The sequence below is a fragment of the Euprymna scolopes genome, chromosome 45 (genome assembly GCF_053919585.1).
Source record: "Euprymna scolopes isolate OS-2025 chromosome 45, ASM5391958v1, whole genome shotgun sequence".
Classification (NCBI taxonomy): domain Eukaryota; kingdom Metazoa; phylum Mollusca; class Cephalopoda; order Sepiida; family Sepiolidae; genus Euprymna; species Euprymna scolopes.
The window spans coordinates 62,429,987-62,574,165 of NC_136526.1; the positions used below are offsets into that span (position 1 = coordinate 62,429,987).

The 144,179-nt window shown below is 33.6% G+C and overlaps 1 protein-coding gene across 2 annotated transcripts; it reads left to right on the forward strand.

The window, feature by feature from the left end:
• Positions 1-35,850: 35,850 nt before the first annotated feature.
• On the forward strand, positions 35,851-121,296 carry LOC145269832 (hsp90 co-chaperone Cdc37-like). 2 transcript variants are annotated; one of them, XM_080125547.1, is made up of 11 exons: positions 35,851-35,953; positions 93,905-94,038; positions 94,738-94,789; positions 96,983-97,087; positions 98,731-98,781; positions 101,569-101,634; positions 104,812-104,970; positions 109,588-109,703; positions 114,904-115,039; positions 118,258-118,326; positions 120,973-121,296. In XM_080125547.1, exons 1-11 carry the CDS (start codon positions 35,933-35,935, stop codon positions 121,207-121,209), a joined length of 1,146 nt encoding a protein of 381 aa, XP_079981673.1. In that variant the 5' UTR covers positions 35,851-35,932; the 3' UTR covers positions 121,210-121,296. The 2 variants fall into 2 exon arrangements, with proteins under 2 accessions (XP_079981673.1, XP_079981672.1); XM_080125546.1 differs by lacking the exon at positions 35,851-35,953 and adding an exon at positions 81,955-82,171.
• Positions 121,297-144,179: the final 22,883 nt, after the last annotated feature.

Below are 144,179 nucleotides of genomic sequence, written 5' to 3' on the forward strand. Positions count from 1 at the left end.
TATAATGTATATATATATTATATATAATGTATATATATTATATATAATGTATATATTTATATAGTTTATGTATTGTATTTATATTATATATATTGCATATATATTATATATATTGCATATATATTATATATATTGCATATATATATTATATATATTGTATAGATATATATATTTTATATATTGTATATATATATTTTATATATTTTTTATATATATATTTTATATATTGTGTATATATTATATATATATATTTATTATATATATTTATATATGTATTATATATATTGTATATATATCATGTTGTGTAGATATTTTTATATGGTGTTTGGGTATTATATATATCATGTGTATATATATATTATCTGTATATATATATCCTGTGTATATATATCATCTGTATATATATCATGTGTATATATATATCATCTGTATATATATATATATAATCTGTATACATATATCATTTGTATATATATGTATTATCTGTATATATATCATCTGTATATATATATATTATCTGTATATATATATTATCCGTATATATATATATCATCTGTATATATGTCATCTGTATATATATATGTATCATCTGTATATATATATATATGTATTATCTTTATATATATATCATCGGTATATTTATATATCATCTGTATATATATCATGTGTATACATATATCATGTGTATATATATATCATCTGTATACATATATATTTATATCATCTGTATATATATATATCATCTGTATATATATATTTATATCATCTGTATATATATATATCATCTGTATATATATATATCATCTGTATATATATATATATCATCTGTATATATATGTATCATCTGTATATATATGTCATCTGTATATATATATATCATCTGTATATATATATATATATCATCTGTATATATATATATATATCATCTGTATATATATATATATCATCTGTATATATATATATAATCTGTATATATATATCATCTGTATATATATATATATATAATCTGTATATATATATCATCTGTATATATATATATCGTCTGTATATATATATCGTCTGTATATATATATCATCTGTATATATATATATATATCATCTGTATATATATATATCATCTGTATATATATATCATCTGTATATATATATATATTATATATATATATATATATTATATATATATATATATATATATATATTATATATATATATATATATAATATTATTAATGGATAAATCTGCATATTTTATTCCATGGTTGCATGTTTTTATTTGCTTTAGTTTGTGTTGATTCGTTAAATTTTTGCATTTTATTGTTTTGAACAAATTACCTTTCATACACACTAAACAATGCTTCACGCAATATACATTTACTTCTTAAAATATCATTTACTAAATGTAATAGTGTATTATTATTATTTTTGTTATTACATTATATTATTATTATCGTTATTACATTATATTATTATTGTTATTATATACTCCTGCCTGGAAACGTCAAGTTGCTAGTCTAGCATACAGCACTATAATAAACACATTTTGGATTAAAATATACAACTTCACAAATGTACTCTTAATTCTTTCCATGCTACACAGAGCTTTGTCTCTATTATACAGCTCTATAACAAAACACATTTTACTTCTTGCTCCTGGAAAACATGATGTTCACATATACCTACTCTATTTAGCATATCGAGCATGTTTGAATCAAATTATAGTATTTTTAGATTCTAAATCTATTACTTTTATTGCTCCTAATCGAAACATATTCCCTTGTATAGTATACAATGCCATAACAAAATACATGTAAGTTTTACTCATCAGCAATGCACATGTTTCTTCTTTTTATTTATCACCTGTATTATAAAAATCTAAAGAGAAATGATGTTGATAAATACAATATTCTGAAAAGAATTTTAGGAAACTTTAATTAAATCTGAAGAAAAAGGATGAATTCATAGTGACCATACCTGCATACACACACAACTTAGAAAAGCGGGATTGTACTGAGCAGCCGGCGAAAATCAATAAAAGATGACTGTGCTTTAGTGAAAGCATTAAATGTTTTGATAATTTCATTGATGGACGAAAATACACATTGGTCTTGAATCACCTTTTGAGTCAAATCCTCTCAGAATCAGAATATCTTGTTAAGATAGATATTATAGTGGTCGTAACTACCTTAAAGAATGGTACCAGTGTTGCATTGCCCAATCTTGGTGTCGAATTTCAGGCCCCCAAAGTGATAACATCAGAAACTTCAGACAGTACATTTGTGCTGTATTTGAGGATCAGATCAAGGGTATTAGCGTCAACTTCAGATCTGTTTTTTTTAGACTTTGGATCAAAACATCTTATATCTTGGGAGTCAAAAGTTATTGGATTGGCATTATTATTATTATTGATGAGGACTGTTGTAATATACCTTTTGAAATGACTTACTGAATCTTACTTTCCTGACAGATGAAATATTGCTTCTGGTGTATCAGTTTTCAAGAATTCTGTCAACAGAACCGATTCATCCAATTATTGGTGATTAGTCTTCTTGTTCTCTTTACCACAATTTTTGGGTTCTTAATCAATCCAGCAATAGTCTACCACCTCGTAAATAGTAAACTTCTTTCCAATTGCCAGTTCTATTACAAATATCCTAGCAGTAATCTCGGAACTTATGTCCCATACACTGAATAAGACGGGTAGGATAGGCCAGTAACCCTAGACATATCTGAAGCCTTTGACAAAGTTTGGCACTAGGTCTTCTCATGAAAGTTAAATCATATTACTGCAGGAATACAAAACATAATCAAATTTTTAATGTTTTGATTGCAACATTTTTATACAGACATGATCTCTTTGATTACTAGATGGATTTTATAAAAATCATATGTAGTAACCTCTTGTGGATCGCACTATCATCCTTTGATAATTAATCCACATCATAGGTCATTTTGCCTCATCTTACAGTCATCTTAAAGTTATTGATCAACAACTGATCCTTAATGTTTTGATTGTTTGCAACATTTTTATTAGCATTACAAGTTGATTTTTTTCTTTTTAGATAATTGTTATTTTATCAACTTTCCTGAAAAGAGCTATGTAAAAGATGCTTAAAACCGTTTGAATTATACAAATACCATCAGTAGTTCAAAAGTTATGAGAATTTTAAGTGCCAAAATGTAGGCTTTTCCGTGAACATTTTTCTTTAGAAAAACTGGGCTAAATTACTGACCTCAACATTTCAAGAAATTCGGTAATTTCACCACAATTTATTTATTTTTCAAGCTATTATCATGAAACTTGACATCTTATGTAAAATTGTGGGCTCTTTTTGATTATGCAATCAAATTTGATGTATCTCTTTACCATAAGCTATGAATTATAAATTCAGATGCACAAATTTCAATTTCTTTGAAACTGGTGCATGGTACCATACAGTGGCCATCTATTCATGAGGAAAACTAAGTAATATAATGGTATTTAAATATAGCTTTATTGAAAGCAGGCATTTTCCTGCCTCCTCATCAAAGGAGAGCTTAATCTCGGTGTAGCCATTGAATGCCTAAAGAGTATTCATGGCCGGTATTTACTACTCCCCTCACAAAAAAAAAGTTGAGTAGATACGAATTTATCTCAGAAACGTTGATAGATGATAGTTTTGATACGAAAGAGTGAAACACAAAATTTTGATAAGTACAGGATTCTGATCACACCTTGTTAAAATAATGGTTTTTCTATAAAAAATCATGTCATCTTTAAATCATTTCTGATATTTTGTCATCAAGAATTCTTTCCAATATTTTCTTTTTCTACTATACGTGTCCAATATTGCTTGCTAATGGTCCAGTAGAATTTATTACACACTTTTCTGTCATATTGTATAACAATCGTCTCTAAAGAGAACAAATCTGGATTTAAGGTGTCTCACTCCTTCTACTTGAGTGTTGAAGAGTTTGTAATTGTCATTTCTATAATTAATTCTCTTGTATGCATTGCTCAACTATTTCTTTTTTATTTTACTTCAGTAGAAGTTGTCCGAAATCAATACGAGAGCATTCAAATATTGAAGACTGAGTTAGTAAAGTAGTTGGAAATGTTATTTTCCTCTCCCCATCTAAATAAGTTATAGTACATCTTTCTTGTGGTCTCTTTTTCCTTTATGTGTTTGCTTGTGGCTTCTTATACTTGAATAATGTGCATAAGATTTTCCACACACGTCACAAGAATAAGGTTTCTCTCCAGTGTGTATTCTCATATGTGACTTAGCTGCAGAAGGATTGGACGATTTCTTACCACATACTTCACATGAATAAGGTTTCTCTCCTGTGTGTGTTCGCATGTGTTTATTTACGTCAGAAATATTTGCAGATCTCTTACCACACACTTCACAAGAATAAGGTTTCTCTCCAGTGTGTGTTCGCATGTGGTTTTTCAAATTAGAAGATGTTGGACATTCTTTACCACAAATTTGACAGGAATAAGGATTCTTTTTTTCCACACTGTGTATTCGCATATGACTTTTTAAATGAGAATTAGTTGAATATGTTGTCCCACAGACTTGACAAGAATAACGTTTCTCTCCAGTGTGTGTAACTGTGTGTTTTTTTAAAGCAGAGTTGGTAGCAAATGTACATCCGCATATTTGACAGCAATAAGGTTTTTCTCCAGTATGTGTTCTCATATGTTCTATTAATGCTGATTTGCATGAAATTGCTTTACCACACACTTCACACGAATAACGACCCTCTCCAGAGTGTGTCATCATGTGTACTTTAGCAGTAGATTTCCCTGCAAAAGCTCTACCACATATATCACAAGAATAAGGTTTCTCTCCAGTGTGAATTCGCATATGTCCCTTAGCATTTGATCTGTTTGAAAATTTTAAACCACACACTTCACAAGAAAAAGGTTTCTCTCCAGTGTGTGCTCTCATGTGCGATTTTAACTCGGCATTTGTTGCAAATGTTTTATCACACACTTTACATGAATAAGGTTTCTCGCCAGTGTGTATTCTTCGCATGTGTATTGCAGCATGAGATTTGTTTCCAAATGTTTTTCCACAAACTTCACAAGAAAATGGTTTCTCTCCAGTGTGTGTTCGTAGATGATCCTTTGCTGCAGAATAATTTGAAGACGCCATACCACACACTTTACAAGAATAAGGTTTTATTCCAGTGTGTGTTCGCATGTGAATTTTTAATATAGAATTCGTTGTAAACGATTTGCTACACACTTCACATGAATAAGGTTTCTCTCCAGTGTGTGTTCGCATGTGTATTTGTACATGTGCTTTTATGACAAATGAAGATCCACATACTTCACAGGAATAAGGTTTATTTCCTGTATGTCTTGCCATGTGTTTTTTTAAATCATGCTTCATTGAATATGCTGAACCACAAATGGTACAAGAAAAAGGTTTCTCCCCTGTATGAGTTCTCATATGTACTTTAACCTGAAAATTGTTGGCAAACCCTTTACCACATACTTCACAGCACACTTTGTCTTCTGTGTTATGCTTTTTCATGTGAGTTTTTAAACTAGATTGGATTGAATATGCTATTCCACACGTTTCACAAGAAAAAGGTTTTTCTCCAGTATGTATTCTCATATGAACTTTAACACTAGATTTATAGGCAAATGGTTTGCCGCATATTTCACAAGAAAAACGTTTCTCTCCAGTATGTGTTCGCATGTGGACCGTAACATCAAAATTGTTAGCAAATGATTTGCCACACACTTCACAAGAATAAGGTTTCTCTCCAGTGTGTGTTCGCATGTGGATTTTCAAATTATAAGATGTTGGACATTCCTTACCACAAATTTGACAAGAATAAGGATTCTTTTTTTCCTTACTGTGTATTCGCATATGACTTTTTAAATGAGAATTAGTTGAATATGTTGTCCCACAGACTTGACAAGAATAACGTTTCTCTCCAGTGTGTGTAACTGTGTGTTTTTTTAAAGCAGAGTTTGTAGCAAATGTACATCCGCATATTTGACAGCAATAAGGTTTTTCTCCAGTATGTGTTCTCATATGTTCTATTAATGATGATTTGCAAGAAATTGCTTTACCACACACTTCACACGAATAACGACCCTCTCCAGAGTGTGTCATCATGTGTACCTTAGCAGTAGATTTCCCTGCAAAAGCTTTGCCACATATATCACAAGAATAAGGTTTCTCTCCAGTGTGAATTCGCATATGTCCCTTAGCATTTGATCTGTTTGAAAATTTTAAACCACACACTTCACAAGAAAAAGGTTTCTCTCCAGTGTGTGTTCTCATGTGCGATTTTAACTTAGCATTTGTTGCAAATGTTTTATCACAAACTTCACAAGAATAACGGTGATTTGTTGATTTAGAATTGCTTGAAGATGCTTCTTCACACACTTTAAAGTCTTTATTTATTTCTCCACTTATTGTTGACATTTTATGATCGAATGTGTCTTGTATGTAAGATTTTAGATTGGAAATACTCAAAAAGATTTGGTAAATAATTCTGAACAACTAAGTTTCTCTATTGTTTTAAGTAAATACTTATAGAAAATTGTGAATCAATTAGAAATAGGAGTCTCTCTTGGTTGAAATAACAATATTGTGGAAATACTACCTTTATACATGGATTAGCTTTCTCAATATATCACTTTGAACTTCATTGTAGAAAATGCTACATTACATTTTCTATTTTTAAAAAATGCAATATTCGCTTGGTAGTGTGTTTGAGACTATTTGGTACAAACTTTTCAAAATCTGAGTTCCTTTTTGGTATAAATTATTTTACAAAGATATTTAGTCACTTAGTAAACTGAAACTTTTATTATATTGCTTTAAATTTCATGGAAATAGTTTTAAAGACTAAAGATTTTAAACTTTACAGGAATGAGGTTCTCTCCAGTGTAAGCAAACTTTTAACATGAGAATTGATTGAAAATACTTCACACAAGTGTGTTTTTTCCTCCAGTGTGTGTTAATTTAGAATTACTTCCTCAAATATTTTTCATATTTCTCTAGCAACTGTTGACAATGTCTGACTGAATCTGTTTTCTATTCAAGTTTTTTTGTATTAAGTTTCTCTTCCATTTTATGAAAATATTTATCCAAAATTGTGATTCACTTAATGTTTATTACCAAGTAAATATTTATGAAAGATTCTGATTCATTTAGTAAAACGAAATCTTTCTTGGCAACATGTTCATTGAAATACTTTGCAACTTTACATAAAATTTCTCATTATATCATTTTAAATTAGAAGTGTGTTTGTTTATATTTCTTTATGCTGACAATATAAATAATAAAGTTAAACGAAAATGTATTTTAAAAAGTTCTATTTAGGAGTATGTATTCATCCACATGTATATATTTTAATATTTTTCTTTATAGTTTTTATACATTTTAAAGCTTATTTTTATTTTATAATTATTTATATATTTTTCCTCGTCTTTATACGTTTTGTTTGATTATTTTTCTTCTTTTTATATTTTCTTTTATACTTTTTATAGTTTATTTTCTTTTTATAAGTTTTTATATTTTCCCTCGTGTTTATAACTTTTATTTTTATATTTTTGTTCTGTTATATTTTCCTTTTTATACTTTTTTATTTTTTCTTCGTTTATATTTTATTTTTTCTTTGTTTTATATTTTATTTTTGTCTTCGTTTTATATTTTATTTTTTCTTTGTTTTATATTTTATTTTTTCTTTGTTTTATATTTTATTTTTGTCTTCGTTTTATATTTTATTTTTTCTTTGTTTTATATTTTATTTTTTCTTTGTTTTATATTTTATTTTTGTCTTCGTTTTATATTTTATTTTTTCGTTTTATATTTTATTTTTTCTTCGTTTTATATTTTATTTTTCTTCGATTTATATTTTATTTTTTCTTTGTTTTATATTTTATTTTTTCTTTGTTTTATATTTTATTTTTTCTTTGTTTTATATTTTATTTTTGTCTTCGTTTTATATTTTATTTTTTCTTTGTTTTATATTTTATTTTGTCTTCGTTTTATATTTTATTTTTTCTTTGTTTTATATTTTATTTTTTCGTTTTATATTTTATTTTTTCTTCGTTTTATATTTTATTTTTCTTCGTTTTATATTTTATTTTTCTTAGTTTTATATTTTATTTTTTCTTTGTTTTATATTTTATTTTTTCTTTGTTTTATATTTTATTTTTGTCTTCGTTTTATATTTTATTTTTCTTTGTTTTATATTTTATTTTTTCTTCGTTTTATATTTTATTTTTCTTCGTTTTATATTTTATTTTTTCTTCGTTTTATATTTTATTTTTGTCTTCGTTTTATATTTTATTTTTTCTTTGTTTTATATTTTATTTTTTTCTTCGTTTTATATTTTATTTTTTCTTTGTTTTATATTTTATTTTTCTTTGTTTTATATTTTATTTTGTCTTCGTTTTATATTTTATTTTTTCTTTGTTTTATATTTTATTTTTGTCTTCGTTTTATATTTTATTTTTTCTTTGTTTTATATTTTATTTTTTCTTTGTTTTATATTTTATTTTTGTCTTCGTTTTATATTTTATTTTGTCTTTGTTTTATATTTTATTTTGTCTTCGTTTTATATTTTATTTTTTCTTTGTTTTATATTTTATTTTTTCGTTTTATATTTTATTTTTGTCTTCGTTTTATATTTTATTTTTTCTTCGTTTTATATTTTATTTTTCTTCGTTTTATATTTTATTTTTCTTCGTTTTATATTTTATTTTTCTTCGTTTTATATTTTATTTTTCTTCGTTTTATATTTTATTTTTCTTCGTTTTATATTTTATTTTTGTCTTCGTTTTATATTTTATTTTTGTCTTCGTTTTATATTTTATTTTTCTTCGTTTTATATTTTATTTTTCTTCGTTTTATATTTTATTTTTTCTTCGTTTTATATTTTATTTTTTCGTTTTATATTTTATTTTTCTTCCTTTTATATTTTATTTTTTCGTTTTATATTTTATTTTTTCGTTTTATATTTTATTTTTTCTTTGTTTTATATTTTATTTCTTCTTTGTTTTATATTTTATTTTTCTTCGTTTTATATTTTATTTTTCTTCGTTTTATATTTTATTTTTTCTTTGTTTTATATTTTATTTCTTCTTTGTTTTATATTTTATTTTTCTTCGTTTTATATTTTATTTTTTCGTTTTATATTTTATTTTTCTTCCTTTTATATTTTATTTTTTCGTTTTATATTTTATTTTTTCGTTTTATATTTTATTTTTTCTTTGTTTTATATTTTATTTTTGTCTTCGTTTTATATTTTATTTTTTCTTTGTTTTATATTTTATTTTTTCTTTGTTTTATATTTTATTTTTGTCTTCGTTTTATATTTTATTTTTTCTTTGTTTTATATTTTATTTTTGTCTTCGTTTTATATTTTATTTTTTCTTTGTTTTATATTTTATTTTTTCTTTGTTTTATATTTTATTTTTGTCTTCGGTTTATATTTTATTTTTTCTTTGTTTTATATTTTATTTTGTCTTCGTTTTATATTTTATTTTTTCTTTGTTTTATATTTTATTTTTTCGTTTTATATTTTATTTTTGTCTTCGTTTTATATTTTATTTTTCTTCGTTTTATATTTTATTTTTTCTTTGTTTTATATTTTATTTTTCTTCGTTTTATATTTTATTTTTTCTTCGTTTTATATTTTATTTCTTCTTTGTTTTATATTTTATTTTTCTTCGTTTTATATTTTATTTTTCTTCGTTTTATATTTTATTTTTCTTTGTTTTATATTTTATTTCTTCTTTGTTTTATATTTTATTTTTGTCTTCGTTTTATATTTTATTTTTTCGTTTTATATTTTATTTTTTCTTTGTTTTATATTTTATTTTTTCGTTTTATATTTTATTTTTTTCTTCGTTTTATATTTTATTTGTCTTCGTTTTATATTTTATTTTTTTCTTCGTTTTATATTTTATTTGTCTTCGTTTTATATTTTATTTTTTCTTCCTTTTATATTTTATTTTTTCTTCCTTTTATATTTTATTTTTTCTTCGTTTTATATTTTATTTTTTCTTTGTTTTATATTTTATTTTTTCTTTGTTTTATATTTTATTTTTTCTTTGTTTTATATTTTATTTTTTCTTTGTTTTATATTTTATTTTTTCTTCGTTTTATATTTTATTTTTTCTTCGTTTTATATTTTATTTTTCTTCGTTTTATATTTTATTTTTTCTTCGTTTTATATTTTATTTTTTCTTCGTTTTATATTTTATTTTTTCTTCGTTTTATATTTTATTTTTTCTTCGTTTTATATTTTATTTTTCTTCGTTTTATATTTTATTTTTTCTTTGTTTTATATTTTATTTTTCTTCCTTTTATATTTTATTTTTTCTTTGTTTTATATTTTATTTTTTCTTTGTTTTATATTTTATTTTTTCTTTGTTTTATATTTTATTTTTTCGTTTTATATTTTATTTTTTCTTCGTTTTATATTTTTTTCATCTTTTAAATTTTTACTCTTTCATGTTACTTTTTTCTTTAACTTTTTTTTGTTGTATATATTTATATTATATATAGATCAACATATTTTTAATGTTACATTATTAGTTTGTATTCGTTAGCATATATCAGTGTTTTGATATCCATCAATAGATTCTTTAATTGCAAACAAGTATGCATGTGTCGGTTTAAAGAATAATTTCACGGGGGCAAACGTGCTTCACATAGATAAGAAGTGTTTTGAAATCTCCATATGTCAATCTTTAATAAGATTTTAAATATCTATTTACTGAAAAATTTTAGCTTAAGTTTACACAAATTACATTTGTTTTCAAAGTCTCTAATTTTTTCTTTTAAATAGAATACATTTTAAAAGAAGTCATTTTTTTTCACACTTTGTGTTCACCAACATGTTTTCAGTTTCTGTGACATTTTCGAAAATTGATCTTAGTATAGTTTTTAATGGGAAACAAGTGATAAACTCAGTTCATAAAGAAGGGAAACAAGGTGTTCAATGTATGATGAAGGGTGTATTCACTTGGTTGTACGTTTCTGAACAGTTTCTAGGCGGTTAATGTTTTGAACAAGATGAGGTTTACAACTGATAATGCAAATTCAAAATATGGTTACAGCACAGTTTCCTATTAATTTTTTGTGTTCATATCTTCTCCACTGTCATTGTAATAATATAATACAAATTTAAATTAAAATAATAACTGATATGCATTAAAATCAAATCAAATCTTATACTATTTAGTCCTTAAAAAATGGTTCAATATTCAAAAGGTATAATCGGAATGCCTCAACTCATGCTAAAAATTGTGTCACTCTAATACCTGCAAGATGAGGTTTACAACTGATAATGCGAATTCAAAATATGGTTGCAACATAGTTTCCTATAAATTCTATGTGTTCATATCTTCTCCATGATTTCCATTTTCCAAATTCCTTTTTAAATTTTAAAACAACTTTTTTTTCACACTTTGTTCATCAACATAATTTTTCCAGTTTCTGTGTCACTTCTGAAAATTGATCCTAATATAGTCATTAATGGAAAAGAATTGATCAACTCAATTCAGAAGAATTAATTATATTTACTGTCAATTTGATGTGTTCATCACTTCTCCACTATAACTGTTATCTGTGAACAAAACAGAAATAAAATTATACAAATTTAAATTTAAAAAAATAACTGATATGCATTGAAATGAAGTCAAATATTTAAATATTCTTATACTATTTAGTGCTTAAAAATCGTTTAATATTCAAAAGGTATAATGGGAACGCCTCAACTCATGCTAAATATTGTGTCCCTCTAATACCTGCAATGTTGTCACTAAAACTTCAATATAAAGATTCCATTCTACATAATCTTCATTAAATGATTTTCTTGCTCAATTAATAGCTGTCATTCATGGATGCTGAAAAAAATGGTTTAATATGTTTGGAAATCTCCATTATCAATCTGTGATAAGATTTTACATTTACTGAAAAGTTTTAGCTTATACGACTCACATTTGCTCTCAAAGTCTCCAAATTTCCTGTTAAATTTTCCTTTTTAAATTTTAAAACAAGTTTTTTTACACAAGTTTTCCAGTTACTGTGTCACTTCTGAAAATTGATCCTAGTATATTTTTTAATGGGAAAAAAAATTGATCACCTCAATTTAGAAGAATTAATTATATTTACTGTTAATTTTGAGTCCATCACTTCTCCAGTGTATAGGTAGTCCATATCATATGGATTACATATTCCACATTCCCGAGTTTGACAGAAACCAAAACAAAAAAAAATGTCAGTAGTCATATTGAAGTCAAACACTAATGACTTATGTACCATAGTCTTGGGTAGATCATATCTCTATATATTATAAAAGTGACTTTCTCTGTCTGTAGAATGGTCACTACTAAACTACTTTTTCAATTTTTGGTATATAGACTTGAAACTTGATATATAGAGTATTCGGATTTGTGAAACAAAATCGATTTACATGTGCTAATTCTCTTCATCAACAATCTGTCAAGTACCTCCCTCTTCTATCGATCGACAGAGTACTAATTTACCAAAATATTTTGACAGGTTCGTTTGACAGGTTATGTTGCATTTTAAAAGAGAGTCGCCAACCTGATAGGTCCTGAACTGTCATCTAGGCTTCAGCCTCTGTCCCATTGCCGAGATGTTGCAGCCCTCTGCCTATTCTACAAATACTTCAATGGTGAATGCTCTGACGAACTGCAAACACTTGTACCTCCCCGACGTAACTATCCCCGACAAACCCGACAAGCTACTAAGTCTCATCCCTTTTCAGTAGAGATCCCTAGATGCAAGAAAGCCTTTTACGCCAATAGTTTCTTCCCCAGAACTGCGGGTCTTTGGAACTCCCTTCCGGGATTCTGCTTTCCCAACTGCAATGATATGCAGAAGTTCAAGTGTAATGTTAACAAACATCTTTCTACTCATCTCCCTTCATAATGACCCTGCTAATTAAGTCCCTGATAGTAGCCCCCTACTTCAAAGTGGCACTGTGCCTTGTTTGGGGTGAAAATTGAATAATAATAATAATAAATAATAATAATAATTTTAACGAACCTCTCAAGCACATAAGTGGGGAAGTAAAAGTAAATTATCTGCTGCTGTGATCGGGGATTAAAAGCTAAGATTTGAGTGACACATTTGAATTTGAGACAAGTGAAGCACGTGATGTAGAAAACTACATCAACAAATTTTGCGCATACATAGAGCCATGGTCAAACTTTCATGTCTCAAGATACCAGCTCCTGCAGTGCCAACAAGAATCTGGCAAACCAGCCCACGCATTTTTGAAGAGATTAAGGAAAATAATGAAACAGTGCACGTAGGATGCGTCTGTCGAAAAAAGCCTTCTGATCGACCTTTCCATTTATGGACTGAACATTAAGTCCACACAAAAATACTTAATCAAAGAAGGAAATAACTTTAACATCATAGAGGCACTACTCAATGCAGAGATAGAAGCGGCAATATTGAGGCAGGTGGATGCAATACAAAACACACATAGTGCACCACATATTCCCAAGGAAAAAACACAAGATGCCCATACAATAAAGGCTGGGAAAGAATATGTTACTTTTGTGGAAAATGTCGTTACAGGAGCAAATGACCAGGAAAACAAAAGAGTTGTGGGAAGTGTCAGGGGACAGGGCATTTTCCAGTCGCTTGCTGCACTAGAGACACGAAAGATTCCACTCATAAACAAGATAGGTCTCTTAGATCAACAAAAACCCCAAGAAATAGAAACGCCCACAATATAACAATGCACAGCGATGTGAGAAACGCCCACTCACCAACAGAGGAATACTTCCGTAACATATCAGAGCTCAAAAATAGCAAAATCCCCAGCAGATGCTAGAAAGGCATATGCAGAATTAGGAAATAAAAGATCCAAGTAAAAATAAATGCAAAGGTGAACACATGTGCCATGAGCAACCTCATCCCGTGGGAATGTTTCAAACTACTCAAGCATGTCACCTTCAAGACACTCCAATCCGACTATTCACTTTTGGTGGTATCCCAATCGACGAAGTGGGTGTATGTCACCTAGGAATCAGATATTGTGATAAATTTACAAGCGCCACCTTCCACATAGGAAAAAGCAATGGACCCATGCTACTTAGCCTCCAGACCTCTAGGAAACTGGAACTAGTGACCCTTGATTGTACAATAGGGACAAATATACCTGAGAAAGACAACACCAGTTCAACTGCAGCAATGTAATGAAAACCAGGAGACGTGAAAGAAAGAGAGCGCACACTCAAAGAATTTGCTAGTGTGTTCAAAGGCATCGAGTCCCTACCAAAAGAGTACAGCATTAGGATTGACCCGTCAGTACCTCCAGTAATACACCCACCCTGTCAGGTACCAATAGCCTGGAAAAAAATTCAAAGCAGTACTAGACTCCCTTGTTGCCCAGCATATAATAACTCCTGTAACAAAACCGACATCTTGGGTCAACTCTTTTGCATGCGTCACTGAAGCCAACAGATCTGTCAGGATATGCCTAGGTCATAAGGATTTAAATAAAGCGGTGTTGCAGTCACACTTTGTTGCACCAACATTTAAGGAAATTATCCCAAGACTTCATGGAGCAAAATGGTTTGTAATAGTTGATGTGAAATCTAGCTACTGGAACATAAAACTGGATGAAAAATCAAGAGAGCTAACTATATTCATCACTCCTGAAGAACGCTATATGTTTAAGGGCTTTTCAATGGGGGTCAAGAGTGCATGAGACAAATTTTAGCAAGTTGTGTTTGAGACATCAAGAATGTCCTCTCAATATCAGATGACACTGTTATTGTTGTTGAATTTGAGGAGGATGGTATCGATCATGACAAAGCAATCAAGGAGCTTCTAGAAAGAGCTTGATCTAAGAACTGCAAGTTCAATCCAGACAAATTAGTGGTCCACACACAAGAAATCTGTTCTTTTTTTTTTGGGTCATGTCATTTTGTCATTTTAAGGGATGAGTGAGAAACCAGACCCAAAGAAGAAACCATCAAAAGACGAAAAACCACTAGCAAGCTTTCTTGGACTATCAAATTACTTAAAGTTTCGCCACAACTGGCAATGCTGACCAAGCTGCTCCCAGACTTTCTGTTGACAAAAATGCATTTTATCTGGACAGAACAGGAACATGTGGCATTTAACAGTATAAAAGAGGAAATAGGAAAAGCAACTGTGCTTAAATATTTTGACCCAAAAGCGCCAATCAATATACAAGTAGATGCATCTTCAGGTGAATTAGGTGCAACTCTCATCCAAAATGGAATGCCAATCACTCTAGCAAGCTAAACCCTGTCAGGGTCAGAGACAACATACTCCAACATAGAACGCGAGATCCTAGCAGTGGTTTTTGGATTGGAAAAATTCTATCACTATATATGGGGTTAGTCAGTGACAATAAAAACAGATTAGAAACCGCTAGAATCAACAGCCTTAAAGAATCTTGCTAATGCACTACCGAGGTTAGCAAGAATGTTACTCAAAATCCAAGGCTATGACTTAATAGTCAAATATAATCCAGGAAAATTCATCCCAATAGCCGACTGCAGGGTGTCACTAAGCTCAGGGGAACCAATCAGGGATGTAGACATCAACACATATTTAACACACACCTCAATGCATCTTCAACTCACCTACAAGATATCAAAGCAGAAACATTTCCAATACTAAAAGAGCTCAACAACATCATTATGCCTGGATTGCCAGCAAATCGATCTAACTGCCACTCATGTACAAGCTTTCTGAAACTATAGGGATGAAATTGGGCTCCAGGATGGGATACTCCTTAAAGGTAATAAAATCATTATACCTCTCTCACTCCAACCGGACATCCTACAACTACATTCATCCCACCAAGGGATAGAAAAAACACATTTACTGTTCCAAGCAGCAGTTTTCTGGGTTGGTATCAACAAGGACATATAGGAATTAATTAGAGACTGTTCCACATACAACTTTACCATGGAAGATAAGGAATTCTTACTAGTGGAGAACTATTACAGCCACAGCCCCTTCATATGGTGTTTCCACTCGATCACATTAGCTGCGGTAATTCAACAAATGAAACTCCTGTTAGTAAGGACCCCCTGGTATAAAAAAAACAACTAGGGGACGAACAAACAAAGGCAGAGCTGGAAAAGAACAAAGAAGAAACAAAAAAGTTGTATGACCGAAAGAATAGCCATCAACACACATAGTTACATATCAGTTAACAGGTTTATGTTCAGCACAAAAGAACCAGATTCTGGAAACCTGTAAAGATTGTGAAGATTGCTGCCAAGCCAAACTTGCTAGCAGTGTAATTCATTGCAGAAACTGGCAGTCATTAAAGCTAACAAAAGGCAAGGCAGACAACACAGCCAGCAGCAACTGAAAACTTGTTGCAGAACACACACCGAGTTGCTTACCTTCACAACTATCACCTATCAACCATCCCAAGTATCCATCCGTCATTGACGCCTGCTAAAATGTGTAGATCAAGCAGTGCGAGCATACCTATACAAATGAACTATCCCACTCTTCCACGCAAACCTTTTCCAGCCCATTACAGCCCAATGTACTTCTCCTTCAATAGAGAAGGGGGTGTTGTAGTATCAGTAATAACAGCTCCATCCAGTTCTCCCCCCACTCCTCTCTCATATCCCTTCTTCCGGTTTAAGGCTCACCATTAAGCAGTTCTGGTTTGTAGAATCAGTCTAATTCCTAATCATCCGCACATATCAATATCACAATAGAACTCACATTCATCCCAGCATTAAGGCTGACTGGTGCTACCAGATCAGGCTGTCTGAAGATATTGGCTTCCTGAGACGAAATGCACCTCTTTTTGTTTGTCTACTTCCTTTTTGCAAAACTTAATTATGTTCTGTAAAACTAAAAACAAAAACAAGCCCCACCCCTTTTCCTTCTTTCCATTTCCCTTTCTATCTCCCTCAATTTCCTGACTGGTTTCCTAACTTAAAATGTACCAAACATTAATACTGTAACCATTTTCCCTCTCACATTGCAACTGATTCATATTCTGCAGGGCAGGGACCAAAATGTTAAAATCCACTATAAAACAACAAAACCAAACACTACAAACTACCAATTGAAAATACAAAGTTTGAAGAATAAAAACCTTCTACAAAATAACTGGATGCAACACGAATACTATTTCCAAAATAACTGGATTCAGCATCAAATAACATGAAAAGGGTTGATATGCCGTAAAACAAAACAATGAAACCAAACCATTACGGCTGACTTTCCAATATCCTGAGATCTAATTCAGACAACTACAACTTAAGTTCAATGAGTTAGAAAACATTTCACTTCCTTAAAATGCTGGAGAAGCAGTGGAGTATGTAAACCCGTTTTCTAATCAACAACCCTAGAGGACGCCACTGGTCTTGAATCATTTGAAGCATGAACCGTCTGTAATACTCAATATTGACTCCACTTTGGGGAAAATATGTCAGTGGCGATGGATTATTAAAACTATTGCACAATGAAGAGCGCCCCTTTTGGGGGAGCTGGGGGCTTCTACATTAATGAACCTTGTGCCTAACTTGTCTGTACTTATGAAGTGCAGATGTGTTAAGCAGATGCTTTGTGATTTTGAGAATGTTCAAATATATCAATCTGGTATGACTTGAACCAAGAATGATAGTTGTTTATAATATTCAACTAAGTCAAAACGATTTGAGACCGTAGAAAACGAAAGATCAAACCCACAGAACTCGTCATCAACAAAAACAAAACAATATTCACACATTATGTATGAATATCTCTCTTTCTCTTATTTTATCTCTTTCATTCTTTATCTCTATTTCCCTCTTTCACTCCCTATCTCTCTCTTTCAATGAAGAACGAGAATTGAATATGATCGTATCGTTTTAAACAGTTGAGTCTTACATTCTGGGGTCGACTGCCGTGACATAGCAGTTTAGCTGCATGCGTCTGGTTTCAACTGGTCTTTATAAAAATATGCTCCACCAGTGTTAAATGTAAAATAAATTATATATTTTTATAAAAATGAATTTTTTTACTATTTTTGTACAAACGTACAATTTCAGTATACTGTCACTGCCATTAATGGCAACAATGGAAATGCTACCTGTAATGATGCAATGAGGACTAGAAAAGCGACCCTGGTTATAGCTGACGACATATCCACCAGTTTGTGTTTCCATGTGCCTATTGTTTGAGATCATGTCTAACACCCAGGGAGCTGGTTTTCTCAACCAAGTAACACTCCCCGGAAACAATAGGGTCATATCACTAGCACCTATGTTAAAGATATCAAACAATGAAAAAGGACAACGAATTTGCCCTTGTATCTCACATAGAGTATAGAAATTAGAGTACGGGCGGTCAACATCACAAGGTAACGACAACAGATACAAATATCTCAACATTTCTGCACCTACATTCATTCCAGCAACAACAACTGGCATAGCAAGTGCCTATCTAATCCAAATCAAACACTAAGAGGATATTACTTCCTGCATGGTCACTGACCCAGATGACATGTTATTCCTATGAGAAAAAAATTAGATTCTTATAACTTAATACTGACTTCTCCAGTGTGTTTAGAGAGGATTTACCCAGGTATAATGATTCATCGGGTCATTTAGAGGCTACTGTTTACACAGGGTCTACACAACCACCCCAGAACTAAAGCTGACTCCCTCAAAATAACGACATCAAACTCAGAGAACTACAACTTAAGTTCAATCAGTTAGAAGACATGTAGTCATTTAGAGGTCACTGTTAACACATCCACAGTAGTACTTCAATTCATTATAAAGGAAGTTTTTGTCACAATTTGTACGGTGGTTATGCTACATTTTCATAATTTTTATATCTCTCTCTACATGTATATAACTTTTAAAAATGGTACAGCACTTTAAAAATAATATACAAACAAACCCTGGGGGCCCCTTTCACCAACAAATGCATCAGAAGTTATTTGTTAAATATCAGCAGATATCACACAAGAGCAAATACTTGGAGATATACGAAGAAAAGGGAGGAAGACGAATGGGAATTTGCGTGAAATATATATTTTTTTTTTACATAGGCATCACCACTTATCAAGGCCCAGGGGCTACTCGAGGATAAGGGTTAAAGAGTGTACAGTAGTCAATTGGACAATATAGTAATTGTCAGTAATGGAAATTCAGTAAATTTGTTAACTTAAGGGGAATTATCAAGAATTTGTTAACATTGGACTTGAAGACAACCATATTGTAGTCAGCTGGAAAGCAGGAAAACGGAAGACACTTCCACAGGTGTGCAGTTCTAAGAAAGAAGCTTTGTTCATGGAATTTACGTTTAGGTTTAGCCACAGATAAAGAGTGTGAGGGGAATTATTGATAGTGTTTTCAGTAAGACAAGTGTTTCTTGTGAAAGTTTGGTGAAGGGGGACCATAGATTGGAGCTCAGTCGAGCCCTTGCCATGAAAATAACGATAAAGCAAAGACAAACTCGCTAGATCTCTTCTGTGAGATAGAGGTTGCAGGGAAGAAAAAAGGACATCTCCTATGAGGCTACAAAGTCTATTTTGAATAATATGATATATATGTGTATGCACAATTGAGATGGAGGGGTATGAGAACGATTATGATATATCTCCTAGAATGTCTAATGATTTAACAAATTCGTTTTGTCAGCAAAGTGACGGCTTGTGTGAAAGACTTGAGACTGTCTTTAATTGATTTTGAGAGTCACTCAATGCAATATTCTGAAACAATCTGGGTTTTCAATGAGATGCTGGCCAATGGCAGATTCCATAGAAGAAGGGCGAAAATGATGTGGATTGTCTAGTCTAATTTCTGCCGGTATATGTTGGTTGATGCATGTCTGCAAGTTCAAGGAGGTTCGACCCACATAACCAGCAGTGCGCTGGCAATTAACTTCATTAATGACATTACTTAACATGAGGTTGGTAAACCGTCTTTAGTGACCAGTAGGAATTCAGATTTTACACTGAAAAACAACCATAATACAACAGATGGGAAACAATTTGTTATGGACTTAATAATAAATCTGCCCAAACAATGACAAGCAACTCCAATCCAAGGTAGTTTTAAATAAACAGGACACTTGGACAGACTTAGAGCTATAGGAGAATTATATTTTTCCACTTGATTATTAATAATATAATTCATTAAATTCTCTGGATAACGATAACGAATGGAAATATCTTTGACAGTATTCAATTTGTGTTCGAGTTTGTTGGAAGAACAAACTCTAAAGGCTCTATATCCTAATATCTTAATCCATATAAATGCTAGTAAAAGTTGGTTTGCAATAAACTATAGTAAGAAAAGAATTCTTATTGCGTTCAATCAAGACATCTAGGAAATGTAAACAACCTTCATTCTCTTTCTTCATAGGAAATGATAATGCTGTGTGGAGAGAATTGAGATTGTCAAAGAAAATTATTGCTTCACTCTCGGAAGCAAAGTCTGCAAAAGTGTCATCGACGTATCTAAAATATATTGAGAACTTCATTCAATATATTACTAAATAGTGTCGACTCAGAATCCCATAAAAATATCTGCTAATGCAGGACCCAGGGGGCTTCTTATCTAAACTCCGTCAATCTGGCTGTACATAACATTATCGAAGCTGAATTCCACTGACTTTTTTTTTTTTTTTTACATGGAGGTCACCACTTATCAAAGCCCGGAAGCCACTCCAGGATAAGGGTTAAAACAGTACAGATTAGTACAGATCAACATGAGTTCAACAAATATGTTGTTAACGAAAGGTGAGGGAGTTAGATTGCTATTATAAAATTAGTTGGAACGAATACTAATGGTCTCCCAAAGTGGGATATTGGTAAATAGGCTCGAAACATCAAATGAACACATGAAGTTGTTCATAGAACTAGGTTCTTACTTATGTAAATATTCAACGAACCTGAATGAATCTGTAATGCAACATTTAGTGTATAGAGCATGAACTGGTTCTATAATAGTCAATAGCCACTTGGCCAGGGAGTGTTGGGATGATCCTTACATAGAAAAAATAGGTATATGCGGAAGACCATCTTCATGTATTTTAGGAAGGCCATAAAGCCTAAGCTTTAATAAAGCAGAAAGCCTTATTTTGTCATAGATCTCGTTGGAAAAGTATCATTTCTTATCTCTATATAGAAAAGCGAAAATGTGGGTGTGTATGTATGTATGTTCGCTTTATGTGAATGTCTGCAAAAGGCTTTTTTCCGAGGCCTTCTCGGGGGGGTCGCCCCTTCTTAAAACTTTTTATATCACGTCTAAATGATAATATCTACAACTTAACAACGGGGGTCACGTATGTATTTAATTTGCCCGACTTTTACCAGCTCACCGCATCTTCGAAAAGCGAAAAGCTGGGGAAACAGTAACTAGCTTGCAGCGCAAAACTAGATCAAACATCACACCACTTCCTCACACCTGTATATTTTACTTTATAAATCTTATTTTAACACGCTGATCAAGTCCTCTCTCCTCGTGGCCGAGATGGTTAGGTGTCTGACTTTTTTCCCCTTTCGTTTCCACCTTCACATTAAGGTCTCGGGGTTCAATCCTACCTTCCTATTAAAACTTTTTTTTTTTTACACCTCCAAATGTACGACCAATGTTTTTTTTAACACACACACCTCCAAACACCCAGGCAACGCCGGGTACCCTCCGCTAGTATAAATATAAAAGACACTTCTGGATCTTAATTTTATTCTTATTAGTGTTGTCACATGTTTCAGCAAAACAATATAAAACCTTAGAGATTAAAAGATCAAACTAGGGGAACTCGTCAAGAGGCATTCGAAAACAAAAGAATGTTTAACTTGTATGAATATACCTTCTCTCTTTTATGTCCCTCTCTCGTTCTCTCTCTCTCTCTCTTTCTTTCTCTCATTCACTCCCTTTCTCTCTCTTTCAATGAAGAAAGAGAGAATTGAAATATGATTGTTGTAAAAACAGTTGAGGCTTTGTGCGCTATACGTGATGGGTCGACTAAATGTGCTCCTGATTGTTAAATCTTTAATAAATTATATATATTTTTATAAAAATGCATTTGTCGCTATTTTTCTACACGTATTCGATTTCAGCATACCATTAATGCCGACGATGGGAAGATGCCTGCAATGACCACACAAGATGCAACATATGCCAGACAGTTATAGCCAACGACATATCGACCCGTTTTCGTTGATGTTTCCAGCATGTTGATATCGTTGGATATCGTATATTCCCCGGGGAATTGGTTGCATTACCAAGACGTTCATCAACCAAGTAACCCTCCCGGGGAGTGATAGTACCACAGTCACATGTTTCAGCAGGGCCAATGCAAGCAAACTTATGTACATCATTCAAAATAACTAACATTTTCTGGACATAATCTACACGATTCAGAATAACGATACCAGCACATTTGTCCGGTTTACATAGATAAATATCTTTATTCGATTTCAATGCCATAATAGTTTAAAATGCGTGCTGGATCAAATAAAATCAAGAAATCAATAATCAAATTGGAATAATGAAAGGCCAAGTCTTTTAGACTAACCGTAACAGTTGTTACATAATCAGGTGAGATAGGACTATGATGCTTAAGTTGGAAAAATAAAACTTCAAATGCTGTAAGTGTTTCTTCTTTATGAATATATGTGGGGGAGGGGATATAGAAACTCAACTCTCTATATAGTATCCCTGCAGATATGATCCCAAATCGTAATCCCTTACATTCAAGTGACACTCTGCCTTGTTTGGGGTGAATAAGAGTAAAAACAAAAAACTAATTTCATTTTTATTTTTTTAAATCAATTTTCAAAAATTTAAAGCAATTAATGTGAAATTGTTAGCATTACAAGGTTGATATCAAAAGTTTCAATTAATGTGAACTTACCTGCCCTTGCTTTTCGTTCAAGATGGCAACGTGCAACAGACTCTTGCTTACTCATAAAATTTGATTTTCTTAGTTAAAAATAAAACTACTTGATCAAATTACATGATTTTGGGAATATGAAGTTTTCGCTCTATGGCAAGTGCATACATCATAAAGATTTTTCTGTATTTCTTTCTCATTATTTTTTAGGCTGAACTATGGAGTTGAAATCATATATATATATATATATATGATTAAATGACTTACTGACTAAATAGTTTTTCTTAACGAATGATAAAAAATATAAAAATTAAATAAGTTTTTTTATATAGTTTTAAAGGTTAAAAAACTTCCAAGACTTTATATATATATATATATATATATATATATATATATATATATATATATATATATATATATACTTCAGAATTGTTTTTATTTAACAATCAGCTGTTATGGAAACATGAGATTGTAGGCTTACAAAATATTACTGGCAGTAATATTCTATAAGTTATCCCATCTAAACAAAAATTGCTCGATATGCAAGATAGAGCAAATAAATTAAATTGTGATTCAGTGAAGTGAATTTCAAAAAACTCTCATTGAAATGAAATGATGTGGTTGAGTTTCATATCATCAGAGGAGACCTTATTACCAAACGGATGTAAAGAACGTATAACATGGATTTTACCAAGCAAGCTGGATCTAAAAAAACATTCATATCCTTTTTCTGCAAATCCTCCTGCTACAGGACTTCTGATAAATTTATTATTTTGACTTTGACTTTCCATGTCTCACTGACTTTAGCAAATAGGGTGCATACCTTTATAACTATTTGCTAATATTTTCTCTCCTCTGATGAGATGGTAGGCATCGAAACCCTATAGGTTAAGGAGATTAATTTTCTAAAGTATTCTTTGTCTTGCTTAGAATAATAAAAATTCTTTGATATGAAACTCAACCACTTCATTTCATTTCAATGAGAGTTTTTGGAAATTCATTGAATTACAATTTAATATATATATTTACTTACAAGAAATGAACTGATTAGATAAACAGGTACTTGTACAGTTTAATCAAGACATTAAAAAAATTAAAATATTGAAAAAAGGTTATGTATCCGTTTTGAACTGAAGATCTCCGAAAAAAAAAATTTCACTTAATTTGATCGAGGAGTTTTTTTTTTTTTTTTTTTTTTTTTTTTTACAGCGGAAAAACACGTTTTTATGAGAGCGCGTTGAAGGCAGACATCTTGGTTTTTTTTAATTTTTGTTTGAATTTTAGAAACGCCACGGGGAGATAACTCATTTTTAAGCACCGACACTCCCTCCCCATCTTTAATACTAGCTTTTCTTCCTAAAAAATCGAACCTTTTGCTTGGTATCATAACAAATTGTTTTTTCGCTGTTAAAAAAAAAAAAAAAAAAAAACTACTCGGTGAAATTTCTTTTCAGAGAACTTCATTCCATAACGGATACGTACAATATAACCATTTTTTTTCTTTCAATATTTGCATATTTTTAATGTCTTGGTTAAATTGTACAAGTATGGATAAACATAATACTCGCATGTACATGTATTTGTCTCATTTTCTTTTCGTTTTTCTTTTTACTTCATTTTTTTTAAAGGAATTTAACATTACATTTAATACTGGGCAACGCCGGGTACATCTTTTAACTCAAAACTGTGTTTTTGAAAAGTCTTGATTTATTACACTACTGGTCCCCCATAAATTTGAAGAAAAAGATGCGTATATGGCTTAGTAGCGGCAGCGGCACAGACAGGCCATAACAAAATATCGACGCTTTTGTTTGTCTTTATTCTAGAATTCGTTCAAATGTGTTTGTTTGTTTTTTTTGTTTTTTTTTTTTTGTTTTTTTGGCTTAATTTTGATTTTAACTCCGTGAAGAAAAAAAAAATGGCTAATATCCATTCAAACATATTTTTATGTAATAAGTCATTTCAGATTATAAAATAAAATTTAAATTAAAAAATAACGTGGGGGGGGGTTCCGATAAATTTGTGATCCATTCTTTTTTTAAAGGTACTCATCATGCACTTATTGAATAAAGTTATTGTTTAAAAGGCCATTCTTAACATGGGGAGTGTGTTTTGTAGTATTCTGTACTTTAACCTTACAATTGAATAATAAAAAAAATCGGGTACTCATGCAGAGAATGATTCGTGTTGAAATAATAACGTTATTATTTAAAAAGCCATTCTTAACATGGGGAGGGAGTTTTGTACCTATTCTATACTAAAACGTTACAATTGAATAAAAACAAATATAAAACTTTGGTGCTAGTGCAGAGAGTGCGCGGTATTTTTTAAATCGTATTTCTAAGTTTAATTAAAGTTTTATGATGTTTTTTTTTATTATTCAATTGTAAGGTTGAAGTATAGAATAGGTACAAAACACCCTCCCCATGTTAAGAATGGTTTTTTAAATAATAACGTTATTATTTACGTCCGGATCACTCTCTGCACTAGTACCAAAACTTTAATTGAACGTGGAAATACGATTTAAAAAATAGCGCGGATCAGTAAGTGCATTTAGCACCATAATAAATAATTTATATCGAAAAAGTCATAAAAGTACTTACTTTTTTTTTCAGTTCTTTCTTTCTTTCTTTCCAATGAAGTATTTGGTTCAAAGAAAGAAATTAATTTTCGATGAATACAATCAAAAATTAAATTCTTAATTAACTAGTTTCTTTCAAACAAGTCAAATATCAATTAAATTGAAAAACGGTTTCTCTGAAAAAAAAATAATAAATAAATAAATAAAATAAAAACTTTTTTTTACAAAATTACCTCCCTTGATTATCGCTCTTCTCCTCCTCTCCTTCCCTTCCCTTATTACACTTTTGGTCCCCCATACTTTAAGAAAACTACCGACCGTTGTTTTTATAACTCTATGAAATAAAAAAAATTTTAAAAATGCGAATCAACATTTTAATCGTTTTCATATTAGAGAATAAAATACAAAAATCGGTGCAAATCGCGAATTCAAACTAATTAAAAAACAAAATAATAGGAAAAAAAATCTTTATGATGTACGTACCTGTCATGGAACGAAAACATCATGTTTCAAAAATCATGTATATTACTCGAGTAGTTCTATGTTTAACTAATCAAATTGTATACGGAACCGAGATCGGTGTGTCTTCATCCGCCATATTTAATTAGGAGAGATAACTCAAGTCGAACTACCGAAAATTTTTAATCAGTATTGTAATAGCTACAATTTACGAAAAATATTGAGAAAAAAAATTATTTTCATATGTATTAGGTTGGTGCAAAAATAATGCCGTTTTTTGAGGGTTAACTTCAAAAGAGCATAACTCCTTTCATAATAAACTTTATTAATCGAAATCAGAACCATTAGAATTGACACATTTTTGCCAACGAAAAACAAGTTTATTTATCTCATTAGCATAGAAATCCGGAGTTCTGGAAGCAATGAATCATTGAAGGCCGATTTGCCATCATCTCGGCTTTTGATAAATTTTTTGCGCAGAAAGTTGTCGAGATGCTTGAAAAAGTGATAATCGGTGGGCAAGACGTCCAGTGAATATGGCGGATGATACAGAGTTTCGTGGCTCAATTTGTTCAGCTTCTGCAGTGTCAGTGTAGCGACATGCAGGCGAGAATTGTGGAAGAGAATTAGTCCTGTAATATTTAATCAATCTCGGACACAAAAGTTGGAGCTTCTGGTGCGTTTCCTCAATTTGTCAGCAATATTTCTCTGCCGTAATCGTTTTGCCTGGATTCAAGAAGCTGTGATGGATGAGACCAATCGCAGACCACCAAACAGCCACCATAACCTTTTTTTGGTGCCATTTCAGCTTTGGGAAATGTTGTGGAGCTTCTCAAGCATCTAACCACTGTGCCAAACGTTACCGGTTCTTGAAGGGGATCCACTTTTCATCACTACTCGAGAAATGGGCCGTTTTTGTTGTGCAGAAAGAGGATAGAAGACACCTCAAAACGACAGTTTTTTTGATTATCGTTCAATTCATGTGGCACCCATTTATCAAACTTTTTGACTTCCCTATTTGCTTTAAGTGGTAAACGACTGTTGAGTGGTCGACCTTGAGTTCAACAGCAACTTCTCACGTGGTGAGGATCGGCTTCAATTACGGCTTTCAAATGTTCATTATCAACCGTAGTTAGCCGGCTGCGACCATCTTCACCTTCGAGGCTCTCGTCACTATTGCAAAATTTCTTGAACCACTATTGTACCACACATTCGCTAGTGATTCTTGCGCCAAATGCATCATTGATATCCCAGGCTGTCTCAGCAGCTTTTCGGCCTAGTTTGAACTGGAACAAGAAAACCGTGCAGATTTGAATTTTATCCATTCTATCAAAAAAGCCTACAAAAAAATAAATGAAGAGGTTAAAAAACAATAATTAATAACACAATTTGATAAAGCAAAAAACGCGCTACAAAATGGTATATAACATGGCTATATATATATCAATAAATTAATTCAGAAATCATTTATAAAGGTAACATATGTGAAAAACGATATTGCTTTTGCACCACCCTAATATAAAAAAAAAAAAAACTACTTGATCAATTTACGTCTATAAGCGTCATGGTTTCCCCCCAGATAATAAGTCTCTAATATCCAGGTTTAGTCTATTTTCCTTTAGGTAAGTATGGGAACACGTCATATAACGCTTTTTACTAGTTTATTTACATAGATATAAAAACCACAGACTAAAAATACTTATTATTATTTAATAGTTATGGTCATAAAAACACAGACTAAAATATCATTTTCAATCAGTTTTCACAAATAATTCAGTCAAAAATTACCTTTTCTTAAAAAAGTCAGTCATTTTTGATTGTACAGAAATCTTTTTGTTAACATCATAAACACTTTCATAAAAAGTTTCATTGTCAGAGTTTCAAGCGCATTCAATGCAACCAGAGAATTTAGCACTGGTTTGTCACTTTCAGAAACTTGAGAACTTACGCCTTCAAAACGTAAATTTTTTTAAATTCTGGCGAACGAACTGACCCATTAAATTATCGTCCATTAGCCTCCTCCCGCTTATTGCCAAAATATTTGAGACCATAATTAATGAAGCTCTAGTCCATCACCTTACAGCTGCTAAACTTCTAACTAACCAACAATATGGATTTAGGCAAGCCCGTTCCACAGCAGATATCCTAACTGTAATCTTTTAACGTATATACCATTCACTAGACAAAGCAGGGGAGGGTAGAGTGGTAGCCCTAGATATATCTAAGGCTTTGGACAGAGTATGGCACGATGATCTTCTCAAGGCCGCTGGAAAAATGGTGGGATCTTTCTATCGATCCGGTAGATATCTCACTGCTGATGCTATTCTCTATCTATATAAGAGCCAGGTACGTCCAAGGATGGAATACTGTTGCCACATCTGGGCAGGAGCTGCTAGAAAGGACTTGGCCTGCCTTGATAGAGTTCAAAATAAACTTCGTAGTCTCGTAGGAGATGTCCTTTTCTCTTCCTTGCAACCTTTATCTCACAGAAGAGATGTTGCGAGTTTGTCTCTGATGTATCGTTATTTTCATGGAAAGTGTTCAACTGAGCTTCAATCTATGGTCCCCCCTCGCCAAACTTTCACAAGAAACACTCGTCTAGCTGTAAACACTATCAATAATTCCCCCCACTCTTTATCTGTGCCTAAACCTAAACGTAAATTCCATGAACAAAGCTTTTTTCTTAGAACTGCACGCCTGTGGAATTGTCTTCCATTTTCCTGCTTTCCGGCTAACTACAATATGGTTGTCTTCAAGTCTAACGTAAATAAGTTCTTGATTAGCCGTTCCATATAAGTTATCAAATTTAACAAATTTTCATTACTAATGATTACTATAATGTCCAATTTCTACTGTTCACTCTTTAACCCTTATCCTTGAGTGGCCTCTTGGCCTTGATAATGTGGTGATGCCTATGTAAAAAAAAAAAAAAAAGGAAAATCAGATCATATGGTATCACTGAAAGAATACATAATGTAATTAAATCCTTCTTAAGTAAGAGAAGAATACAGAAGGTCGTACATCTAAACAATATGATATAAATGTGGGAGTACTTCAGGGCATCTATCCTTGGACCTTTATTATTTCTAATATTCATAAATGACCTCCCTGATAAAATTGTCTCTGTGATGGGTATATTTGCTGATGGCACCACACTCTAGAACAGGCATGAGGGGAAAACAAATGAACACATATCTAAGGAAATGGCAGAAACACTAGAGAAAAACCTTCAATCTGTAGTGGAATGGGGACATAAATGGATGGTCACATTCAATGCTGCCAAGACTAAGCTTGTTTCCTTCAATAATTACAAGAAACCTTCTCTACCACCAATAGCAATGGCCAAAAACACATTACCTGAAAGGACTTCCTTTAAACTCCTCGGCCTAACATTCACAGGGAGCATGAGTTGGAACAGATACATTGAGAGCATTGTTAAGGTTGCTGCAAGGAAGGTGGGCTCTCTCTACTGTGTGAGAAAGCTACTTATGCCTGAAAGTGTCCTATACCTCTATAAGGCCACCATTCGCCCATGTATGGAGTACTGTTGTCACATTTGGGCTGGTGCATCTGCTGCTTGTCTCTCACTCCTGGAGAGGGTTCAAAAGAAAGTCGCCAACCTGATAGGTCCTGAACTGTCATCCAAGCTTCAACCACTGTCCCATCGATGAAATGTTGCATCCCTCTGCCTGTTTTACAAGTATTTTAATGGTGGATGCTCTGACGAACTACAAGCCCTTGTACGCCTGTCAACGTAAAAAACCCCAACAAACCCAACAAGCAGCAAAATCCCACCCTACACAGTAGAGACCCATAGATGTAAGAAAGCCTTCTACTCTAATAGTTTTTTCCCCAGAACTGCTAGACTTTGGAATTCCCTTCCAGGATTCTGCTTTCCCAACTGTACTGACATGCAGAAGTTCAAGTGTAATGTGAACAGACATCTTGCTGCTGAACTCTCTACATAGTATCCCTGTGACTTCTGTCCTTGATAGTAGCCCCCTTCATCAAAGTGTCCACTGTGCCTTGTTTGGGGTCCAAATGGAATAATGTATATATCTATTCCAGAGGTTGAAACCCAATTACAGAAGACGAAACCAGACATATTCTTCCTAAACAAAACTGGCATTAGTCCGACTGCTTTCCTTGACGAATTCATAATTAAAACATACTCTAACTTAATATCTAAATCTGACTCCCAAGATCGCCATGGACATGGAATATGTGCCTACATTAAAGATGGCTTTCCGTGTGATAGGGATATCTCCAGAGAAGACCCTAATTTACCTTATATGTGCTTCCGGGTTGCACTTACTTACACCACTGCATTTATATTTGCTCTCTATCGCCCCCACAACAGCGGAGTTACTATCCTTAAGAGTATATCTGAAAAAAATTAACCACATCCTGTCTGCTCACCCTTCAGCTAACATCCACATTTGTGGTGACTTCAATGTCCACAATGCGAAATGGTTGACCCACTCTAACAAGACAGATGATGAGGGGAGGTTCTGTCATGATTTTGCCATTGCCTATGACCTCACCCAGATTGTTCACGAACCCACCCGAGTGCCCGATACTTCCGGTCAGTATGCGAGCCTTCTCTGCCTTTTTCTCGCAACTTCCCCTGAGCTATGTTCAAGTTCCGTTCTCTCTCCTCTGGGATCTTCGAACCACACGGTTGTATCAGTTAAGATAAAAACGAACTGCAATAAGTCTGGAGATGTACCTCTCCATACTTTACTGTATATCGATACTCAACCACTGACTGGGGTAGCTTCCGTACACTTATATCTGATCTACCACTGCATTCCATGTTTAAAAAGGAGGTGTCCTCCATAGTATCAGACCTGACTGAATGGCTAATTGTAGGCATAGACCGATTCATACTATCCAAAAAATTCCAACAAAAACCTAACAGCCAGCCATGGTTCTCTCCAGAATGTGCTGCTGCCATCGCGCACAGAAATCACTTTTTCCATAGCTATCAACGTAATAGATGCACTGAGACTAAAGCTGCCTTTAGGACTGCCAGCAACCACTGCAAAAGAGTAATAAAAAATGCAAGAGAGCTATATGCTCAGTCTGTTAAATCCAAAGTAGCTGAGCAGCGGCTTGGTTCCCACCATTTTTGGCAAATAGCAAACAGGATCCTGAACAGAAATATGCGTTCTATCCCAACCATCATCAATGGGCCATAGGTCATCTCGTCAGCATCAGATAAGGCCAAACTATTTGCCAAGAACTTTGCAGCTAATTCTACCCTATGCGACAAAGGCCATCAACTCCCCATATTTCCTCCTAAAATGGACAACACGCTCTGCAACATACAAATATCTGTGCATGATGTCGCCAAGCTAATCAAGAACCTTGATTCCAGTAAAGCAACTGGCCCTGACGGCATTCCAATCATTGTGCTGAAAAAGCTTCAACTAGAACTTGCCCCCATACTTACAAAAGTCTTTAAGCCTTGCCTTAAAGAGAAGTGCTTTCCAACACCCTGGAAAACCTCATCAGTATGCCCTGTATTTAAGAATTCAGGTGATAAGTCCTCTCCCTCTCAGTACAGACCAATAAGTCTCCTGTGTGTCATGAGTAAGCTGCTGGAATCCATATTAAATAGAGAAGTAGTCAACCACTTCAGCAGAAATAACCTTCTTAGTGACATGCAATATGGTTTCCGTTCTGCCAGATCTACAGCAGATGTGCTAACTGTTATATCTCATAGGATTAGCGAATCTCTTGATAAAGGCTTCCTCTCTAGGGCAATTGCCCTTGACATATCAAAAGCCTTCGATAAGGTATGGCATAAAGGCCTACTTCACAAGATTTCCAGCTACGGTATTACTGGAAATGTTTTCTCGATCATAAAATCATTTTTCTCCAATAGACTCATAAGAGTAGTGGTTGATGGGCAGAAATCAGAGGCCCTTAATATTAATGCTGGAGTCCCTTAGAGGTCCATTCTAGGCCCAACTCTCTACCTGATATGCATCAATGATCACCCAAAACACATACTTAAATCATTAGTTGACATCTATGCTGATGACACGACCATCTATGGCAACACATCAAAGGCCGTAAATGACAAAGTTCTCTCAGACTCTCTCCTCTGATCTTGAGCGCATGGTACAGTGGGGGGGGGGGCTGGTTACTTTTAATGCATCTAAAACCAAGCTTCTATCTTTACATCATCAACGCTCTGATCCCCATCTGGCATCAATTGAAATGGGTGGCTCTCGTCTAGGGGAAGCTCCATGTTTTGATAAGCTTCTGGGCTTGACCTTTACCCATGACCAGAAATGGATTACATACATCAAGTCATTGCCAAGATCGCTGGAAAAATGGTAGGATCCTTCTACCGCTCCAGAAGATATCTTACCCCTGATACAATTCTCTATCTGTATAAAAGCCAAGTACGTCCAAGGATGGAGTACTGCTGCCACATCTGGGCAGGAGCTGCTAAAAGCAGCCTATCCTGACTTGACAGAATATAAAATAGGCTTCGTGGCTTAGTGGGGGATGCCTTTTTCTCTACCCTGCAACCTCTCTCCCACAGGAGAGATGTTGTGAGCCTGTCTTTGTTTTACGTTACTACCATGGCAGGTGCTCATTTGAACTCTAGTCTCTGGTCCCCCTTCACCAATCTTTCACGATAAACACCCGCCTAGCTGAAACCACTGTCAAAAATTTTCCCCACTCCTTATCTGTACCAAAATCAAAACGTAGATTCCATGAACAAAGCTTCTTACTTAGAAGTGCATGCCTGTGGAACTCTGTTCCAGTTGCCTGTTTCCCACCTGACTACAACCTGGATGTCTTCAAGTCCAATGTAAACAAATTCCTGATGAACCGCTTCCTTAAGTAAGACACTTTATCATATCTCCAACACTAATGTACTGTACAAACAATAACCTTTATCCCTGAGTGGCTTCCGGCCTTGATAAGTGGTGACTACCTTGTAAAAAAAAAAAATATATATATATATATATAACTACTTCATTTACTCACATAAAATTAATATACGAAAGTATAAATTTATGCGTAAACTTTAAGTATTTACTTCAAAAGTGCTCAACATGTAGGTAGAGCTAGGCGCATAAGCCTGAAGAGTCCTAGAGTGGATGAAACACAGAATATTCAGTGTAGCTTAATCGCCATATATATTTTATAACTGACTATATATATATAAAAGTGAACGTGTCTGTGTGTCTGTCTGTCTGTGTACATTTTCCTGTACAATAACTCTGTCAATTTTTAGTCTACAGACTCGAAATTTGATATACAGGGTACTGAGATTTGGGAAAATCTATGTGATCGGTTTTCAGCCAGAAATTTGGCTGTTAAGGGATCAAAGTTCAACGATTTGACCTCTGATAACTCTACCAAACTCCTCCGACAATTTTGGGTCTGCACACTTGAAATTTTAGATATAGGTTCCTTGGACATGGATCTAACTTAATAACTTGATTTGAGCCCAAAACAATAAATGTTAAGAGGTCATAATAGGGGTCAAAGTTTTAAAAAATCGAACCTTTTTTTTTGCTTACCATACACCTCCAAACACCCGGACAATGCCGGGCTGAAATGCTAGTATATATATAAGTGAACGTGTCTGTGTGTGTGTCTGTCTGTGTACATTTTCCAATGCAATAACTCTGTAAATTTTCAGTCTACAGACGCGAAATTTGATATACAGGGTACTGAGATTTGGGAAAATCTGTGTAATTCGTTTTTGGACAGAAATTTGGCGATTAAGGGGTCAAAGTTCAACGATTTGACCTCTGAGAACTCTACCAAACTCCTCCGACAATTTTCGGTCTAAACAACTTAAAATTTTAGATATATGTTCCTTGGACATGGATGTAACTTAATAACTTGATTTGAGCCCAAAACAATAAATGTTAAGGGGTCATAATAGGGGTCAAAGTTAAAAAAATTTGACCCTTGCGGTCTCTACCAAATTACTCAGACAATTTCTGGTTTAAACATTATAAATTTTACATAAAGGGTATTCAGAGATAGGGCAAGCTTTTTCATCGGTTTGGGTCGAAAATTTTTAGTTACCAATATATAAATGTATGCATGTATGTATGTTTGCATGTCTGCCCAACACTTTCGACATAGGCCACGGATTTTCTTAAGATCAGTATCGTTTTGAAGTTCGACCTTTCAGACGACAAATATAAAAAAAATTGGCTAAAAACATTAATATCTTCACCTTAAACTGGGCACTTTTCTATGGGGGGGGTCGCTTTTTTCGCCGATATATTTGAAAGTCATCCTCTCCTTTGGATTGTCTAGCCTTAATTTTAAAAATGTCACATCCAGTTTGGCGATGGTCGTAACAGCATAGACGTCAGGTTTTTTCCCCGCTCTTTTCCTCCTTTGCGGTACGGGTTCAGGCCTGCCTTCCTACTAACACTTTTTTTTTTTTTGCTCAATATACACATCCAAACACCCGGGTAATGCCGGGCTGAAATGCTAGTATATCTATGTGTCTGTCTGTGTACATTTCCCTACGCAATAACTCTGTCAATTTTTAGTCTACAGACTCGAAAATCTATGTGATCGGTTTTCAGCCAGAAATTTGGCTGTTAAGGGATCAAAGTTCAACGATTTGACCTTTGATAACTCTACCAAACTCCTCTGACAATTTTGGGTCTAAATACTTGAAATTTTAGATATAGGTTCCTTGGACATGGATCTAACTTAATAACTTGATTTGAGCCCAAAACAATAAATGTTAAGGGGTCATAATAGAGGTCAAAGTTTAAAAAATTGACCGTATTTTTTTGGCTTTTTTTTTTTTAGTTTTGCTCAGCATACATCTCCAAACACCCGGGCAACGCAGGGCACCCATGCTAGTATATATATATATATATATATATATATATATATATATATATATATATATATATATATATATATATATATATATAAATTATTAAAAGTCGGTTGTCTCGGTTGTCTGCCCTTGATTACTTCATGCACGCTGCCCCGGCCCCCGCATTGATACGGAATAAAATGTGATTTTTTTTTTTTTTGATAATAACGGAAAGACAACTGAAACGTAATATTAAAAACCAAACAACAATTTCTTAACATAACGTGTACTTTTTTTCTTTTTCAGAAAATTAAATTTTCAAGTAAAAACGATCTTTTTTAGAAAAGTCATTTGATACAAATGAAAGCAAAAATTTTAAGGTTACGAGGTACGTGTACAGTTTAATCAAGACATTAAAAAATGAAAATATTGAGAAGAAAAAGGGGGGTTATATTGTACGTATCCGTTTTGGACTGAAGATCTCTGAAAAAAAAAAACTTTCATTTAATTTGATCGAGTAGTTTTTTTTTGTTTTTTGTTTTTTTTTTTTTTACAGCGGAAAAACACGTTCATATGAGAGCGCGTTCAAGTTAGCTATTATAGAATTTGTTAAACATGCCACGGGGAGATAACTCCAATTAAAGCGCCCACACTCCCTCACCCATCTTTAATACTAGCTTTTCTTCCTAAAAATCGAACCTTTTGCTCGGTAACAAATTGTTTTTTCGCTGTAAAAAAAACAAAAAAACTACTTGATGAAATTAAGTGAATTTTTTTTTTCTGAGAACTTCGTTCCATAACGGATACGTACAATATAACCTTTTTTCGATATTTTCATTTTTTAATGTCTTGATTAAACTAAGTGCCGAATATGAAAATAGCTTCAACCTTACTTATCGGCAAAAAACGGCAAAATTGTGTTTTTCGAAAAAAAAAAAAAAGAAACAAAACAAAAAAACTACTTGATCAAGTTTTGTGACTTTTGGAATATAAAATCTTCAATCCGTGACAAGTCGGTACAATATAAAAGTTTTTCTTAATTTTTTTTTTTTTTTTTTTTAAATCCCCATATGTGCCGATGTTAATGTTTCGAAATCTCTGAGTTGTCTCCTCTTTAATTTTCTGCGAACTTGCTTTTACCGTCACCATTTTGAATTTGAACTTCACGTCGTGTTTTACGTCAAAACAATTTAATTTATAAACTTGTCTCTGAAGTTATATGAAAGCAAATTATAAGAAAGTAAGTATGACTTGAATTTCTTAAAGAATAATGATGCTTGGTTCGAATGACACTTATTTAAAATACAGAAAAATTGGGTTTGTATTACTGTACACATAGATTCGAAAAAGTTGTCACAAAACAAATAGAGAAGAAATAAATGTTATCAAAGGCAAGATAACTTACTTTTCTACCTAACTGGATATGTTTTTAGTGTTTATATTTAATGTAACATGTTTATTCAGCTCGAAAAACATACAGTGTTTACCGATATGTATTGGAAAATTTAAAATGGCGGCCGAATCTCTCGTGGAGGCGGTAAGTTTGGGAAAATGAGTTACAAGTAAAAAACTAGACAAAATACTGTTAGAAACTCGCTCAATATATGTTACCGTGACATAGGCTGACATATATTCGGCGGGTTTTTAACAATATTTTGACTGTTATTTTTTATTTATAAATCATTTTCCCAAACTTAGCGTCTCAGAGAGAGAATCGGCCGCCATTTTGAATTTTCCAATACATCGGTAAACACTGTATGTTTTTCGAGCTGAATAAACATGTTACATTAAATATAAACACTAAAAACCTATCCAGTTAGGTAGAAAAGTAAGTTATCTTGCCTTTGATAACATTTATTTGTTCTATATTTGTTTTGTGACAACTTTTTCGAATCTGTGTGTACTGTAAAACAAACCCCAAAAATCTTTATAATGTATGTGCTCGTCATGGAACGGAAAACTGTCATATTCCAAAAATCACGTAAATTAATCAAGTAGTTTTGTGGTCAATGTGCGCTAGAGTACAAACTAAAGACTTCTTTAAAAAGTTATTTTTGAAAGGTATTCGGCTCTGTTTTGAAGAAATATCACATTTAAAATTGATTGCACGCATGAAAACAAATATGGCCACAAGTGAAAACAGAGGGTAAAATCCCTTCAAAGCGTATTGAGGTTATATGAGAAAATAAAGCCATGTACGCATTACAAATGTTTCTTTTCTGTGTCTTATGTTATACATTAGTACATTAGGGATCATTTCGTGTTAAAAGTTTATTTACTGCACCTATCTGAACTATAGAAAATCATAATTAAAATGTGTATGTCTCGTGTAAATAACTAATGAAGAAATAAAATATGGCAGACGTTCAGCAGATCGATAAGTAATCAAAAAGTCAGATCGAGCATACCGGAAAACGAAATGCGACCAAATTGACAACTTGGAAATTTAAAATGAAAAACCTTTAATCGTTAATATTTTTTAAATTAGTTTTATTCATGTAGAATAAAAAAAAATAATAATTTTAAGTTAAATTTCTGAGTAAAATGTATTTTTAATTTAAAATGAAAAATAATTTAGACAACTTTTAATGTTAATATAAGCAAGCGAAACGGGGAAAAAAAAAATTATTTATTGTTCATGTTTTCTTTTGTTGTTGTTGTTGTTGTTGTTGTTGCATTTATTCTACATAAGTATAAAATAAAATTTGTTTAAATTGTTTCTTTTAGAATGTTCGAGTTGTCGATTTGGTCTCATTTCATTTTCCGGTACGCTTGATCTCACTTTTTGATCAACTGTCGGTCTATTGAACGTCGGCCATATTAGATATTCACCTTTAGCTATTTACACGAGACATACACATTTTAATCATGATTTTCTCTAGTTCAGATGGGTGCAGTAAATAAACTTTTAACTCGAAATGACCCCTAATGTACTAATGTATAACATAAGACACAGAAAAGAAACATTTGTAATGCGTACACAGTTTTATTTTTCCATATAACCTTAATACGGTTTGAAGGGATTTTACCGAACAGAGAATAAATTGAATAATAACTGTGTTAATATCATAAAAACTACTTGTCAGCGACAATTTTAAATATGATATTCGTTCCAAACAGACCCAAATACCATTAAAAATTAACTTTTAAAGATAAGGCTTTAGTTGGTACTCTAGCACATATTAACCTTTTTTGTTGTTTTCTGTAATAAAGAGAATCAAATTTTACAATCTTTAGGGAGTAATAATATAATAATAAAATAGCATGGACCATAAATCTCGTTAGTCGAATTGAGTTGTCAGCCTTTGAATTTCAACATATTCTAAAACAATATGACTACCTCCTGCCCTCTACTCGCTTCCTCATGGGCCCCCATCTTTGAATCGTTCTGACATTTTAGGGCAATTAAGCAAAGCTTTTTTTTGCCATGAAAAATGAATTCTTTGCATATTTGGGGGGGGGGTTAAAGTGTAAAAATATTTAGTAAACTATTTCAAAAAAGTTTTAATGGCCAAGAATTGAGGGATTATTTCATGTTAAATTTATATTTAAAAAAAAAAAAAAACACTGATCCCCCATTTTAAATACAAAAATGTTTGTTCTTTTCTGTCATGTTTTTTTTTTTTTGTTTCTTCAAGGTGTCCATGCCTAAAAAAAAGTAGAAGTTTATTGGGGAAGGTTCAGCTGAGATTCTTAATCAACAAATTTACCAAAATTAACATTCTTTTTCAAGTAGCTATTTTTCAGTCTAACAATGGATTGGTTGTTTTTGTTTTACGGCATATCAACCCTTTTCAGGTTATTTAATGTTGAATCCAGTTATTCAGAAGAAGAATTTTTTAATAGAATATATATTCATTTTTTTTCCGGTCGGTTTCTATATAACCCATAGTTGGGACACTAACAGGTACTACCACTCCGGGTCAGAGTGAATCTGGGAGCAATGGCAATTAAAGGGTGATTCTACACTTCCCAAAGTCTGCAAGCTGGAGGCCTCACCATCAGATACAGTTTAAGGTCATATTCAGCTCCTCAGTCTAAACAAATGACAATATAAAACATTGCATGCAGAACAAGAAAAAAAAAACATTTTTATTGCGATAAATATATGTTGAAGGAAGTAATTCACTTATTTCTGGTTGTAAGCTGTTAATCTAATTAGGTAATTATGACCATTAGGTTACTCCATAGAATAAACCAGGCAAACATTTCAGTCTCTAAATACCACAATTATATTGACCATTAATTTGCTGTTCACCAAAACACAATTGTTTTATGGAAATTGTTCCAGACCAGGCATGAAACCACTTGACATAAGGAGCTAAAAAATAGTACTTCAAGCTGAAAAACTTGTCAGCGATAAGTTTTAGATGGAAACAATTCTGACCCAGAAAATAGCAATTCTTCCCTCTTTGTCAGAAACATCACTCCTGGAATGTAAGGACCAAAGGACAAAATAAGAGAAATAGGAGTAACGAGGCTGTGAAAAACACAAGATGCACTTTCTATTCCCCTTAAATTGTAACATTGGGTCGAATTAATAAGAAACCCTTTGAGACTCAAACCAGAAATAAATGTCTGATTATATTTTCTCTGTTTTTCTCCCTTACATTTTTCATAATTTTCGATCCTTTCTTCATTTTTTTCAACTGAAAAAAACAACTGATTTGTTCCTCTAATCAATCCATTCTGATGTTTTTGTTTCTTTTTTTTTTTTTTTTTTTTTTAGTTATTCTCAGCATTAAAAAAAACATGTCTAACTCACAAGAGGTTAACTTGTCTCACTGAAAAACCGAATATACAGCAAAATCACTTTGACACCAAAGTTAAGCAACGTTGAGCCTGGTCAGTACCAGATGGGTGATCATTTGTGAAAAAATATCAGGTGCTGTATGTAGGAAGATATCAACATCTCCCTGTAAGAACTGCAAAGAACTAACCTTATCATCTCTCCTGACGGAGAAAAAATTGGGGAGTGCTTGTGATTTTGATATCCCCATGAAATTTGCTGAAGCATCAGAGGGTGAAGTTCACTTCAGTGAAAAAAACCTATGAGTGCAATATGCAGTGTGCAGTTGACGGCAAGTCTTCCTCCAAATAAAAAACAACCGGTTGTCTTCAACATGGAAACCCTAGATGAAGTCGATCAGTTCAAATATCTTGGCTCCATCATCACTGCAACCAACCAAGGGGAAGAAAACCCAAACAGTAGCAGCAGCAGTTGATGATGCGGGCTGACAAGCTGGCTGTTCATGCCACGGAAACACATTCACTCAAGAACATTGGCACCCTTCACGTGGTCCTGTCTGTAAGTAGCAAATATCCTTCTAGAAAGAATTCTTAATTGAAGGATATCGGTGAAACGAATGCAAACAAATCGTCAAGAATGATGTGCCACAATAGCAGCAGTAGCAATGCTCGCACTGCCTTCTGCCCACGTCAATCACACACCTGGTCTTAAAAAGAAATAAGGCTGAACACCAAAGTCAGCATTTACTAGACCCTCATCCACACCATTCTCCTTTATAGCTGCAAGACTTGGCCTGTGCTGGCAAGTGCCCTACACAAACTGGACGTATTTGACCATCACTGCCTACACTACATCGTCCATGTCCACCGGCAAAAATTTATCCCCAATTCAAGTTTGCTGCAAGATCCGCTCCCTGTAAAAATCTCTCCTTATCAGATACCTTTATTCGATCAGTCATGCCCTGATCACTTCAGGTGACTTTATCCATGAAGTCATCAGTCCAGCACCATCACCAGGTTGGAAGAAACATTGTGGTGGTCAACTCAAACTTGGCTCATGATGGTGAAACAGGACGATGAACTGATTCTGGACCCTCACTTTTATGTTGGAAGAAACATTGTGGTGGTTAACTCAAACCTGGCTCATGATAGTGAAACAGGACGATGAACTGATCCGCTCCCTGTAAAAATCTCTCCTTGTTATCAGATACCTTTATTTGTTCAACCATGTCCTTTGATCAAACTCAGGTGATTTTATCCATGAAGTCATCAGTCCAGCACCATCACCAGGTTGGAAGAAACATTGTGGTGGTCAACTCAAACCTGGCTCATGATGGTGAAACAGGACGATGAACTGATTCTGGACCCTCACCTTTATGAGGTCCGTTGCTATAATCAGGAATGGCTTGCACTCATAATGGAAGCAGCCTTGGATTTCATGCCTGGTCACCCAATGTTTGGGGCATGGTGAACTTGTTGGAAAGAACCAGGCCAACTGACCCTAGGTCAATACTGCAACCATGACCATGACCAGTTGTGTTATATATTGGTACCCTATGCCAGTAAGTATAGATTTAACTAGTATGAATTTCGTCAAGGGTTACATTAAGTGCATGTCAAGACAACCTGTCGACAAACGGAAATAGACATAGTGCACCTAGCATGATTTAGGAATTGCTATATATTAAGACCCTATGCCAGTAAGTATAGATTTAGTTAACTAGTATGAATTTCAGCAAGAGTGACATGAAGTACATGTCAGCTGGCGACAAACAAAAATAGATGCAGTACACTTAGCTTGAATGAGGCGAAGATTCAAAAGGTTATGCCACTAGAAAAAAGTACTAGAATGTCAGGTGTTGAATGCTATGACAAAGATTACATCACTTGCGGAATGCAACAGAGTTTCTACACAGTTGGGGCTAGGAAGCGACAGAAACGAAATATGTCTGAAGATGTAGACAGACTCTGAATGAATATCACCCCGATGATGCTGTCCATGTCTCTCAACTGCCAAGTAGGACAAATAAGGAGGGATTAATTTTAACCTCTCTCTTAAGTTTCTTTCTCCTCGCCAAAAAACTTTTGAAACTACAAGTCTCCATTGTTTCCCTACATGAGTCTTGAGTTAACAACGGCCCCAATGTAAAGTATCAGAGTCTGTTTTCTTTATGTTCTTGGATTTTATTTTTATAATGTGAACAAGTGTTCTCCCCATTGAAGGTCGCTAGTGTGAATAAGACAACAACGACACGGCCAGAATATGAAAGCGGATGGACTATGGATGTGTGTGTCCCCATCAACCCTCTACATACTAGTCCACATGTACGTTCTGTCAAGGCCGTGTCAGTCGCTTGTTGTCAGATCATCTCAATCTTTCAAAGCTTTTTCGACTTGGCCCAAGCCACGACCTATCTTTAACTTCAAGCTCTAATTATTAATTAATTTTTATTGTGAATCAGTGTGTATAAACATGCGTATGTTTTGTCTACCGAAAAATGTTATTAAATAAATAAAAATTTTATACATTTTCCTAATGTCTGTCTCTGTGTGTGTGACACAGTTTATCTCAGCCTACAGGCAACCCACCCAGGCAAATAAGGTATTGAAATGAAGCTTACGACCCAGCGGATGTTTTAGTGATATTTATATCCATGTTTGGTGTATGGAAATGCAAAAAAAATGCAAAAAATAACGATTTACTAAACAACGTTTTATTTACTGGATATTTTTCCGGTACAAGGACCCAAGTTTTCGAAGCTGGGCAAACTTGGGTTCTTGTTTCATTAAAATATTATTTCAAATCTATTTATGTTTTGTATAAAATTCTCTTCCATTCACAGATACCTGTTACAGTGGAGCCTAAACTCATCTAGGAAAAGAATTTTCTTTTTTGGATCAACATTTTCATTGTTGTTTGTTTGATATCCTTCTGCGTCGATAGACGATGGAGAATCATGCCTGAAGGTTGTCATGTTGAGTGGTGGCAGCTGCTGCTGTGACTAAGCAAACTGATGAGGGAGCGGTGGATTCCATTGAATTTCCATCCGTCAGGCTCTGCCGATGCTGCTGCTGATGTTGCCCATTTGTGCCTGCCTGCCTGTCCTCTCCTCCCATTTCTTTCCTTTTTCATTTTCATCACTTTCACATTTAAAAATAATCATGAAAAACTTTGAAATGAGGTGAACACAAAAACTGATATGTAGAATTAATGTTACATTTAACTATTCGTGATACTGCGAAAATATTTTTTAATTTTCATTTTACAATGTGGGTATACAGGTTGAGGAGCTTACATTTCAGTTAATCAAAACAGATATATATATATATATTTTTAAAAACAGTAATATACGGACACACCTGTTTTGGGGCCCTACCCCTCTTCAGTGTAGCTTGACTGTTGTTAGGATTCGAACCCTGGACCTTATGTATTTCAGTCCAGTGCCCTAACCCATTATGCTATGATACCATAGACAATTTACTGCTTAGTTTTTATCGTTTATCTGTTTATGTAGTTTTTGTTGTTGATTTTTTAAACAATATTATGGTTAACGTCTCCGCCTCGGAGATCGGGTGTTTTTCTTAGAAAGTCGCCCATTTATTATTTGGATGTATTTTTTATTTATTTATTTATTATTTTAAAAACAGTAATCTACATATATCTATATAAATATCTATATATATATATATATATTAGAGAAAGAAAATTAAAACTGTAAGTTGAATTTTTCATTACTTATATATATACATATATATACATATATATAGTCATTCACATACAGTATGTTGTATCACAGCTCATCAGTGTGGCTAGACTAGCAACTACCTCAAGGCATGTTTGAATTCGACCACCTAGACAACAGTCGGCACTCCTAACCGTTATGCTATTCAGCTGCTGCTAAGATGGCTATGTGAATTAATAATATTCAAACATATATAATTATAACTATAATTATTTTAATACTTACAGACACTAATGTTTCATCCTTTCAGGAATCATCAGTACAGGGAGCTATGATTACAACCGGTCAGGAGATTCGAATCTGGGCTCAAAGCCATATCTTACTCTATTAGCTAGGAACAAACTGTACAACGTATGTTGTTCGTGAGAAATACAGTCAAAATTAACATTTATATGAAGTATAAATGTCAAGATATCCGGGAGTGATCTAATGATTACAACATTGTGATCTGTGCATGTGGAATTGACCGACTTATTACATTTCAACTTAGAGTGCTCAATAATAAGAACCAAGATCTTAAATAAGCTGACATAATTATTTACTATTGTTACAGGCATTAGTGTTTGATCCTTTCGGGCATCCTCAGTGCAGAGAGTCACAATTACTGCCAATTTCATCGGGAATATGCTAAGTACCTAAAGTCTTTGGCTGCTGGCTATAGGAGACATAATGTCGGATTTCTCAAGTAATTTATAATGCAAAACTAAAGAGGAGATAAAAAAGAATACAAAAAGAAATAAAAAAAAAATTAAAAAATTATCCCTTACCGAAGTTAAGATATGGCGAGATAAAAGCCTGTAAGCAATGGATTATCCAAAGACCTTACTTATCCTCCCCCACCTAACCCCCACCCATATTAGATGACAAGATTTTAATTTTGTAAACGAAATAAGAAAATTTTTTTGTTTTTGAAATTTCAGTTTTCAAGGGTAATTCTTGGCCTGAAGACGTAATCTCCCCAGTAACGGGTGATTACAGAAACATGTATGCACATATGTAGCCATCAATGTTTGTATAAATAAATTTAATATACCTGCTCTGTTTACTCATTGAGCACTTTTTGGTAGACACATGTCGTTCCATTGGATGTATTTCTAGGAAACTAAACTCTACTGCCATAATATATATATATCTTTTATTTTTATATATAAAACAACTAGTGTTTCTGTGACAAATGACAACACAACAATAAAGCAGTTAATCAGAATATTGCAAAATGTTAATTGACTGTCATCCTTTTGCAATCATCAGTGGAGGAAGTGACAATTACTACTGGTCAGGAGATCTGAACCCAAATACAAAGTCACCTTTGACTTCATTTGCTAAGACGTTACCATCAGGTCGGCATCGATTGCCCCATAAATTAAGGGAAATTTAACACCTATATATATACACTTGTAAGCTGTGTGGTTAAGTGTTCTTAAAAAATTGTAATTGTAAAAGATAAATGCACGTTTTTTAGTAGTTCACATTTAAACTCAGTTTTTATTTGAAACTTTAGACACATGCAAACATACTTAAAAAATACATCAGAATAGCAAGGAATATTAGTACAAAAATACACAATAACATATATATTAATTATTTATATATTTAAAAACAGTAGTGTTTCAGTGACAATTACTACTGGTCAATTTTGACTCCATTTAAATTCCGTTTTTAATTTAAACTTTAGACACATGCAAACATACACTTTAAAAATATCTCAGAATAGCAAGGAATATTAGTGCAAAACTACATGACATAAATTATATATAATTATTTTTATATTTAAAACAAAAGACAGAATATAATTTTTCATGTAGACATGCAGAAAAAAGTTCTTGTGATATATCGGGCAGCATTTGTAAAGAATTGTAAATTCAAGCCATGGAACAAACCACTAAATCAAAACGACACCTTTGCGAGGTTTGTGCTCGATCATTTTCGCAAAGCAACAACTTACAACGCCACATGCGAATACACACTGGAGAGAAACCATATTCTTGTGGCATGTGTGGTGCTTCGTTTGCAACTGGGTCAGATCTAAAACGTCACATGCAATCACACACGGGCGAAAGACCGTATCCGTGTCACATGTGTGACGCAGCATTTGCTACAAATTCACATCGAAAAATCCACGCACGAACACACAGCGGTGTTAAACCTTTTGCTTGCGTGATATGCGGCATCGCTTTCGCAACGAATTCCAATCTCAAAAAACACCTGCAATTGCACACGGGTGATAAACGTTATTCTTGCGAGATGTGCACGATGGCGTTTGCAACGAATTCCGATTTAAAAATCCATGTCCAATCACACACCGGGGAGAAACCACATCGTTGCGATGAGTGCGGCAAATCATTTTCCAGGAAGTTGTATTTAAAAAGACACATGACGTCACACACGGGGGATAGGCCTTTTCCTTGTGAAGTGTGTCGGAAAGCATTTTCCACAAATTATCATTTACAACGACATATGCAGACACACACATGCAATATTTGCAGGACGGCATTTTCAACCAATTTTGACTTAAAAAAACACATGGAATCACATGGTGGAAAATGAGAGAACCTGAATGCCTACCAGACATTTAAGAGAACTTGAATACCTACCGGACACTTTGGAGAACTTGAAAGCTTATCAAACACTTTGGATGACTTTAATGTCTATTAGACACTGCCCTCCAGTGCAATATTTGCAGGACGGCATTTTCAGCCAAGTTTGACGTAAAAAAAAACACATGGAATACAGCAATCTGAAAGAATAGTTGGAAATGACTTATATACCATGCATTACGACCATGTAATCCTTACAGCCACCTAACTTGAAAATGTTGCCGTGAAACCTGACATAGTTATGTGGAATAAGTCAGAAAGAGTTGCAACCTTGGTTGAAGTGAGTGTCCCTAATGATGGAAGTGAAAGGAAGAAACAGACCAAATACCAAGGTCTCATGTATGATATGAAAAGAAACTGGAATCTTAGGAAGATATCAATCATACCAGTTATTATAGGTGCCACAGGGCTTATGAAGAAGAACCTGAAGTCCTACCTAACTAATATTCTTGGTGAACCAAGTGCAAAAGAGATCCAGACAATTGCACTTAAGGGAACAATGAGGATACTAGAAAAGAGCTCTCGGTTGGTTTCAATAAAAAGCAGGGCAATGTTGGCAGCTGGTTTGGTTGCCCCATACCCGTTACAATCTTCAAAGGAAGAAAATGAAAAACAAAAAGAAAATGATAGAACTTGAATGCTTACCTAAGAACTTTAATGTCTATTAGACACTGCCCTCAAGTGCAGTATTTGCAGGACAGCATTTTCAACCAACTTTGACTTAAAACACATGGAATCACAGAGAACTTGAATGCCTACTAGACACTGTCTTTGAGTGTCTAAGGTCTCTCTGTACAGGGGTTTGCCAGAACAATCTGGCATGAGGATACTTTTTCCTAGAAGTAAACCCTGATCAAATATTCTAAATCACATAATATTTGCTGCCCAAATAAGATCTCCTTTCTATGGTTAACTCACATTAGCTTTTACGAGGAATGGTGCACCTTCTCCAAGTGATGTTACCTTAAGTAACTGCACGAAGCTGGATACTCCACCAGACTAGATAAATTCTTGTTCTGACTAAATATTCAAAATCACATAGTATTCGCTGCACAAATAAGATCTCCTCAGTATACCTTACTTACATTAGCTTTTATGAGGAATGCTCCCACCTTTTTCAAGTGATGTTACCTCAAGTAACTACTAGATAAATTCTCGTCCTGGAATCTAGTAAGACCAAGAGACCAAAATGAAAGATATACTACTACGTATGAAAATGGTTAATTGAAGAGAGGAAGATTATGTTTTCAATTTCTTTCCTAATGCGGTGTTTGAGAGATAAAGAAGTTTAATGAAACATGTGAATATCTATGCGTCTCATATAGAGTTCACGTGTTAGCCCCAGGTTGTGGGCCCCTTGATTTCTGAGAACTTTGACTGAAGTAAAATAAAAAAAACGTGAAAATGAGAGAACTTGAATGCCTAGCAGACACTTGGAAGAACTTGAATGCCTACCAAACACTATCGCTGTATAACAGATTGCCAGGACAACCTGGTATGAGATTACTTTCTCCTACAAGTCAACTCTGACTAAATATTACAAATAAAATAGTATTTTCAGCTCAAATAAAATTCTCTTGGTATGGCTAAGGATTTGTGCACAAGTGATGCTGACCATAGTAACAACACTAAGTTTGATACTCCACCAGACCAGATGAATGATATTAATTTTTGAGAACTTCGACTGACGTAAAATAAAACAAAAGTTTGAACTTCATGAAAGAATTAAGAAAGAGCCAAGCACGTCCAACGATGGAGTACTGTTGCCACATCTGGGTAAGAGCTGCTAGAAGTAACTTATCCTTCCATGACAGAGTTCAAAAAAGACTTTGTAGCCTAGTCGGGAATGGTCTTTTCTTTTCCCTGCAACCTCTTTCCAACAGAAGAGATGTTGCGAGCTTCTCTCTACTTTATTGTTATTTTCATGGCAAATGCTCATCTAAGCTGCAATGTATGGTGCCCCCTGGCCTTACTTTCATGAATAACACTCATCTATCTGAAACCACTTTCAATAATTTCCTCCACTCTTTATCTGTGCCTAAACCTAAACGTAGATTCCATGAACAAAGTTTCTTTCTTTGCACACCTGCTTTCCAACTGATTACAATATGGTTGTCTTCAAGTCCAACATGAACAAATTCTTGATGAGTCATCATCCCTTAAGTAATCCAATTCACCCAATTCCCACTACTAGCGATTACAACAGCATTTTCCCATTGACTACTGTACACTCATTAACCCTTATCCTCGAGTGGCCTCCAGGCCTTGATAAGTGGTAAATCCTTTGTAAAAAGATAAAATTAGAGATATGTGATTTAAATAAAGCATAATTAAAATCCTTAAAATTTTGTCTTCAATTGTCTTGAATGCAAATAAAAGTCTGCAACAAGAAGCAAAACGAATCTTAATATTTACATAAGAATTCAAAAATATTTGGTTTGGTTTAGGCTTAACGGCCCATCAACCACTGTAGGGTCATTTCAGGGCTAAACGCAATTTCTGATTTCTTATTTAATGTTTATCTCTTGGAGTTTATTTCTTGGGTAGAATCTATTATTGTTACATAGAGCTATCATTGAAGTTATCACTAGGGTTATCATAGAGGGGCACCAAATTGACGTTTGGTGTATAACATAAAAGGGGAGGACCATAATTGTATTTGTTGTCATGGAATGATTATTATTAGAATGAAAGGAGATTATGCGTGTCATAAAAGAATTCCGTGTGCGTATGATCGTCTAGTTTCATATGCGGTTGTGTATGTGTTACATGCATTTTCTTCGACATACCTTACTTCATGTGTCGTCGATGTTGATCCATCTGGAATTCATCTTCTCTTGGAGGGAGACTGGTACCTGTTAGACGAAGATTTATCACTCCAAGACGATGAATTGGTTTTATAGTTTTTTATTTACCTTCCAGATGTCGACACAGAATATGGAAGGGGATCTTGCTTGCTTTGAACACGTCAGCGTTCCCCACCCCCAGTGAAGGGGAGGGAACAGCTATTAAGCCATCCGTCTTCTTCAAAGTCCAAATCCAGTCTCACAGATCTAGCCAACCTGACCACATCACTCATACGTAATCTGGTCAGCTGACCCTCGGTTCTGGTAAATGTGTCTACACTCCACGTTTACTCACCTCTCTCTCTCTCTCAATCCATTCTGTAACATTATGCGTGTATTATTTTCTTATTCTATTATATGTTTTGGAGATATTGTAATATATTTTGTGTTATATACATCATAATTACATTGACACACTGGTTCTCGTCAGATCACCAAAGTTAAGCAACGTTGAACCTAGTCAGTACTAAAATGGGTGACCATTTCGGAATCTCAGGTGCTGTATGTGCTCTCCACTTGACATTGTTTCTAGTTGTTTAGCACTTATCTTTGCCACTGGACTTAAGCAGAGCTGATTCAGGAGGGGCGTGGTTGGGATTGTGCAACTCTTGCCTCCAAATTATATACACAGCTATCCTTACAGAGAATATCCAATGTCTTTTGAGACTTAACGGATGCATCATCAATTGGTTACTGAAGTAGTTTTACATTTTTTTTTTTCAAATTTTATTGAATAATTTTATTTCTTTAAGGTATGCTCTTAATTGGTCTAACTTTTAAATCTTTTTTTTTTTTTAATTTTCTTCCTTTGAAGATTGTAACGCTGGGTATGGGGCAACGAAACCAGCTGCCAACATTGCTCTGCTTTTTATTGAAACCAACCGAGAGCTCTTTTTAGTATCCTCGCTGTTCCCTTAAGTGCAATTGTCTGGATCTCTTTTGTACTTGGTTCACCAGGGATATTAGTTAGGTAGGACTTCAGGTTCTTCTTCATAAGCCCAGTGGCATCTATAATAAGTGGTATGGTTGATATCGCCTTAAGATTCCAGTTTCTTTTCATATCATACATGAGACCTTGGTATTTGGTCTGTGAGTGGAATCTTGTATGTTTGGACAATGGTTTCTTTATGAGCATTTTTGGCAGCTGTATCAATCTTGTTATTTCCTTTGATTCCCATGTGACTTGGAATCCAGCATAAAACTATATGTTTTGCTTCTGATAAGGACGTTAGTCTGCACAATATTTTTATGATGAATTTTTTTTTTCTTTTGTAAAGTTGTCGATACGGACAATCTGAACAAAAAAATCAAGAATTTTTCCATTTTGTTTTAGAGATGATGTTTTCTGCCAAATCTACGACACTTAATTCTGCACTGAAGATATGAAGTGCCTTCAATAAGTTTCTAGACACTTTTTTGTATCTGTATGTTTATTAACAGTACATTTATGAAACTCTAGTCCCTTCGAAGTAATCTCCTCCAGCTGCAATGCACTTGTACCATTCCGACAACTTCTGGAAGTCCTATTATGTGAATGACCCTTGTCACAACCTCTTTCATCTTTTCAATTGTCTTATAACGACAGCCTCTAAGGGTTTCCTTGAGCTAAGTCACAGGAAGCAAGATCTGGACTAGGGAGAGTGAGGAACTGTCTTGATGCCCATCTTGGTCAAATAGTTTGTGACAAGGATGGAGTTGTTGACTTGTGCATTCACACAAATCTTTCACATCTTCAGTAAATATCATAATTGTGTGTACAGTTCCCACACTGACATAAAAACTGTGCACTTATTGTCTCTCTAGACGCACGGAAGTCCTTATCCATGAAATTCTTTATTTGGCCAATCAACTCTAATGTTCTGACTTCCTTACTCCTCCACCACGTCTCATCGTCCCTCACAGACTCCCTGCCTTCCTTGAATCTCTTATGCTACTCAAAAACTGATGTTCAGGTCATGCAAGATGGTCCAAAAGCAGTCTGAAGTATTCCATACGTTTCTGTGTCATTTTTCCAAGTTTAAAACAGAATTTTATTGCATGTTGTTCTTCTAAAGTGTCCTCACGTCCAGATTGCATTTTTGAAATTCACCATCTCTGACACCCGGGCTTTAGTAGGGTGTATTCCAATTCCTTCTGTAGCTGTTCATTTGAACCTGAAATTATAAAAATTGGTCGGTCATCTTATAAGCAATGTATAGCAATAAAATACTGAATTTTTAAAAGTCTACGATGATTTTAAATGCCTGTACAAAAAGAGTCTGGAAACTTATTGAGGGGACCTCGTAGGTGCTTCTTTAGGAAGGTGTTTTTTGAGAGACTTGATTTTTATAAATAGCTGCACATCAAAAATAGTCTGTAAAAGATGTTTTAATCTATTGTATAAAGAACAGGTTTCTGTGTGTGTGTGTGTCCAGCTAAAAGTCTTAAACTACAAATTAATGACCCACAAAGTTACTTTTATTGATAGTACACACATGAAACTCTAGTCCCCTTTGAAGTAATCTCCTCCAACTACAATGCACTTGTTATACCATTCTAACAACTTCTGAGGGATGATGCATGGAAATTCTCTTGTGTGAGCATGTCAATGACCCTCATTACCGCCTCTTTCATCTCCTCAATTGTCTCATAATAACAGCCTCTTTCCTTGAGCTTAGGGAATAACCAAAAGTTACAGGAAGCAAGGTCTAGACTACAGGGAGGATGAAGAATTGTTTTGATGGCCATCTTGATCAAATAGTCTAATCTTCTTTGAGCATCCTTCATGCAAATCTTCCGCATCGTCAGTTCCTCATGAATAATTTTGTGTACAGTTCCCACACTGACATCAAACTATGCACTTATTGTCTCTATAGACACATGACTGTTTTTATCCATGAAATTCTTTATTTGGCCAATCAACTCTGGTGTTCTGACTTCCTTACTCCACTCACACCTCTCATCATTCCTCACAGATGCCGTGCCTTCCTTGAATCTCTTATGCCACTCAAAAACTGATGCTCAATTCATGGAAGATGGTCCAAAAGCAGTCTGAAGTATTCCATATGTTTCTGTGGCATTTTTTCCAAGTTTAAAACAATTTTATTGCATATCGTTTCTCTAACGTGTCCTCTCATCCAGATTGCACCTTTGAAATTCACCAGTTGTGACAATCAGGCGTTAGTAGGATGTATTCCAATTCCTAGTGTAACTGTTCATTTGAACCTGAAATCAGAAAAATTGGTCAGTCATCGCATATGATCTATAGTTATAACTAGTGCTGGGACGATTAGCCGGAATCGGAAAAATCAGAGCTTTTTTTAGTATTGGTATCGGAAAAATTGGAGTCTATTTTCCAATGCCAAAACCGATTCCTTAAATTCTCTTTTTTTTTTATTTGATTTTGGTTTAAGAAACGTCTTCCACTGCTTGTAGTAATAATAAAGTAATAAATATTTATTGATCTAAACTTCCAGTAAAACTAAAATCTCTAGAACACACCATCACGTGTGTGTTTTTACATTTGAGAAAATATAGGCCCATTTAAGATGTGATTTTACAGTAATTGGCACAAAATAACACTTTTATTAGTTAAATATTTTGAGATTTATAAAGAATCGGAATCAGTAATTGTATCGGAATTGGAACTGTACTACAGAATCAGTAATTGTATCAGAATTGGGACTTTACTACGGAATCAGTAATTGTATCAGAATTGGGACTTTACTACGGAATCAGTAATTGTATCAGAATTGGGACTTTACTACGGAATCAGTAATTGTATCGGAATTGGGACTTTACTACGGAATCAGTAATTGTATCGGAATTGGGACTTTACTATGGAATCAGTAATTGTATCGGAATTGGGACTTTACTATGGAATCAGTAATTGTATCGGAATTGGGACTTTACTACGGAATCAGTAATTGTATTGGAATTGGGACTTTACTACGGAATCAATAATTGTATCGGAATTGGGAGAAATATTGGTATCCTCCCATCACTAGTTATATAACATACTGAATTTTCAAGACTTTACAAGAATTTTAAATTCCTGTACAAAAATGTCTGGAAACTTATTGAAGCCACCATGTACTTCGAATAAAATGAAAGTCAATTCACTTCAGCTGATGCTTCAAGCAGTAAAATTAAATTGCATGATTTATTTTATATTATTTCTTTTTTTTGCATTTTCACCCCAAACAAAACACAGTGCCACTTTGATGTAGGGGTTAAAATCTGGGACATAATTTGTAGGGGTACTAAGTAGGGAGTTGAGCAGCAAGATGTGCTTACATTACACTTGAACTTCTGCATGTCAGTACAGTAAGGAACCCGGAAGAGAATTCCAAAGTCTATCAGACCTAGGAAAGAAACTATTAGAGTAGAAAACTTTCTTGAATCTAGGGATTTCTACTGTGTAGGGGTGGGATTTTGCTGCTTGTTGGAGTTTTTGTTTGTATTTCTGTCAAGGGGAGGTACAAGGGCTTGTAGTGTATCAGAGCATCCATCATTAAAATACTTGTAGAACAAGGAAGAGGGATGCAACATTTCGTCGATGGGACAACGGATGAAGCCTTGCTGATAGTGCAGGACCTATTAGGCTGGCAACTCTCTTTTGAATTCTAAGAGGGAGAGACTAGTAGCAGATGTGCCGGCCCAAATGTGGCAACAATACTCTATACATGGGCGAATGGTGGTCTATGGTCCCATCGCTTCCCTGGGGGGAGTTACTTGGTTGAGAAACGTCCTGGGAACGCAACCAGCTAGCTCCCCCGGGGAATAAATGATATCCTTACAATAAAGATATGATTAGAAGTCTTAGAAACGGTCCCGTGAAGATGGGCCAGTTATTAGGGTTTGTGTATAAAAAAGAAAAGCATACCTGAGATGTTGGATGTGGATGTGTGGCTCCTTCATCCTCTCAAGATGACATCTTCATCCTGGTGCCATTCTGGTTGCAATCTTTTTCCTTTGTCCTCCGGACCGCTTCGTTGTTTAATGAAGACATTTATGGCAGACACCAGAAAACACACAACACGACACAATCGTAATATAGGCCTTGTAGAGGTACAAGATATTCTCAGGTGTAAGCAACATTCTAGCACAATAAAGAGAGCCCACCTTCTTTGCAGCAGCCTTAGCAATACCCTCAATGTATCTGTTCCAACTCATGTTCCCCGTGAATGTTAAGCCAAGGAGTTTGAACAAAGTACTTTCAGGTAATGCATCATTAGCTATGGCTGTTAGTGGTTGAGCAGGTTTCTTGCAATATTATATATCTCTTTGTCAGTCTGTCCATTCAACTTTTTCTCAGAAACTACTGGACTGATCTGGTTGAAATTTTGTATGGATTTAGTTGAGGCAAACTTGTAAATTAAAGTGTGAAAAAAAAAACATTCGACGTTAACCATTGCCCCACCGTGAGATGCTAACGGAAACACGTTTGAATTTATTTAATTACTTGGATTTGGCAGGTGCACGTTTTAATGAGTTAATGAGGTCAAGTTTGACTGCGGGATTTTTATTTTCCCCAAGATGTTATAGGAAAAAGACTAACCCACATGCGGCGAGTGACAAATGTTGAATATTTATCTTCCCGAAATCGAACAAATTAAATAGACAGGCGAGCTTCGTTGTTAACTCTGAGATATTACGATTTATATGTGATATAAAAAGTTTTTAAAAGTTGTGAAGCGACCGACCGCTTCTCTAAAAGAAGCCTTTTGTAGACACACAGAAAAAGCGAACACACATACATACATTTTCGCTTTTATATTTATAGATTTTTTGAAAGAAGGTTTTGTTGCACTTATACCTCCTTGATATACATATCTATGACAAAGCTGTTTAGTAACAAAATCACACCCCTTCACTGTTGAGGTCCATAAATATCAGAAAGCTTTCCACTCTAATAGTTTCTTCCCTCGAACAGCTAGACTTTGGAATTCCCTTCCTGCTAGTTGTTTCCCTGACTGCAGGAGTTTAAATGCAACATAAACCAACATCTTAATCTTTCCTAGGTATGGTCCTAAATAGGACCCCATTACGTCCAAGTAGCGATATGCCTTGTTGGGAGTAAACGTTTAAAAAAAAAAAAAAAGGAGAAACCCCCTCCCCCCCAAAAAAAATTACCTCCCCCAACCATCTAATAAAGAAAAACTTTCCTTGCACAGACGGAACTCTCTCACGGCGAATTTCCTCTCTCTCTCTCTCTCTCTCTCTCCCCGCCTCCCCCACCCCAAGAGAATTGTGAAACTTGAAAACCAGGCTGGCAAAACTGGATAAGACAGTGGCCATTTTTGTTGGAAATTTGAAAGCCGTAAAGAGAGTCAATATTTGAGATGAAATAAAAGTATTTAAAATTACTTAAAACACTAAAAGTGACGCAGGTAGATTGCAAAGTAAATGTTATTGACTTTGGTAATATTTATTTATTTATTTATTGTTTCCTTGCCTCTCCACGAAGGCATAGTTGGACACAAAGTCGGTTTTTAATGTGTGTGAGGGGGGCAGCACCCCAAAAAGGAGCACTCTGGCTAGTAACAAAAATAAAAGAAATATGTTGGTCATGAAGGATTTCGGTGCATGTCTATAAATGGTCCACAAGTAATCTTTTTTACTATAAAAATCTGAAAAAAAAATCTTTATAATGTACGTACTTGTCACTTGTTGCGGACCAGGATATAAATACCCTAACTCGTTACAAAAGAAAATAATGAAACGAATGGAATGAAGGAAACAATAACTCATTTGCTGAATAAAATAAACATGTCGTTTATTTTCTGTCAAAAATAAAATGGTTTAGGTGTAACACGTGTTCATTCAGTCGTTGACGACTACGTGCATGGAAAAGAAAAGAATGAAGTCGAGGACAAGAAATAGCTGTCCCGCACGTAGAAAGGGAAAGAGAGAAAGGGAGTGTTTGCCTCAGCAAAACCGTGCGTTCATGATAGCAGTTGTCCACGTGGAAAAGTCTTCAAGCCAAGAGCTATGGACGCCGAACTTGCCTGGTTGATGAACCCAGGCAAAATGGGAAGAAAGAGGAAGTTGAATGGTGTTGTGGACTTTTATATCGGGGTGAGTGTTCTGACTGCGCATGTCTAGAATTCCTTTCAGGGGAAGTGACGTTTCCCATGTGTGCGTACATGTGTGCACGTTAGTGTGTGTGTGTGTATGCATGTGAATGTGAGTGTATGTACGTGAACGTGAATATATGTATGTGTCTGTGCGTATGTGCGTTCGTGCATACATGTGGGCGTGTATATGTGAAGGAAAACATGTTCGAACACACTGCATGAAAATGTCATATTCCAAAAATTACGTAAATCAATCAAGTAGTTTTTTTTTTATTTAAGAAAATCAAATATTATGAGACATTTTATCGAAGAAAAACTTCATGCCATCTTGTTTTTGAATGATACACTGCTAGCGACACATATTGGCAATGTTTGGAATATAAGATCAGCAAGGGGCAGACAATCGACTGTTCACGCTTGCGCGAGCCTTTTCAAGTCTCACACCAAAACACGCGTTCACATTTCAAGCTATATTACTTGTCATATACATACGCACACACAAACATACGCGCCCACGTCCACACACATACATATACTCACGTTCGCGTACATACACTCACATTCACGTGTATATACACACACACTAATGTACACACATGTACTCACATACACGCACGCATGGACAACATCACTTCCGCTTTCAAAGGAAATCCACACATGCGCAAAAGACCACCGGAAACAAGTATAAAACGAAGAGCAATAAGCGGCTTCTTTCTTTTAGGCCCAGCTTTCGAGTTGGTCGGTCTATGGACCGACCGCGCGTACCTCACGTGATTTTGCTACAATGTGGGGCAAAAAGCTAACAGACCGTATGTACACATTCTCACTCTTTCTCTCTCGATCTACTACTGGTCCCTGAGAACACCTTCGCGTAGCTGACTGCTAACTGACGTCAACCCTCTTTCCTTTTCTTTGTCTACACGTTAGACTATCATCCCATTTTCCACTACATCACTCACTTCTTTTCCCACACGCGAACAAACGATAGTGACCCGAACGTGAGATGAAAACACATTTCCTTTTTCCTTCTACAATACCAGTCCTCTACAAACGATGGTTACACCCACGTGGACATGAACACATGTTATATCTAAAACATTCGTTCTTTCAATAGTAAATAAACGACATGTTTATCTTATCCATCAAGTGAGTTTTTGTTTCCTTCAATTCCATTCGTTTCATTATTTTCATGTAGCGAGTTAGGGTATTATTATATCCCGGTCCACAACACGCTATAGAAAAAAAAACTTGGAAAATTAAGACATTTATAAGTTTTTGAGGATGTTGAAAACGAAAATAACGTTTAAAATTCCAGCAAAGGAGTAGTTTCCAAGATATGAAGAATTTTGCGTAAATTGAGCACCCACACGTTGACGCTCCTCCAACAAAAATTCGGCAAATGTGTATGTCAGCAGCGTAAATTCAAGTTTTACATTAGTGGTGGCCATAAAGCGGGCGATCATTATACGTTAAATTATTATAGGAAAGTGGGTAAAATCCATTGAAAGCGTACGGTGGTTATATGAGAAAATAAAGCTGTGTACGCATTATAAATGTTTCTTTTCTGTGTCTTATGTTATACATTAGTACATTAGGGGTCATTTCGAGTTAAAAGTTTATTTACTGCACTCATCTGGACTAGAGAAAATCATGATTTAAATGTGTATGTCTCGTCTAAATAACTAACGATAATTCTCTGATATGGCCGACCAGACGGGTGATCAAAAAGTCAGATCGAGCGTACCGGAAAACGAAATGAGACTAACGAAATGAGACCTCATTTGATCTCATTTCGTTTTCCGGTACGCTCGATCTGACATTTTGATCACCCGTCTGGTCGGCCATATCAGAGAATTATCGTTAGTTATTTAGACGAGACATACACATTTAAATCATGATTTTCTCTAGTCCAGATGGGTGCAGTAAATAAACTTGTAACTCGAAATGACCCCTAATGTACTAATGTATAACGTAAGATAGAGAAAAGAAATATTTATAATGCGTACACAAATTTATTTTCTCATAGAACCACCGACTGCTTTCAATGGATTTTACCGGAAAGTGATCCCCCACTTTCTTTAAACTAAGATGTCTTCATATCTTGGAAATTAATGAATAAAATCGACTGTTGTTTTTTTTTTTTATTTTATTATTTTATTTTTTTGCGTTATAAAGCATTTTTTTTTTGTCCTCTCTTTTCCGACTATTTATTACGTACGGAGAAGTAAAAAAAAAATAAAAAAATAAAATAAAAACAAATATATAACAAATAAAAAATATTATCAAAGGCATAATTAAAATAAATGGTTCCCGGAAAACTCGTCCACGAAAAACTCGTCCATTTTTGGTTAGTACGAAAACTGGTCCATTATTGAATAAATATCGATTGAAAACACTTTTTATAACCGTTTTCTTAACGGAGATATTGTTTTTAAACACACACACACACACACACACACACACACACACACACCACATAATATTTTTTTTTAAATATTTTTTACTAGTTTACTGTTTTAAAAAAGATGAAATTGATTTTTCGGTATTATTATACAAACACCGTGACAGCGAATTAGTAAAATCTTTTACGTAGTATTCTGTTACGTTTCGGTGTGCTGAACACGAATCTGAAAACTGGGTTAGGGTTAGGGTACATTTTTTTCTACTAATTCGCTGTCACGGTATTTGTATAAATTTACCGATTTTTCTAAGTGTTCATTTTCGGTAATGTTCAATATCAGTGCTCGAAAAAAATCGGGCTACCGGAAGTGGATACGGTTAATTGTGTAACACAGCCAAACGGAACGGAGTCACAGAGGCAAGACACGAAAAACGAAACCATATATTTATTTTAAAAAATACAGTATTATTTTACATTAAGGCCCGTCTAATATCCGTATATAACAAGATATTTTTTGTAGATTTCAGTGTGCTAAAAACGAAGCTGAAAACCGTTTCCGTCGCAAAAAAATAGTTTTCATGATATGAAGAAATTACTTTTTCGAAAAGTGGGTGATCACTTTTCCATGTAAATTAAATTTAAAATGAGTACCCACTTTCTGGCCACCTGAGAGAGGGGCATTTTTTGTGTGTTTATTGGCTAAAAAGTTTTTTGTTTGATTTCTTTTGCATGGTATTAACCTCTGAACTCTGGGATTATTTTTCATTTCACAGCCTAGCCTTCATTTACGCTACGCGCGAGCATAAACGAAGGCTGTTAAATGTGTACTCGCGTACTAAACTGCCTTGTCACAGTGTAGTATTGGCAAAAAATTAAAATTAGACAAAAAACAAGTAGTTTTCCAAATATTAAACCATGTAATTGTATATATTATCACGGGTGGCCATTTTGTACGCGCAAGCGCGCACACCTGGCCTGCATATCCACTTCTGGTAGTTTGATTTTTTTTTCCAAGCACTGATCTTGAGCATTACCTCATTTTCTACCTAGCTTTGTAAGTTTTAGGTGGTTTAACTTATTTTAAAGCGTTTATTCAGTCAAAAACAAGTGAAGCATGAATGGTCTCCCGTGAGTGCACAGTGAATGAGGCATGAAAAATAACTAAGTTCAGCATTTACCCCTCACCCCACCTCCACATACACACACACACATTTAGCCCCCAAAATCCCCAGGGGACGTCAAATCCTGGTGAAAATGAACGAACAGTGCAGTTTTGGGCCTTAACATATGTAAATTTGAGTTCTACATCACGCAAAAAAAGAAATGACTAAGTCCATTATTTACCCCCCTCAAAAAAGCCCCCAAGGCCTTAACACATATAAATTTGAGTTCAGTACCATGCAAAACTGCTAAATAGACATACACAGAAAATTTTGGACAAATATGGTAAAATAGTCCTCAAAAATGGAGTGTTTTTATTAGCCCTAAAATAGCCCCTGGGGCACACTGAAGAGTTATCGCAAAGTATAGACAAACAAAATTATATAAAAATCAGTTACAACTTTTCAGAAAGTTTTATAAAAATCCAAGGCATCATTTTTTAATTTTTTTTTAAGCACAATAACGTTATTATTTCAGCACGTAAATGCATAAGTAGCCAAAGTTGTAATACTGCCACAACTTGTAGGATGTGCGATCGATAGGGTATCAATACAAAATTGGGATTTATCAATTTATAGGACCGAAGTTGTGTGTTGCTATTTTATTAAAGTCGGAGGTCGCCAATTAGAGGAGTATATTCACGGAACCATTAAAGGTAAATTTAAGGGGAATGCTGATTAATAGAAAGGACTCCCCAATCTACATCCTTACATAAAGAAACAAAAATAAAATTCCGAAAATAACAGAACTCGACAAAGAAACACGAAACACGCTGAATAATCAACATTTATTTACGTTTTAGAAATATCTTTTTTTATTTAATTTTCACCCCAAACAAGGCACATTGCCACTTTGATGTAGGGGGCTACTATCAGGGACATAAGCTACAGGGGTACTATGTGGGGAGTTGGGCAGTAAGATGTCGGTTCACGTTACACTTGATCTCCTGCATGTCAGTACAGTTGGGGAAGCAGAATCCCAGACAGGAATTCCAAAGTCTAGCAGTTCTGGGGAAGAAACTATTGGAGTAGAAGGCTCTCTTACATCTAGGGATCTCTACTGTGTAGGGGTGGTATTTAGCTGCTTGTCGGGGGGTATTTATGTCTAGGGGGCACAAGTGCTTGCAGTTCGTCAGAGCATCCACCATTAAAATACTTGTAAAATAGGCAAAGGGATGCAACATTTCGTTGATGGGACAGAGGCTGAAGCTTAGATGACAGTACAGGACTATCAGGTTGACAACTCTCTTTTGAACCTTGTCTAGGAGCGAGAGACTAGTAGCAGATACACTAGCCCAAACGTGACAACAATACTCCATACATGGGCAAATGATGGCCGTATAAAGGTACAGGATACTTTCAGGCATTAGTAGTTTTCTAGCAAGGTAGAGAGAGTCTACCTTCTTAGCAGCGGTCTTGGCAATGCTCTCAATGTAACTGTTCTAACTCATGTTTTCTGTAAACGTTAGGCCAAGGAGTTTAAAAGAAGTACTTGAGTGAGGCCATTGCTATTGGTGGTAGAGAAGGTTTCTTGTAATTATTGAAGGAAACAAGCTTAGTCTTGGCAGCATTGAATGTGACCATCCATTTTTGTCCCCATTCCACTACAGATTGGAGGTCATCCTCTAATGTTTATATAAATAATTATTTTTATTATATTTTATTTTTATTAAATGTTATTATTTGGATAATTAATATTATCAAAATAATTATTAATTATATTAATAATTATTTTTATTATATTTTATTTGGATAATCAATATTATCATTATAATTATTAATTCTATTAATAATTATTTTTATTATATTTTATTTTCATTATATGTTATTATTTGAATAATTAATATTATCTTTTGTGTAATAAACCATAATTTCTTCATATCGTAAGAGGAAAATATATCATCCGATGACAGAGGTAATTTAATGTATGTTATTTTGTCATGTGACGGTCTTCCCAGGGATTAGCTTCTCCATTTTAAGGAGACGGTAGTACAGTGTCTCCTCTGTTTCTATGACCCCATACACGAAGACTTTACCTTCTCTTTTTACCTAAGAAGCAGATCTTCCCAAGTATTTTGGATGAGCTATTTTACAATATCAAACTATCCTCTTGGGCATTACCGCCTTCTTTTTAGCATAAGAGTATGGATCCTCCTAGGCTTTAACTCCACTTTTGCGAGGTATAGTAGTAAATTTTAATCAGTCATTATACAATTTACCTAAGCATTACCTCCTCTTTGACCGAGAAGAGAGGGGGGAATATTCATTATACTTTATTTACTTATTTTTTGCATAAAATAATAAATAAGATGTTATATTTAAAAAAAAGTTTTGTTTTTTTATAAAATGATAAATGAAGTATTATTATATTTAAAAAAATTTGTTTTGTTTTTTTTTGTATAAAATAAATAAAATGTTATGAGATTTTTTTGGGTTTTTTTTTCATAAAATAATAAATAAAATGTTATTAGATTTTTAAAAATTTCCTTTTTTCATAAAATAATACATAAAAGGTTATTATATCTAAAAAAATTGTTTGTTTTTTTTGCATAAAATAATAAATAAAATGTAAATGTATATTTTTTGAATTTTGTTTTTTGCATGAAGTAATAAATAAAATGTTATATTTTTTTTAATTGTTTTTGTTTTTTTGCATAAAATAATTAAAAAAATGTTATTAGATTAAAGAAAAATTGTTTTTTTTGCATAGAATAGTAAATAAAATTTATTATATTTAAAAAAAAATTGTTTTGTTTTTTGCATAAAATAATAAATAAAATATTCTATTTAAAAAACTTTTTTGTAATTTGCATAAAATAATAAATAAAATATTATATTTAAAAAACTTTTTGTTTTTTACATAAAATAATAAATAAAATATTCTATTTAAAAACGTTTTTTGCATAAAATAATAAATAAAATGTTATATTTTTAAAAAAGATTTTGTTTATGTTTTTTTGCATAAAATAACAAATAAAATGTTATATTTAAAATAAATTTTGTTTTTTATAAAATGATCAATAAAGTGTTATTATATTTAAAAAAAATTTGTTTTTGTTTTTTTTGTATAAAATAAATAAAATGTTATTAGATTTAAAAAAAAATTTTGTTTTTGTTTTTTTTTTTCATAAAATAATAAATAAAATGTTATTAAATTTAAAAAAAATCCCTTTTCTTCATAAAATAATATATAAAACGTTATTATACCTAAAAATTTTGTGTTTTTTTTTGCATAAAATAATACATAAAATATAAATATATATGTTTTTAAAATTGCTTTTGTTTTTTTGCATAAATAATAAATAAAATTTTATATTTTTTTAAAAATTGCTTTTTTTTGCATAAAATAATACATAAAATGTTATTGGATTAAAAAAATCGTACATTTAAAAAACTTTTTGTTTTTTGCATAAAATAATAAATAAAATATTCTATTAAAATTTTGGGGTTTTTTTTTGCATCAAATAATAAAAATGTTATTTGTTGAAAAATGCTTTTTTTTTGTTTTTTTGCATAAAATAATACATACGATGTTATTATATTTTTAAAAACTTTTGTTTATTTTACATAAAATAATAAATAAAATGCTATTATATTAAAAAAAAAAAATTTTTATTCATAAAATAATAAATAAAATGTTATTATAATCAAAAAGTTTTTTTTATTTTTTTAAATCCTTTGAGATGCAGTTTCATAATTTATGTTTTGATTCTTTTGCGGACTGTTATCCTCATCTTCATAATTGGCCTTGTTCCACACATCCTCTGACAGTGAAATAGGAATGCTGAGTTGGATTTGTGAATCACGGTTCCATTTGATGATTCTTGATGGAGTGTAGAAACGTATCTGTTACTTTATTGTCCCCACACATTCTTCTTTCTGCAAACACTCTCTCACAGACGTGATGTTGCTAGTCTCAGTCTTTTCTGTAAATATTACTGGAGGAGAAGGGCGGCTTTTCCCGGCCGTAAAATACGCTTAAATACGATATTTTAATTTGTCCAGATTGTGTATATATTATTATACGGTCGTGATTTCAAAAGGAAAACAAAAAAAGTATTTGGGTGCCATCAGTTAGAATCGAAACCGAAATATTAGCATTCAAAGCTGGTGATGTTACCACATTACCAACGTGACATGCATATGAACTAATTAAAAAATAAAAAATAAACCAAGATGAATATACAAAATGTTTAGCGATTTGTTTCAATTTTGACCCATTTTTGACCCCTTAAAAACTATTTTAACCGGCTAAGAGCCATAAAATAAGGGTCCATAAGAAATCCAATCATTTGAGGCGCCGATCTGCGACTTTTTTAGTTTCAGAAGAGATAGAGTTTGAAAGTATGGAGACAGACAGACAGACAGACGGACAGACATAGTGACTTTTATAAATTAGAGTAGGGGTGGGGGGATCAGCTTTGCCAGGGTGTAAAATGCGCTTAAATATGATATTTTAATTCGTCCAGATTTCGTATATATTATTACATAGTCGTGATTTCAAATGTAAAATATTTCGTATATATTATTACATAGTCGTGATTTCAAATGTAAAAAAAAAAAAATGTTTGGAAGCCATCAGCTAGAATTGAAACCGAAACTGTAGCATTCAAAGCTGGTGACATAACTACTGTACCAACGTGACACGCATATGAACGGATTAAAATTAAAAATAAACTAAGATGATGCACAAAATGTTTAGCAATTTTTTTCAATTTTGACCCCCTTTTTGTCTCCTTAAAAGTGTTTTAACCGGTTAAAACCCATAAAAAAACGGCCCATAAGAAATTCAATTCTTAAGGCCCTTAGCACCACTCTGCAACTTTTATGTTCAGAGGAGATAGAGTTTGAAAATATGGAGACAGACAGACAGACAGACATAGTGAGTTTTATAAATTAGAGGAGGTACCTGCACCTTCAACGATATATTAGGTTGGTGCAAGAATAATGACGTTTATATATATATATATATATATATATATATATATATATATATATATATATATAATTATTTTTTTACTATAATAATTAAATACCTACAGACACTAGTGTTTCATCCTTTCGGGATTCTTCAGTGCAGGGTGTCACGATTACTACCAGTCGAACGATTCGAACCCCGCGACACGAGACATCTCTGGCTCGATTAGCGGAGGCCGTATCCATTCGGCTACCATTAATCGTGTGAAATAGCGTTGAATTTTAAACATTTTAATTTAAATGTTCATTACGTCAGTCAGACAGTGATCTAATCGTTATACGATGATCTATGCATAAGAGCTAAATTGACCGACTTTTTAATTCAACAGAAAGTGCTCAACGATAAGAAACGTATTTCTTAAAGGGGCTGTCATAATTATTTTTTTACTATAATAATTAAATACCTACAGACACTAGTGTTTCATCCTTTCGGGATTCTTCAGTGCAGGGTGTCATGATTACTACCAGTCGAACGATTCGAACCCCGCGACACGAGACATCTCTGGCTCGATTAGCGGAGGTCGTATCCATTCGGCTACCATTAATCGTGTGAAATAGCGTTGAATTTTAAACATTTTAATTTAAATGTTCATTACGTCAGTCAGACAGTGATCTAATCGTTATACGATGATCTATGCATAAGAGCTAAATTGACCGACTTTTTAATTCAACAGAAAGTGCTCAACGATAAGAAACGTATTTCTTAAAGGGGCTGTCATAATTATTTTTTTACTATAATAATTAAATACCTACAGACACTAGTGTTTCATCCTTTCGGGATTCTTTAGTGCAGGGTGTCACGATTACTACCAGTCGAACGATTCGAACCCCGCGACACGAGACATCTCTGGCTCGATTAGCGGAGGCCGTATCCATTCAGCTACCATTAATCGTGTGAAATAGTGTTGAATTTTAAACATTTTAATTTAAATGTTCATTACGTCAGTCAGACAGTGATCTAATCGTTATACGATGATCTATGCATAAGAGCTAAATTGACCGACTTTTTAATTCAACAGAAAGTGCTCAACGATAAGAAACGTATTTCTTAAAGGGGCTGTCATAATTATTTTTTTACTATAATAATATATATATATATAACTACTTCATTTACTCACATAAATTTAATATATGAAAGTATAGATTTATGCGTAAACTTTAAGTATTTACTTCAAAAGTGCTCAATACGTAGGTAGAGCTAGTTAGTAATTTATAAAATATATATGGCGATTAAGCTACACTGAATATTCTGCGTTTCATCCACTATGGGATTCTTCAGGCTTATGCGCGAATTTTGTGGTTGCTTCTTGTTTTTATATATGTTGAGGATTTCTAGTTAGCCAATCAGCTTTCTAGTATCCACCGCGCCCCCTCCTATCAGCCAATGGGCGTGCATTTTTATCGAACAAAGGATCTGTTTTAGAACTAGGTTAGTGGTTTAAGGTAGATCTTTTCCCTCCTTTTTTTTTATTTTTTAATTTTTTTTTATTTTTTTTTTTTATATATATATATATAAATATACCTATGTGTACACACATACATGCAAATATATATACATATATATATATACATATATGTGTGATCGTTTATGTATATTCATGTTTATTTAATTTATTTATTTGTTTGTTTTCTATTGTTATTGTTAGTTTTAAAGCTATTTTGTATCGCTATCCTAGAGTAAGTTTTATTTTGTGAACACAGTTGTTTGCTATTTCTCGTCTACAGTTTAGTAGATTTTGAGGTTCTTTAAAGTACAGGATAGCAAATTTTTCATGGAGGCATAATTTACATGGGTCGTCTAAATGTCTGCACGTGGTAGCTTGTCTAATTATTTTCCATTCAATTACCGGCGAATGTCCGCTTTCTTTGAGTTCCCAGTATTTATTCGCTAGTGTTGTTTTTATACGGTGTTTTTTATTTTTTATTTAAAAAATAAAAAACACCGTATAAAAACAAAATCGCCATATATATTTTATAAATTACTATATATATATATATATATATTTGTATTTTGTGTACAGAAAGTTGTTAGACGAGATAAGTCATTGGTACCGTCGGTTTCAAACCCTATAATTAGGACAGTTTTAGATATCCATATCAAGCTCTCTTCAGCCAATACTGAGATGAGTATTGGCTGAAGAGAGCTTGAAATCGACGGTACCAATGACTTATCACATCTAACAACTTTCTGTACAGCAAAATACAAAATATTAATATACATATTTTTCGGATTTTCCTTTTAATTGTGCACTCTGCTGGATTGCTTTTTCCAAAAAATACTAATCATATATATATATATATATATATATATATATATATAATATAAAGCTGAATGTGTGCGTGTGTGTGTCTGGTCAGGAATAGGCTCCTATATGGTTGACTATTTTAAAAAACTGATCACATATAATGATAGAAGATGTATCGAGACACAGCAATGGGTATGTTTGATCTGGCAGAACGGTGGTTCATTAAAATTGTGGGGTCTGTGTTCGTGCCTGGTCCACAAAGTATGGAAATAAAAAAATTAAAAAAAAAACGTTTACAAGTGTTTTTTATATAGATGTACATAATAATACTTTGATAAGTATGTTTTAACTTAAATAGGGATGGTATAATAAAATTGTGGGGGTCTGCATTAGTGCCTGGCCTCCATAGAATGGAAATAGGCACAAACTTTAATAAAGACTTTTCAAATCTATCTGCGTAAGTATACTTTGATAATTATGCTTCAGTTTGAAGAAATATGGTATAATAAAATTATGGGGTGTTCGTTCACGCCTGACCTCCATAGAATGGAAATATGTCACAAAGTTTAACAAGGTTTTTTTAATATAGTTCCGCAGAATATTGTGATAAGTGTTTCAGTGTGAACAGGTATGGTATAATAAATTATGGGGTTTATCTATTTTATTTTTACTTTCATCATATTTTGCTTTGGTTTTGATACCCCCAAATTCGAAGCTATCTCTTTACAACCCTTCCTTTTCTTTACCTCCCATACTTTCATAAATCAGAGTCCATTTTCTGTAGGCTGTTTTTGAACCCAGTCAACGACGGGTACTTTTGCTAGTATATATATAACGTCAAAAAACGATATTATTTTTGCGCCAACCTAATATAAAAAATGTGTTTCCCACCCCTTATATATATATATATATATATATATATATATATATATATATATAGAGAGAGAGAGAGAGAGACAAATATGTAGCCTTTTATATATTAGATTTGGCATGTACTGTTCAGCACATTCTTTGACACATTCTGGATTTGAGTTGATACTATTTATATTTTTAAACAATGATGGAGTTTGCTTGTCAAGTAGTATTTTTCTGTTAATTTATTTATTCTCATCTTTATTAGTTGTTGTTTTATGACGTTTCGGCCAACTATTCCTCTGGCCTTCGTCAGGTGGTAACCGCCACGGATAGGAACTTCGAATTTCCTTACTGCATTCTCAGCAATCACTGCCATCCGTAGTTGTTATCATCTCACCACGTTTTGGCCAGGTAAGCCTCTGGCCGGCTTTGAGTAGGATTGAAACCGCTATCTTCAGACAATGCTCATCTGGAACCGTAGAGATTCAACATCTCCATCAACTGTGCCACGGCCCCCGAAAGGCAATCAAGGTTGGAATTTTTCGTCTTATGAATCCACATTTATTTATTATCTGATCTTCCATGGTCGGGTCCGCACCGAATGGTATATATATTATTTTAATTAGAATTCATTATTGAGATGAGTATTATTTATATTAATTTATTTATTGCGGACTATTATTCTCATCTTTATTAGCTGTTATTTTATGACGTTTCGGCCAACTATTCCTCTGGCCTTCTTCAGGTGGTAACCGCCACGGATAGGAACTTCGAATTTCCTTACTGCATTCTCAGCAATCACTGCCATCCGTAGTTGTTGTCGTCTCACCACGTTTTGTTGGCCGAAACGTCTGAAACAATAACTCATAAAGATGAGAATTGTGATCCGCAATAAATAAATTAATATAAATGATACTCATCTCAATAATGAATTCCAATTAAAATAGTGTTTTTCTGTATTTCAACTTATTTATAAAACTTTTAATCTTTTGTGAGCAAGTGACAAGATTGTGGTTGCAAATTTACTTCATTTACAAAATTTAACCATGTCACTGAGATAAAATATGTTTGATTTAAGTACTTTAACGGTGAATGCTCCAACAAACTGTAAGCACTTTTACCCCCTTGACGTAAATAGCCCCCAAAACCCGACAAGCTGCTAAATCCCACCCCTTTACAGTAGAGATCCCTAGATGTAAGAGAGCCTTCTACTCCAGTAGGTTCTTCTCCAGAACCGCTAGACTTTGGAATTCCCTTCCGGGTTCCTGCTTCCCCAACTGTACTGACATGCAGAAGTTCAAGTGTAACGTGAACCAACATTTTGCTGTTCAACTCCCCACATAGTACCCCTGTAGCTTATGTCCCTGATAGTAGCCCCCTACATCAAAGTGGCAATGTTCCTTGTTTGGGGTGAAAATGTAATAATAAAAATTTTTTTTTAATTTTATTGCATTTTTATTCAAATTATCCAAAATTTTCTGAGCTTTTTACCACATATTAACAAATCTATCAAGACTGTTATCTTTGGAGACGCACCTAACTTCTTTAGGAGAGGTAATGGTTTCACCTTTCTAATAAATTATGTTTAAAGAACAAAGCAGAGAAGAAATAACAAACTTTTAAACAATAACAATGAAGAGTATTTTATTTTTAACAGAAACTGACCGGTCAGGCTGTGAAAAGGGAAGAAGGAAAAGAAAGTTCTTTTAAGGTCGTCGTCGGTCAATCAGTACCGTGTTGTCCCCAGCTGGATAGCAGTTGTCTCAAATCGAGACCATCAATGTTATAGCGAGATGTCCAGTGGACAGGAGACGAAAGAGGATAGATGTTGCTAGGCTGGACGTCCGGTCCTGACTGACTGACGTTCCCTCAAGACTTTTTAGGGAGCAGATGAATCAATGCGCTCTGTTAGCTGATAGATCAGCCTGTGGGCGGAGAACTCAGAGGGGGGCGGGCATTGATTCACCAGAGAAAATAGTTTTCTGTGACTGTTACACTTCTGTATGAAGTAGAAATGTTTAAATTGTCCATCTTCACAAAATTTTTTCAAATAATCTGTCATTCAAGGAATTTGTTTTTATGAAATTTATTCCTGATATAACTTCATCAACAGCTTCCTCCATATTGCCACTCAGATGTTTTGATTTTTTGCTGCCAAGTGTTGCCTGTGAATAATGCAGTGAACATCCGTTATATGAGGGCAACAGTTTTCATCTGCGTTACGAAGCCTTTAATCTGTGATGGATGCAGCATCATCTGTGCTGATTTGAATCCAATTAGTTGATGAAATATTATTATTATTCAATTAATTGTTTACTTCTGAAAAGATATCTTCTCCACTTGTTCTGTCTGGCAAACTTTTAAAAAATAGCATTTCTTCTCCGATAATCATTCTGATATACAAATCTGACACATGAAAACAGCAGTGCTTCATTATGAATCGTTGTTTCATCAATTTGTATGGAAAATTTATTTTTTGAAGAATTCTTATGAATTTATTTTGAAAATATTCGGCCATTTCATCTTACCTTCTCATTACTATTGCTCTTGATGAAGGTATGTTTTTTAAGCCCTGCTGCAGCTTCTTTGGCAATAAAGTCTTTAACACAAGCTAGCATAGCAGGTTTAATCAGTTTTTCTCTATATCCTTGTCATGCACCGACTTTAGCAATCATTTTTGACAATATAATTAGGCTTTAATGTTTAACCTGAGAAGCATTCACTCAATTAGTTTTACAGGTTGAGCTTTCAATTTAAACTTAAAATATTTTTCCTCTGCCAACAGATAATGGATGCTTTGTTTTCTGGTGAATCTTTAACTTTGCTTTATGAAATCATTACTCATAGTAAGACCACATTCAAGACAGACTGGTCCTGGATATGACCTAAAACTATATCCGATGGTGAGGCCCCACCTTGCAGGCCTTGGGGAGTGTGGAGCCACACTTTAATTGCCATTGCTTCCAGGTCCACTCTGACCCGGAGTGGTAGTACCTGTTAGGGTCCCAATTATGGGTTAAATAGAATCTGACTTTAAAAAAACAAATATATTTTAATAAAAAATCGTTCCTCAAAATAACTAGATTCGGCATTAAATAACCTGAAAAAGGTTGATATGCCGTCAAACAAAAACAACCATACAATCAACACAAACTGGTTGATTGCCATCAACTTGTTTGGCAAATCCTAATAAAAATAAATCATCACTGTATTGTCTATTTTTTTCTTTTTCTGGAGGGAATTTTTCTGTTGCCATTTTCTAAAATCAAAATTCCACAATTAAATCATGAAATTATAATAAAACATTAATAAAAAATAGAAAATTCTTCAAAGTATATAATATCTCTACAATTATATAATTATATGAATGCAACTTTGTGTGTGTGTGTGTGTGTGTGTGTGTGTGTGTGTGTGCGCGTGCGTGAGCGTGAGAGGGAGAGTTACCTATCCTTTAAACCAAAAACAAGAGTTACGTCCCTTTTAAACGAAAAAAAAGAGTTACGTCCCTTTTAAACAAAAACAAGAGTTATCTACCTTTTAAACGAGAATAAAAGAGTTATCTACCCTGATACGATAAAAGAAAAAGAAAAGGTTTGGGAGCCGGGTGCTCAGGCCGTTGTAAATTATCGATCTCTTTTCTGTTCTATTTTCTTACCACCTGACACCTAAGCACCTTTGAAACGTCAAGTGACTACGCGCATGCGCGCATTTTAGTAAGAAAGTGAAAAAAAAATGAATATAATTAAGAAAGTGAAAAAATTAAAAATCAAACTCTGACAGAAAACATATTCTTAGCGGACCTAAACGAGCTTTCCCCACTTTTCACGTGTTTCTTATTTTTATTTTTTTTTTTTTTTCGGCGGATCATCGTCGATAACAAATTTAACTTTCATATTAGCAGGAAAACATTTTTTTTTTTTTTTTTTAGTTTCCCGACCGCTCGGCATACACCTCTAATTTGTCGACTTTTATAGGTTCTCGGGTACGCTGAGGACGAATATCGCCTTTAATTTTTTTGCAAACGCGCAGTTATCCATATTTGAAGACATTTAGTATCCAACGTAATCACTATTGTTTCCCATTTAGGAAAAAACGCCAAAAACGGCCAAACGGACCTAAAATAGCCAAAACATGGCCCCAAAACATTTATCAGCTTCAATGCCGAAATGACCTCCCCACCCCCACCCTTCCCTTCCGGATATTTTTCCGCTTCCCGATATAAAAACGGACAATCTTTTTTTTCACTTTCTTAATTACATTAATTTTTTCACTTTCTTAATTATATTCATTTTTTTTTACTTTCTTACTGAAATGCGCGCACGCGCGTAGTCACTTGACGTTTCAAAGGTGCATGAATGCATAGCGGACATTTTAAATGACAAGAAATATTTTTCATAAAATAAAGTTTTCCCTTTCACTGTTTTTAATTTGGGGTCTTTTCTTTACGTTCTTTCCTTTCGCTCAAGATTTCTTGGAATTTACCACATCCCCTCCAATTAACCTTACTTTTTTTTTTGCGCCAACGCCGGTGGTGGGGAGGAGGGATTCCAGTTAAATGTGGCATATTTAGCCTTTTTTGGCGTTTTTTCGTTATTGAAAAACAAGATGGCCACCATTAAAAATGATAAGGATTACGTTGGATACTGAATGTCTTCAAATATGGATAACTGCGATATATTATATTCGTTCTCAGCATATCCGAAAACCTATATAAGTCGACAAATAAGAGATCAATGCCGAGGAATCGGTAAACTAAAAATTTACCTTTTTTAATGACATTCAACGTGGGAGATCACTTTAAAATTATAACATTCTATTAAATTGATCCCCCACTTTTCGGTTAATCAGCAAAATTCTCCTTATTAATCTACTTTGAAATTTAAAAGAAAAGTTTGTACTCATACCCTTATATTACGGCGCTATTTTTAGAAATCCTGCCTTGACAGAGTTCAAAATAGACTTTGTGGCCTGGTGGGAGATGTCCTTTTCACTTCGCTGCAACCTTTTCTATCTATATAAAAGCCAAGTACGTCCAAGGATGGAATACTGTTGCCATATCTGGGCAGGAGCGGCCAAAAACAGCCTATTATGCCTTGACAGAGTACAAAATAGACTTCGTGGCTTAGTGGGGGATGCCCTTTTCTCTACCCTGCAACCTCTCTCTCACAGAAGAGACGTTGCGAGCCTATCCTTGTTTTATCGTTATTTTCATGGCAGGTGCTCGTCTGAACTCCAATCTCTGGTCCTCCCTCGCCAATCTTTCATGAAAAACACCCGTCTAGCTGAATCCACTGTGAAAAATTTCCCCCACTCTATATCTGTGCCTAAATCAAAACGCAGATTCCATGAACAAAGCTTCTTTCTTAGAACTGCACGCCTGTGGAACTCTGTTCCGTCTGCCTGCTTCCCTCCGGACTACAACTTGGATGTGTTCAAGTCCAATGTTAATAAATTCCTAATGAACCGCCCCCTTAATTAAACACTTCATCAAATCTCCACACTAACGTAATGTACTTGCAATAACCCTTATCCCTGAGTGGCTTCCGGGCCTTGATAAGTGGTGATCACTGTGTAAAAAAAAAAAAAAAAAAAAAACTCTATCTCACAGAAGAGATGTTGCGAGTTTGTCTCTGATGTATCGTTATTTTCATGGAAAGTGTTCGACTGAGCTTCAATCTATGGTCCCCCCTTGCCAAGCTTTCACAAGAAACACTCGTCTAGTTGAAACCACTGTCAATAATTTTCCCCACTCTTTATCTGTGCCTAAACCTAAACATAGATTCCATGATCAAAGCTTCTTTCTTAGAACTTCACGCCTGTGGAATTGTCTTCTGTTTTCCTGCTTTCCAGACGTCTATAATATGGTTGTCTTCAAGTCGAACGTGAACAAGTTTCTGATGAACCGTTCCACTTCAGTTAACAAATTTACCGAACTTCCATTACTATTGATTACTATATTGTCCTTTTGACTACTCTACACTCTTTAACCCTTATCCTTGAGTGGCCTATCGGCCTTGATAAGTGGTTACGCCTATGTAAAAAAAAAAAGAAGTTAAATTGAAGTTTTAAATTATCTTATTTTTTATTAAATTGTAAGGTGGAAGTAAAGAATAGTTAAAAACACTCCCCCTCCCAATGTTAAGAATGGCTTTCAAAATAATAATGCTATTATTTCAGCTAGGTAACAAAAGTGCATAAGTCCCTTTTTTTCCTGCTAATTTAAGTCTGTTATTGATGATAATAATTTTACGGCAGGAGTTAAGCTCATTCAGGTCTGCCACATTCTTTTATTTTATGAGGCTTGTCAATCATGGAATTTCTTAAGTCAGTTGTTTCTATAAGTAGCAATGTTTTGTGGTACTTGCTTAGTTTAATAACTAGACACTAAATGATGAAAATATTGGAAAAAAAAAAAAAAAAAATAGGAGCTTCTACGCTATTGGGACGAAAATTCAGAAATCATAAAACTGAATTCCTCCTATTTTTAAAGATGATTATATCCAAAAATTACGAAAATCGATAGGATATAAAATTATAAATTAAAGAAAATAAAAAATAGAATTTGATGAAATCGATTGTAAGACACGGAAGCATTCAAAAGGGAGATAATTTTCCGTTCTGCTTTAAACAAGATGGCGGCGATTTTTCACGCAATTAAAGTTGGTTTTTTTTAATAATAATTCAGTAATATTCAGGTAATTTCGACTGCATAATTTGGAAGCTACCATTGTAATTTATTAGAATTGACTAAAAATATCAGTTGAAACCATTGTTTTTTTTTTGTTTTTTTTTTAAAGCTCCATTTATTGATTACAAAATCTCGACCTAATTCTGTAGAAGCAGCAAAATTATATTGTATGACCCGTTATGGAATAAAGTTTTCGTACGAAAAAATCATTTAATTTGATCAAATATTTTTTTTTTTTACAGAGGAAAATCAAAGGTCAGACGTGTCGCGGCCATCTTGCTTATTTCATGGACGAGGATAGGGTGGCTTTAAACGTATTTCCTAATTTTCTGCGATGTGCTACCAGAAGCGGTGACAACGCAAATCAGTTTGTTCATATTTATTATGCATTGGATACATTGGATCTTGAGCCCGACCAAGCAAGTCTGGGTCCCTGTATTTGCAAATGCTTGGATGGAATAGGGGAGTGCATTTATGGGTTTATTTGGCACCCGTCTGACGGTCAGATGACTCTTGGGCATCATAGTTATCTCTGCTGTAACTGAAGAGTGTAATTCTGGGGCACACGCCTGAAATTGCTTCCCATCCCACTGAAGGTGAGGCACATTCATCGGCTGTCTCTTATCGTGTCTGCGAGCAGAAAATTTATCTGAGGTATCATTCGTAAACATAAATGATTCCGTACTTCTCGACACTTTGCGTTGAATAATATTCTGGGCAATGTCGGAATTATTGCTAGTTAGTTAGTGCACACACGCATACGGAGCTGGATGCACACACGCAAATATTGTGGAAATCTTCAAACCAAGAGAAATGTCATGAAAAGTCATAACAATTGAAAAAAGAGTGAAGAAGCTTTGAAATCAACATTCTTCAACTGACAAGTTTTGAAAAGTCATATTGAAATTGGGTCTTGGACGAATTTAATAAGGGCTTGTGGAATGCGGCATGGAAAAACGAAATTCCTATCTAGAGATTTTGTGAATAAGAACAAATGCCAACCAAGGAAAAAGAGTAAGAGAGAAGGGCTTCAACACGATCAGTTGCCATTTTGTGTCACCCACAACACTCCACCACACCCATCTCTCTCTCTCTCTCTCTCTCTCTCTCTCTCTCTCTCTCTCTCTCTCTCTATAGTACATTGAGAAAAAAATTGAACAGAAAATAAATTGTCACTCCTTTTTATAAACTTACGTCAAATGTTTTTTGTGAAACAACTGTCTTATATACATTCGTCAAGAACTTGAAACTCTATTTAACAGATGAAATAGACAAAACGCTTAAAAAACTAAAAAGGTACAGCATAACATAACGTTTGCTTGCGGCTTTCATTCTGACCCCTTAAATTTATCGTATGCCGTTTTCAGGTGCTCCACCATCCCGTAAAAGTGACACTCGAGTCCAACTTCTGGACAATCTTTTAAATTCATCGATCTTGCTGGATGTGACTTCTTCCCACAATTGTTGCAATATTTGGTATATCGTGGAGTTTAAGAAGCCTTTGTCTCCTGGTTGTGCTGCGGCCCTGTCGGTAGGGCATTAGAATACACCGACAGCCCCCCTGCAGAGGGTAAAAGTCCCCCAATGGGGGTCCTGGATATGACCTTAAACTATATCCAGTGGTGAGGCCCCAGCTTGTGGGTTTTGGGGAGTGTGGAACCACTCTTTAATTACCATTGCTCCCAGGTCCACTCTGACCCGGAGTGGTAGTACCTGTTAGGGTTCCAACTATGGGTTAAATAGAAACCGACTTGAAAACAACAAATATATTCTATTAAAAATTTTTTCTTCAAAATCTTTGGATTCGGCATTAAATAACCCGAAAAGGGTTGATATGCCGTAAAACAAAAACAACCAACCAACTTGGTTGTGCTGTTCATGGTTCGATCTTTGTACACCAGACAGCGCAAGAGGGTGGCATCATTAAAATAGGGAGTTGACTTGTCTATTGCCTCGACACACACCACCCGTGAGAACTTCTGCTCTAATATAGTAAGCGAACTCTGTTCCGTCTGCCTGCTTCCCACCGGACTACAACTTGGATGTCTTCAAGTCCAACGTTAACAAATTCTTAATGAACCGCCCCCTTAAGTAAACACAAATCTCCACACTAATGTAATGTACTTGCAATAACCCTTATCCCTAAGTGGCTTCCGGGCCTTGATAACTGGTGATCACTGTGTAAAAAAAAAAAAAAAAAAAGAACTTACCTCTGCCAGTATCCTTCTCTGGTACTTGGTAACTGACAAAATAGTACTCTTTTTAATAATACTCGCGAATTAATTCAGAATTGTGAAATTATTCAAAATTGAAAAAATAAAGCAAAACTGGAAATAAAATGAAGCAGGTAATTTCTAGAGCTTGACAACAGCATATTCTTTTCATTGTTTTGACTCTCGAGTATATATCTGACACAGTTAATCAACCGAGAACCACATCACTCTACATAAAAACATATAAGATGTCAATGGATACATACATGAGCATCAAAACAAGAAAAGAATATGTTGTTGTCATTGCCTTAGTGATTACATATGAATTCGTAGTTGTTTGTTTTTTTGAATTGCATGTAATATTATTAAAAATTGAAAAACTAAAAACGCAATTGGAAATAAAATGATTTTATCACAATGATTTAAATTTAAATGCTGTGTAATTATTATTAAATGACAGCAAATTCAAATCATTCTGCTTTGATTCAAATTGGTCCTTTACCTCACTAAATCACCCCCCTCCAAAAAATATACAAATAAATGATTTTTATATTCTAAACTCCAGAACAAGTAGAACTCCGCCCCCAAGAAATATATATATATATATATATATATATAATTATTTTTTTACTATAATAATTAAATACCTACAGACACTAGTGTTTCATCCTTTCGGGATTCTTCAGTGCAGGGTGTCACGATTACTACCAGTCGAACGATTCGAACCCCGCGACACGAGACATCTCTGGCTCGATTAGCGGAGGCCGTATCCATTCGGCAACCATTAACCGTGTGAAATAGCGTTGAATTTTAAACATTTTAATTTAAATGTTCATTACGTCAGACAGACAGTGATCAAATCGTTATACGATGATCTACGCATAAGAGCTAAATTGACCGACTTTTTAATTCAACTGAAAGTGCTCAACGATAAGAAACGAATTTCTTAAAGGGGCTGTCATAATTATTTTTTTACTATAATAATTAAATACCTACAGACACTAGTGTTTCATCCTTTCAGGATTCTTCAGTGCAGGGTGTCACGATATATATATATATATATATATATATATATATAAATTACAATAAGTTTACCAAGGTAATCAAAATGGTAAACTTAAAATATATTATAAATATTAAAGAGTTAATATTTACAAGTGAAGTAATCTCAACCAGATGTAAAAGCTCAATAAAACCGAAAAGAAAATAGAGCTTATAATATGAACAAATGATTAATAAAACATGTTAAAAAACATCTTGAAAAAGAGCTAAAAACATATTTAATTTTAAAAAGGAAGCACAAGATAAGTGGATAGTCCTTAATCTGCGAAGTTTCGATAAATACTCTCTTTCTCATCAGAGGGCAGGAATTAGCAAAATGCGGGATCGGATTTTGCATGTAAAAGTATTTAATGAAACCACAAGTAAGTCACAGATCTTACTTGGTTAAAAAAAAGGGTGAGGTAAGGGGAATTGAAGGTAAAAGAAAAAAATGATAAAAAGATTTCACATGAATGGATAGTCCGGTGAAGGGTAAAAAATCCAAGAATAGTAAAATCCAAACACGGTCGAATTAAAAACATCAATCCAATAGGTAAGTTCCAAATTTATCAGAAGTCCTGCAATCCTCTTACTACAGGACTTCTGATAAATTTATTATTTTGACTTTGACTTTCCATGTCTCACTGACTTTAGCAAATAGGGTGCATACCTTTATAAGTATTTGCTAATATTTTCTCTCCTCTGATGAGATGGTAGACATCGAAACCCTATAGGTTAAGGAGATTAATTTTCTAAAGCATTCTTTGTCTTGCTTAGAATAATAGAAATTCTTTGATACGAAATTCATTTCAATGAGAGTTTTTTAAATTCATTGAATTACAATTTAATATATATATATATATATATATATATATATATATATATATATATATATTAGTGTTGTACCGATTAATCGGAATCGGGAATCAGAAAAATCGGTAGTTTTTGGGGTATCGGAATCGGTATCGGAAAAATTTGTGCCTAATTTCCAATTCCAAAACCGATTCTTTCAATATTTTATTATGTTAATTTTTCATTGCTGATACCGTTGATAAATATTTATTCCTTTTAAACTATTAGTAAAACTAACCTCTATAGATCATGATAACATTAAAAGATCTAAATTTATTTTATCTGCATAAAATAAATAAAATAAAACTTGAAACTTTGCGAAAATTTGCTAGATAACCTTTAGAAGAATGCAATTTATTTTCATGGTATTGAAAAAAATTGTTTAAACTTAAAGAAATATTTTGTCAAGAAAAATAATATCAAACATTATTGCTAATTAAATCAAAAGTAGAATATAATAGTGTTGGATTTTGTCCGGTTAGGTTTTTGTCCGCTCCCTTACTCGGCATTGACAAATATGACAAGGAATGGCGAAAGGTGTGAAAAGGATTGGCCTTGAATTGAATTTGAAATTAACTTGTGAAATGCTATGCTTCCGTGTGATTTTCTTTGATTCTGCCGGTATCATTTATGTTTATACTTAGGGATTCATATGGCGGCGCCAATGCTGTCTAGAGTCCACCAATCTCACTCCCCTATATAAGGTAATAAAAACGTAGACCACTAACTGAAAGTATTTGGGGGTAGTAAGTGTAAAAATATACTGGTAATTAATTTTCAAATCATGATTTGAAAATTAATTACCAGTATATTTTTACTTTATTTTTGTTTAATATTTATTTTAATGTGATGCAAAAGTTCGAATTGTTTTTTTTTTTTGTTTCTTTTGTAAAAGTCAAATATATTCTTTTGTTAGGTAGAAGTGTAACTTATCTTGCCTTTGGTAACATTCATTGGGTGGGTTTCTACTAGTATATTGTTTAATTTTTAATTTTTGAGTCAATATCGAGAGTTAAAAGTCGTATGTCGGCCTTTTTTCTTGTTCTCACATAACATCGGGTGAACATAGTGACATTTCTTGGGTGCGTTTCTATCAGTACTTTCAGTTCTGATTTCTGAGCTATTATCGAGGCTCGAATATGGCTTAAATAATATCACCATTTTTATTTGGTTTTAACTCAATAGGCTTTACACTACGATTATTTTAAGTTAAAAAAACACTTTAAAATAAATTAAAGTGCAAAAAAGAAAAGAAAAAATTATCCAGGTAGTTGAAAATGTAGCTTCGCTTGTTTTGGGTAACATTTATTTGTTGTGTATTCATTTATTTCGCCCCCTTTTCTTCCTTTCTTATTCTGAAAAATCATCCACCAAACGAGAAGCAAAAAATAATAAATTTAAGAATTTATAGTGTCTGTGTTTACAGGTAAATTTAACAGAAAATGAGCCTCCATATCCAAGTAATTCTAACGTTTAAGGACAGTTAACCAAAGATTGCTATAATATGTAAGTTCTGTGCGTTTGTGTATGTGGGAGGTTACTTTTTAAGTGATAATATGCGGGTTTTATGAACTTATCAGTCTAACTTAGGGTAAGTTGTAAAAGAATTTAATGAACAATCATAATAATTTATAATGGCCTAAAAATGAAGACGATTTTACTTTAAATATATATATATATACTAAACTGATCCCATTCTCTAAATTTTAAATTAGTTGGTTTTTTTTCTTTGTCTTTTTTTAATATGTTCACATAATCGCCTAAAAATGTAGAATCTCATTTTGTCTGGGGGGGGGGAGTTAGTTTACATGTGATTCTATTTACTTGTCGTCCCCTACCCGAAGGTAGTGTTAGACACAAGGTCGGTTTTTAATATAGGGAATCCAACTCTCCCAAAAGGGATACTCTGGATTGAAACGGCAATGAAACTTGTCTCAGTCTAGAAGGATTTTTCTGTCAGTGGCAGAGGACATAAAGAATAAAGTGTAATATCAGAACAGATACTACACTTTGAATTATTTATTGGGTAAAATATATAGCATCTTTTCGCAAATTAGGCACAATACCATCAAATCTGTGTGAAATTGGAAGTTGTGGTAATACTCTATCTTACACTATTTAGAATCATTTCAGTTATCACAATTGCACATTTATTCTAGAGGTCATGATATTTACAATATCCGTAATTTTAAATTTGCAAAATAGATTTTAAGACCGTCCTGAAGAGGGATTTAGTGGGCTAACGCTAGTTTTAAATGGGAACTAAATCATCTCCCCAATGATATTTAAAAATAAATATTGCTTTAATATTTTACTGGGTGGTGTCGCTGCCGCTGCCTCTCCACCACCCTACCCCCAATGTAAACAGAATTTTTATGAAAAATTAAACAGTTCTTCTGCTCAGTTTTACGGCTCGTTACATACGGTAAAACGGAGGGGGGGCGGTAAAACGATAAATTAAACTGTAGAAGCACTTCTTAAATGTTGTACAAGTTCTATAATTGAATAACCCCCTAAATTAAAAAAAAAAAAAAACGAAAAATAAAAATGCTTTTTTAAACTGCTCGTGAAAACTAAATTTTTTTTAGATCAAGATTTAGCATCAAAAACTACGTAACACAGAAAAATGAACCACATTTTGTTGTTTTTGAAAACTTTTTATTTCAAATGTCTGCTTAAAAATTCTTCCGCGATGTGACAAGTCGCCTTACTACGCGCGTCCATGCGCGAACGCATCATGTAAGAATAGCATAAACGATGGCAGTGAGTTGGCATAAAATAGTGCGAGGGTTCAGGGGTTAATACCATGCAAACGGTAAATTTGCGACGGGTTTGAATATCAGATTCGTTGTCAGCAACCCCGAAAATTTATAAAAACACAGGTTTTATTTGTCGGTGTTCTGTTGTAGTTAAAGTAAACATTTACCAAAAAATGTATTTATGTTTTTTGTTTTTCGTTTTGAATCGAATTTAATTTAAAGGTTTGCATTAGAAAAATTAAAATTGAGTCTAAATTGACTTAATTATTGATTTAAGTATATATATATATATATATATATATATATATATATATATATATATATATATATATGAGCAAACAGTTAATAAAATATGTTCGTATTCTTTATTTATACATTTCCATTCATAATATATAATATATATATATATATATATATATATATATATATATATATATATATATATATATATGTATATTATAATAACAGTAAAACAGGGCATTCTCCGTAAATTTAATGATTCTTTGATGTTTCTAGAAAACACACACACACACACACACATATATATATATATATATATATATATATATATATATATATATATATATATATATTCCATTCCCCTTTTCTCCGTGCATGCTCATACTTTCACTACACTGATGAAGACTGAAGGATCGGTCGAAAATATGCACTCGTAAAAAAAGTTTTTTAATTTTTTTTCATATTATTATTTTGTATTCCTGCACGTCACCAATTGAAAACGAATAAAGAAAAGTTATAAGCTTTTATACTTTTGGTATTCTTTATTTATACATTTCCATTCTTTAAAAAACATATATATATTTTCGTATTCTTTATTTATACAGTCTCATTCATAATGTATATATTTTTTTCGTATTCTTTATTTATACATACCCATCATAATATATATATATAAATAATATATATATATATATATATATATTATTTATGAGAGGAAGAAAAATACACACACACTTCGTTATATGATTTCTAGAAACATCGAAGAATCATTAAATTTATTTTTGACCAATCAGCGACGAGGACGCCATTTGCTGCGGAGAGGGCGGGACTAATCGACTTGTGTCCACTACGATCACGTTCGCCATTCATTTGGCGAATTTTAAATTCCATTTCATTTTTAACTTGTCAACAAATTTAGAAATAGAACTTTTTTCTTTTTTGTTTTGTTTTAACAGATATTTATCTAAAAGGAAGAAGCCAAATTTACAAAATGTCTAAAGTAATTAATTATAGCAAATGGGACCACATTGAGGTGAGTTTTGAACCAAAACTCTACAATCTTTTCGATCTGGCATGTCATTTGAGACATTTATGTTTCGTCTTAAAATAATAAAGATGCTTTATCACAATTGTACGTATTATACCTAGCATTTTAAGTAAAGAAAATGCAGACAAGTCGTTAAATTTTTACCTCGTTTCCACCTTAACATTTTCCCGTAAAAACACGACTTTTATATGGTTTTCGGGTATGCTGAAAACAAATATCGCATTTAAATTTTCCCCGAAGAAGTAGTTTTCCGGATATTAAGCAATGTAATTTCTTATATTATTGCTGGTGGCCATCTTGGTATGCGCATAGTTTTCCGGGGTTTTGTTTACACGGAGAAGCGCATAGCCACCAGCTTTTATATAAGGGTAAAACTTGGCGGAGAATGCTCTGTTTTACGGTTGTTATGAAAATGGAACGGAAATTTAAATTTCGTTCCGTTTTACTCTTTTCTTTTTTAATTTGCTCCAAATAATCAAAAGAATAACATTCAACAATCATACTTTTTATATAAAAAAAAAAAAAAAAATGAAAGATTGTTTTTTTTAATATAATTTTTTATAAAATTTTATTAACACAAACGAAATAATTTTTAAACAAAAAAAAATAATTTGGTATACCTTTTTGGTATTTTTTTTTTTTTTTTATACAAAAGTCCAACTCACCATTATTCACATTGTAGGTTTTCGGGTATGCTTACAACAAATGGTGCTGGTGCTAGTGCACTTACTGATCTCTGCGCTGTTTTTTTAATTGTATTTCCAAGTTTAATTAAAGTTTTATTTATATTTTTTTTATTCAATTGTAAGGTTAAAGTATAGAATAGGTACAAAACACCCTCCCGTCCCCATGTTAAGAATGGCTTTTTAAATAATATTATTTCAGCATGGATCAATAAGTGCACTAGTACCCAACAAATAAACACTTCTAACCTCCCCATGTTAGAACGACTTTTGGAATAGACACCGCCAACCTCTCCATGTTAAGAATGGTTTTCGGAATAAACACCCCCAATCTTGTCAGCATGCCCGAAAACGTAGAAAAGTCAATATATCGAATGTGAACAGTGAGTTGGGCATAAAACAGAACGAAATTTAAATTTCCATTTTAAAAACAACCATAGAACAGTGTTCTCCGCAAGTTTTACCAATATAAGAATTGATACTGCTTAATATCCGGAGAACTACTTATTTGCGAAAAATTTAAATGCAATATTCGTTTTCAGCATACCTGAAAACCCAAAGAAGTCGTCTTTTTAAAAGAAAATGTTAAGGTGGAAACCAGGTAAAAATTTACGAAAAAGTCTTCATATTGTACATACCCACCATGAAACAAAGATGTCATATTCCAAAAATCACGTAATTTAATCAAGTAGTTTTTTTTTTTGAAGAAGAAGAAGAAGAAAATCAAATTTTATGAGTTGATCAATGTGACAGAAACCAGGCGCCATATTTGATTGATTGAATTTAAAATTCGTCCATGCTTACCTCCCCTTAATAGCCTCTCCAGAATCAAGGGCTCCTCAATTTCCTCTAAAATATCCCATCACTAAAAATCGTAGAATTTGATTTTCTGCAAAGAAAAATTTTTTTTTTTTTCGAATATAACATCTTCATGCCGTGGCAAATAGGTACACCATAAAAGGTTTTCAGTGTTTCTACAGAATTTATGTGAGATTTTGTAGTTAATAAATGTAGTTTTCAGATAAAAAACAGTGGTTTCAACTGATTTTTTTGTCAATTCGAATAAATTACAATGGTAACTTATAAATTATGCAGTCAAAATTACCTGAATATTACTGAATTATTAAAAAAAAAATGTAATCGTGTTAGCAGGTGAAAAATTGCTGCCATCTTGTTTAAACCAAAACAGAAAATTACCTCCCAATTGAACTCTTCTGTGTCTTACGATCATTTTCATCAAATTCTATTTTTTATTTTCTTTAATAAATAATTTTCGACCTTATCAATTTTCGTAATTTTTTGATATAATCATCTTAAAAATACAAGGTAAATACCATTGTTTTCATGTGAAATTGAGTTTTACGATTTCCGAAATTTTTGATCTGATAGTGTAGAAGTGCTGGTTTTTCTTTAATTTTGTTTTTCTAAATATGTACAAGTCTAGAAAGCACCACAATAAATTATCATGGTAAATGTTAAAGGTCACTGCTAAAGCAAAATGCAAGACATTAAAATGGTTTTATGTTGTTTTTTTTTATTATTACATGAGGAATTTTGATTTAAAAATCCAGATTTTTGTCCACAAGCCACCATATATAGAAAAAAAATAAAAAATTCTGTATGATGTGCATAGCCATGATGAAATGAAAATATCACATTCCAAAAATCATGTAAATTGATCAAATAGTTATTTTTATAACAAAATCATTTTTAAGCGATTAATTGTAGGGATTACAACATAAGTCTAATAAGTATGGATAACACTTCTACACTATCAGAACAAAATTTCAGAAATCGTAAAACTGAATTTCACATAAAAACAATGGTTTCTACGTATTCCTCAAATTTTAAGATGATTATATACAAAAATTACGAAAATCAATAAGGTAGAAAATTAACAGAAAATAAAATTTGATGAAAACGATCGTATTTGCTTTAGGGAGGTAATTTTCCATTTCAACTTAAACAAGATGGTCATTATTTTTCACTTGCCAACACGATTAAAGTTGTTTTTTATAATTCAGTAATATTCAGGTAATTTCGACTGCATGATTTGGAAGCTAACATTGTAATTTATTAGAATTGGTAAAAAAAAATCAGTAGAAACCATTGTTTTTATTTGAAAATTCCATTTATCGACCACAAAATTTTGTTCTGATAGTGTAGAAGCACTGTATGAATTATTGTTGAGTTATCTCCCTTGAGGTTTTAATTTTTTTCAAAATGGCAGATAAGACAGTCATTTGTTCAATACTCATAAAATTTTATTTTCTTATTTAAAAATAAAACTACTTAATCAATTTTTACATGATTTTGGGATAACTCAACTCAGCATTCACCGTAAAATTGACAACTTTTATAGGTTTTCGAGTATCCTAAAAACGAATATTACATTTAAATTTTGTCCAGACAAGTGATTTTCTGGATATTAAAACCAATGTAATCTATTATTTTTTCACTGGTGGCCATGTTTTTCCCAAACTAAAAAAGTACTAACATGCGTGTTAAAACCCTCTCCTTCTCCCCATGTTAAGAATGGTGAATGCCACTAACATTTATTGAGTAATATATTGGAAGAAAAATGCCTAAATGTTGAGAAAACTACTTGTCCGCACAAAATTTAAATATGATATTCGTTTCTAGCATACTCGAAAACCTAGAAAAGTCATCAATTAAAGGTAGGTGTTGAGTTGCAGTTAATGTGAGAATTTATATGATTTTTGGAACATACAGATTTTCGTTATTTTTGTTTTCAATATAGGAGGAATTTTGAAAAAGAATCATGCAAATTTGGAAAAAAAAAGCAGGCTTGAAGTGTGTCAACATTATGTGAATAAATGGAATCACATGACATCAGGTCAAATTTGGTTGCCATCTTGTTTTGATTTTGCTTATTCAGATAATGTTGATGCTTTTCGCAAGTTTACATGCATAATACTGAATCGATTTTAAATAGAAATGAACAATAAAAAAACATTTTTAATCTCTAGACAGAATTTTCCTTGTATTTAGCTCTAGCTGTGACCTTTAATGTTTGTCGAAAAATCTTCATGATGTACACATCTTAGATAAAAAAAAAAAAATATTGAACACCAAAAATCATGGGAATTGATTAAATTTTATAAAGAAAATTATTTTTAAGCGAATTCAGGACTTTCCAATGCTCCCCCCCATGTTAAGAATAGCTTTCTAAGATGTCGATTTGGAGTGATCTGTGTTCCTTCAGAATATTTTCAGGAGTTGGTTCCAAGATCATCTATATATATAAAAGCAAAAATGTGTGTATGTATGTATGTATGTTCGCTTTTTGTGTATGTCTACAAAAGGCTTTTTTTGGTCGTGATTCTCAGTTGGCTCGCTCCTTCTTAAAACTTTTTATATGCTGTCTAAATAATAATATCTACGACTAAGGAACTTGGATCGCGGCTATCTTTAATTTACCCGACTTTTACAAGCTATTTTCGAGATATTTTTGGATCGCCGCGTAGCAGGGAAAACAGAAACTGGCTTCCAGTGCAAAACTAGGTCAAACATCAGGCGACTTAACGTTCTTGCACCTGCTAATTTCGGTTTATAAACGTCAACTTAACACGCTTATCAATTCATCTATTCCCATGGTCGAGATGGTTAGGTTGCAGGGTTTTTTTCCATTTCCTTTCCACCTCTGTGTCAAAGGTTCGGTGTTCAAGCCTACTTTCTACTAAAACCTTTTTTTCTTTTACACCTTCAAACACCCGGCCGACATATTTTTTTTTTAAACAGGGTTGTTTTGATCTACCCCCCCCCAACACACACACACACACACCTCCAAACACCTGGGCAACGCCGGGTACCCCTAGCTAGTCTATAATATAAATCTCACCTGTCGGTTTAAATGCATGTATGTATGTTTGTATGTCTTGCAAAAACTTTCAACAGAGGCGATGGATGCTAACAAGATTGGTATCATTTTGAAGCTTTACATCTTGGATGACAAATATCGAAAAATGGCCAAAAACATTAATTCCTTCACCCTAAACTCAGCCGTTTTGTACAAGGTGGGGTCCCTTTTTTCACCGACATTTTAGCAAGTCATCGTCACCATTGGATTGACTTGAGTTAATTTTATCGCTTTTGACTTTTCTTTGCATCATGGAGATATCGGCTAGGACATCAGATTTTCCTTCACTTTTTTTCCCATCATCACGTGACGGATTCAAGCCTGCCTGCCCACTACCATTTTTAGTCACGTGCAAGCGACTCTATAAGTCACTCCATCGGTCTGTCTGTCTGTCGGTAACACTTTTGTGTTTGGCCTTTTTGGTTAAGATCAAAGGTCTGTTGTTAATAGATGCTGTTCTTATGTTCTTAGCTTTTTAAGCATTTCTTTGCCTTTTGGCCGCCAAGTACCACATGCTGTACTTATGTTTGTAACTTTGTGATATAAAGTGGGGGATCACTTTTCTGTATTAATTTAATGTAAAATGATCACCCACTTTACAACCAGTCAGTTATTGTTTTAAGCATTCAAGTCATTCTTAAGGTCATTCAATTCATCCTTAAGTTCATTAAAGTCATTCTAAGCCATTTACTTTTTATTTAAGTCATTTCAGCCCATTTTTCGGTCATTTTAGTTTATCTTTAAGAATTTCATGTCAATCTTACATTCACACATTCATTCATTACACGAGAGCACGCGACTAATGGCTATCGGCTTTGTTTTTTTTAACACCTCTTTCCACATTCATGAGTTCGAGCCTTCCCGCCTACTACCACATTTTTTTTTTTTGCTCAGCACACACCTTCAAACACCCAGGCAACGCCAGGCTAGTTGTATCATAAAATTTGATTTTTTTAAAGAAGAAAACTATTTTATCAATTTTTTGGTTTTTGATATTTTCTTTTGATCATTGTTATGTACATCATACAGACTTTTCTTTAGTTTTGCTTTTTCATGGGGAAGGATTCTTGACAATCACCGATCAGGCCTGCTAATATTGGCTCAATAAAATCTGGTAACGAGTTTCGGTGATAGATAAAAATTAAAATGTTGGTACACCCACGAAAAGCAGAAAATGATATATTTACATTGCATTTTTTTACTTATATATACTATCATGGGTACCTGCCGTTGCTCGGTTGGAGAGAGGTGGTATACTAAGGCTGTTGAGCAACCACCCCCCTAAAAATAAATAAATGAATTATTTCACTGGAAATACTAGTGAGTACCCATGCAAGCGCAAAAAAAAAGAAATCAATCACAGTAGCCAGGCTCGAACCTGTATGCAATAGAGGAAAATGAGGTGAAAAACAAACGCGTGAGCTGTCTTGCCCATGTGACTTGTGATGTCACGGGCATTCAAAATAACGTGTTTTAAATGTACATTGAGATCACGAGGCGGGAATGACTTTGCTAAATTGTCACAAAATTGATCCCCTTCTGATAAAACACGGCCCAGTTGATGGTCAAAGAATAAATCGTTTTGGACAATTTTTGGATATTTGTCATCTGAGAGATTGATCTTTATAACAATACCAATTTTGTCATGGTTCAACGCATCTGTCAAAAGTTTTTGTGAGACACACAGATATTTTGCATTTTGTATATTAGAAAGCTCATTCTGTGCCAAACCAACAAATTTGCTACACTTATAGATCTTCACAAAAAGAATTGAATGCCACCTGTTATACATCTCAAAGTCAAAGGGTTTCTGAGATATGACCTTGAGCTTTTTTTTAATGTGATTTTTTATGAAGTGACTAACTTTAAAGGACGATATCTCTGTTGTTTATGGGCCTATAAAGTTCATTCATATATCATTCTAAAGTAGTTGGATAGATCTACCATTTTATTTGGGGATATTTTTACAAGATCAAATAAAATGGTTGACTTACCAACAAAATAATATTCACCGAGTTTATCAGGTTTCTACATCATGCGCCTTGTCTTGTTTGCATGGCTTCCATGGACTGATTTGTAAGCCTTAGTTTTCTCTTGCTATAAAAATATGTGACATCATTCGCTATCATTCAGGTCTGTTTTGTCTACTGCGTTTGACCTCTGCATCTGGCTAAATTTTATGTCAACCATCAGAGAATGATTTGGTTTTCAAATTAAGGTCATCCTGACATGCACTAAATGTGACTCTTGTCAAAATTCACCCCAGCTGACTTAATCCTCATTGATGTAAAAGTCAGAAACATCTTTATTCAATTCTTTTATTCTATTATTTTTTTCATTCATTTTTGTAACCAATATTTATAAACGTAACTTTTTATCATACATAGTAAGAATTTTTAATATAGATGTATTCCATTGTTTTAGAGAAAGCAATCTTATTATATAAAGACAGTTTGTTTTTGTTTTAATTTTTTTTATTTTAATTTTGCTTGGGATGGAGCATTCTACCAGATGCCAGACTTTCACCTACTATTTCAATCATTCCAACTGAGAGATCTTTTTAAGATTCTAACCATTCCATTGAGCACAATTGTATACAGCTATAGGTTAAAGACTCTTATCAACTTGTCGACAGCTCAAATAGTAATAATTAAGCTGGACTGCTAAATGTTTTAGTTTCAATTCTAGGTGATGGCACCCAAATCATTTCTTTTTAACTTTTAAATCATTTCTACATATTGGGTACAATATAATAATCAATAAATAATTAGCTTTATAATAATAATAAATTCAAAATTTGTATAAATTGAAATAGATTTAAGCATATTTTATAACTGGGTAATGCTGGGTAGCTTACTACTAAATTTATATTATGTCATATACATTTATAATTGGTATTAACAAATATTGTATATATGCAATAATTTAATCTGTTTTATTGTAATTATGAATACAGCTAAAGTGATTTTTATTAAAAATGATAATGCTTAAAAATATTTTGATTATTTAATTTTCAAGGTACATAAATCTTCTGGTATCAAATAGCACTGATGTTGTGGAGAACAGATGCTACACTTTGATCCTTTTTTATGGCTAGGCATTTTAAATGAATGTCAAAAACATTTATAAATAGTGTGCATCAATGTATAGTTTTTAAAAACATTTATATAAAAGAAATAAGTTGTACTTTAAATTTATTCATACTCATAATATTGTGCAGCCTGCATTTGCACTTTACATAATAAGGAAATACAATTTATTTTTAATCTATATAGTCAATTTCACTGTTATAGAAGGAAATCTGCAGGTTATGTAAATGCTTCTGTATTCTAGTTTATTAGAAAGACTACAGAATATTTTACTTTAAGATTTATCCTTCACAAGCTGAAGAAAGATCAATTGTTTATACTTAAGTCTCATTCGTACGTCCAAGGATGGAGTACTGCTGTCACATCTGGAAAGGAGCTGCTAAAAACAACCTATCCTGCCTTGACAGAGTGTGTATGTGTATTTTTTTGTGCATGTCTTTGAACCTTTTATATGCTACCTAGATTATAATATCTACGATTTACGAAAGGTGGTGGCATGTATCTTTTATTTGGGCGACTTTTCCACACTATTTTCGCAGTATTTCTTAGTCTCCACGTGTTTATTTGGCTTTTCCATATATAAGCGAAGCTGAACCCGTAGCAAAATGCATCTCCCTGGCACTCATGCTCGGGACGTTCAGAAAGCAACAAGGTTTGATCAATGCAGCCAAAACCAGTCATTGCTATTCATTTTGATACTCCTCTCTTTATGGGGAGGTTTTTGATACTCCTCTATCTATGGGAGGTTTCCCCAACATGTTGGGGAAAATGCAGACACTGGCTTGCAGCCAAAATTAAGTTTTGTTATATTGCGTGATGTTTGACCTCATTAAATTCACGCACCTGTCACTTAAGTTTTTAATCGTTAAATTAAAACGCTTTTCATTCCTCTCCTTTTCTGGCCAAGCGGGTAAGATCAGTCTTTTTTTCCCTTTCTTTTTCACCTTCACGTCAAGGCTTCGGGTTCGAGCCTACCTTCCTACCAAAACTTTATTTTTTCTTTTACTCCTCCAAAACACCCGGGCACCCCCGCTAGTCTATAATATAAAAGACAAAATGTGTGTGTCTTCATACGTCTCGCAAAAACTTTTCTCATCGGATCGGGTCGATACTGGTACCATTTGAAAGAGCAATGTCTCGCTCAAATAATATGTAAGAATTAGAAGCTCAATTATTGTGTATAAAAATAAACGTTTATAACAAGGAAGTGGTGAAAAAAATCGTTCCTTTTTAAATGACTTCGACACTTAATGCATATTTTATTTCATTCAAATTAAAACGTTTCTATATGAACTCTGATCCTTCATGTTATTCTCGCGTTGTCTACGCACAGTTCAAACATTTAAAAATACAACCGCTAGATACAACACGCGGCTCTTTCCAGACTTCTTTCTCCAAATTAACAACATGGCAAGGAAGAAAAAAAAGAAACAAAGAACACACTGAAGATCGAGTATACCTCTGAAATATATTTGTGATAAATTTCAAACAAATAAAATATTTTGCTTTTATATTTGTTTATTTTACTAATATTACATGATTTGGCTTTCAAGCGCACTTGATGCTTATTTTATTTTAAAAAAAAAGACATTATTTCGTTGACAGCATCCTGGGGCAGTGGGTAATGAGGTCGGGTCACAAGCTTTTAGTTTTAACATTTGAGCCCGCGTAACTGGTCTATTTTTTTTCAGAGTTTTTTTTAAATTGTAACATTTAAACAGGATTAAAAGCTTACATTATGTGATTTTTTTCCTTTTTAAACAAAAACTGAATTATTTTCAAGTTCATTTAAACTGGTTTTCACATACTTTTTGTGTTTATTTTTGTTTTTTTACACCTCTCTCCACCCGGGCTGCATCTAACCCCCGCTAGTCTATAAATATAAAAGCGAAATTGTGTGTATGTATGTATGTTCGCTTTTTGTGTATGTCTGTAAAAGGCTTTTTTCCAAGAAGCAGTCGGTCGGCTCATAACTTCTTAAAACTTTTTATATCACATATAAATCATAATATTTATAAGTTAACATGGAGGTCGCCTGTCTATTTAATTTGCTCGACTCTGAAAAGATAAATATTCAACATTTTTCACTCGCCACATGTGGATTAGGCTTTTTCATATAGTAAAAGCGACACTAATTCTGGCGGTATTTTTCCGGTCGCGATTGCCAGAAATATCCAAAAACAATCAGCTTTGATCAATGTGCAAAGTTTCCTTATATCAGACAATTGCTCTTCAATTTGGACCGTCCCCTTGTTATGGAGAGCTGGTTTCCTCACCCCCAACATCTTGGGAAAATAAAAATAAAAAAAGCATTCCTGCAGTAAATAAAATACAACCTGCAGTCAAAGTTGACCTCATTAACTCATTAAAACGTGCACCTTCCAATTCTAAATAATTAAATAAATTCAAACATGTTTCCGTTAGTATTTCGTGGTGGCCCAGTGGTTAACGTCGCACTTTTTTTTTTCGCACTTCAATTTCCAACTTCGACTCAAGGGTTCGTGTTTGATCCTTCATACTTACCTACCAAAATTTTTTTTAAATTTTAACCCCACCCCCCTGACACAAACACCAAGAGTTTCGATTTACCCAAAACCACACACACCTCCAAACACCCGGGCAATGCCGGGTACCCCCCGCTAGTCTATTATATAAAAGGGAAAATGTGTGTTAGTTTGTGTGTGGGTGTCTCTGTGTGTTTGTATGTCTACCTAAAAAATTTTGACAGCTGCATCGGACCATGGCAAAATTGGTATCGTTAGAAAGTTCTTGGACAAAAAATATGTAAAAATTGGCTAAAATGATTAATTCTGTGCTCGTCAACTCGGCTGTTTTTTGCAAGGAAAGGTCCTTTTTCGCATCAACACTTTTGCAAATCATGCTTAGCAATTTCAATGTGTGTTTAAAAATGTATTTGAACCCATCATGATGTCATAACATGACACCTAGCATGTTAACTTGCTTCATGTTCTTTTCCTCTTTCGCGTTACAGGTTTGAGCCTACCTACTGCAGCTAATTTTTTTTTTTTTTGCAATCGCTGCCATTTTGATTTAAACAAAAGTTAATTTATTTTTTTAGGGGTTGCTAAATATCCTTAGCATACCATTTCTCTCTGTTTGGGTAACGCTGGATAGCCATGCTCGTCTATTATATAAAGGACAGTCATCTGTGTGTTTGTTTGTCTGCTAAAAACTTTTGTCATCCACATCGAACCAGCATGAATGTGATAGCGTTACAAAGAGCGATCTAACAGACATAATATCGAAAAATTAGAAAAAATTGTTAATTATTCCATGTAGAAATTTTATTTTGTTTGAAGGGGGTAAGGTAAAAATCTTGGTTTTGACACTGTTAATCGCATATGCGCAAATGGTCAATTCATTGCTTCATTTTCAAAAGCTAAATTTGCAATATTATAACACCTGAGGCATCTTAGTCCAATCGATAGTGTTTGCTTATGCACTTAATTTTTGCAAGTTCGCGTTCAACACGTGGCATAATTTTCCTTTTAGTAACCTTTTCTCTCTTTTAAAATTCTTAACTTTCTTATGCGTGCCTACCATACAGCATTTTTTCTTCTCATAACATGATAAAATAGCACCCAAGCCCTTTTTTTTAATTGACTCTATTAAAATGTTTAACCATATTTTACAACCAGACAATGCCAGGCGCCCCCCTTCCTCCTGCTAGATATTTTATAAAATTTAAGTTATTTTGATTCTTTAAATGGTAATGGTTTATTATTTATGTCTTTTTTTAAATTTTTTTGTAGTTTAGGGTGTTGTCTTTCAGTAAAAACAATAATGCAAGAAAATATTGGATTTAAAATTCTTTGATTTTAGACCACATTCCATGGAATGAACCCCAGGTAAAAATGTATGCCATTTCATTATTTTCCATGAAATTCCAACTCGCCATCAAGAATGTCGATTGATCCTTTTGTTTTGATTGAATTATTTCAGGCTTCACCCAGATCCTGAATTTGCATGCATGCAATATATTAATGTTTTCCCGGTGTTGTCCATCAACTATCCAACAGTTTTTCTATCTTTTTTTTATTTCAAGATCTCTGATGATGAGGATGATACTCATCCGAATATTGACACAGCCAGTTTGTTTCGTTGGCGGCACCAAGCTCGAGTTGAGAAAATGGAAAAAGCTGCAAAAGATAAGAAACAGTTTGAAGAAGAACGCTTAAAGTATGTATTTTCTTATTTATACACATGATGAAATTTGTATTTTTTTATACTATTCCCTCCCCCCCCTAACAATTTAAAATCATACAATTAGCATTTCCATAGTTGCATGTAATAATATAAATAAAGTATACATCGGTGAAACTTAGTATCCCCTCAAAAAAGAATCTATAAGTACAATAGAACAATCAAACTTGCCAACTCTAAGAATTACACAGCAAATTCAATGTGCATGATATTAGACTGAGATGTTTTACTGTAACCAGCCTCATATCTCTATCTCTACTATTATATAAAAAGAACTTTGTGTGTGTACATGTGAGTGTGCATGTGTTTATTCCCTATAGATTCAAAAACACTTGAATACAACCTAGATGTCTTCAAGTCCAACATAAACAAATTCCTGATGAATCGCCCCCTTAAGTAAGATACTTTATCAAATCTCCAATACTGATGATAACTGCGATACTACCCCATTGATTACTGTACATGCAAGTGGTGACTACTCTGTAAAAAAAGAAAACAAAAAAAACCTGATAGATTGACAAATAAGAGATAATTGACTTTTCTGCTTGCCAGCTATATAGATGTCTTCAAGTCCAACATAAACAAATTCCTGATGAATCACCCCCAGCTATATAACTCCAGTATAAAACTACCTTAGTTTAACTGATTCTTTTGATACTTGTTTTCTTTCTTCAGGATTGAACGTGAGAAGAAAAACGTAGAAAAAAAACTTAAAGAAGCAGATAAGGTAAGTATCACAATAAAAGTTGTCTAATAAAAATGATTTTATAATTTCTATTTTCGAATTAGTAATTAATGAAATGAATATACAGTTTATATATAATTGAGCCCTATAAGATTGCAATACGTTTTTACGATGATTGAAATCTTATTTTAATTTCAATCATTCCATTTGTTATTTTGATTTTTATGCTTTCAAAAAATCTTATTTTTAAATCTTTAATATAAAAAAAACTTTATAATTCCATAAACATATTTCTTATGAAATTTCAAATAAAATAAAAACTTATTTTAAATTTTGTTATTACAAGTGAAAAAAAAATAATTGTGTTATTTTTATCTTTTTATCATTTTGTGAATTTTTATTGTATACTTTTCAATAATGTACTTATATTTTATTTCAATAAATCGCTTCACAATAGAAATATTGAAAAACAATAAAAGTGAAAGAACTAATTTTCCTTGTCACAATTTCCGGTAGCAGCCATGCTGGAAGTTAGGAAGTATGTTAGCTGACTATTACCAAAAAAGATATTGCTATTATTTATTTTAAAAGAAAAATTGATGCCTCCATTTAGTCTTGAAAGACAAAGGATACCCCCTGTAGGAGCAGCTGCACATGTAATTGTGAGGCAAGGGTTGCGCAATCCCTCACCCCATTTCTCCTGAATCGGCACTGTTTGAGTCCAGTGGCAAAAAGAAGTCCAGGATGACTGGAAACAATGCCGAGATAAGCGGAGAGCACGTACAGCACTTGGAAGTCTCAAGTGGTCACCCATTTAGTACTGACCAGGTACAACATTGCTTAACTTCAGTGAGCCAAGAACCAGTGTGTCAATGTGATTATGCCGTATGTAATACTACCAAAAAAAAAAAAAACAGTAAAATGCTTTCTGGGAATTCAGGATAAAGTTTTGTTTTTTTTTATTTTGACTGTCGAGGTACACATTGTCACCAACATCCACTTCCATACCTGGCCTATGTAAATGGTTGGGAGCCTTGGAGCATTCATTATAAACATGGTTGATCCAACTTAATATATGATTGATATATCATGAAATGTCAAAAATTGAAAACCTAATTGAAAAATGAGGAAAACAAAAATTTGCAAAACACAATGGTCATGCTCTATAATAATAGATGATGTATTGTACAAATATTGATAAAATCCACAAAACACTTCAATATATGTGTGATACTAGCATTTCAGCCCGGCGTTGCCCGGGTGTTTGGAGGCGTATGTTGAGCAAAAAAAAAAAAAAAAACGGTCAATTTTTTTTAACTTTGATCCCTATTATGACCTCTTAACATTTATTGTTTTGGGCTCAAATCAAGTTATCAAATTAGATCCATGTCCAAGGAACCTATATCTAAAACTGTCAGAGGAGGTTAGTAGAGTTCTCAAAGGTCAAATCGTTGAACTTTGACTCCTTAACAGCCAAATTTCTGGCTGAAAACCGGTTACAAAGATTTTCCCAAATCTCAGTACCCTGTATATCAAATTTCAAGTCTATAGACTTAAAATTGACGGAGTTATTGCGTAGGGAAATGTACACACAGACATGTTCATTTTATGTATATATAGATTTGTTGAGAGAAAATCTAAATCACACAATATTACAAAGCTTTAACACTATATCAAATTATATGAATATTTAATTTCCAAAATATATGCAATATATCTGTTCATAGTTTAATTATGATCATTAATGACGCTTATTTTAATAATCATAGAAAATGTTTGATAAAAACTATTTTTATCTTTTACAAAAAGACTATCACTCGCACGTTAATATCTGGTCCTGGATTTGACGTTAAACTATATCCAGTGGTGAGGCCCCAGCTTGCGGGCTTTGGGGAGTGTGGAGCTACCCTTTAACTGCCATTGCTCCCAGGTCCACTCTGACCCGGAGTGGTAGTATCTGTTAGGGTCCCAACTATGGGTTAAATAGAAACCGACTTGAAAACAACAAATATATTCTATTAAAAAATTTTTCTTCAAAATCTTTGGATTTGGCATTAAATAATCTGAAAAGGGTTGATATGCTGTAAAACAAAAACAACCAAACAATACACATGTTAATATCAACACAAATTTTTATTGTTAAGTTATGTCAATATTAAGTAAAGTTTATTATAAAAATGTTATATTTTTTTCTCTTGTTTATAAAATATTCTCTGTTTAACGAATGGTTCTCAGGTGCCGACTGAAGAAATGGAAGAATTGAAATTGAAGAAGCATGAACTGGAAGATCAGGAAAAGAAATTCCGTGAAAAGGAAGAAATGTTAAAGAGAGAAGAAGAGGTATGTCTTGGTGTCTTCTAGCATGGTGTGGTGTGGTGTGCATGCCGAATTATGTCGATAAGGAGGCCAGCCATCGAAGCTTTTACCAATACATTTTCTGTTAATCTCCTGTCACTAACGCTACAAAATATATGTGAACCTTCGTACATAATGGGAGGGGAGGTAAATTTGGATTTTGACTGTTTCTCCTTTCTCTTTTTTGTCATTCTCATATATATATATATATATATATATATATATATATCAGTGGCGACTAGCCTATTATTGCTACTCATACCCCCCCTGCCCTCTGTCAACTTCAATTCTCAACCCATGGTCCATGGACCCAAAGTAAGTCATCTTAGTTGCTATTGCGTGACTCTCCATTGTAAAGCACAGATTGACTAACGTACCTTGCTAGTATCAGTCCATGATTGTTCTGATTTAGACGTGAAAAGCAAGCAAGGCCAACAATAGAGTTTTCCTCAGATTTACTCACACATAACACCAGTCAATGTCATTAAACCATTTGGATTGGAACGAACAAGTTCTAACCTTATTCACCAATAAAGGAGTTGGGCGCCTAACTTTGATAATTTCTCACTTCTCGGCTACATTTCTCTGGCCAAACGATCTATTTTTCAGGTCTAACACAATATCCATTTCCATTATATCTAATTTTATATCCAGATCATTAACAGCAAATGCAGTACAACTTTTTTTTTTGATGTTTTAGAGAATAATCTACTTACCCGTGAAACACAGGAAAATTAGCCCAAGTGATGTTATACGCAAAATACAGGGAACTCCCAAAATGTAAATTCTATCTGATGAATCTAGAAGCATGATATCTTGACCAGTTGAAGTTATCTGTGGAAACACTTAGAACATTGAAAATCTTAATTTTATCTAAAAAAACTTATCCCTACCAAAAAGAACAAAGAAACAGGTGAATTAGAGGTTAAGTGAAAACTTGCCTGATAAATGCATGCCCATTGACTATTGAATGGGATAAATGGATTTAAAAACCAGATATTAAAAGCATAAAAGCATGTTGCGTAACAAAAATTGATGAACAAAAACGACGACCCATTACTGGAAGCTCAAAGTAGAAAACAGTATAACAGTATAACTCCAAGCATTGCAGGTGTTAAAACAAGGTCACCTATTAGTTCAACACATTTACAAAGAAAAGAGTGAGTTAACCGTCTTAAAGACGGAGCAAAGGAGGAGGAAGTGAAAATCAGCTGAACATTTGTCTGAGCAAAGCCCTGCCATTGGTTAATGGAAATGTTAACTTATAGATATAAATAACAATGAATCTAATTGCTTATTTATATAAATTACACATAATATGTATGTATGTGTGTGTGTATATATATATATATATATATATATATATATATATATATAGTCTTGGAAGTTTTTTAACCTTTAAAACTATATAAAAACGTTTAATTTTAACTAGGGACCTCATCAGGCAACAACCCTTATTTTCGAAAACGTTAGTAAATACTAGTAGACCGAAACATGCTCATGACTGTGTAGCAACAAACTACTGCGTATGTAAAGACAAATGTTATTTTTAAAATATAATTATTTACACACACAAATACATATTTTGCTGGAAAATAATTTTCTAAGTCTAATTTTCTCTATTGCAGCGCCAACCTTGGAATGTGGATACATTGTGTAAAGAGAAGGAGTCTAAAACAGTAAGTGTGACGCATGCAGTATATATAGCCCCATTTTTAACTCTAACCTTAACCTTGACCCCATTACTTTTTATAGATAAACGCTTCTGTAAAAGTTTAATCTATTAAATATGAATCATCTGTTTGATGCAATATGAAAAGATACATTTGACTCATTAGTACTTCTTTCCGGATGAAAGCCAATTAAGAAGTTTTCCACATCTGAATACTCTATATACCAAATTTCAAATCTGTAGACTAAAAATATTTTGAAGTTGAGTTGTCCTCACACACACACACACACACACACACCACTCACACACACTACACTCACACACCACACTCACACACATACACTCACACACACACACACTACACTCACACACACCTCACACACACCACACTCACACACATACACTCACACACCACACTCACACACATTCTCACTTTTGTAGATATATAGACTATTACTATTTAGTTTTATTTTATTCTATATTATTATTATTATTTTAATATTTATTTCATGCTATTTTATTTTTATTTTATTACTTGAAGATTTACCCAGTTTGAAACATAATGTTAAGTTCTGTAAATAAAAATAAAAGAAAAAGAAATTGAGACATGACCTTGCGAGTATTATGTTTTTTTAGGCAGTTCACTTATATTATGTTAATTGGAATTCAATATTGAGATGAGTATTATTTATATTTATTTATTGCGGACTATTATTCTCATCTTTATTAGTTGTTGTTTCATGACGTTTCGGCCAACTATTCCTTTGGTCTTCATCAGGTGGTAATCGCGACGGATAGGAACTTTGAATCTCCTAACTGCATTCTCAGCAATCACTGCTATCTGTAGTTGTTGTCGTCTCACCATGTTTTTTGGCCAAGTAAGTCTCTGGCAGGCTTTGGATAGGACTGAAACTGCTATCTTCAGACAATGCTCATCTGGAACCATAGAGATACAACGTCTCTATCAACTGCGCCACGGGCCTCAAAGGGCAATCAAGTTTGAATTTTTTTTTTATCTTATAAATCCACGTTTATTTATTATCTGATCTTCCATGGTCGGGTCCGTACCAAATATATATTATATATTATTTTAATTGGAATTCATTATTGAGATTAGTATTATTTATATTAATTTAATATTGCAGACTATTATTCTCATCTTTATTGGTTGTTGTTTCACAACGTTTCGGCCAATTATTCCTCTGGCCTTCGTCTCAATAATGAATTCCAATTAAAATAATATATATACCATTCGGTATGGACCCGACCATGGAAGATCAGATAAATAAACATGAATTTATAAGATAAAAAAAAAATCCAACCTTGATCGCCTTTCATGGCCCATGGCACAGTTGATAGAGATGTTTAATCTCTACGGTTCCTGATGAGCATTGTCTGATGATAGCGGTTTAAGTCCTACCCAAAGCCAGCCAGAGGCTTACTTGGCCAAAAAACGTGGTGAGATGACAACAACTACGGATGGCAGTGATTGCTGAGAATGCAGTTCCTATCCATCACGGTTACCACCTGACGAAGTCCAGAGGAATAGTTGGCCGAAACGTCGTGAAACAGAGGATAATAGTCCGCAATAAATAAATAGTTCACTTCTTGTAAGTAAAAAAAAAAGTACTTAAGCTGAGATCAAAACCAAAAAACAATGAGTCAAGTATGATAACCATTAGGCCAGCTTGACAGCAGCTTTACAATATGTTTCCAAACCTGCTTAATCTTAACATAATGTAAACGATTCGCACATGACATTAGTATTACAAAATTATAAAAGTTAGCAAACAGAAAAATTTTATGAATCCCACGTATCAATTTCTCAATTTTGACCCCTTCACAGGCCCTTTTCCAGATGAAAACTGATTTAAAAGTTTTCCACATGTCTGAATACGCTATATAGCAAATTTAATGTTTGTAGATCAAAAATTCATTAAGTATATAGGTTGAGAAGTGTCCTCACACAGACACACACTTTTATAGATATTATACTCTATTCTATTTGTTTCTTAAAAGTTTTAAAATCAGGCTAATCTATTGTTATCGCTATTAGTATTATAAAATGTTATTACTACTATTGTCCAGGGAAGCAGAATGATGAACTGATTCTGGAACCTCACCTTGTCTCTTTGTGGTCTGAAAATCCAACTCACTAAAATTAACTCAGTTTATTCAAACCAGAAACCTTGACATGTCAGATCTGATCCCTGTTTGCATACCTTCCAGTGCAACTCAACGGTCACCCAGTTTGATACATATAACAATATTACCCTTTGACCATTTCTGCACCTGCAATGCTCACTTATTGTTTCGCATGATTCAACTCTGTTATTTACTTTGCTAGATATCTTGACAATTAGACAGATAGCTAAACCAATAACTGAATGACTGCTTTCTACCCAGCATTCTAACCCTAACCCAGGATTGCCTGGCGTTTATCCAACAGTATTACAAAATAGTATTACTACTATTACCCAGCTCGGGATAATGAAGCAGGATGAACTGATTCTGGGACCTCACCTTTACGGGGTACAACCACTGGAAACACAAATAGCTTGCACTCATAATGGAAGCAGCTTTGAATTGCCTCTGGAAAATCTCTACAAAGGGAGATAACTCTTTGTATTTTATATTTATCTCTCTTTTTGTTAGTTAAGCAACAATTTTTGGTGTACTGTTATTTTTAAACGTGACACATAAGTACATAATAAAATATTTGTTTAATTTTTTTCACTTTCTTTTTAATATTGAGATAAAACTGAATAAACACCCCTTTTTATTTTTATTTTAGTTAATCAACAGAAAGAAAACAGTACCAGAAGAGGAATTATCCGAGGAAGACAAAGGAGCTCGGCAGGTAAAATTTCATCTTTTTTTTTCTCATGTTTTAAAATGTTTTAATAATATATTTGTGTTGTATACGTGGGGACTATATATTATGTATACATGTGTTTAAACTCCTGCATCATCTAGTGGTATAAAATCTTCTAATGAATGTGTGTATACAGTGTATATACGTTAAATAGTGAATATACATGTGCTCATCTATCTAGTTTTTTCTGGCATTCGTTGAATTGATGCATGTATAACACTTACGAAAGTGTTGCTATATTAACAGATACAGTATAACAACGGGCAGGTAACATTTACAACAGAAAGCGACAAATAACAGTCCTCTCAGGTTGTAACATTGGGCCAATCGGAGAAACATATCTGTTCCGTCTTTGATCTCGTTTGATGGATCCTTGAAAAACCTGCAAAGAAGATTCATCCCAATGAATCAGCAAATCTCAAGTTGTCTTTTCAGCAACTTTATTTACCAATGTTTCCCCATTAGAAGTTGCAACACTAGTCCTAGACTAACAACATCGTGATCCCCTCTACTGGGAGCCATTACCGTCTTTGGACCATTTTACTCCCTCTCTTGACTCCTACTGTCTATTCTCTCTCCTGATTCTTAACACAAAATTTAATACAGGTTCTTTTCTACCTAAAGTCAACGTCAGTTTAAGTGACCTCTACGTAAGACTACATCAGACTCTAAAGATCGACCTATTTTTAAATTATTGTTTGTGTTCTAACATTCTTTTTTATTAAAACATTTTAATGTAAATAATTTTATCTGTAAATATTTATTTCACTATGATAACATTCTAATTTTATAAATATTATAACAATCATAATGATCGTCGACTAGCACATCTTTCAGCATTGCCCCACCAATATCTAACATTTGCTGGAAGTATTGGAATCTCTTAGTTAATTTTGTAGCATAGTACACTCATTTACACACGGGACCCACACGTTGTAGAAGTCTACGTCGCAAAGAATAACTCAAGCTCACTTTTTTGTTTTGTAACAACATTTATTTCCTCAATCTCCTGCTGGTCTTGGATATGACCTTAAACTATATCCGATGGTGAAGCCCCAGCTTGCGGGCTCTGGGGAGTGTGGAGGCACCCTTTAATTGCCATTGCTTCCAGGTCCACTCTGACCCGGAGTGGTAGTACCTGTTAGGGTGTCCCAACTATGGGTTAAATAGAAACTGACTTGCAAAAAACAAATATATTCTATTAAAAAAACTTCCTTCAAAATCACCGGATTTGGCAGTAAATAACCTGAAAAGGGTTGATATGCCGTAAAACAAAAACAACCAACCAACCAATCTCCTGCCATGCGTGACTTCTCATTACAGTTATGATGTAATCCACATCTCTAACATGATCATCTTCTCTAATTTTAATAGTCTTAGTCGTTACAGTGATGGCATTTCACATTTTGTATGCATTTGTATACATGCATCCGTGCTGTTACAATTTAATTAACCTGAAATAAGCAATACTTAAATATGTATGCAAATTATGTACAATGACTACTTAGTACAAATATTTTTAATGGCGTCCTTCCATCTAGATAGACAATGGAGAATCATATCTGAAGGTTGTCATGTTGAGTGGTGGCAGCAGCTGCTGCTGTGACTAAGCAGACTGAAGCGGAAGCGACAGATTCTATTGCACTTTCCGCAGGGATACCCTCCATCAGGCTCTGCTGATGCTGCCCTCTTGCGCCTGCCTCTCCTCCCACTGTTCAATTCTTCTCTCCTTGCGCAGCTGGACACACTTCTTGACTTTGGCCTTCCAAGAGTCATCATCCGCAGTTAATTTTGTAGTGTAGTACACTCACTTACACACGGGACCCACACGTTGTAGAAGTCTATGTTGCAAACAATAACTCAAGCTCACTTTCTCGTGTTGTAACAACAACAACATTTATTTTCTCATTCTCCTGCCCCGTGTGACTTTTCGTTACAGTTGTGACGTAACCCACATCTCTAACATGATCATCTTCTCTAATTTTAACAGTCTTAGTCGAGGATAAGGGTTAGTGGGTATACATTAGTCAATGTGGTTATAGCGTAGTAAACATAAGTAGCGGAATTTTTGTAAGTTGGATTATTTAGGGGCACAGTTCATCAAAAACTTGTTTGCATTGGACTTGAAAACAATCAGATTGTAGTCAACTGGAAAGTAGGCCAACGGAAGAGAGTTCCATAGGCGTGCAGTTTTTTTTTAAATTATATTTTCACCCCAAACAAGGCACATTGCCACTTTGATGTAGGGGGCTACTATCAGGGATATAAGCTACAGGGGTACTATGTGGGGAGTTGGGCAGCAAGATGTCGGTTCACGTTATGCTTGAACTTCTGCATGTCAGTACAATTGGGGAAGCAGGAACCCAAAAGGGAATTCTAAAGTCTAGAGGTTCTGGGGAAGAAACTACTGGAGTAGAAGGCTCTCTTACATCTAGGGATCTCAACTGTGAAGGGGTGGGATTTTGCTGCTTGTCAGGTTTCTAAGGAAGCTTTGTTCATGGAATCTGCATTTAGGTTTAGGCACAGATAAAGACTGTGAGAAACTATTGATTGTGGTTTTGGTTAGACGAGTGTTTTTCGTGAAAGTTTGGTGGGAGGAATATGGATTGAAACTCAGGCGAGCACCTGCCATGAAAATAACGATAAAGCAGAGACAGGCTAGCTACGTCTCTTCTGTGTGAAAGAGGTTGTTGCAGGGAAGACAAAGCTGGTTTTGAACTTTGTCAACGCAGGATAGGAAAGACCGAGCAGCTTCCGCCCATATATGACAACGGTAAACCATTTTAGGACGTATCTGGGTCTCATACAAGTAGAGGATTACATCAGGAATTAGATATTTTCTGTTTCTTTTAAAACTGTTTCTCTTTTTCTTATCCCCTCTCTCTGTTCTACCTCCACATTCTCTTCTTTCTAGTGCCCTTCCCTTTCCCTGTAAAATAGCGATAGTTGACACACGCTTAAACTCAAACTTTTTATATAAGAGATGACTTATGTCTGTAAATATTTAAATTAAAAAAAAACAAACTATTTTTCAGAAGGAATTCAATAAAAAATACCGAAACGAACTCCGACATTTTTTAATGTTAAACTCAAACTTTTTATATAAGAGATGACTTATGTCTGTAAATATTTAAATTAAAAAAAAAAAAAACTGTTTTTCAGGAGGAATTCAATAAAAAATACCGAAACGAACTCCGACATTTTGGAATGTTAAAAAAAACTGAAGACAGCAAAGATTTCCTTCAAGAACATTCACATCTTGTCTGCGAAGAAACAGCCAACTATTTGGTCATGTGGTGTATTGATCTCGAACTGGAAGGGGTAAGTTTAACCATTTTGTTCTGTCCAGAATTTTCCTATTTTAAAAAAAATATAAATGTTAATTTGTATGATGTATGCAACCAAAACAAAAATATATTCCAAATTTTTTTTATTTTACTTCAGTCGAAGTTCTCAGAAATCAAGGGGCCCACAACCTGGGGCTAACAATTGAAATCTATAGGAGATACATAGATATTCGAATGTTCCATTTAACTTCTTCATCTCTCAAACACTGAGTTAGTAAAGAAATTGAGAACAATTTTCCTCTCCCCAATTAACCATTTTCATACGTTGTAGTATATATTTAATTTTGGTCTCTTGGTCTTACTGGATTCCAGGACAAGAATTTATCTAGTCTGGTGGAGTATCCAGCTTCGTGCTATTACTTGAGGTAATATCACTTGGAGAAGGTGCACCATTCCTCGTAAAAGCTAATCTGGGTTAGCCATAGTGAGGAGATCTTATTTGGGCAGTAAATACTATGTGATTTTGAATATTTGGTCAGGGTTTACTTCTATGGAAAAAGTGTCCTCATGCCAGGTTGTTCTGACAAACCCCCTGTACAGAGAGACCTTAGACACTCGAGGACAGTGTCTAGTAGGCATTCAAGTTCTTCGGTCACAATATGAGGAAGTAGTTTCATCCCTAGAAAAGCGACATCGACGTTGTTCAGGTGATTGGCGTAACCAGTGAGTCTGCCGGATCATGAACGTCCAGTGATGAGTTTGTAATGTGCATTTTTCAGTTTAGGCATATTAGTTGGAGTAACTTTGTAGCTGGTGAGGTTGTGAGGTCCAGGAGTTTACAGTGCTTCATGAGCATCTTTGTGAGTTGTTTGTCAGATAGAGTTGATATGCCATAAGCTGTTGCTGGAAAGGGTTGATATGCCGTAACAAGTTAAGCTTGACTTTCTTTAAACGTCGATATGAAGTTAAAGACTCGGGTGTTGTTGAGATGATGTGTTGACGATACAACGCGAGTCGCATGTGTGTGTGCATACATAGCAATTTCTAATTCCCTTTCATGTGCATTTTTTTTTTTTTTTTTTTACACATTGATCATCACTTATCAAGGCCCAGAAGCCACTCACGGATAAGGGTTATTGCAAGTACATTACGTTAGTGTGGAGATTTAATGAAGTGTCTACTTAAGGGGGTGGTTCATTAGGAATTTGTTAACGTTGCACTTGAAGACATCCAAGTTGTAGTCAGGTGGGAAGCAGGCAGACGGAACAGAGTTCCACAGGCGTGCAGTTCTAAGAAAGAAGCTTTCTTCATGGAATCCATGTTTTGATTTAGGCACAGATAAAGAGTGGGGGAAATTTTTCACAGTGGATTCAGCTAGACAGGTGTTTTTCGTGAAAGATTGGTGAGGGGGGGACCAGAGATTGGAGTTCAGACGAGCACATGCCATGCAAGGAGATTAAAAAATTGCTTCCTTTTTTTGAAGTCAAGTAGTGGCTTGTTGTCACTTGCTCCTTCCATTTTATGCCAAAGCTGGAGTTAAAACAGCGTGAGAATCGCTCTTTAAGTTATTTTTTTTTTTTCGGGGGGCTTTTTGCTACATGTTTCTCCATTGTGAAATTGAACAGCTGAATATTTTTTTTTTAAAATTGCACACATGGCAGAAAAAATATTTAAATAGCAAAGAATTTGTTAAAAAAATACTTTTCGATTTCATGATTATCTTTTTTGTGTGTGTGTGTGTGTGTGCGCGCATACATGGCGAAGAAAAAAATGTGTGTGTGTCTACCAGTGTGATTGAGGTTGATTACATTTTTTTATTTTTAACTACACACATGTATCGGTTCATTGACTAGTCGTTGACATGTGTATTTAAAATCTAACAGATTTTAAAGGGCATGCGTGTACATAAATATATTTAATTAAAAAAAAATACTTGATGGATATTGTATATTAATTGTTGGTGTGGTTCTAATGAGTTCAACTACTTGAACTCTTAAAATAGAGATAATGGGTGTATTCATAAATAGTGTATTTTACCATCTGAAGAGTAGCTATTTTGGAATATTTTTAAGTGATATAATATTTACAATTGTCTGAATGGTTATGAAACAATTGTAATGCATTAGAAAATACACAATATGATGTTCTCATTCTATATTTTGGTGTCTTGATTTTTGCGAAAATATATATATATATATATGTGTATATATATATATATATATATATATATGTATATATATATGACAACCGCTGAATAGCGAAACCCAGGATAAACACCCGCTTAGCTAAAACCACTGTCAGTAATTTCCCCCACTCTTTATCTGTGCCTAAATCAAAACGTAGATTCCATGAACAAAGCCTCTTTCTGAAAAGTGCACGCCTGTGGAATTCTCTTCCGTTTTCCTGTTTCCCACCTGACTACAACTTGGATGTCTTCAAGTCCAACATAAACAAATTCCTGATTAATCGCCCCCTTAAGTAAGACACTTTATCAAATCTCCAATACCAACTATTACTACGATATCCTATTGATTATTGTAAACACAATAACCCTTATCCCCAAGTGGCTTCCGGGCCTTGATAAGTGGTGATCCCCCATGTAAAAAAAAAAAATATGATGTTCATCCATCGCTTGTGAAGATGACCATAATCTTGCAAGTGTTAGCTTGTTAGACCGATTCAAGCTCTGAAGTATTTCCTGTATGTTGGACACCTGTGGCATAATTCTGTAGCAAAGGTGCTGACTGCTCTGTCTTTTTTAATATCACATTTTCTCTTGCATTTTTCATTTCATGCAGATTCAACAATTGTAGCCTCTTTGTGAGTTGCGGCATTTCCCATGAGTTAAAAATTGAATTATTTGAGGGAGAATGTCAGATTGCACTTGAACCATTTCTGCTATCTTCATGCAGGTCTTTTTCCTTTGGACAGTTCATTGTTTTGGGATACTTTTTTTTTTTTTTTCTTTTACAAGGTGGTCACCACTTATCAAGGCCCAGAAGCCACTCAGGGATAAGGGTTATTGTAAGTACAGTCTGTTAGTGTGGAAATTTATTCTTTTAAAGCGATTACGTGTGAATATCCTAAAAAACTTGGCGGAATGAAAAAAATATAATAAAGTTATTCTAAACCTTGGAGTTGGGAATCAGTTTCACGTTTAAAATTAATGTAAAATGATCCCAGATAGATCCCGGACAGAATATTTGATTTAAACTGAGGCGTGAAGGACAAGCAAAAATGCTTTTTCAAATTGAAGCGTGACGGACAAGCAAGAATGTTATTTACAACTGAAGTGTGACAGACAAAAAAATACTATTTCCAACTGAGGTGTGACAGACAAGTAAACATACTAGTTCAAATAGAGGTGTGACGGACATGCAAAAAGGCTATTTCAAACAGAGGTGTGATGATTAAGCAAAAATTCTATTTACAACTGAAGTGAGACGGATAAGCAAAAATGCTATTTCATACTGAGATGTGACGGACATAGAAAAATGCTATTTACAACTGAGGCGTGACGGACAAGCTAACATGCTATTTCAAACTGAGGCGTAACGGACAAGCAAGAATACTATTCCAAACTGATGCGTGATGGACAGATGTAAAGTCTATTTCAAACTGAGGTGTGACAAACAACCAAAAATGCTATTTAAAACTGAGGCGTGACAGACATTCGAAAATGCTATTTCAAATAGAGATGTGACAGACATGCAAGAATGCTATTTCAAACTAAGGTGTGACGGACAAGCAAGAATGCTATTTCAAACTGAGGCACGGAAGAAAGATGTGAAATCTATTTCAAACTGAGGCGTGACTGACAAGCAAACATGCTATTTCAAACTGAGATGTGACGGACAAGAAAAAATGATATTTCGAATTAAGGTGTGACAGATGAGCAAAAATTCTATTTATAACTGACGTGAGACGGACAAACAGACATTCTATTTCAAACTGAGATGTGACGGACAAGAAAAAATGATATTTCAAACTGAGGCGTGACGGACAAGAAAAAATTCTATTTCCAACTGAAGTGAGACGGACAGGAAAACATGCTATTTCAAACTGAGGCGTGACGGACAAGCAAAAATGATGTTTCAAACTGAGGCATGACAGACAAACATGCTACTTAAAACCGAGGCATCTTCCACATACAAAAATGCTATTTCAAACGGAAGTGTCACAGATAGACGAAATTTTAAACTTAGGCATGACAGACAAAAATGCTATCAGACCTGACACTGCTGTAATATGATATGGTGTGTACTGATGAAAGGTTTGACCGGGCTAAAACATTAGTGTTTGGTATCTTGTCTTGTCCCTTAATTTTCAACAATCTACAGAGGCAGGTCATATGGAAATAGTTCAGTTTCTTGGCATGTCTGGCATATACAGTCCAAGTTTCACAAACATACATAAAGACGGTAAGAATCACAGCTTGGTATACTTGAAGTTTGGTCTGCAGCCGAATTTTTCTATGCTCCCACACATTCCCAATGAGGCATTCAAAGGCAGTACTAGCCTTGGCTATCCTGCAATGGGCTTAGTCATTTATGTGTATTGTCCTTCAGAGAATACTGCCCTTTTCTCTATTAAATCTTTATTATGTGTAATTGATATGAACGATTTAATCTTTTGTATTTTTTCTTTCTAGAAAGAAACACTGATGGAACATGTTGCTCACCAAACTATTGTGATGCAGTTCATTTTGGAGCTTTCGAAACATATGAGCAAAGATCCACGTGATTGTGTTAATGCCTTTTTTATTAGGTGATTATGTTTCTATTTTTTGTTTTTATTAGGTTATAATATTTATATTTCTTGTTTTTATTAAGTTATAATATTTCTATTTCTTGTTTTTATTAGGTTATAATATTTCTATTTCTTGTTTTTATTAGGTTATGATATTTCTATTTCTTGTTTTTATTAGGTTATGATATTTCTATTTCTTGTTTTTAATAGGTTATGATATTTCTATTTCTTGTTTTTATTAGGTTATAATATTTCTATTTCTTGTTTTTATTAGGTTATAATATTTCTATTTCTTGTTTTTATTAGGTTATAATATTTCTATTTCTTGTTTTTATTAGGTTATAATATTTCTATTTCTTGTTTTTATTAGGTTATGATATTTCTATTTCTTGTTTTTATTAGGTTATGATATTTCTATTTCTTGTTTTTATTAGGTTATAATATTTCTATTTCTTGTTTTTATTAGGTTATGATATTTCTATTTTTTGTTTTTATTAGGTTATGATATTTCTATTTCTTGTTTTTATTAGGTTATAATATTTCTATTTCTTGTTTTTATTAGGTTATATTTCTATTTCTTGTTTTTATTAGGTTATAATATTTCTATTTCTTGTTTTTATTAGGTTATAATATTTCTATTTCTTGTTTTTATTAGGTTATATTTCTATTTCTTGTTTTTATTAGGTTATAATATTTCTATTTCTTGTTTTTATTAGGTTATATTTCTATTTCTTGTTTTTATTAGGTTATATTTCTATTTCTTGTTTTTATTAGGTTATAATATTTCTATTTCTTGTTTTTATTAGGTTATAATATTTCTATTTCTTGTTTTTATTAGGTTATAATATTTCTATTTCTTGTTTTTATTAGGTTATAATATTTCTATTTCTTGTTTTTATTAGGTTATAATATTTCTATTTCTTGTTTTTATTAGGTTATAATATTTCTATTTCTTGTTTTTATTAGGTTATAATATTTCTATTTCTTGTTTTTATTAGGTTATGATATTTCTATTTCTTGTTTTTATTAGGTTATAATATTTCTATTTCTTGTTTTTATTAGGTTATAATATTTCTATTTCTTGTTTTTATTAGGTTATGATATTTCTATTTCTTGTTTTTATTAGGTTATAATATTTCTATTTTTTGTTTTTATTAGGTTATGATATTTCTATTTCTTGTTTTTATTAGGTTATAATATTTCTATTTCTTGTTTTTATTAGGTTATAATATTTCTATTTCTTGTTTTTATTAGGTTATAATATTTCTATTTCTTGTTTTTATTAGGTTATGATATTTCTATTTCTTGTTTTTATTAGGTTATAATATTTCTATTTTTTGTTTTTATTAGGTTATGATATTTCTATTTCTTGTTTTTATTAGGTTATAATATTTCTATTTCTTGTTTTTATTAGGTTATAATATTTCTATTTCTTGTTTTTATTAGGTTATAATATTTCTATTTCTTGTTTTTATTAGGTTATAATATTTCTATTTCTTGTTTTTATTAGGTTATAATATTTCTATTTCTTGTTTTTATTAGGTTATAATATTTCTATTTCTTGTTTTTATTAGGTTATGATATTTCTATTTCTTGTTTTTATTAGGTTATAATATTTCTATTTCTTGTTTTTATTAGGTTATAATATTTCTATTTCTTGTTTTTATTAGGTTATGATATTTCTATTTCTTGTTTTTATTAGGTTATAATATTTCTATTTCTTGTTTTTATTAGGTTATGATATTTCTATGTCTTGTTTTTATTAGGTTATGATATTTCTATTTCTTGTTTTTATTAGGTTATAATATTTCTATTTCTTGTTTTTATTAGGTTATGATATTTCTATTTCTTGTTTTTATTAGGTTATAATATTTATATTTCTTGTTTTTATTAGGTTATGATATTTCTATTTCTTGTTTTTATTAGGTTATAATATTTCTATTTCTTGTTTTTATTAGGTTATGATATTTCTATTTCTTGTTTTTATTAGGTTATAATATTTCTATTTCTTGTTTTTATTAGGTTATGATATTTCTATTTCTTGTTTTTATTAGGTTATAATATTTCTATTTCTTGTTTTTATTAGGTTATGATATTTCTATTTCTTGTTTTTATTAGGTTATGATATTTCTATTTCTTGTTTTTATTAGGTTATGATATTTCTATTTCTTGTTTTTATTAGGTTATGATATTTCTATTTCTTGTTTTTATTAGGTTATAATATTTCTATTTCTTGTTTTTATTAGGTTATAATATTTCTATTTCTTGTTTTTATTAGGTTATGATATTTCTATTTCTTGTTTTTATTAGGTTATAATATTTCTATTTCTTGTTTTTATTAGGTTATAATATTTCTATTTCTTGTTTTTATTAGGTTATGATATTTCTATTTCTTGTTTTTATTAGGTTATGATATTTCTATTTCTTGTTTTTATTAGGTTATAATATTTCTATTTCTTGTTTTTATTAGGTTATGATATTTCTATTTCTTGTTTTTATTAGGTTATGATATTTCTATTTCTTGTTTTTATTAGGTTATAATATTTCTATTTCTTGTTTTTATTAGGTTATGATATTTCTATTTCTTGTTGGGTTATATTTTTATTAGGTGATTATGTTTCTATTTTTCATTATTTATTAGGTGATTATAGATTTATTTTTTTATTAGGTGTTAGGGTTGGGCCCTCTCCGCTGTTTTCAAAAAAGAAAAGAGAAATCTTAGAAATGCATCAACTAGTTGATTTTATTGTCTCTAATCTTTCATTGAGAATTCCTCCTCGACTGAGGTACATATAAAAAATTTTATTCTCAGAAAAAAAATGATATTGTATTTGGTATTAATACTAAAAACATAACTTTGTACTAAAAATTGTCAGTTTTGTTGCAATTGTTTAAATTAATTTTAATTTTGTGTCTTTAGAATGGTTTTATCGCAACTGTTTACATTAATTTTGATTTTGTGTCTTTTTAGAATGGTTTTGTCACAATTATTTACATTCATGTTTATTTTGTGTCTTTTAGAATTGGTTTTGTCGCAACTGTTTCATTGGTTTTAATTTTGTGTCATTTAGAATTGTTTTGTCACAACTGTTTACATTGATTTTAATTTTGTGTCTTAAGAATGGTTTTATCGCAACTGTTTACATTAATTTTGATTTTGTGTCTTTTTAGAATGGTTTTGTCACAATTATTTACATTCATGTTTATTTTGTGTCTTTTAGAATTGGTTTTGTCGCAACTGTTTCATTGGTTTTAATTTTGTGTCATTTAGAATTGTTTTGTCACAACTGTTTACATTGATTTTAATTTTGTGTCTTAAGAATGGTTTTATCGCAACTGTTTACATTAATTTTGATTTTGTGTCTTTTTAGAATGGTTTTGTCACAATTATTTACATTCATGTTTATTTTGTGTCATTTAGAATTGTTTTGTCACAACTGTTTACATTGATTTTAATTTTGTGTCATTTAGAATTGTTTTGTCACAACTGTTTACATTGATTTTAATTTTGTGTCATTTAGAATTGTTTTGTCACAACTGTTTACATTGATTTTAATTTTGTGTCATTTAGAATTGTTTTGTCACAACTGTTTACATTGATTTTAATTTTGTGTCATTTAGAATTGTTTTGTCACAACTGTTTACATTGATTTTAATTTTGTGTCTTAAGAATGGTTTTATCGCAACTGTTTACATTAATTTTGATTTTGTGTCTTTTTAGAATGGTTTTGTCACAATTATTTACATTCATGTTTATTTTGTGTCATTTAGAATTGTTTTGTACCAACTGTTTACATTGATTTTAATTTTGTGTCATTTAGAATTGTTTTGTCACAACTGTTTACATTGATTTTAATTTTGTGTCTTAAGAATGGTTTTATCGCAACTGTTTACATTAATTTTGATTTTGTGTCTTTTTAGAATGGTTTTGTCACAATTATTTACATTCATGTTTATTTTGTGTCATTTAGAATTGTTTTGTCACAACTGCTTACATTGATTTTAATTTTGTGTCATTTAGAATTGTTTTGTCACAACTGTTTACATTGATTTTAATTTTGTGTCTTAAGAATGGTTTTATCGCAACTGTTTACATTAATTTTGATTTTGTGTCTTTTTAGAATGGTTTTGTCACAATTATTTACATTCATGTTTATTTTGTGTCTTTTATAATTGGATTTGTCACAACTGTTTCATTGGTTTTAATTTTGTGTCATTTAGAATTGTTTTGTCACAACTGTTTACATTGATTTTAATTTGTGTCTTAAGAATGGTTTTATCGCAACTGTTTACATTAATTTTGATTTTGTGTCTTTTTAGAATGGTTTTGTCACAATTATTTACATTCATGTTTATTTTGTGTCTTTTAGAATTGGTGTTGTTGCAACTGTTTCATTGGTTTTAATTTTGTGTCATTTAGAATTGTTTTGTCACAACTGTTTACATTGATTTTAATTTTGTGTCTTAAGAATGGTTTTATCGCAACTGTTTACATTAATTTTGATTTTGTGTCTTTTTAGAATGGTTTTGTCACAATTATTTACATTCATGTTTATTTTGTGTCTTAGAATTGGTTTTGTCGCAACTGTTTCATTGGTTTTAATTTTGTGTCATTTAGAATTGTTTTGTCACAACTGTTTACATTGATTTTAATTTGTGTCTTAAGAATGGTTTTATCGCAACTGTTTACATTAATTTTGATTTTGTGTCTTTTTAGAATGGTTTTGTCACAATTATTTACATTCATGTTTATTTTGTGTCTTTTAGAATTGGTTTTGTCGCAACTGTTTCATTGGTTTTAATTTTGTGTCATTTAGAATTGTTTTGTCACAACTGTTTACATTGATTTTAATTTTGTGTCTTAAGAATGGTTTTATCGCAACTGTTTACATTAATTTTGATTTTGTGTCTTTTTAGAATGGTTTTGTCACAATTATTTACATTCATGTTTATTTTGTGTCTTTTATAATTGGTTTTGTTGCAACTGTTTCATTGGTTTTTATTTTGTGTCATTTAGAATTGTTTTGTCACAACTGTTTACATTGATTTTAATTTTGTGTTTTAAGAATGGTTTTATCGCAACTGTTTACATTAATTTTGATTTTGTGTCTTTTTAGAATTGTTTTGTCACAATTATTTACATTCATGTTTATTTTGTGTCTTTTAGAATTGGTTTTGTCGCAACTGTTTCATTGGTTTTAATTTTGTGTCTTTTTAGAATGAACACTTGTATATCGAGGGACGATCCCCAACAATATATGAACTCATTTACTGATGAATTGGAAGCGTTTAAGGACAGAGTACGAGCTCTGGCTAAGAAGAGGATTGAAAAGGCAAAACAGCAAATTGAGGAGGTAAGAAATTTGGAAACATTGTTTTTATGTAAAACATGTTCTAGTAAAATGTTGACGTAGTGTTGTATAATTACGAATTCTGTTATTTTTTTCAACATTTTTTTAGCATTTCCATAGTCACATGGAATAATATGAATCAGGTGTTCGTCGGTAAAACTTGGTTTCCCCTCAAAAAGAATCTATAAAAACAATAGAAGAAAAAAATTGCCAACTCCTAGCATGCAGTGGTCATACACATGATAACTTTACACGAAAAATCCAATATGTATGGTTTTAGACTAACATGTTTTATTATGACAAAACGTCATATCTCTATTATTGTGTAAAAGGAATTTTGTCTGTGTGTGTGAGTTTGTTTCCGATGGACTCGAAAACGGCTGGGCAGATTTTTATGAAGTTTCACATAAAGGTTCTTTATGTGCCTGGCAGTGTTCTTAGATAGATTTTGTATTGGAATGTTTTGGTAAGTATCAATAATCAAAGAAATCCAATAAAAGAAGAAACAGTCGATTTTGACCAAAGTTAACATATTACACAGCCTAGCATCACGTTTGCATTTGTTGCATTGTGTGGGTGTCTATATACAGCCGTATATATATATATATATACAGTACTAAATAAACTTATGTGTGTATATAGTTGAAGTATGGTGTATTTGATGTATACGTGTCATTATTAAGCAGATTATATGTATGTACATCGTGTAACATTGTGTAACATTGTTCTTGTATCCTTAATATCAATTTACCGGCCTGTGATTCCTTAAGATGTTTGTGCGTGCGTGTTGAGGAATGTATAAAAATGAAAATATTGAAAAAAAAAAAGTTATATTGTATGTACCCATTATGGAATGAAGTTCGAAAAAAAAAAATTTCACTTATTTGATCAAGTAGTTTTCTTTCACGGAGGAAAAACAATTTGTTATGACAGCAAGGAAAAAGTAGCCAGGTTCAGATACTTGTAGAACAGGCAGAGGAATGTCATAACAAATTTTTTTTTTCCACTGTAAAAAAAAAAATTAAAAAAAACTACTTGATCAAATTAAGCAAAAAAATTTTTCGAGAAACTTAATTCCATAATAGATAAGTACAATATAATTTTTTTTTTCCAATATTTTTATTTTTTAATGTCTTGATTAAACTAAAAAGGAATTTCGAAGAATTATGGTAGAAAATACAAGAGTATTGAAGAGTGAGAGAAATGTAAATAGGCTAAGAATACTCGAGGCGTTGTACACTAAAACAAAGAAGCCTCAGATAAATAATATTAATTATGAGTGCTGCTGAAACGTTTTGAAATGTTTGGGATCAATTTTGATTATATGTGTGTGTTTATGTATATAAATATATTTAATATATATATATATAAAAAAAGTCTGCCCACCTAACTTGTAATAAGCTACCACGTGACTATGAAAAAATGTATATATATGTAATTTAAAAAAGACAATTTCTACATTTATTTCTACAATATGCCTGAGGATGATAGAAGCACTTCTGTCGAAAGCGCTCGCAATTATGGATCCAACTTATACAATTTCGAGAAGAACACAAAAAGGACTATTCGGAGATTGGAGAAGATAAAAAGGAAAATTGTAAAATAGAATAACTCCGTGCAATAATATTAAACTAAACAAATACCTTTTTTTCCATCATTGATTTCTGTTTTATTCTTCTGTTTTTATTATTATCTTATAATATTTAAATATTTTAATGTCTTGATTAAACTGTGTTACACAAATGGCCCGGTCTAAGCCAGGTTGACATGCTAGTATATATATATGTGTATAGGTGTATATACATATATGTATTTATATGGATTAAAATGTGGCATGCGTCTGCGGATGGAATGTGAGGAAATGACAGCTAAACTAGAATTGTTGCAATATTTCTCACAAATATAAACAAACTTTGTTATTGTTGTGAAAAAATGTAGCAGAAAGGAATCTAGTTATGTGGATGTTTTGAAAAGATTGACAGAGAAAAGTGACACAAGAAAAAAGATTGGGGTTGGATTTTTTTATTTCTCAACCGAGCGGACGCCACAATAATTCTCTCTGTCGTTCTCCCTCTCTCTCTCTCTCTACCATAAGCAAGAACAACAAGAGAAATAAAAACGGACTGTTGCTTACACCAATGGTTGTTGTGTATTTGAGTTCTTAAAAGGGTTCATAATATAACAACTGTACAAGTATAGGGAAAACAGATTAATAAGACACTGGAGAAGAGAATGTGCAAAATTTAAATCTCACGCTTGAACATTAGCCAAATTCATTATTTGGACAACTGTTCTCATTTTGAATGTCATAATGTGTTTCTGTTTATCTTCCGGTATATCTTGTCGAACAGAGGTATCTGCATAGAACTCTTTATTTAATCCACAAAGGTAGCATACTCTCGTTCCATCAGCCATGACTGGGTAGAAATCTTAAGCAATTTGCAATTTTAATTTGGAGTGTCGCCTGCACTAAGGATTAAACCTTCAACCTCCAGAAGAACTGAATTTTACCAAATACTTGGTACTTGTACAGTTTAATCAAGACATTAAAAAATGAAAATATCGAAAAAAAAAAAGGTTAAATTGTATGCATCCGTTTTGAACTGAAAATCTCTGAAAAAAAATTTCACTTAATTTGATCGGAAAAACACGTATTTATGAGAGCGCGTTGAAGGCAGACATCTTGTTTTTTTTTTAAATTTTTGTTTGGAGTTTATAAACGCCACAGAGAGTTAACTCCAGTTAAAGCGCCAACACTCCCTCCCCATTTTTAATTCTAGCTTTTCTTCCTAAAAATCGAACCTTTTGCTTGGTATCATAACAAATTGTCTTTTCGATGTAAAAAAAAAAAACTACTTGATGAAATTAAGTGAAATTTTTTTTTTTCGGAGAGCTTCATTCCATAACAGATACGTACAGTTTAAACTTTTTTTTCGATATTTTCATTTTTTAATGTCTTGATTAAACTGTACAAGTACCAAATACTTTTATTAGCTACGTCTTGTGGTCAATTCTCATATGAATTTAAACCTATTTTGGCTCTGAGCTCCAACATCCAATGCAGAGTCTAGGACACTTGTAGCATTCTTAATACTGCAACCTACTGCTGCTGCTGATGATGAATGCATAGACGTTTTTTTCTGGAATGTTATGGCTTTTACATAATTTTATTTTTTTGCGATATTATTTTACTTAATTTGGTATACTATTTTTTCTTGTAGGAGGAAAGACAGAAAAGGTTGGGTCCAGGTGGTTTGGATCCTGTTGAAGTATTTGAGCAACTACCAAAGGTGAATTACCTATTTCTCATTCTGTTATTTTTTTTATTTTTTTTGTTAAAAATTTCCACACAAAAATAATCACACGGATCCAATTAAAAAGAAGAAGACATCAAGTAATTAGAGAAGTTTTGGATGTTTATTAGGAATTTTAAGACAGTGATACCATATCCGGTCCTTTTGTTTCTGTTCACTGTCACACCTTGATTAACAATCCTATCCTGGTGTGATAGTTTTGCAACAGTTCATGACAGTTAGGAAAAGTTGGGGACTGTCTTGGGTTTGTAAGGGTTGCGAGTTTGACACAATAGAATGGCTCAGAGCACATCAAGATGAGCTGACGTCAATCAGCTGATGAACATTGCCTCGACAGATGACCACTAAGATCAGGAGCTTAGTCTGTAAGTAGTCAATGGTATCACACACACACACACACAAATTGTAACTGATGTTTTTTTATATTTTGTTTTATTTTATGTTGTTCATATTTGTGAGCCAATGTGAGACGACAACAAGGCCAGAACGAGAAAAGAAGGAGAGTACAGGAACAATTAGAATCGGCGATGTTGTCGAGCAGGGGACCACGTGGTATCACACAACATCACTGTCTTAAAAGTTTAAAAGGAAGTTTCCTGATCATTTAATTTCAATATGCTGAAACACTTAGTCGATGAAATCCGAATAAGCAGAAGAAAAAAATTTGTTGACGGCTTTATGAAACCATCAAGCATTGCCGACAACAACACAGTACCTTCTTTACATAAGTGCATTGTTAGGCGAAAGTTCAGATTAGCTACAAAACATCCTCCCTATGTTAAGAATGGGTTTCTAAATAATATTATTTAGAAATCCATTCTTAACATGGGAAGGATGTTATAAATGTGTCAGCATTTTCAAGAAGTTTTCATTCGGCACCTTCCGGCAGTTTACGGTTCTGCCGGCCATTGCCAACAAAAACTCAGTGTTTTTCTTCATATTGGTTGACTTTAAGATCTCCTGAGTTGAACGTTCTTGAAAATCTAAAATCAAAAACATTTAGTTATGAATTAAAATGTGCAATTTATGTCGAAATAGCAACAAAAGTTATCGATTCACGAACATCACGAATAATGTATCAACAATAAAGAAAATAATTTAATTGATTTAATTTTAAAATCGTTTCACATGTACATTCAGAAAATAGTTTATCTCTTCATTATTTCATATTTAATGCTGATTACCATCAGATCACCAAAGTTAAACAACAATGACTCTGGCCAATACCAGATGGGTGACCATTTGGGATTTCCAGGTGCTATATATGCTCTCCACTTATCTCGGCATTATTTCCAGTCGTCCTGGACTTCTCTTTGCCACTGTACTCAAGCAGTGCCGATTCAGGAAAGATGTGGTTGGGTATTGCGCAACCCTTGCTACACAATTACATGTGCAGCTGCCCCTACAGGGGGTATCCTTTGTCTTTTGAGAATGAATTGAGGCATTAATCGACAGTGCTGTTATTAAGCCTTCAAATGTGTGAGGACACCCAAAATAAATATAAAGAATACTCACAAAGCTACGCAGATGGATCAACGGATAGAGACAGAGTAAGATGCTCAGCCATCCATAAAAATAAAAAATTAAAGAAAAGATGAAGAAATGATGAAGTGTTTACTGCAGTGGTGTCTGCCATTGACTTGGCACTCGATATAATAACTGATTAGCATAAAAAATATCTCATCCTTACAAATTCTCTATCAATACTCATCACTTAAAACAGGTCCAAATGAAGCATTACCAGCAGAATAGTTTAAGGGGGATATTTAACAAAATCGATCCAGAAAATACATATTGAATTCCTGATAGTGATCAAACTATACAACAAAATATAACAAAAAGATTCCACAAGTAAAACCAAAAACAACTAACACATTACAATTAAAGTTTCAGCATTAAATGACCCAAAAGTGGTTGATAGGCCATAAAACAAAACAAATGTGTGAGATCATTTTGATTCATGCTATATATATATATATATATATATATATTAGTAGAAAAACTCACCTTGGGATGGGTATAATAAATTAAACATTGTAATGTTTCAATTATAAATATATGAATTATTTGCGCAAAAATCTTGGTTGTCCAAAGAAAGCATTCAATCATTGTCGGCTGGTTCAGTTTAAAAAATTTACTGAAATGGTCCAATTTTAAAAATTTACTGAAATGGTCCAATTTTAAAAATTTACTGAAATGGTCCAATTTTAAAAATTTACTGAAATGGTCCAATTGAAAAAATTTACTGAAATTGTTCAATTTTAAAAATTTACTGAAATGGTCCAATTTTAAAAATTTACTGAAATGGTTCAATTTTAAAAATTTACTGAAATGGTCCAATTTTAAAAATTTACTGAAATGGTCCAATTTGAAAAAATTTACTGAAATTGTTCAATTTTAAAAACTTACTGAAATTGTTCAATTTAAAAACTTACTAAAATGGTTTAATTTTTAAAATTTACTGAAATGGTTCAATTTTAAATGGTTTGGTTTTAAAGACTTTTTGAAATTGTATAATTAAAAAAAATTCATTGAAATGCTTCAGTTTTAAAAACTTAATGAAATAAATTTTCAATTTCAAGTATAGTTTTTAATTTATTCTTTTGCTTTGATTTTTAACAGGAACTCCAGGAATGTTTTGAGTCAAAAGATATCCAGAAATTAACCGAAACGATAAAAACAATGAATCCGAATGATGCAGAACACTACATGAAGATGTGTGTCGATTCTGGTCTGTGGGTGCCAGATGCAAACAGAAATGCCGACACAACCGCAGAAGGAGAAGAAGAGGAAGAAGTTTATGAAGAAATTGAAGATAAAAATGAAGATAAAATCTCAGTTGAAGAAACTGGCAAATAAAAATGTAAAATACTGAAACATTAAAAAAGCAAGTTAACTTTCGAAGACAATATCAATAAATATTTACAATTGGAATTTTTATATAAATGTAATATTTTTAAGTTTTTGTTCTTATAATTTTTTTGACTAGCTTTTTGTCCCTATATGTTTTTTCGACTAGTTTTGTGTGCTTATAATTTTTTTTAACTAATTTTTGTTCTTATAATTTTTTCGACTAATTTTTTGTCCCTATATTTTTTCAACTAGTTTTTTGTCCTTATAATTTTTTTCGACTAGTTTTTTGTTCTTACAATTTTTTTTACTAGTTTTTTGTTCTTATAAGTTTTTTTGATTAGTCTTTTGTTCTTATAAGTTTTTTTGATTAGTCTTTTGTTCTTATAAGTTTTTGGACTAATTTTTTGTCTCTATAATTTTTTTCAACTAGTTTTTTGTGCTTATAATTTTTTATGATTAGTTGTTTGTTCATATAATTTTTTTGACTATTTTTTTATTTTTATAATTTTTTCCTATTATTTACAAACAGTTTTGTTCTTAGAATTTTTTTCAACTAATTTTTATTGTTAAATATTATTTCAATTAGTTTTTATATTTACATATTATTTCAAGTAGTTTTTATATTTACATATTATTTCAAGTAGTTTTTCTTATAATTTTTTCCTATTATTTTGACTAGTTTTTGTTCTGATAATTTTTTCCTATTATTTCAAATATTTTTTGTTCTTATAATTTTTTATTATTTTGAATAGTTTTGTTCTTATAAATTTTTCCTATTATTTTAAATAGTTTTTGTTTGCAATTAATTGATTGTCCAGAATGCTTCCTATATTAAAAAACAACGAAATATAAAACATTTGTATGATGTATTTACTTCTGATAAAACGAAAACATCATTTTCCAAAAATCATGTAAATCGATTAAGTAGTTTTATTTTTAAATAAGATATTCCTTTTTAAACGATTTTAAGTGATAAATGAGAAATCCTACGCATCACAAGGCTGATCTCCCAAGATGCTGACACGAGACTGTTCCTTTTTGCTTACTGCTATAATTTGAATAGCTTAGTTAAAAATAAAACTACTACAATTTTTGTGATGTTTGGAATGATATTTTTATTTAGTCATGAGTACATACATCAGATTTTTTATTTTAATACTTTTTATTTTTATTTTAATATTTTTATTTTAACATTTTTTATTTTGATGCTTTTTTATTTTAATATTTTTTATTTTTACATTTTTGTTTTAATATTTTTTATTTTAATATTTTTTTATTTTAACATTTTTATGTTAATATTTTTTATTTTAATGCTTTTTTATTTTTCATTTTGATATTCTTTATTTTAATATTTTTAAATTTTGATATAGGAGTAATTCTTGACAAGAATTAATTTTATTTCAATTAAATGGTTTTCGCGTAAGGTTGATTTCCAATTCTAAAATAATGAAATATTACCTGAAAAATTGTATATGTTTGTGTTTTTCATGGTTGAAATTGAAAATAAAAGTCTGTGAAAGAAAACACCCAAAGCCATGTTGCATCTATCAGTTTTCCACTTTTGAATTTTATGGTACTAATTTGTTATTATTAGGTAATTGTTAACAATCACTGCCAGAGCAGAATGTGACAAAAATTCTGAAAAAAACACTAAAATGGTTTTATGCTGCACTTTTGATTTAAATATTAAGGATCGTTTCAATTTAAAATCCATTCAATATTATGCCTGTTTTTCTCAATTTTACATGCATTATACTTAATGGATTTTAAATTGAAATGATTCCATAATCCAAAATATTTTAAAAAAATAACAAAAACCATTTTTAATGCCAACACAGAATTTTTCTTGTATTCAAGGGGGAGGGCGTTCCAAAAGTAATACCTCCTATTTTTTATTCCACCCAAATGGATCAGAAGGAATTACAAGTGCTGTGATGACTGAACTTATGCATTCATGACCTAGAAGTTTCATCTCTTTGTTGCAGATATTGATGGTGTGAGACTCGAAGAAAGCAGCCACTGTTTGAAGCAGAGATGCGTCATTGAATTTTTGATGAAAGTCAACACCATTTTCAATGGACTATGTAGAAAAAAAAATCTTGAGTACAAAAGGTTGCTTGTTTTAATGATGCCACTTCTGTTTTCGTAGCTCTTTAACGTTTTGAGAGATTTTGCTTTTGGAACGACCCTTGTATGAGAAAATGTGTTCCGGACGCCCATCAATGGCAAAAGTGCATTGAGAAGTGTGTTGCCTACGTAGAAAAATAAATTCTGGAGCACAAAAGGTTGCTCGTTTAAATGGTATTACTCCTATCTTTGGAGCTCTTTAACATTTTGAGTTAACAGGAAAGAAGTTATATATTAATATGATAGCGTGTTAATTTCTGTGTCACGCTTACATCATTTAATTGTTATGTACTTGCATTTCTTGTAATAAATAATTTTACTAAGAATTCATAAGTTTTGGTTTCGGTTTCGATTTTAGTTGATGGCACTTAAGTCATTTTTTATAAATAATTTTATCAAGAATTCTTCATAAATCTTGGTTTCGATTTTAGCTGATCGCACCTTAGTAATCTATTTATTTTTAAATAAATTTATCAAGAATTCTTCATAAGTTTTGGTTTCGGTTTTGATTATAGCTGAAGGAACTAAAGTTATATATATATATATATATATATATATATATATATATATATATATATATATATTAGTGGAAATGGTAATTAATAAAAACTGAGGAAAGTATATATATACATAGAAGTTTGGGATTCGGTTTCGATTCAAACTGATGAACCCAAGTCATATAGATATATTTTTTTTATATTTGAAATCACAACTTTATAACATATAAAAATCGATAGAACATTAACTCTATAGTAATATGTACGAAATCTGCAAGAATTAAAATATCATATTTAAGCGTACTTTATGACCGGGCTATGCCGGGCCTCCCTGCTGATTTGGATAAATACTTTTGCAGTTTTAACAAAAGAGCTACAATAATATCAGAGCATTTCCATTTACACTTAACATCTACAGAATGCCAACATCAATATATTACATATGAATGAGTCTCCTGTAGAATTTCCACTAATAGAAATTATTACTTTGGCTTATTATGTCTTTCAATTATAGATGTGTCCCTTTTTCTTTCTGCAATTCATGGCTAGCTCTGCTCTTGATGAAAAATCGACTCTAAAATTCCTTTGTTATTATTAAATCTTTCTTGAAGTTCATATATTCGATCTATCGATCTTTCTGCGTCCTGTAAAGTAGGTTCTCTCTATCATTCCAAACATTTCTTTATCTCTACAAAGCTAATATCAGACTATGTCGTTGTCATATTACGGCGGGTGAATTTGAGAGATCTTGATACGGTGCAGGAACGTATCTCTAACTTGATCGGCTCCATCCTTCTTTTATTTTCTGCAACTTAGCTATCACAAGCATGAATTGTCTGATCTTTTTTTTTTTACATAAGCACTAGCGGGGGATACCCAGCATTGCTCGGGTGTTTGGAGGTGTGTGTGGTTTTGGGTAAATCAAAACACCCGGGTATTTGTGTCAGGGGGAAGGAGTTAAAATAAAAAAAAGTTTTGGTAGATAAGTATGAAGGATCGAACCCAAACCCTTGAGTCGAAGTTGGAAATTAAAGTGTGAAAAAAAACATGCGACGTTAACCACTGGGCCACCACGAAATTGTAACGGAAACATGTTTGAATTTATTTAAGTATTAAAACTTGGTAGGTGCTTGTACTTAATGACTTAATGAGGTCAACTTTCACTGCAGGGCAGTATTTTATTTACTGCGGGGCAGGAGTTTTTATTTTTTTTTTTGTTTCCCCAAGATGTTGTTGGGGAAAACCAGCTCCTCATAAAAAGGGGATTGTCTAAATTGAATAGCAATTGTCTGATATAAGGAGAACCTCTGATTGATTTCGGACATTTCTGGAAAAATGCCGCCAGAATTAGTTTCGCTTTTATTATACGAAAAAACTTAATGCACATGCGACGATCGAAAAATGTTGAATATTTATCTTTTCAAAGTCGAGCACATTAAATAGACAGGCGACCCCTGTTAACTCGTAGATATTATCATTTAGACGTGATATAAAAAGTTTTAAGAAGAAGTGAGTCGAGCAATCACTTCTCGGAAAAAAGCCTTTCTCGGACATACACAAAAAGCGAACATACATACATACTTACACACATTTTCGCTTTTAGATTTATAGATAACCACTTATCAAGGCCCAGAGATCACTCGAGGATAAGGGTTAAGAGTGTACAGAAGTCAATTGGACAATATAGTAATCGTTAGTAATTGAAATTCGGTAAATTTGTTAACTTAAGTAGAACGGCTCATCAAGAACTTGTTTACGTTGGACTTGAAGACAATCAAATTGTAGTCAGCTGGAAAGCAGGAAAACAGAAGACAATTCCTCAGGCATGCAGTTCTAAGAAAGAAGCTTTGTTCATGGAATCTATGTTTAGGTTTAGGCACAGATAAAGAGTGAGGGGAATTATTGATAGTGTTTTCAGTTAGATGAGTGTTTCTTGTGAAAGTTTGGCAAGGGAGGGCCATAGATTGAAGCTCAGTCGACCACTTGCAATGAAAATAATGATAAAGCAGAGACAAACTCGCAACATCTCTTCTGTGAGATAGAGGTTGCAGGGAATAGAAAAGGACATCTCCCACCAGGCCACAAAGTCTATTTTGAACTCTATCAAGGCAGGACAAATCCTTTCTAGAAGCTCCTGCCCAGATGTGGCAACAGTACTCCATCCTTGGATGTACCTGGCTCTTATATAGATAGAGAATTGCATCAGCAGTGAGATATCTACTGGATCGATAGAAGGATCCCACCATTTTTCCAGCGGCTTGGCAACAGATTTGATGTATGTGTTCGATTTCAGATCAGGAGTAAAGGTCAAGCCTAGAAGCTTGTCAAAACATCAAGCCTCCCCAAGACGAGAGCCATTCATTTCAATTGATGCCAGATGGGGATCAGAACGTTGATGATGTAAAGATAGAAGCTTGGTTTTAGATGAATTAAAAGTAACCAGCCACTTCTTTCCCCATTGTACCACGTGCTTAAGATCAGAGGAAAGAGAATCTGAGAGAACTTGGTCGTTTACGGTCTTAGATGTGCTACCATAGATGGTAGTGTCATCAGCATAAATGTCTACAAAAGATATAAGGATGTTATTTGGAAGATTATTAATGTAGATCAGGAAAAGAGTTGGGCCTGGGATGGACTTCAGCATTAATACTGTGAGCTTCTGATTTCGGTCCATCAACCACTACTTTTATGGACCTATCAGAGAGAAATGATTTAATAATTGAGAAGACATTTCCAGCTATACCATAGCTGGAGATCTTGTAAAGTAAACTTTCATGCCATACCCTATCAAAGACCTTTGATATGTCAAGAGCAATTGCCCTAGAAAGGTTGCTTCTATCGAGAAATTCGCTAATCCTATGAGATATAACTGTAAGCACATCTGCTGTAGATCTAGCAGAACGGAAACCATATTGCATGTCACTAAGAAGGTTACTTTTGCTGAGATGATTGATTACTTCTCTATTTAACACAGATTCCAGCAACTTACTCATGATGCACAGGAGACTTATTGGCCTGTACTGAGAGGGGAATAAGCAATCACCTGAATTCTTAAATACAGGGCATATTGATGAGATTTTCCAGGGTGAGGGGAAGCAATTCTCCTTAAGACAACGCTTAAACAGTTTTGTAAATATGGGCGCTAGTTCTGTTGAAGTCTTTCGAGTACTATAATTGAAATACCGTCAGGGCCGGTTGCTTTACTAGAATCAAGGTTTTTGACTAGCTTGGCGACATCACGTACAGATATTTGTATATCACATAGTATGTTTTCTGATGCAAAAGGAAATATTGAAGGTGGCGGCCTTGGTCGCTAAGGATAGAATTAGCTGCAAAGTTCTTGGCAAAGCGTTTGGCCTTGTATGATGCTGACGAGATAATAGTTGGGATGGAGCACACGCTTCTGTTCAGGATTCTGTTTGCTATTTGCCAAAACTGGTGGGAACCAAGCCGCTGCTCAGCTACTTTGAATTTGACGGACTTTCTTGCATTCTTTATTACTTTCTTACAATGGTTGCTGGCAGTCCTGAAAGCAGATTTAGTCTCAGTACACCTATTATGTTGGAAGCAGTGGAAAAAGTGATTTCTGTGTGCAATGGCAGCAGCACATTCTGGAGAGAACCATGACTGGCTGTTAGCTTTTTGCTGGAATATTTTGGAGGGTGTAAAGTGGTCTATACCTACAATTAACCATTCTATCAGGTCTTTAAACATGGAACGCAGAGATATATCTGTAATAAATGTATGAAAACTATCCCAGTCAGCCATAGAGTATCTATATACAGTACGATGGATTTATTTGGTTTTCTTTTTCCTATTCTGTGCTATTTTAATTAATTAATTAATTAATTTATTTGGGTTTTTTTTTCATCTTCCGTGCTATCTACTCGCTTGAAACTGTTGTAGCAGACGAATTTGCAACAAACACAAGCAGAAGTGAATTTTTGTGATTAGAGATTTTGTAATACACTTCTTTCTTGGCTTGTCCAATCAGAAGCCAGCTCTCAGGCATGTGAACGAGTTTATAAAAGGTTAAACCGGCAACACTCTCTCTCTCTCTCTCTCTCTCTCTCTCTCTCTCTCTTTCTCTCTCTCTCTCTTCCCAAGATTTTGGACGGACAACACATGAAACGGACCTGCCCACCCCCAACTTCTCTCTTAGACCTCAACAGAACTCACCCGGCCTTCCGGCTCAGGGTTCGACTAAGATGTGAATACAAACAAGCCAACATGGCTGTCTGCACCTACGAATTCTTGTCTCCAAACTTTCGTGACGCACGCTACTGCCGCTGCTAACTTCTAGGAGACAAATAATTCATCGTGGCCACCTTAACTTCAACTGAACATTTCCCCTTTCAACAAGCCTCTATAATCATCAACGTCTCTATAATCATCAACGTGTTGGAGACAGGACGGTCTGCAGTGTGATAGACGATCCCGTCCCCATGTGTATAATGGTGGATGTATTTAATGGTAGAGGAATTGAAAGACAAAAGGTCGCATAATGAAGACGAAAATATGCCGTTATATATCAATGAAAGAAATACAATTAATTTACATAAATATACAGGAAGAAGCGATAGAAAGAATAAGAGTTCATTGAACGATGAGTAACGTTACTTGCGGTTGACTGGCTAGTCAGGACGCGGTGGTGGCTCATGGCCCCACCGGAGCGGTGTTTGTCACATCTTGACTGCTTGAAAGTCCAGCACAAAAGAGGAAGAAATATGGGGAACAGGAAGTGACGTAGCTAGGTTGCTCTTCTGAGTTAAAGGGCGACAATCGAGTTAGGCTGGGAGTTTTCAACTCCCACAAACGTCTCTACACTGAAACTCTACCCACGATTAACCTGTTTTTTTATTCTTACTAACGAAGATTACCAATAAGTTGGGTTTGCTTGCATGCCACTTGAGCTTACTTGGCTGGTTTAGGCCGATCTTGTCTGCGAGTTTGAGGATACTTGATTGGCAGTTTGTCTGACTACTGTTTCCGACTGACAATACAGGAGCCCTAACTCTTTGGTAGCGCTTAGAGTGATTGCTCTATCATCAGTTGTATAATATCAGAATAGTTGTGATGCAATGTCGTGCATGGAAAGGGACCCTACTGCTATCTCTGGTGGGCTTCAATGAGGCCACAACTTTCAAGGCATGACTCTGCTAATGGACCGTGTGTATACCTAGCGTCAAAACTAGCCCACTTTGTTCAACACTCTCCTCCAACCTGACATTAAACAAAAACGTAATGAAATGACTACCATAACAAATACCACAATCAAATAAGACAACCACCTAAACAAAACCAATTCGCCTCCTCACTAGAGGCTCGCACTTACAAATATCCGTGGGCTTAGCAGTAATCTAGATGATGTACAGTCTTACCTCTTAGTAAACTCCCCGGATATCTTACCATAAAGTGAAACAAACCTATCCTCCACAATCCCTTTTAATTATTCTAAAATGACAGGATACCTCCCTCTCTGCTGTAAGAACTCGGATAGATATATGCATGGGTTTGGAGAAAAAATATGTGTGCTCGCGCATACAACAATGACAACCACTTATAACATAACGAATTACATTGCTTAATACCTGGTAAAATACTTATTTGCAAGAAAATTTAAATGCAATATTCGTTTTCAGCACACCCGAAAACCTATAGAAAGCAAGTTTTTTAAGGTAGGTCTTGTGTTGGTCTACAAGGCCACAATTACCAAATAAACACCACCCCTAAAAAAAAATAACAGATGCCCCCCCCCACCAAAAGGTAGCTATAAAGTGGGTGTTCATTTTACGTTAAATTAATATAGAAAAGTGATCCCCCACTTTTTGAAACTATAATTTCTTCATATCTTGGAAACTACTTGTTTTCTGGAATTTTAAACGTTATTTTCGTTTTCAGCATCCTCGAAAATCTGCAATAGTGGTAATTTTTAAGGATTTTTTAATAGTGGAAAGATACTGAACCTTTATCAATGAACCATGTCAAAAAAAAAAAAAAAGAAATGACTAAGTCCATCATTCCCCCCTCCATTTAGCCCCAAAAGTCCCCAAAGCCTTAACATATTTAAATTTGAGTTCAGCACCATGCAAAACTGCTAAATAGACATACACAGAAAATTTTGGGCAAATATGCTTAACTAGTCCTAAAAATGACGTGTTTTTATTAGCCGTAAAATAGCCCCTGGTGCGCACCCAAGAGTTATTGCAAAGTATAGACAAGCAAAATTATACAGAAATCAGTTAGTTACAACTTTTCAAAAAGTTTTATAAAATCCAAGGCATCAATTTTTTTTAATAAGCCAAAAGTGTCAATTTTAGTCATTTTAACCCGAAAGTCACCTGTAGGGAGGGGGGCAACCAGTTTTTTTACTCATATCATGTTTAATGTTTGTGCAAAATTTCAAAAATTTCCAAGGCGTAGTTATTGAGAAAAAATTTGGACAAACGAATGAACAAGGGTGAATTTATAAGTGTATCAGAATTTTTGTAGGAATTTTTGACACCCCTAACACGAAACTGCAAATAAAATATAAAAAAACTCGTAATTTCTCTTTTAAAAGTGGTTTGTTTATTTTCTTTATAGATTATACTTCCAAAATAAACTATTAAAGTTATATAAAATGTAATAGAAATATTTTTAAAAAAATAGTAATGAAATTAATTGAATGTTACGAGTTCAGTATTTTTCAATTTTTAAACTTTAAAAATCTATCAAAATTTTTCTATTGATTCTATTTTTACGATATTTTCAGGGTCAACGTGAAATTTTAGGCTCTTTCCAATAAATCGAATATAATATTTTAGACAAACGTTTTTATTTTAATTCACGCCCCCCCCCAATTTTCAAATGTCTATAAAAAGTAAATAATTAATTTATGTACCAAAGTTTTATATATCACAAATTGAAGATAAAAGATCAATAACTAATGTATTCAAATTTAAAACAAAAAAGTAGTGTTTTTTAGAAATTTAACCGTAAAGTCCGAAGTTTAAAACCTTTTCTTTTTTTTTTAAACCCGTTGTTTGTTTTTTGCTTTTTTTTTTTTTTTTTTTTTTTTTTTTCATGAAACCTTGGTCCTTCCTCCTTTAATTGAAAAAAAAATTAGGGCTTAAATTACATTTTTCGAGGAGTTATAAGCTTCGAAAGATAGCGGGTGGAATTATTCAATAGTTTTCACAAAATTTCTGACACTGCTAGTTAATTTACAGGTCCACCCTCTTTTTGTTGGGAGACAAAAAAAAAAAAAAAAAATAGTCAGTTAACTTCTTCCCCAATTTTTTCACGGATCCGACTAAGCGGCAAAACAGTCCCTTCACTATTTTCTCTCCTGCATATATCTCCCTTGTTTTTGTTTTATTATTATTATTATTATTATTATTATTATTATTATTGAGTTTTAGTGAAAACAGTTTTTCCATTCACGTTTTTATTACAAATATTTATTGCCAACACCTTTTCAAACTGTTTTTTTTTAAGTATTATTGAAAACAAATTTTTTAACCTATTTTTAATTAAGTATTATTGAAAACAAATTTTTTAACCTATTTTTAATTAAGTATTATTGAAAACAAATTTTTTAACCTATTTTTAATTAAGAATTATTGAAAACAAATTTTTTAACCTATTTTTAATTAAGAATTATTGAAAACAAATTTTTTAACCTATTTTTAATTAAGTATTATTGAAAACAAATTTTTTAACCTATTTTTAATTAAGAATTATTGAAAACACCTTTTGCAAATATTTTTATACTTATATTTCAAATATTTTTTTGGTACTTGTTGTGTTAGTTAAGTCCCTTGGACAAATCGTAAGTTAGGAAGAGTTACTGCCCTTGTTCACTTACTGTCATGGCGTCTTTTGTAAATAAAGCCTGTATTCTTTATTTCTCTTTCTTTCTTATCCATTCTTTATCACAACACTCATATTGGATTAATCCCTTGTAACCGATCTTGCTATATACATCAAGTAACACGAGTTATCTCCCCTTGACTGGGATTATTCCCTGGTGTCAGTAGCCGGAAGACAAGGACATATTTCTTACCAAAAAATCAATCGAATTGGAAATAATGAATAAGCAGTGACATTTGTTTTTCCACACAAATTAAAAAAAAAAAAAAAACGATCACGTGTGTAGCAGTTAAACATGAAAGGTTAGATAATTATCTTCTAGCAAATCGATATTATTTAGCATGTCAGCTTCATCCCAAGTTCCACCACCAACAATAGATTGGTCCAGTGTAATCTTTGCCAAATCGATGGACACATTTATTCCGCAAGTCAGGCTTTATTTTGAAGGTGCAATGCACAATGTTAACGACTATATCAAGGTTAGATATATTTTGTTATGGGCTGGTGTTGAAAGACAATAAATAAGTGACACATTCGTCTTTCAGCATGAGGAAAGAAGGAAAGTCAAAAACTATATTCAATACTTTTTTTTTTACAAGGAGGTCACCACTTATCAAGGCCCGGAAACCACTCAGGGATAAGGGCTATTGCATGTACAGTACGTTGTACGTTTGTGTTGAGATTTCATAAAGTGTCTACTTAAGGGGGCGGTTCATCAGGAATTTGTTTACGTTGGATTTGAAGACATCCAAGTTATAGTCAGGTGGGAAACAGGCAGACAGAATAGAGTTCCACTGGCATGCTGTTCTAAGAAAGAAGCTGTGTTCATGGAATCTACGTTTTGATTTAGGCACAGATAGGGAGTGGGGAAAATTTTTGACAGTGGCTTCAGCTAGACGGGTGTTTTTCTTAAAACATTGGTGAGGGGGGACCAGAGATTGGAGCTCAGACTTTGGACAGTGTGCGACCCCAAGGTCGAATTTTCGCATGTCAAGACACGAGTTGCTGCAGTGCAAACAAAATTCAGATAAATCGGCACATTCATTTTTGAAACGGCTTCGTCAAATAGCCAAACAGTGTGAATACAACCAAATAGTGGAGGATATCCTTGTAGTCGATCTTGTTATATACATCAAGTAACACTAGTTATCTCCCCTTGACTGGGATTATTCCCACCATCACCATTGCTTGCAATCTCCCACCACACAATCACGTGGTATATCATAGTAGCAAAAACTACTACTCTTTCTTTAGTGTTAATAAAGATTCTGTTCCGTTCACACATGTGTCTCTTCTCTCCATGTTCTCACTAACCTTTTACTAATACAGGCCACATAATACAACAGATCTCTTCATATTCGGAATTTATCCAAAGTCAGCACAGAAATCCTTTATCAAAGAAGGTAATGATCTGACTGTGTTACGCACAGTAGAGACAGAGGAGTCAACTCGCAAGCAAGTTGAAGCGATACGCACCCCAGTGGACGAGAGCAGTCCACATGCAAGTCAGGCTAGGAATAGTAAAAAGCCAACACATTTTGGATATTGTGGAAAAGGACATCCTCAAGGAGAGTGCCCAGCAAAAGGAAAACAAAAAAGAACACTTTGCAAATGTTTGCCGCTTCAAGATGGGGAATAAAAAAATAAGTACAGAAAAAACAACACAGAAACAGTGGCATAAAAACAGGCAAATCCACATGGCAACGCAAGACAAAAGTAACATTAGTCGTTCAAGAGAAAACATTTATTTCCACTTCATTCAGCAGTTGCTGTTATCCACTAGCGAGGCATATCTATATAATTATAAAACTCAAATGACCTTGTAACGATGTGTGTAACCCACTTTCCAGTTTACGACATCCGGTTGCGCATATGACATGTGCACTGAAATATTAACGTTATTATTTAACATGGGAAGAGTGGGGTTTAAAATAACTTAAACGTAATACAGAAATGAACAATGTAAAAAAAAGCGGACAGTATTAACAATTGTTTATTTGGATAATTTAAACGCGAAAAAAACAAAAGAACAATTGGGACGCTGAAATATTAACGTTATTATTTCGAAATTATTATTTAACATGGGAAGAGTTGGGTTTAAAATAACTTAAACGTAATACAGAAATGAACAATGTAAAAAAAAAAAAACATATCAAAATTTGAATTTAACTATAATAAGTATTATGATATCTGTTCAGCGCACATTTACGTATAAGTATGGCCAACCACTTATAATTCAGTAACTGTAAATTTTTTTTTCAAAAATAATCAATTATTATAAATAGAACGACTCATAGAAATCTATCTATATTCTTTTTTTTTATTTTAATATACTTTCATAGAAATGTTTCTGTTATGTAAAAAAAACTATTTTCTTTACATCACAAGTGTCACGCTCATACATGAATTCCATAGCTAATATAACATACTGACCCAATGGGTCACGGGTAGTCCAGTGCTAAATTAAAAATTGGCAATAGTCAGAGGCAAATAGACATTGATGCGAAGACTCAAGGAGATATACAAAAAACTACATAGACTACCATTCAAAGCAATTGCTTTCAGTGGGACAACGAGGGATAAGATTCTGTAACAAATTTGTCGGAGCAACATTCCATGTTGTGAATTCAAAGGCCCATATTGATAGGACTACAGACATCACGTTAGTTAGGGCTAGTGACCCTAAACTTAGCTGTGAAGTCAGTTGATACAGACAGTTCAAAAAATCATGACCAACATCACAAAAAAATATGAAGCCTGTTTCAATTCCAAGATTGAGTTGGACAGGGAATTTAACTGAAAGAAAAATATCATTCAGGAATTTCCTGGTGTATTTTTTCCTGGTGTATTTTATGTTGTCTACCTAGTGAATATACATGTGGACCCCGAAGCACCACCAGTTGTACACTCGCCAACCAGAATAGAGAACATCAGGGTTAAGACATTGCAAAACCGATTACTAAAAGAACTTGTAAATATGGTAATGTCCAGCTGGATTGCAAATCGAACTGACTGCCCGAGGTGCCTCTTGCCATTTTGGAACTTTATAGATGAGATTGGGGTTCAAGAGGGCATTTTTGCTAAAGAGCAATAAAATCATAATACCAGCCTCCCTACAAAGAGGTATATTGGAAGAACTTCATGCATCACATCAAGAAGTCGGGAAAATCAGACTAAGAGTCCGGTCAGTTATATATTTGGTAGGGATGAGTAAAGCCACCAAAAGAGAACAAGAAATGGAAGTGCAGCATCCGAAGAACAGATACTACACTTTGAGCTACTTATTTGCTCTCCCACTGAGCAAATTAGGCACAAGGCCAATTTTTAATGTGAAGAGTGAAGGGGAAATGGGGACCAACTCCCCGGGGAGTAGGGGAGCTGGATAGTGACAATTGGTATGAAGGGTTGCCCCTACATTGACCAAGGTCTTATCTGTGGGGTCGCCCCCACATATGGTCTTTGCTTGCAGTATCTGCCGGAACAGATGGTATTTATTTGCTCCCCCACCGAGCAAATTAGGCACAAGGCCGATTTTTAATGTGAGGGGTGAAGGGGAAATGGGGACCAACTCCCCGGGGAGTAGAGGAGCTGGATAGTGACAATTGGTATGAAGGGTTTCCCCTACATTGAGCAAGGTCTGATATGTGGGGTTACCCCCACATATGGTCTTTGCTTGCAGTATCTGCCGGAACAGATGGTATTTATTTGCTCCCCCACCGAGCAAATTAGGCACAAGGACAATTTTTAATGTGAGGAGTGAAGGGAGGGGGAAGGGAAAAAGGGGACCAGCTCCCAAGAGGTGGGAAATGGGAGCTGGTTAAAGGTCAGGCATGTGGGGTTGCCCCCACATCTGGTCTTTGCTAGTCATAGCTAGTCATAGCTTGCAGTATCTGCCGGAACAGATGGTATTTATTTGCTCCCCCACCGAGCAAATTAGGCACAAGGCCAATTTTTAATGTGAGGAGTGAAGGGAGGGGGAAGGGAAAAAGGGGACCAGCTCCCGAGAGTTGGGAAATGGGAGCTGGTTAAAGGTCAGGCATGTGGGGTTGCCCCCACATGTGGTCTTTGCTAGTCATAGCTAGTCATAGCTTGCAGTATCTGCCGGAACAGATGGTATTTATTTGCTCCCCCACTGAGCAAATTAGGCACAAGGCACATTTTTAATGTGAGGAGTGAAGGGGAAATGGGGACCAACTACCCGGGGAGTAGGGGAGTTGGATAGTGACAATTGGTATGAAGGGTTGCCCCTACATTGACCAAGGTCTTATATGTGAGGTTGCCCACACATATGGTCTTTGCTTGCAGTATCTGCCGGAACAGATGGTATTTATTTGCTCCCCCACCGAGCAAATTAGGCACAAGGCTTATTTTTAAAGTGAGGAGTGAAGGGGAAATGGTGACCAACTCCCCGGGGAGTAGGGGAGCTGTATAGTGACAATTGGTATGAAGGGTTGCCCCTACATTGACCAAGGTCTGATATGTGGGGTTACCTCCACATATGGTCTTTGCTTGCAGTATCTGCCGGAACAGATGGTATTTATTTGCTCCCCCACCGAGCAAATTAGGCACAAGGACAATTTTTAATGTGAGGAGTGAAGGGAGGGGGAAGGGAAAAAGGGGACCAGCTCCCGAGAGGTGGGAAATGGGAGCTGGTTAAAGGTCAGGCCTGTGGGGTTGCCCCCACATCTGGTCTTTGCTAGTCATAGCTAGTCATAGCTAGTCATAGCTTGCAGTATCTGCCGGAACAGATGGTATTTATTTGCTCCCCCACTGAGCAAATTAGGCACAAGGCCGATTTTTAATGTGAGGAGTGAAGGGGAAATGGGGACCAACTCCCCGGGGAGTAGGGGAGTTGGATAGTGACAATTGGTATGAAGGGTTGCCCCTACATTGACCAAGGTCTTATATGTGAGGTTGCCCACACATATGGTCTTTGCTTGCAGTATCTGCCGGAACAGATGGTATTTATTTGCTCCCCCACCGAGCAAATTAGGCACAAGGCCGATTTTTAAAGTGAGGAGTGAAGGGGAAATGGGGACCAACTCCCCGGGGAGTAGGGGAGATGGATAGTGACAATTGGTATGAAGGGTTGCCCCTACATTGACCAAGGTCTTATATGTGGAGTTGCCCCCACATATGGTCTTTGCTTGCAGTATCTGCCGGAACAGATGGTATTTATTTGCTTCCCCACTGAGCAAATTAGGCACAAGGCCAATTTTTAATGTGAGGAGTGAAGGGGAGGGGGAAGGGAAAAAGGGGACCAGCTCCCGAGAGGTGGGAAATGGGAGCTGGTTAAAGGTCAGGTATGTGGGGATGCCCCCACATCTGGTCTTTGCTTGCAGTATCTGCCGGAACAGATGGTATTTATTTGCTCCCCCACCGAGCAAATTAGGCACAAGGCCGATTTTTAATGTGAGGAGTTAAGGGGAAATGGGGACCAACTCCCCGGGGAGTAAGGGAGCTGGATAGTTACAATTGGAATGAAGGGTTGCCCCTTCATTGACCAAGGTCTTATATGTGGGGTCGCCCCCACATATGGTCTTTGCTTGCAATATCTGCCGGAACAGATGGTGTTTATTTGCTCCCCCACCGAGCAAATTAGGCACAAGGCCGTTTTTAATGTGAGGTAAAAACCAGCTCCCCTAAAAGTAGGCAAAAAGGGGGCACTCTGGTTACCAAAAATAATAATTGTCCCAGTATAGAGGGTTTCCCCTCCATTGACTGGTACAAATTATCTTAAGTGCAGCATCTGCCGGAACAGATGGTATTTATTTGCTCCCCCACCGAGCAAATTAGGCACAAGGCCGATTTTTAATGTGAGGAGTGAAGGGGAAATGGGGACCAACTCCCCGGGGAGTAGGGGAGCTGGATAGTGACAATTGGTATGAAGGGTTGCCCCTACATTGACCAAGGTCTTATATGTGGGGTCGCCCCCACATATGGTCTTTGCTTGCAATATCTGCCGGAACAGATGGTGTTTATTTGCTCCCCCACCGAGCAAATTAGGCACAAGGCTGATTTTTAATGTGAGGAGTGAAGGGAGGGGGAAGGGAAAAAGGGGACCAGCTCCCGAGAAGTGGGAAATGGGAGCTGGTTAATGGTCAGGCATGTGGGGTTGCCCCCACATCTTGTCTTTGCTAGTCATAGCTAGTCATAGCTTGCAGCATCTGCCGGAACAGATGTTATTTATTTGCTCCCCCACCGAGCAAATTAGGCACAAGGCCGATTTTTAATGTGAGGAGTGAAGGGGAAATGGGGACCAACTCCCCGGGGAGTAGGGGAGCTGGATAGTGACAATTGGTATGAAGGGTTTCCCCTACATTGACCAAGGTCTGATATGTGGGGTTACCCCCACATATGGTCTTTGCTTGCAGTATCTGCCGGAACAGATGGTATTTATTTGCTCCCCCACCGAGCATAATTAGGCACAAGGCCAATTTTTAATGTGAGGAGTGAAGGGAGGGGGGAGGGAAAAAGGGGACCAGCTCCCGAGAGGTGGGAAATGGGAGCTGGTTAAAGGTCAGGCATGTGGGGTTGCCCCCACATCTGGTCTTTGCTAGTCATAGCTTGCAGTATCTGCCGGAACAGATGGTATTTATTTGCTCCCCCACTGAGCAAATTAGGCACAAGGCCGATTTTTAATGTGAGGAGTGAAGGGAGGGGGAAGGGAAAATGGGGACCAGCTCTCGAGAGGTGGGAAATGGGAGCTGGTTAAAGGTCAGGCATGTGGGGTTGCCCCCACATCTGGTCTTTGCTAGTCATAGCTAGTCATAGCTTGCAGTATCTGCCGGAACAGATGGTATTTATTTGCTCCCCCACCGAGCAAATTAGGCACAAGGCCAATTTTTAATGTGAGGAGTGAAGGGAGGGGGAAGGGAAAAGGGGACCAGCTCCCGAGAGTTGGGAAATGGGAGCTGGTTAAAGGTCAGACATGTGGGGTTGCCCCCACATCTGGTCTTTGCTAGTCATAGCAAGTCATAGCTTGCAGTATCTGCCGGAACAGATGGTATTTATTTGCTCCCCCACCGAGCAAATTAGGCACAAGGCCGATTTTTAATGTGAGGAGTGAAGGGAGGGGGAAGGGAAAAAGGGGACCAGCTCCCGAGAGGTGGGAAATGGGAGCTGGTTAATGGTCAGGCATGTGGGGTTGCCCCCACATCTGGTCTTTGCTAGTCATAGCTAGTCATAGCCTGCAGTATCTGCCGGAACAGATGGTATTTATTTGCTCCCCCACCGAGCAAATTAGGCACAAGGCCGATTTTTAATGTGAGGAGTGAAGGGAGGGGGAAGGGAAAATGGGGACCAGCTCCCGAGAGGTGGGAAATGGGAGATGGTTAAAGGTCAGGCATGTGGGGTTGCCCCCACATGTGGTCTTTGCTAGTCATAGCTAGTCCTAGCTAGTCATAGCTTGCAGTATCTGCCGGAACAGATGGTGTTTATTTGCTCCCCCACTGAGCAAATTAGGCACAAGGCCGTTTTTAATGTGAGGTAAAAACCAGCTCCCCTAAAAGTAGGCAAAAAGGGGGCACTCTGGTTACCAAAAATAATAATTGTCCCAGTATAGAGGGTTTCCCCTCCATTGACTGGTACAAATTATCTTAAGTGCAGCATCTGCCGGAACAGATGGTATTTATTTGCTCCCCCACTGAGCAAATTAGGCACAAGGCCGTTTTTAATGTGAGGTAAAAACCAGCTCCCCTAAAAGTAGGCAAAAAGGGGGCACTCTGGTTACCAAAAATAATAATTGTCCCAGTATAGAGGGTTTCCCCTCCATTGACTGGTACAAATTATCTTAAGTGCAGCATCTGCCGGAACAGATGGTATTTATTTGCTCCCCCACTGAGCAAATTAGGCACAAGGCCGTTTTTAATGTGAGGTAAAAACCAGCTCCCCTAAAAGGGGTCACTCTGGTTACCAAAAATAATAATTGTCCCAGTATAGAGGGTTTCCCCTCCATTGACTGGTACAAATCATCTCAAGTGCAGCATCTGCCGGAACAGATGGTGTTTATTTGCTCCCCCACTGAGCAAATTAGGCACAAGGCCGTTTTTAATGTGAGGTAAAAACCAGCTCCCCTAAAAGGGGTCACTCTGGTTACCAAAAATAATAATTGTCCCAGTATAGAGGGTTTCCCCTCCATTGACTGGTACAAATTATCTTAAGTGCAGCATCTGCCGGAACAGATGGTGTTTATTTGCTCCCCCACTGAGCAAATTAGGCACAAGGCCGTTTTTAATGTGAGGTAAAAACCAGCTCCCCTAAAAGTAGGCAAAAAGGGGGCACTCTGGTTACCAAAAATAATAATTGTCCCAGTATAGAGGGTTTCCCCTCCATTGACTAGTACAAATTATCTTAAGTGCAGTATCTGCCGGAACAGATACTACGCTTTGATCTTGGACAAAGTGCTTAATTGTCACACCTGCCAAAAATATCAGGCAAGTATCCTTGCTGAATCGATGTACCAGCATGAAACCCCTAGCTAAACTTGGCAATATGTCAGCACGGATGTGTTTTCTATGGCTGGAAAGGAATATCTTCTTGTAGCAGGCCAGTACAGTCAAAGTCCATTCATACGATGCCTCCACTCCACCTCAGCAGGTGTCATCAAACATATAAAGGCAATATTTGAGGAACAAGGTGTACCAGAAATTTTATATTCAGACAGTTCACAAGCAAGGATTTTACGGTTTTTTCCAGATCATACAACTTTTTGCACAAGACATCATCTCCACACTACCCGAAATCTAATAGATCTGCTGAAACGACGGTCAGCATATGCAAGAAAACATTGCTAAAGGAATGACAAACCGGACAAGACAGTTATCTTGCAATGATGGCATATAGATCCACACCAATGTCTACAAACATCAAATCTCCAGCAGAATTGCTCAATGGCTGACAAATGCGAACACCACTAGTATTTAAGCAGCAACTTGGTGATGAGCAGACAAGAACAGCAATACAGCAATACAAGGAAAGACCAAAGAACTGTTATGACAAACAGCATAACAGACAACACCCATCTCTATATGAAGAAAATCAATGTCCAACACAAGAAAACAGCATTCTACCGCGGCACCAAGATCATACATAGACGAGTCTCAAAGTGGTAACATCTACCGAAGGAATAGACAATTCATCAAATCAGCTAAAAGAAGATACTTGAGGGCAGATCTGAAGTGCGTCACAAAATGGGAATCACACATCAGCAGTATCCCAACACCACACACACCTCAGAGCAGGTCATCCTCAGACCTTAGCCAGAGGAAAGGCTCTGAGAGCCAGGCATCACCTACACATACAATGCAGCTGACTAGCGAATTACATGCCAATGGATCCTGTATTATCTACTCTCAAGCCGAGAAGATCCCTCAGATGTATAAAGGCTCCAGAGAGACTAGACCTATAGAGCCTACCACACTATCACACCAATAACACTATATTCTCACACGAAATAGAAATAAGAATAATAATAAAAATAAATAAATAAAATAATTAGGTAGGCTCATTCTCAATTAAAGAAGGGAGATATTTTGTTAGTTAATTGTGTTTGGATGAATCGGAAGTTAGGAAGAGTTACTTCCCCTGTACACTTTCTGTCATGGCGTCTTTTTGTAAATAAAGCCTGCATTTTTTAGGTCTCCTTCTTTCTTATCCATTCTTTATCAAAACCATCCTATCAAATTAATTCTCCAAAATAACAGTACTTCTTTAGTTTCATCAAGATATTAAAAAAAATGAAAATATTTTAAAAAAAAAAAAAAAGTTATATCTGACGTCCTCGTTATGGAATAAAGGTTTTATACAAAAAATATCACTTAATTTGATTTTTAGTTTTTTTTTTTTTTGTTTGTTTGTTTTTTTGTTTTACAAATTTTAATGGGATTGATTGTATCCCGGCCATCTTGCCTATTTCGCAGACAAGGAAGGGAGTTGCCTTTAAACGAAAAAGGGGTCAAGAAAGGACAAAATTAAAAAAGAGATTAAAAAAGAGAAACTTTGTAAAATAAATGAAAAAAAAAACCCCTAAAATATTTATCTAGGTATTTTTTCTGCCCATATTTAAAAATAATCTCGTCAAATTTTGACGAACTTTAAGCGGTGATTGGAGTTATCTCCCCTGGCGCACCCCCCTCATCATCCACGAAAAACAAGATGGCCACGACACGATCGATCTCATCATTTGGTTTTTCCTATGTAAAAAAAACAAACTACTTTATCAAATTAAGTGATTTTTTTTTTAGTATGAAAACTTTATTCCATAACGAGTATGTACAATATAACTTTATTTTCAATTTTTAATGCCTTGATTAAACTGTGCAAGTACCATTTTTTTAAAATTTTATAATTTCATAAACATACGAAAAAGTGTTCAAAAATTCAAATACATAACCAGTAAATGTTATTAAAGACAAGATAAGTTACTCTTCTACCTATTTGGAAAAATTGTTAGTGGCAATTAAAAATGATGATCAGAACTTTAATAATTCAACTTACTATTTTTCAAAGCTTATAACTACTTGAGAAATGTAATTCAAACCCTAATTTTTTTTTCAATTAAAGGAGCAAAGACCAAATTTTAAAAAAATAACAAGTTTAATAGCAAATTATGCAATATTTGTTTTTTTAAAGCGGTTTTCTTTAAAAAAAAAAAAGAAAGAAAATCAACATATTTTGACTTGCTTATAAATATATGTATATATATATAAATGCCAAAAAATCACTTACCTAAAAAAATACTATTAAATGAGTAGTTCCATTCTTCATTGTTAAGAATTTATCCATATTTATATTTTAAATTCTATGTATTTTTTAAATAAAAAGATTTTTTAAAGCGAGGGTCGTAGAAAATCGCATTTTCGCAAAGTGCTTTGTGCAAAGCTTAAAAGAGCTCCTCCTGCTAATATGAAATTTATCAAATATGGATTCGTCAAAGGGACATAAATAATGTCTCTTTTTTATTGCGTGTGTCAACCAAAATTAGTATTTTTCGTTCTCCGTAGTTAAAAAGAAACGCACATTCCCTTATAAGTTGTTCCCCTAAAACAAAAAATCCAGTTCACAGATATTTTTTTTTTTAATTCTCTTAATGAAATACACGAGTTTTTGATTGATATATTTTAATACTTCTTTATCGACTGAATTTTTTTTTTTTTTTTTTAATATCTAAAAAAAGAAAACATTGAATTAAATAGAAAAATTTGCCGTCAGCGGCCGGTATTTACTTGACGATATAAGCATAACATGAGCTTTCATTAAAAAAATCAAAAAAAAATCAACGTGTTTTTTTAAAAAAAAGGTTTTACACTTTGGACTTTACAGGTAAATTTCAAAAACAAAACTATTATTTTCTTTTGTTTTAAATTTGAATACTTTCTTTATTCATCTTTTATCTTCAATTTGTGATATATATATAAAACTTTGGTACATAAATTAATTATTAAAATTTTAATAGACATTTCCAAATGGGAGGGGGGTGAATTTGAAAAAAAAAACGTTTCTCTAAAATATTATATTTGGTTTATTGGAAAGAGCATAACATTTCACATTGACCCTGAAAATATCGTAAAAATTGAATCAATAGAAAAATTTTGATAGATTTTTAAAGTTTAAAAATTGAAAAATATTAAATTCGTAAAATTCAATTGATTTCATTACGTAAAAAAAAAAAATGGCTGCCTGAAGGCACGCAGGCATTTTGTAAACACTGTTTTTTAAAAAATAAAAAAAATAATATTTCTATTATTTTTTAAACAACTTTAATAGTTTATTTTGGAAGTATATTCCATACAAAAAATAAACGGTGCTAGTGCAGAGAGTGATGATCCACGCTATTTTTAAAAAAAAATATTTCGTATTTCCAAGTTTAATTAAAGTTTTATATGTTTTTTTATTATTATTATTATTCAATTGTAAGGTTGAAGTATAGAATAGGTACACAACATCCTCCCCTCCCCATGTTAAGAATGGCTTTTTAAATAATAATGTTATTATTTACGTCCGGATGGATCACTCTCTGCACTAGTACCACAACCTACTTTAAAAAGAGAAATTAAGATTTTTTTTTTTCGTAGTTTTCTGTTAGGGGTGTCAAAAATTCCTCCAAATTTCTGATACGATAACCTAGACTGTTTTATTCACTTTAAAACGTTTAATCAATTTGAAAAACATACAGTAGTTAGCGATAGGTGAGAACAAGAAAATGGCGACATGCTGACCTCTAAATATGTGGAGTTGAGTTTTGATAATGGCATAAAAATTTTAGAATTATACGAAATACTGTTAGAAACCTACCTAATATATTTTACTGTGACATACATAACTTCAGTTTTGCCTCTTCACCGGTTCCGATAGCAGCCACGCGGAAAATTATGGAAGACGTTTACTGACTATAACCGAAAAAATTACATGAGATACATTCATAAAATAAATAAACCTATGTATTATTAAATCACCGAAACAGTGAACAATCTACATATATTGTTTTTTTTTTTTGTT

What these genes read in the sequence shown, in the direction of transcription:
- LOC145269832 (XM_080125546.1), top strand. Translation starts at nt 82,130, where the DNA reads ATGTCTAAAGTAATTAATTATAGCAAATGGGACCACATTGAG. An exon ending in AAGACAAAGGAGCTCGGCAG is followed by an intron (nt 101,635 to 104,811) that starts GTAAAATTTCAT and finishes ACTGTTTTTCAG; the next exon opens with GAGGAATTCAATAAAAAATA. An exon ending in GTTAATGCCTTTTTTATTAG is followed by an intron (nt 109,704 to 114,903) that starts GTGATTATGTTT and finishes GTGTCTTTTTAG; the next exon opens with AATGAACACTTGTATATCGA.